Source organism: Neopsephotus bourkii, unplaced genomic scaffold, assembly GCF_033783945.1.
Source record: "Neopsephotus bourkii isolate Nb327-2 ecotype Australia unplaced genomic scaffold, CSIRO-AGI_Nbou_v1 NB_479, whole genome shotgun sequence".
Lineage (NCBI taxonomy): Eukaryota > Metazoa > Chordata > Aves > Psittaciformes > Psittacidae > Neopsephotus > Neopsephotus bourkii.
The window spans coordinates 1899369-2043547 of NW_026900980.1; the positions used below are offsets into that span (position 1 = coordinate 1899369).

The 144179-nt window shown below is 38.6% G+C and overlaps 2 protein-coding genes across 5 annotated transcripts; one reads left to right on the forward strand and one right to left on the reverse strand.

The window, feature by feature from the left end:
* Positions 1-1897: 1897 nt before the first annotated feature.
* On the reverse strand, positions 1898-87972 carry VPS50 (VPS50 subunit of EARP/GARPII complex). Of its 2 annotated transcripts, XM_061350085.1 has the most exons (29): positions 87785-87972; positions 84653-84721; positions 76858-76980; positions 76192-76263; positions 74653-74706; positions 72596-72666; positions 72054-72171; positions 71931-71966; positions 69614-69696; positions 65390-65432; positions 63176-63274; positions 62772-62912; positions 58083-58218; positions 51306-51403; positions 50361-50455; positions 49628-49726; positions 46025-46115; positions 44017-44193; positions 39239-39357; positions 37633-37739; positions 29404-29525; positions 28361-28417; positions 25436-25516; positions 10416-10564; positions 9232-9328; positions 8906-9064; positions 6358-6479; positions 3828-4017; positions 1898-2664 (listed from the first exon to the last, which is right to left on the reverse strand). In XM_061350085.1, exons 1-29 carry the CDS (start codon positions 87815-87817, stop codon positions 2545-2547), a joined length of 2961 nt encoding a protein of 986 aa, XP_061206069.1. In that variant the 5' UTR covers positions 87818-87972; the 3' UTR covers positions 1898-2544. The 2 variants fall into 2 exon arrangements, with proteins under 2 accessions (XP_061206069.1, XP_061206070.1); XM_061350086.1 differs by lacking the exon at positions 28361-28417 and having other exon boundaries at positions 87785-87970.
* Positions 87973-90355: 2383 nt separating this feature from the next.
* HEPACAM2 (HEPACAM family member 2) lies at positions 90356-112625 on the forward strand. Of its 3 annotated transcripts, none has more exons than XM_061350090.1 (10): positions 90356-90828; positions 93692-94042; positions 95018-95302; positions 101303-101599; positions 104004-104129; positions 104214-104238; positions 104361-104398; positions 105695-105768; positions 108870-108982; positions 112170-112625. In XM_061350090.1, exons 1-10 carry the CDS (start codon positions 90759-90761, stop codon positions 112177-112179), a joined length of 1389 nt encoding a protein of 462 aa, XP_061206074.1. In that variant the 5' UTR covers positions 90356-90758; the 3' UTR covers positions 112180-112625. The 3 variants fall into 3 exon arrangements, with proteins under 3 accessions (XP_061206074.1, XP_061206077.1, XP_061206076.1); XM_061350093.1 differs by having other exon boundaries at positions 104085-104129; XM_061350092.1 differs by lacking the exon at positions 112170-112625 and having other exon boundaries at positions 108870-108986.
* Positions 112626-144179: the final 31554 nt, after the last annotated feature.

The window sequence follows — 144179 nt, forward strand, 5'->3', positions numbered from 1 at the left end:
TCATCAGAGCACTCATAGGCTTTGCCTAACCACAGACTTGAAAATTGGTCATCTATGCTCCAGCTGAGTTTGGCTAATGTCAGAGTATTCATTGTCTGGGGAACAGGACTTAGATTCTTCATTAGGCTAAAAGACCAACAGATGCATTGCCCACCTCCACAACAGTGGTCATTCTCCTTGGAGACTGAAGGAAATAATCTTCTATTTATTAGAGTATTCCAAAACACTCCTCTAAAACATAAAGCATATTTAAACCATATTCTCCATTGCAGAAGAAGCAGTATAAGAGGCTTCTTATTCCCTAAGAGAATGAAGATGTAAACAAATAAATGGTTTGTAGAGACTTTGCACAGCAGAGGGTGGAAACTACCAAACAGACCTTTAGTAATACAGAAGAACATCCTAAGTTTGAAGGAACCCACAGGGATCATTGAGTCTGACTCCTGACTCCACACAGGGCAACCTGAAAGTTAAACCATATATCTAAGGGTGTATTTAGGCCATTGAGCTATGTAGCTTCTCCCTTAGCATCAATCCTGGGCAGCAAGGGAGGTTCCTCTGGAAAACAATCACTTTTTGAGACAAATGTGAATGAAGATCAGACACAGGCTTAACACTCCATCTTACACATTCTTTTATTTGGGGGCTTACTTAAAATAACAAGTCAAACTATAGATACACTACAAAAAAATTACTCCTGACTACGATTCATGCTCACCTCCTTCCTTAACTCTACGTTCCAATCAGTGTTTATATTCCTACCTTTTGGTAAGCAATTAAATTACAGTTATAGTTCAGGGGACATTAACCATGTATTCAGCTCACCAAAGCTCTAGTAAAGGTATTTAAAAGTCTTATTTCATCCGGGAGAAGAATACTGAAACTGATTTTACACTAATAATCTCCAATACCTTTTATTTAATCTGAGAACTCTTGTTCAGGATCTGACGTGGAAGTCCACACTTTCAAACTGAAGTACACTCATCTTTTTCTGAACCACCTTTTTAATGAGGCTAAAAGTGATTCAGCTTTAATACATACATTGACACGCCACTAAACAAGTTTTAAATAGACCTCAGCATGACAATATGGTCAAAGAATGGTGTGAAGTCTGGGTTTAAATCTTACTTCCTTTAAAATACAGATGAATAAGGGAGCTGAATACTACACAATCAATATTTAAAATGTAAATTCTATCATTCTTCTAGAACTGTACACAGGCTGTAACTGAACTCACACAATGATCCTCCGTTGACTTCTGAAGAGGAAATTAAGCTGCAGAAAAGAGTTAATTACAATGATCCCACAGGGCAATTTTCTGCCTTAACTGATGTCATTCAGTAAATCCTGATTCTCCCATGACTGAATTCAAAGTACAAGGCAAGTATGAACCTAAACTGAGAATTTACAACTTATATACATCAGTGGATTATAGCTTATGTAAACTATTTCACTTATTAGCTCGACGGTAGCATGTCTCTCTTTAACAGGCCTGAGAGTACTGCAAAAAGCTTATTATGCAATAATAAAAAAAAGTAAAAGTCTAAAACCTCATGTACTGAAAACCAAAGGCAAACCCAAAAACTTCAGTGGAGACTGTGATGCTCTGACAAACTGATTTCTAGGACAAAACTGTAGCCAAGCAATGTTGCTTTGCTTAGGATGAGCAGGAAATAGTAAAACTATTTTAGTATCAATTCAAACCTTCAGAAAAACAAAACAAAACAAAAAAAACAAAACAACCCTGATTATTCCTATTCCACGGCATTATTGCTTTGGAACAGGGAAGACTGGCAGAAAGGCGAAAGGGAAGCGCTATGAAAGGAAGGGTACCAACTTCTACTGCAAATGATGTTTTGCACTGTTGAAGTAGGAAAATAAAGTCTCACAAAGAAACCATATTAGTGTACAGTATTTATTACCTTCTATTAATCTGAAGTCAATCATTTTGATATGACTTAGTTAATTCTGAAATAAACAGATATTTTTAAATACCTATGAAGAAGAGCGGCTTTAACAGAAGAGTATTTAGTTGATCTGCACTCTTAATCCACATGCAAGATACACCGATCAAATACTGTACAGTTCCTTTCATTTTACACTGGTCCATTATAAAGCACAAATTCTTAGGGTGAAAGCAGGGAGAAAAGAAGTAAGTTTTTCAAGTAGCCCTTTTATTAAAAAAGAGCATCATCTATATATTAAGCCAATGTATTTCTCTCCGACTTTGATATTACTTACAGTATACAACTTTGCAAAATATACAGCTCACCAATGATACACAAACAAGTGGCCCTTTACTAAGGGCATGTAACAAAAGACAAAAAAAAAAAAAGGAAGAAATACAACAGAAAATAATTCTACAGATTAGAAAAGTCATATTTTAGAACATTATGCCACTTCAGTGTGCCTCCAGTGCTGGCAAGAAAGGTCATGCATAATGCTTTTTAAGAGAATGCTGTCATTAGTCCATGAGAGATTTGTCTGCATGCTTCACATGAACAGAAAAAGGTACAAGCCATAGGGAAAGGTAGCTTTCTCCAGTTATCTTTTAGGCCTGTCTATGTCATCAATAGTGGCTAGCAGCTTCTGTCTTGCCTTTTTGTTGATGTGGGAGCCCAGACAGACATTCACCAGATTGGTCAACTGCTTAGTGGAATATTCCTGTCAAACGAAAGCAAACCATGTTATGGCAGAATAAAACATGAGATGAACATTGAAAATTAACCTCAGGTATACACCTGTGGATTTTCAGCTGATAGAAGTAGTCAGTACGCAAGGGAGATTTAAAGTGGTATTTAAGTCAGGCTTGGATAGTTTACATAGTGGAGGCAGAGGACAAAACTGTATTCTGCTACATGCAGGATTATAACGGAAAATGCTTACAACTTTAATAGTGCTGGACTGAGTTCACAGAAAGTAATTCTGTGAATACATATGTATATAAATCAAGTTTTAATGTATTTTTGATTCTTTGGCCAGTATGGTGGGAAATATATCTGCAAATAGGATAAGCTTTTTTACTTTTATTACATTTTTCTAAACAAACTGTGATGAAAGTTGATCATCTTTTTTTGACTTTTCAGCTCCATCAAACTTCTAAATACTTCTGTCTACAGGTTTTCCAAACAATGTTAATTTCAGTACATGATAAAGGAAAAATGGCAAAAATGTCAAGACTAGAATTCTTAACGCCTGACAAAACACCACATTTGCCAGTACTACCTTTTTACGTAGCACCATCAAAAACATAGCTTCCACCAGTAGATTTAAACAAGAGTTTTTCCACATAGGTCACCAAACAACAGCTCACAAGCTCTCTTGTGGCTCCAGGTAAAACAAAGAAAACTATATTAAAGATGTATTTCTTTCATCTATCTCTAACATGATTTCAAGTAATTCCAAAATACAGATCTCAAGGTGGCCCATTTTAAAAGACTTTTCACTTCAACAATGGGCAGCTCCAACAGCATGTGACTATTACTGTTATAATTGTTAGATTATGCTATCATGAAAACATGCTAAATGCATTCAAAACACAAATGAAGTCTTATCTTGGACAGCAATGTTATGCAGTATTATTAAGTGAAGGAAGAATAAGCTCTTATCTAGAAAAAAGCTCTTATCCATTGTGCTTTACAATTTAATTTAAGCAATCTACTCCTAAAGGTGAAGTAAAACTTCCTCGCGTGATTTCAAACCATACTTTTTGATGATCAAGATGTGGACTTTGGCATGTTCCGAACAGCACACAGACAGTTTTAATTTAATTTTGCTCTACTTCTCTATATTTTTTGACAATAAAAGAATGTAAATTTAACGCTTACCCTATGTTCTTTTATCCAGCATTCCATGTCATTTTCTGTTAGGTAGTACGCTTTAATGTAGGTCTCCACAAATTCTTTATCTGGAATAGGTCTAATGTCTGTTAACTTCTCTAATTTCATTAAGAATTGTTGAAAGTCCAGTTGCATCAAGGCACGTCCTTCATTGCTGCACTTCTTTACATTGGCATAACTGAAAAGAGAAACACAGTGAAAAGTAAAACTTAGAAGGAATTCAAAATGAATGTTACTTACTTGTTTAACTTAGTATTTCAAGCATTGAGGAGGAACATAACTATGGTTTTAAGTTAAAAGCATGTAAGAACTTCTCTCAGAATGCCCAATGAAGGGTTTTATTTACATTAGTATAATGTTTTAGTCCCACTCATAGAATAGAGCCGCATTGTACCCACTGATACTTAAAAAAACCCCACCACCATCCCACACCAAAAGCCACTAAAAATCCTACATTAGAAAACTTACTAGAAGTGGGTTAAAGGAAATTAAATCAATGCTGATCAGCGCACTAGACAGTGGTGTCAAGTGATCAGTGACCACTGAAGTCTGAAACGTAACACACAGCTTTAAGAATGGTCCCCAGGAGCTTACTGAGCCAACAGTGAACAACACCAGAGAAAGGCACAAAGCTGTTTGTTCAAAAACACCCAGAACAACCAGAGGATAAAGGGTGGCAGCTCTGGCTAATCTCTGTGAAAGATTAGTGTTTTAATGAGAGTAGATTGACAGAAAACTGGTGACAGGTTTGAGCTCAAAGAAGAAGAAACCGTAGATGAGCTTAGGGCAGGGTAATACCAGGAAGGATTACAATGGGGTGTTAGGCCACAAATAAGGAAAATTATCTTTGCAGTTTTTCAAATGGATAAGAAATTGCATTTGTAAAGATCAAAGGAAATGACACTCCAATGACCTTAGCAGTGCCAATTTCAGCTGTGTACAGGAAATAAAAAAGCTTTGGTATGAGGCACAGATAGACTTAATCCAGCCCACCACTGGGCAATGATTCTCAACAGGACATACTGAAGTACTTCAAGAAGCCAGATGGGAAACAGGAAAGAACACAGAACTAGGAGATAGGGCAGGGCGAAATTTAAAGGCACAGGGCAAATCATATCAGAAAGGTATTCCCAGTCCACTCTGACCAGACAGTGAAATGTTTAGGTGAAAGAAAAGGTGAAAGTTTCATCCTTAGTCAGTCACAAGTGTGAACCAAAAATGCAGTGTGGAGCAAGATATATGAGTGATGATCTTCGGAGCTAAGAACTAAGTGAGTTGTAAACAATGTAGTCACAAAAGATGAGTAACATTGTCAAGAAAAAGAAACAAGTCCAAAACAGGCACAAGGGTTGGGGCATAGTAGGTTCATCATGACTAATGGTGTTACCCACTTGAAAGGAAAAGGGCCAGAGGGAGAAGAAAGATGCTGTTGCTCCACTTTGACTTAAGGCACAATAAGCAGAAAACAGATTTCAAAACGAGAAGACAGTTGTATAGGTCATGTCATACGAGGAACCCAGAAGCCAGAGAGAGTTTCATGGCTGGGTTTAGTCCCCCTGAAAATGAAACTGATCTCTTAAGAGACTGCAACAGAATGACGGCATAAAAAGAAATGGGCATGAGTATAAAAATGATCGTTTCATGAAGCAGTGGAAGCTGATGATCCTCAACAGACAGCTAACATTTGGAGAAACAGCATGTCGGTGAGGTCCTAAATTAGAGCAGACAGCAGGAGAGTGGGATGGAAAGAAGTAAAATAGGTAGCAAGGAGTGCATAGGGTAAAGATAACCAAGAAAGAAATATGGAAACATATGCAAGAGTGGAAGACAGCATGTATTCTATAATGCAGAAGTAGTTGTGATGAGAGCTCAGACATACGTAGCAAGGCGACAAGGACACAAAAATAAATACAGTGGATGAAAAGACTACAATACTCAGGCTCCAGTACTGACTCTGAAAAGACTGGGACACTGATTAAGGAGGGAGGGATGAGCAAGGTGTAGCAGTTCCTGACTAAGGTGCTTGAGCCTCTGTTGGTCAAGCCAACTAAGACACCTCTCTGTTCCCTATGAATTTGGAAAAATCCTGCTTTGTGGCTATTCTAAAATAACTGTTCAGGTTGACAACTCCATCCTTCTTCCTGGCAAAGACAAATGGCATCACCATAGAGATACTGACAATTACACTTCAACATTCTTCTTTGTTCTGTTGGGAAATTATAATTTTCATATAGAAGTTTCTTTGAAAGAAAAATACATTGTTTCAAATGCTTCAATAAAACACTCAGTCATTCTTCAGCAGTATGCAGGTCCAAGACCATTCCCTTTAAACTTAATGCTGTACCAGACTCCATGAAACAACTGCTTAAGGACTATGTTATGGCTTGGTATTTTTTAGGCCTCCAAAAGCACAAGAACTTACCAGTGCACTACAAAATTAGAACTTTCAATTGCATAAAATAGACATTATCATTATGGACATATTTACCCAAAAGCAAGAGTTTCATGAACTGCTTACCCTTCCACAAGGGTTCTATTGGCCAAGCGCATGCAGTGCTCCCAAAGGATGTTGGAGACTGGCAGAGGAATACGGACTCTCTTAGACACCTCATTCAACCTTCTGTTAAATTCTTCAAACTCCTGATGAAACATGAAAGATTTCTTTAGCTTAAAAGGGATCATACTCTATACATCCCTAGCAACCACAACAAAGAATTAGAAATGCACATGAAAGAGCATACTGAAAACTAAGAACAAAGCAGAGAAGCTTAATAGGCACAGACTGCAGAGACAAGCTTAACATACGAAGTAGAAAGCATACCACTTTCTAGTATATCATTCACATTACCTCAAGTAATACTGCTCTGTTCCCCAGAGGTGCAGTTTGCCCGGAAACTGACACCTCTGAAAATTAACCCAGTAGCTAATCCTTCAAATGCCATTTTCATTGCTTCACTCCCCAAATTCATCTTTAACTTTTTTAAAGTCAATATACAGCCACTAAAGAAAATCCTTCTTTATCCTTCTAAATACCCACCCCCGTCAGCTTTCAAACAGAAGCTCAGAAATATTGTAACCACTTTTCTTTCTTCAGCCTTTCACATTAGGTAAGTTCCCTGGTGCTTTAAAAGGAGCTGAGAGCACCCACTGAAGAGTCCAAATCTTAACTGTGCAGAAGCATACTTCAACACGTGATAACAATTCAGGTTGAGAGAAGGCACCTGTTTCCACCTGAAACATCAGCAGCCTGGATGGATTTGAGCTGTTACTATGAGTGACACACTAGTCACAACTGAACGTAATTACTGCTCCTGTAATTTTGTGACTTACATCAAGTGAAGTAAGTCTGCTGCAAGTGACTAATGCCTCTGTCGTTTTCAAAAACACCAAACAACTTAAATATAAAGCAGACTGATAGAGAGCTTCCCTGTGCAGCCAGCAAAAGCAGTTTTTGTACTGCAGCCTACTAGGCCCACACTTGTCCAACAAGGTGCTTTCATTTCAAGGCTGTTAATCTAGATAGTTCTTTCCCCCCCCCTTTTTTTTTTCTCACTCTCCCCCTGCCTCTCAAAAATCCAGTATGTGAAAGATATCAGGAAGGAATCCCAGCAATCAGTTTAACCTGGTATCTGACCACATAATTGGTGCTTAACACACATTTTCTGAAAGAGGAATTTGGCAAGAGAAAGCAGCGTACCACAATGTCATGCTTTAATTGGCATGCAACCCTTTTCTGAAGATGAAGGTGCCTAACACTCCATGATAATGAATTTCTTGAACAATTCTCTTTCTCCACTTCATTTGCTTCCATACATATTATGACTCTAAATATAGAATCTCACGTAACTGTAGACATGGCTAAAATAAGTTTGTTTTTAAATTAAGTATTGTGCTTACATCTGACACTCCTGGAGTTCCAGGCTACACAGCAAATGACTTACTGCTCTGCAGTAATCTCAAACCTTCTGTAGCAACCATTATTAGCCATATAACACAGAAGCCAGAAAATTAGCCCTGACTGTCCTGAAGCAAATTCTTCAGCAGTTCCGCATCCACAAAAGGAAAAAGTTCTACTGCAGAGACCAAATGTTTTAAGCACAAACTGATTTAAAAAAGCCATGGCAGCATTTAGAATGGTAATCACAAAGATTCAGTCAAATTCAGTGCAATAATATATCCTCTATCAGCTTCTTCCTTCTTTGCACTGATTTATTTTAAGCAGAGAACAGCTACAAAGTACCAAGGTGTAATCAAACCTGCTATTCAACATAGATTCACAACTTTTTCTCTGATATATACTTCACACAACCTTAAAATATTTTTTTCAGCTTCTGTGTAAGAATTAGTATAATTCTACCACTGCCAGAACTGCCTTTTAAAGACCTTTAGAAACATCATTTAGGCACATAGAAAAGGATGAGAGGGATTCTTCCAAGAACAGGTTCTGCACGTGTAAGACACAGCAACTGTATAGCCACTTCTACTGAATGCAATTAAGAAGCTGGGTGAACAACTCCCCTTCTACCTTCCTTTTCAAATGCTAACTTCTGAATATAGCAACTTCAGTTGGATAGTGCATAGTCATTCTCAGTTCCCCTCTGACCTATAGTCCCCATGATCTCAAAGATAACCACTAACATTATGCAGAAGAGCAAATAGCCTTTGTTAAAAAACAAACAAAACCCATCTTCCACCAGCCCCCCAAAAAAACCCAAAACAACCCTACCCAACACAAAAACCCAAACAAAAAACAATATCTCAGGCCACTGAACTTTCCCCATTGTTGCTCTGGTTATGACACATATATCTACCATTCAAGACTAAGACAGGAAACTCATTAAACTTTTATGGTCACTTTCACCCATCAGGTAGTCAAGAAATCATCACTGAAGCAATCTGCTAGCAACAGGAACAATAAAAATTCTGGACTGACCTACTTTTAACAAATTCCCATTTTCAGGACACTGTATTGCCTTAGCCATGCTACCTTCACAGTTTTAGTGAAGTATTACATCAATTTAATGTTTACGTGAACTCTTGCATGCTGTTTCCCAGAAAGTACTCACCTTTAACAGAGCATCTACATATATATTGTGTTGTGACATGATTTCCTTCACATCCCATTTCACATTAGCCATGAGAAGCAGCATTTGTTCATAATCGATTGCTTTAGCAGCAACAATCCAATAAACAGGTTTACGTAGTTCACTGGCAGTTGACACTGTCTGAAACAGAAGAGAAATAAAATTCAATTCAGTAAATTTCTGGCTAATAAAAGTAATATATAGCTCAAATGTTAAGTACTTGCACCATATTGTACAAGTTTCAAACTTCTTCTACAAAGTTTCAAACCTTTTGTTTAAAAATCAGCTGTGAATTACACAATTCTGACCTGAGAATAGAACTGTTGAAGAAAAGGCTTCTTGGCAGCTGGCATCACCGCATCAAGATGAGGCTGAAGACACTCAAACTGCTCAGCCAGAAATACCCTTTGAAAGCAAAGAAAATGCAATATTTGGCATGTCTCTGTACAACTTTTACTCTACGGTTGACATATTTGCCAATAATGATATGTAACCTTGGAACATTTAGCCCTAAGAACCGTAACAATATATCAGCAACTATCCTCAATTCTGTCAATTTTAAAATATGACTGCAAACAAGAAAATGCATGAATAAAGACACTAATGCTTGAATACCAACAATTCATATTTCTGTTTTACACAGGATACACTGTAAAGCTCTGATCCAAATAGTAATGTCAGTGGAAAAGTGTTCCATAATTGCCATACTGCAGGGCAGTCAGTATCAATATTAAGAAATCCATGTTCAGAATTCAAAAATAGCGTTCCTCATTACTTATGTATAAGGGAATCTTTAAAAGATTGAATACGAGATCACATTCTTTTTCAGGGGTAGCATTGGTTAATAACAACATAACAAAAAATAAATTTCTAACTAAACATAAATGAATGCAGAAATAAAACGCTCCTTTGAAAATACATTTTTAAAATTAACTTCTAATCTTTAAGTGTCATTTTGTGTGGGTCAAATAAATAATTCCATCTGACTCTTCCTATTATTTTGACCAAATAAAATCTATTTTGTGAGTTTTGTGTTACTTGCTCGTTATAATCTCCTCATCATAGGTACATTTCCACACATTGCAAAGAACATTGCAATCCAAGCCAAACCAATACGAACTAAGCAGTTTTGGGTCTCAGCCATCACCATTTGAGTACTTAATAAAAGGTTTACATGAACCATACACATTAAATACCCCCATCAGCCTCTTTAAAATTAAACTTTTCTCTTGTTAGATTTGGCCTTGTACTGTCACAAATTACTGGACCAGCTGCAGTAAAATTTCATTGCTCATGCTTGCAGGTGGTTAGACCAGATGGTTAGGCCCCACTACCTTTAATTAAGAAATTACCTCTATCACTCATATTTAAAATCACATTGAGACGCAGGAATTTTTGACCTGTCCAGAATGTTTTGGCTTGTAATCACAAACTCTTAAACAATCCATAGCTTCCAGTGACCACAAAATGCAATGTATAGTAAATAACCTACAAAGACTCCGTGGCCACCACTCTCTCTGCCAAACCATACAGCAAATTGCCAGATGTCAAAATTACAAGATGACTGAGATGTGGGCTTGGCACCTTCTCCTTTCTCTCTTCAGCAGCTGTGAGAGTTCCTGTGGGATCAGCAGAGACCTCCTAAAACAAAGAATTAAACAAATGAAAAACCACAAAGATGGCAAAAATGGCTCCAGCTGAGCAGTTTCAGATGACAGATAAGATGAAGGAATGTTTCTAAGTTGTAATTTTAATCAAGCCTGAATGAAAAGAATTTTCTATTTGAACAGTGTGGTGTTTAAACAGGTGGAAAAAAAATCATATCATGTAGATCAGTATTTAAGGGGAAAGAAAAAAAGGCATAGAACAAAATTCTTACTCCACCTTACTGCTCATACAGGCTTTAGCCCAACTGCCTACTGGGAGACTGACTTCTCACCCTCAGAGATCATATCTTCAATTTGACAGCAACCAAATAAGGCAACAAATCAAAGGAGTATTACTTATACATGACCTTTACTGTTTATGTGAGCTGCAGCTAACTTGAGTAAAATAAAAATGATGTTTCTAGACAAGTTCTAGTTCCATAAAAAACTTATATCCTGCAGACATCTCAAATGCAGAATGCAAGGAAATATTCACAGCAGAAGAAAATAATGTGTAATAAGAAACAGGTTACAGCTGTTGTAAAACTAAAAACCAAACAACAAAACACAAACCAAAAACCAGGGAAAAAAACTGGGGGGGGGGGGGGGGGAAGTGAAAAAAGCCTCACCTCTACATTTGAGGAATATTAAGTACATGTTACAGCTAGAAGGTGAATCACAGAAGAAATTCCCAGAGCTCTCATATTGGTCTAAGTAGATGTATAAAAAGACACCCCTCTGAAGCTTAGCTATTTACCAAAAACATATCAGTACATGAAAACATAAACATAGTTCTGGCTTTAGACTAATCACTTATATCATGCTTACTGTTTACACAGAGGCTATAAAAATATAAGAAATACTACAAAATGAAGGTGATATAGAACCCAGAACACATAAAAAAGGTAGGCATGACATGGCAGTGATTTCTTAAGTAAGAACCTTCCATGACCCTGGGGACAGAAACTCCTGTGGCCAGGCAGGTGCCACAACTATCACCCTGTCTGTGTGGAATGAAAACAAATTTGGGTAGTCACACAGGGACAAAGTAATGCTAAAAATAATTTCTTCAAAAGCAAGATCAGCTGCACAACATGTCTGCTATAAAATAAGATATGAACACAACCAATATGACAACAATAATGCTTAAATATGACATTTATGGTTCAACTCAAAAAACAAATTAGCATAATTCCCAGAATGCTGTAAAACTGGACAAAGATGAAGTAAAAAACATAATAATAAATATACTAGCTTTGCAGTTTGGGTTTTTATGGTGTTTTTTTTGGTGGGGGGGAAGGGTTTGGGTTTTTTAGGTGTTTTTTTGTGTTTGGCGAGGGGTAGGGGGTGGTGGTGGTTTTTTTCCAATTGGAGATAGAAATAAATTGCAGTGAAGTAATTAAAGAAGGAGGAGGAAAAATAGACTCAAGCTGACCACAACAATCACCAGCAATTTCTTCAGGTTTCACAGCAGAGAACAACTATGAGGAGTGACATGAAACAGAATATTTCTATTCATGTTTTTTAGCCTAAGAAGAAAAGGAGAGCAGTGAGCATTAGAAACAACAATGGAACTAAGTCATTGTCTAACTCGTTCTAAATATCAGGCTTGAGACAAGGAAAAATATGCATTGCAGATCTTGAAAAGCCAGGAGAAAAGGTGCTGCACAGCTGACCAGTTGAAAAGCGAAAAAAACAATAGGGAGGTTATTCTGGCAGATCTAACAGATCCATTGCGATTATGCTGTAGCAATTAAAGGCAGGGCAGGCAAAAATGGATTATGTCAAAACGTGTAATGACTTAGTGAGAATGTAACTGATACATAGTGAGCAGAAAGATCAACACTTTGCTGCTATAGACAAAGTGGCAACAGAATGTGTTTACTGCTTAGATGAAAGCCAAGCCAAAAGTGACATTAAGAATATAAGACAAGTGTGGAAGATAACAGTGTCCAAGCTGTTGAAAATGGTTTGAAGTGTGGGGGAACAAAAAAAAAATCACAAGTTCTACTTTAACTATCTTGAATTTTAGTTGCCAGTTACCTCCTATCATATAACAGCCCGAGGCAACAGAGGTGGATTTCCTAAATCAGAAAGGCTCTTTCAGTTCTGCGTCTGCCAAAGATGTCAAACACAAACGTAAAAATGGGTACAGCAGACGGAACAAAGCACAAACTAGGAAAGCAGAGTTCTCACTATCAAGGGTGAAGAAATTATCTTCAGACTTCTTAAAAAATCCCCATCCCTATAATAGGTTACAGAAGCAGAAAACAGATAAAAAAGGGAGCCTTGAAGGATCTCCACAGAAATTTTGACATTAAAACCAAAGACTGCTGACTGAGCAATACCATCAATACATCATTTGTAGCACTAAAAGATCTCACATAAAGAGATCAATGAGCAGAAGAAAAAAACTTCTAAAAGAAGCTTACAGTAAATACTATCAGTAAGTTGCACTGAGCACGGGAATGATTACAAAGACTAGCCACATCACTATGTTAGCTGAAAAATGAATTTTCTTTGTTCTGATCTGTGTTCATGTTCAGCCACATAAATCTGCAATTAAATTTGCCTGACATTTCACAATACCATGAATTTTGCATTCTCCTGAGTCTGTCAGAATGGTTTTGCAAGCCAAAAGGTCTGGTTATGTGCTAAAACTCATGTAACCTCTTCTAGTCAGCTCTGAAAATACCTACCTAGTACATTCACAAGTACACTGCAGACACGCAGTAACATCTACTCATCCAGGCACAACAGTCCCAGTATAGGCTGGGGAATGACCTGTTAGAGAGCAGTGTAGGGGAGAGGGACCTGGGGGTCCTGGTGGACGACAGGGTGACCATGAGCCGACACTGTGCCCTTGTGGCCAAGAAGGCCAATGGCATCCTGGGGTGTATTAGAAGGGGGGTGGTTAGTAGGTCGAGAGAGGTCCTCCTTCCCCTCTACTCTGCCCTGGTGAGACCTCATCTGGAATATTGTGTCCAGTTCTGGGCCCCTCAGTTTAAAAAGGACAGGGACCTGCTGGAGAGAGTCCAGCGCAGGGCAACTAAGATGATGAAGGGAGTGGAGCATCTCCCTTATGAGGAAAGACTGAGGGAGCTGGGTCTTTATAGTTTGGAGAAGAGGAGATTGAGGGGTGACCTTATTAGTGTATATAAATATCTAAAGGGGGAGTGTCACGAGGATGGAGCCAGGCTCTTCTCAGTGGCAAACAATGAAAGGACAAGGGGAAATGGGTACAAATTGGAGGACAAGAGGTTCCACTTAAACCTGAGAAGAAACTTCTTCTCAGTGAGGGTGACGGAACACTGGAACAGGCTGCCCAGGGAGGTTGTGGAATCTCCTTGTTTGGAGACATTCAAAACCCGCCTGGACACGTTCCTGTGTAACCTTATCTAGGTGTTCCTGCTCCGGCAGGGGGATTGGACTAGATGATCTTTTGAGGTCCCTTCCAATCTCTAACATACTGTGATACTGTGAACACTCAATTCCCTAAAAATATTGACTGAATCAAAGATACTGTTAACTATCAAAACCCACTCTTCACCTGCTTCCTCTTTTTCAAGTCATTCTCAAAAAATTAACAAACAAACAAAAAAGAGAAGATTTGAACTCTTTACACATTATTAAAAAAGCCAAACCTACAGCCCATCAACCAATTCTCTAGACTTAGGAAACTGTTCTAAGCTCTGTTCAGCCAGAGCTGGGGGAGCAGTATCAGTGGTAAAGGTTTAAGCATCTTTGTTTCTTTCATAGAATCATAGAATAGTTAGCGTCGGAAAGGACCTTAAGATCATCAAGTTCCAACACCCCTGACATGGGCAGGGACACCTTGCACTAAACCATACCACCCAAGACATTGTCCAACCTGGCCTTGAGCTCTCCCAGGGATGAAGCATTCACAACCTCACTGGGCAACCCATTCCAGTGCCTCACCATCCTCACAGTAAAGAATTTCCTCCTTACATCCAACCTAAACTTCCCCTGTTTAAGTTTTAACCTGTTACAACTTGTCCTGTCACTACAGTCCCTAATGAAGAGTCCCTCCCCACCATCCCTACAGGCCCCGTTCACATACTGGAAGGCTGCTATGAGGTCTCTATGCAGCCTTCTCTCCTCCACGCTGAACAGCCCCAACTTTCTCAGCCTGTCTTCACACAGGAGGTGCTCCAGTCCCCTGATCATTCTCGTGGCCCTCCTCTGGACTTGTTCCAACACTTCCATGTCCTTTTTATGTTGAGGACACCAGAACTGCACACAATACTCCAAGTGAGGTCTCACGAGAGCCGAGTAGAGGGGCAGGATCACCTCCTTCGACCTGCTGGTCACGCTCCTTTTGATGCAGCCCAGGATACGGTTGGCTTTCTGGGCTGCAAGCGCACACTGAAACTGGCTCGTGTTCATTTTCTCATCGACAGGGACCCCTAAATCCTTCTCCTCAGGGCTGCTCTGAATCTATTCTCTGCCCAACCTGTAGCTGTGCCTGGGATTGCTCCAACCCAGGTGTAGGACCTTGCACTTGGTATGGTTAAACTTCATGAGGTTGGCATCAGCCCACCTCACAAGCGTGTCAAGGTCCCTCTGGATGGCATTCCTTCCCTCCAGCGTATCAACCGAACCACACAGCTTGGTGTCATCGGCAAACTTGCTGAGGGCACACTCAACCCCACTGTCCATGTCAGCAACAAAGATGTTGAACAAGACCAGTCCCACACCAGTCCCTGAGGGACACCTCTCGTTATGGATCTCCAGCTGGACATTGCGCCATTGACCACAACTCTTTGTGTGTGGCCATCCAGCCAGTTCTTTATCCACCGAGTGGTCCATCCATCAAATTGATGTCTCTTCAATTTAGAGACAAGGATGTTGTGTGGGACAGTGTCTAATGCTTTACACAAATCCAGGTAGATGACATCAACTGCTCTACCGCTGTCCATCAGTTCTGCAGCCCCATCATAGAAGACTAATTACAAATTATGTAAAACCCAAATATTACAAAGACTTAATTTTGTATTTATGCAGTCCACAGTTGCCCGTCACTTCAGTATTCAGATGATACATTTTAAACTTTTTCTTTCCTACCTGCCTGCTTCCCATAAAGCTAAGTATCTTGTGAACCTTTCAAATGCTGATGTCATGTTGCACCTGAAGACACAAAACATGCATGAGACAACTGACTAAATCAAAGGGATACTAGGGTTCAACCAGGGAGTTAAACTCTACTGGCCAAACACAGTCCGAGCATTTAATTCTCATGGTTTGTTCCAATAAGCAGGTGGTGCAAAAGCGTGTTCATAGCAAAAAGGAAGCCCAAGGAAATAGCCAGTGTGCCAAAACCCAAGAAAAGCACAAGATCACTTTGACAGGGCTTCCATAATGCACGTGGTTTTTGTTTCCTCCAGCCTTCATTAACAGAAATTATTAAATGACCATGTGGTTTTTGTCACAAAGCAAGCACATCCAAAACCTCAGTTGGATCAGTCCCACTGACTTCAGGAACAGAATTCAGTAAAATTCGTGCAGAAACTTCTTGGATCTTTGCATTTCATGCATTTCTTAGCATCCAAAATTAAGTGGCAGACTTCTGCATAAGAAAATACCAAAGGTTAGCAAGTTTATTGCTATCTCATCTAGCCTAATGCAACAAGGCCTTTATCAGGAATCACTGTGTTGATAGACAACTGAGAAATAAGCCATTAACTATGCCTCAAAAAATAAGCATCAAAAGAGCCTCCGCACAAAAGCACACACACTCTCAGACCCATGGGAACCCAAACCACTACCTTACAAACTCACGTAAGCAAATCTGGTACATTTACACACATTTACACCGCAGCATTTTTCTTATCCAAAGAAAGATTTTCAGTAGGAGCTGATGATGATTCCCAGACGCTCAGCTGTAACTGTGGACATCTGCAGTTCTCTGGAACTAGGAATCAGCCCAAGCTTTGGGTGCCCAACAAGAAGAGCCTGAAGGGACTAAAATGAGATGCCTCAATGATTGCCCAAAGAGAGACAAAGCAATTGCCAAGCCCAGAAAACTTATTCAAGGAAATAAGTTGGAAAGCTTCACTAAATCATTCCAGTCTACTTGGGTAATACAGTCAAGCAAATAAATAAGAAGTTATATCAAGAGCTCTAAATTAATAATGTGAGGAAGTAAAACAACTGCAGAAGTCCTAGCATGTGTTCAAAGTGCTTTTCGTGACAGAACTATCTTTTGTATAGAGAGACTTCTCCCCCACTTGACAAGCAATTCACACAATATATTGTCATTATGTATGAATAGGAATGCCATCCAGAGGGACCGTGACATGCTTGTGAGGTGGGCTATTGCCAGCCTCATGAAGTTTAACCATGCCAAGTGCAAGGTCCTACACCTGGGTCAGAGCAATCCCAGGCACAGCTACAGGTTGGGCAGAGAAGAGATTCAGAGCAGCCCTGCAGAGAAGGACTTTGGGGTCCCTGTCGATGAGAAAATGAACATGAGCCAGCTTCAGTGTGCGCTCGCAGCCCAGAAAGCCAACCGTATCCTGGGCTGCATCAAAAGGAGCATGACCAGCAGGTAGAAGGAGGTGATACTGCCCCACTACTCTGCTCTCGTGAGACCTCACCTGGAGTACTGTTTGCAGTTCTGGTGTCCTCAACATAAAAAGGACATGGAACTGTAGGAACAAGTCCAGAGGAGGGCCACGAGGATGATCAGAGGACTGGAGCACCTCCCGTATGGAGACAGGCTGAGAAAGTTGGGGCTGTTCAGCCTGGAGAAGAGAAGGCTGCGTGGAGACCTCATAGCAGCCTTCCAGTATCTGAAGGGGGCCTAGAGGGACTCTTAATTAGGGACTGTAGTGACAGGACAAGTTGTAACAGGTTAAAACTTAAACAGGGGAAGCTTAGATTGGATATAAGGAGGAAATTCTTTACTGTGAGGGTGGTGAGGCACTGGAATGGGTTGTCCAGTGAGGCTGTGAATGCTCCATCCCTGGCAGAGCTCAAGGCCAGGTTGGACAATGTCTTGGGTGGTATGGTTTAGTGCAAGGTGTCCCTGCCCATGTCAGGGGTGTTGGAACTTGATGAACTTAAGGTCCTTTCCAACCCTAACTATTCTATGATTCTAGGATCTTATGTTGTTCACATCTTTCTAGGGGAAAATAAATAAATAAATAAATCACAAATTGTCCTTTTTTTCTTCAGGCTTTTTTCTTTGAAGGCGCAGGAGACCAAGCAAGGACTGTAGAAGTTGGAGAAATTATCTTTGATTAAACGAGACCTCACTAAGTATCACAGCTCACAGCTACCATTTTAGTGAGGAGCTTAGCTATGTATTTAGGAGCAGCGTCTTGCACTAGGCACTGCCATTTCGAGTAAAGAATTCCACAGCCAAGACTCTTCAGAGCTTGCCACTGGTATGCCAAACGAGGATATAAAAGGGTTTATGTCCACGCAGGACTGTGTGCTGACATTTTAAATAAAACCAAATTGCTTGTTTCCAGAACAGGGATTAGTGTAACTGAATCGTACCGTTCCACAGCATTAAAAGGTCAAAGCCAAAACCAGCCAGAAAGACAGGCACAAAGAAAAGAAGTTTTCCTCCCAATCCTTATCTTATTTGTACAGATGGAAAATCTACATTTTCCATGTCTGCACCTTTGATCTCTAAGCTACTGTCTGCCAAAAGGTACTTTATGGGGAAAGACCCCAAAAGCTAAATCAAAGGCAGAACCTAAAATACATTAACTGATACTTCTTCATACCAGTGATTCCTCTCCGCTACTCTTGTATACATTGCATTGCAATGCTTATATACTGTTTTACTGCAGTGATTTATTTTCTACTGCTGTAAGGCACAGTAACTCTGACAAACTTCATTCTAAATCCCAGTTTTACTTGATCAATCCAGTTTGCAATGAAATATTTATGAGTATTCCATGATTATCTGCCCAAAAATCTCACTTTTGGAAGCAGCAGTATCATTCAAGGCAGCTATTTGCATACACAGGACATTCACAAACATCTAGGTAACAGCAGTACCATGACTACGTTACATTTTGTGAAGATAAGGAAGCTGCTTAGAGACAGATACAGTAAGGAATCAGAAGTAGAAATTTCCCTTCCGAATCACCAGTCATCTTAGATCACATAAATTTGATTGATGCCTTGTACCTACTTTGGGGCTTACTGGTCTCAACAGGCTAATACAAACATTACTGCTGCAAAACCACGTTCCTGTTAGAAATTACGAAGACCAAATGTGTGTAGGCATCTCTACATACCCCAGTCTGCAGAACTGTCAGTGAGGAGATGTAGGCAGCTCAGAAAAAGGCACTTGTTTTGATGTATTTTGCCTAACCAAAACCCCACCTCAGCATTATAGTGAGGCTGAAAATATAGCACTTCCTCCCCTTTTCATTTTTCTCTTTGTGTTTTCCTTTTAATACATCCTACTGGTATGAATGAAACACAGCTTGCAGAATGCTATTTCTGGATCCAAATTATTAGCTCTGAAGCTGCTTCATAGGAGATATCTGTGCTGAAGCTATTTTGTACTAGCTGTGGAAAGGCCTGAATATGAAGTTCAGATACACAATATGAAATTCAGTACAACATAGCCAAACAAATCTTTAGAAGTCATATGGTTCTCTTACCTCTCAGAAATGAAACTGCACACTTTAATACAAATAGTCAAAGTGCTTGTATTTTTTATCCTTTTTTTCGAGTTAGCCTATAAGTATTTTGTTAAGGCAAAGGCAAGTAACTTAGACACAGAAAACTGGTTAATCATTGTAAGTTCCTAGCACACTTCCAGTGTAGGTAAGTATAAATTAACTATAAGAAAGCAAATAAGACAGTCTGGCTAATTGGTAGGCCCCTTAAATTAATTTTTAACTAAAACTATTTCATTTATACATAAAAAATGGTGCCACAGTCGGGGGTTTGGTGCCATAGTCAGGGGTTTGGGTATTTAGAACATGGGACTTGATTTGGGAGGCCAGGCCTACTGGAGGCTAATGGAGCTGGACTGACAACGAATGAAAAGAGTGGTTTTGGTAGGAGGCTTGCCAGACCGGTCAAGAAAACTTTAAACTAGATGTGTTGTGGGAGGGGCACATCGATTCATCCCAGCACTCCCAGTCAGTTGCCAGCACCTATAATAAATGCTTGGAACAATGTAAAGATATTCCAGCCACTCCAGCCAATGAGCCGGCTTCATTTGGAGCTCAGCTCAGATGCCTCTATACAAATACCCATAGTATAGGGAACAAACAGGAGGAAATAGAGATGTGTGCACGTCTACGACGGTATGATATAATAGGCATCACAGGAACACGGTGGGATGGCTCCTATGACTGGAGTGCTGGAATAGCAGGTTACAGGCTCTTTAGAAAAGAGAAGCCCTGGAGATGGGGCGGGGGAGTTGCCCTTTATGTTAGGGATAGGCTGGAGAGTATGGAACTCTGTCTGGAGACAGGTGAGCAGTCAACAGAGAGTTTGTGGGTCAGGGTTAAAGGGACAACAGCGATGGGGAACATTACTGTGGGGTTCTGCTACAGACATTCTCATCAGGAGGACTCTGTGCATGAAGCACTCTATAGACAGATAGGAACAGCTTCATGCTCACAGGCCCTTGTTCTCATGGGGGACTTCAATCACCCTGGTATCTGCTGGAGGGATGATACAGCCTGGCACAAGCAATCCAGGAGGTTCCTCGATTGTGTGGAAGACAATTTCCTTCTGGGAACGTAGGGACCAGGTTAGGAAAGCTAAGGCCCAGTTAGAATCAAACTTGGCTGGGGATGTGAAAGATAACAGGAAAGGATTCTATAGGTACATCACAAATAAAAGACAGACTAAGGACAATGTGGGCCCTCTCCAGAATCTATCAGGAGAACTGGCTACACTGGAAGGCTGACGTTCTTAATGAGTTCTTTGCCTCAGTCTTCCCCGGCAAGTGCTCTGACCACACCACCCAAATCTTGGAAGGCAGACGCAGGGACTGAGAAATGAAGACCTTAGGCCCACTGCAGGAGAAGATGTGGCTCGAGACCATCTTGAGGACCTGAATGTCCACAAGTCCATGCGACCTGATAAATCCATCCGCGGGTCCTGAAGGAGCTGGCGAATGAAGTTGCTGAGCCGCTGGCCATCATATTTGAAAAATCATGGCAGTCAGGTGAAGTTCCTGATGACTGGAAAAAGGGAAATATAAACCCCATTTTCAAGAAGGGGAAAATGGATGACCAAGGGAATTACAGACCAGTCAGTCTCACCTCTGTGCCTGGCTAAATCTTGGAGCAGATTCTCCTGGAAGGCATGCTAAGGCACATGAAAAACAACAGGGTGCTTGGTGACAGCCAGCATGGCTTCACTAAGGGGAAATCCTGCCTGACCAATTCGGTGGCCTTCTATGATGGGGCTACGGAACTGATGGACAGGGGTAGAGCAGTTGACATCATCTACCTGGACTTGTGCAAAGTGTTTGACACTGTCCCACACAGCATTCTTGTCTCTAAATTGGAGAGACATCAATTTGATGAATGGACCACTCGGTGGATAAAGAACTGGCTCTATGGCCGCACACAAGGAGTTGTGGTCAATGGCTCAATGTCCAGCTGGAGATCCGTAACGAATGGTGTCCCTCAGGGGTCGGTGTTGGGTCTGGTCTTGTTGAACATCTTTGTCACTGACATGGACAGTGGGATTGAGTGCGCCCTCAGCAAGTTTGCCGATTACACCAAGCTGTGTGGTTCGGTTGATACGCTGGAGGGAAGGAATGCCATCCAGAGGGACCGTGACACGCTTGTGAGGTGGGCTGATGCCAACCTCATGAAGTTTTAACCATGGCAAGTGCAAGGTCCTACACCTGGATCGGAGCAATCCCAGGCACAGCTGCAGGTTGGGCAGAAAATAGATTCAGAGCAGCCCTGAGGAGAAGGACTTTGGGGTCCCTGTCGATGAGAAAATGAACATGAGCCAGCTTCAGTGTGCGCTCGCAGCCCAGAAAGCCAACCGTATCCTGGGCTGCATCAAAAGGAGTGTGACCAGCAGGTAGAAGGAGGTGATCCTGCCCCTCTGTTCTGCTCTCGTGAGACCTCACCTGGAGTACTGTTTGCAGTTCTGGTGTCCTCAACATAAAAAGGACATGGAACTGTTGGAACAAGTCCAGAGGAGGGCCACGAGGATGATCAGAGGACTGGAGCACCTCCCGTATGGAGACAGGCTGAGAAAGTTGGGGCTGTTCAGCCTGGAGAAGAGAAGGCTGCATGGAGACCTCATAGCAGCCTTCCAGTATCTGAAGGGGGACTATAGGGATGCTGGGAATGGACTCTTCACTAGGGACTGTAGTGACAGGACAAGGGGTAATGGGTTAAAACTTAGAGAGGGGAAGTTTAGATTGGATATAAGGAGGAAATTCTTTACTGTGAGGGTGGTGAGGCACTGGAATGGGTTGCCCAGTGAGGTTGTGAATGCTCCATCCCTGGCAGAGCTCAAGGCCAGGTTGGACAATGGTGTGGGTGACATGGTTTAGTGTGAGGTGTCCCTGCCTATGGCAGGGATGTTGGAACTAGGTGATCTTATGGTCCTTTCCAGCGCTTACTATTCTATGATTCTAAAAAAAAATTTCAGACCATACTTAAACCAGTATCTATATTAGTGGTGCAGAGATTAACAAAAGCCATCACTGGACAAAACCTCGTTATTGGAATGTTTATAAAAGTTTGAAATAGGAAGCAAATTTAAGGCAGTAGTACCTAAAAAAAAAAGCTTGCTCAATCCTGTAAAGAATTAAGCCCTTTCATTATCTTCATCCTTTCATCATTGTCATTTTGATTACACTATACAAAACATCCAAGCTAAAAAAAAAAATAAATCCAAATTATAAACATGGTTTTGTACCAGAAATACAAGGAGCAGTGGCACATTTAGTTCCCACTGAAGTGGTGAGCTTTGGTGGTTGTTTATTGTTTTGGCTTTTTTGTTTACTATAACGTTTTCTATTATATCAGTGCAGGAGCAGCATACGGACATGAATAATATGTATCACATCTGAGGTGTCACATAACTGCCCTGTGGTGAAGTTAACACAACTGAACACATGTTCATATCTCAGCTATTTCCTGTCAGCCTAAAACATTAATCTAAACTGCAGGTGGACTTGCTGCAGTTTATGAAGTTGGCTTTGCTATGAAATAGTAGATTGTGAAAGAGCAGAGAAGTGATTCAGCTACAGCTGAGTACTACATAGAGGGGACAAGGACCCTCCAGCAGAAGCAGAGAGTATGTGAAGCATAAGGAGGGATGAAGGGAAGAGGACAGAAAGCATTTTAAATTGCTGCATCCTTTTTGCTCAGATGCTGTAAGAAACCTGACTCTACCGCTCAGCAGTCCAAATGAAAACCAGGACAGTACTTGTTTCTCAAGTATGGTTAGTATACTGTAAGTACAATGTATATTAAAGGACTGACACTTCTTACACTGTATTAATAGGGGAGTATAAACTTAAGACTAGAAAACTCCACGAGGAACTACATGGAATGCCTCCAACTGACCTCCATATTCTTCATACCGAAGATGCTATAAAAATGCAAGAAAGAATGTTAACTGCAGCTCAGCTTTACCTTGCCAGAACTGGAACACCCCTTCCATTTTGCTTTCTCCTTCACAAAGAAAGCTTACAATTCAGCTAAACAATAATAAAAGTAGTATCCTTAAAAGGTATCTGGTGTAAACTACCAGGCATTAATTCAATCCCAAACAGAACTACAGAAAGTCTACAAAAAGGAGACAGCCTCTAAATCCTTCAATTATTCGTCTACCTCCTGACAATAACATAGAGTAAAAGGCCTTCATCCACTTAGTATCTCAAAAAGGGAATAGACAAAGTCCAAAAGAAAAGCTAGGAGTCATCCAGTCTAAATTACCAAAGACTCTTGACATAGATGACAGAACTTAACCTCCACAGGCACTGACAGATTAGAGGAACTATTCTGATCTACATGCAATTCTGGCAAAGCCTTAGTTACAGATTCAGAACTATCAGATTCAGATTATCTTTATTACAATAAAATACTGAAAGATGCTGCCATTAGAAACTGAAATGCAGCAGAAATGATAGCCCTTAATAATGTTACCGTGAATAGAAGACTATGCAAAAAGCCCCAAATTCCCAACAAGCCATGAGGCTGAACCCCACAACAGACATGGATATTTTCAGATAGCAATTTACAACAATCTAAAGATAAGAGAGAAGAATTTTGAGAGCAGTCCAGAACAGTCCATGCAATCATGAGAAAAACCCATTTTATGACACAGTAAAGATTAATCTTGACTTTCACAAACTCTTAAAAATAAGCAAACAATAAAAATATCCAGAAGACTTTTTCTTCCTCATGAATCAAAACCTGGAAAATTTCCATTTATAGTATAAGACCAGCATAAGTTCATAGGATATTAATAAACCTCATGGAATGCATTTAAGTTAATGGCAGTTAGCTCAGATTTCTTCCTCCTTTCAAAGCATACCTGGAACATAGCTATTAATTTCAACTGACACTAATATTATCTTTAACAGCACTGTTAAATGACTAAGGAAGAGAAAGAAATGCAGTTATTTTTCCAATTCACTTCTAGTAAAGATTTGCTAAAAATTATTTTGACTGATGAAAAAAAAATAATCAAAGCTGCAAAGCACTGTCTAGAACTATGACTACTGAGTAAGTTAAAAAAATTAATTCCATAACTTGCTGTTTTTTCATAATCTTGAATGATTTGTTTGCAAGACCTTCCCAGAAGTAATTTTTCTTTCTCAATACATTGCCTTTGAGATAAGTATCAGTATGACTAGCCGCCTCCTGTTTCATAGAGGTCTGTGTTATTAGCTGTCGTATGCTCCCTCTACTGACTCTATAAGAAATGGCCTGAAAATCCTGTAAAATGATTCTCTGAAAGAATAATTTAGGACTTGATATAATACTGCAATGAATTAAAAAAATCGATAAGTACAATTCTGTGGAGTGCAAAATCCTTGTGAAAGTCAGAACGTGTGTCTTCTACTTTCCAAGAAAGAAGCCTTAGAAAATAAATTCTTCCTCCAGTATTTTTATTTACTTGTACACAAGCATCTATGATACTTTTAGAAAAAGTTCTTCATAATGTCTCAAGAAGTTTATATTTACATGGAAAAAAAGAACTTCAAATTTCCATGTTTTCCATAGCTCTTCACAATATTTCTTTATAAACTCTGCTGCTCAGTTGAAACCACAAAATCTACCCAAAGACTTCTGTCGTACTGTGACATGAACAGTAATCTACTACCAGTGTGACATGAGCACTGCATTTACTTTTCATAATTTGAAAATAACTCATGAAGTGACCAATAGGATACAGTCTAAAATAAATAAGGGGAAGTTCCCCACAGTTCAGAAATGATTTAACAAAGGACTCAGTATGCTCTTCTACTATCTTGTAAGGTGAATGATATTCAGGATGGTTTGTTGTTTTGCTGTTCTTTTACTGAAGAAAAATGAGTCATCTGTTGTGTTGGTTTGGGGTCTTTTTAATAAAACGTCTCCTTTAATAAGGATAATACTGGAATGTCTCTATTACATAAACTGTAATATATTATAAGCTTTTTTGTTGATAGAGTTAGCAAAAGCTATTAAACTGATTTTGTTGTATAATAGAAACAAGTGATTTCATACAATAATGATTTCTACATCATGATATACCATGAAACTAAGCCTTTTTCATTACAGACATTGAATGCGAAGAGAGTTAAAAATCAGAAAACCATGAAGAAATACAATTCCTAATTTCCTACACAGACTTCTATTCCACTGACCATTAGCAAAATCTAGGTACTTACCAGATCAATCAGACTCTCCTGGATCCTGTTCAGTGTGGTGCGTAATCTGCTACTACTGAGACCCAGTCCTGTCAATTCAAACTAGAAGAAATAAATACTATTTAAGTTGTGAAAACAACTTGGTTTAAACCATACAGTTTAAATTGCTGCATCCAGCAGTGATATAGCAGATCTTCGGTTTGTAAAAGACTGGCTACAATTTACTTACATTAAGGTTTTAGCACATAATCACAACCACACAAAATAAAATCAACAGAGGACAAGGCATTCAGTACTGCACTGGTGTGAAGAATGACCCGAGTATCCTTCATGAAGATGACAGCTTACCATTCATACCAATAAACAACCAGTACTCTTTATTGTTCTAATTCTGTATTTTGGTGTAGGACTCTAGATTTTCTCACTGGAGCTATGGACTATGAGTCCAGAATGGCACACCACAATGCCCCCAGACTTGCAGGCACACCACAACCAAGCCGAATGGTCTTAACCTTTCTCAAGCTATAACATTTCTTGTAATTCCTTATTAAATATCTAACTTGCATATGCCAACTTATATCAATTGTTAAAACATTATCATAAAATTGTATCAATTTATAAAACATTCATTATTACTTAATGCTTATAAAGATGTACCTGAGAAACGTGCCATCTTCATGTTCACTGCTCAGAAGTATTATGGAGCAGATGTTCAGCTGGGATAAATCAACAGAGCTACACCCATTTCCCAGTAAATGCAAAGAATTATACCAGCTGAGGGTCTGATTTGACATGCATAATTATTGTACCTACTTACCTTCTACTTTCAGTTAAAAACAAAAAACAAAAACCAAAACCAAAGAACAAACTAACACAATGAAGAAAGTGGAAATGGACAGCTCACAAACACACATTGTATCAACAATATGTAAGTATTTGAAGACGGCTCTGGTATGTGATTCAGACCAAAAGGCAATTTATTGAACAATATTTGGAGCACTGTTGTAGACTGTATTATTAGACTACCTTTCCTTTCAGTGCACTAAACAAGGGAAGGAAGTGCTTGAGTTCATGACATCTCCTCTATTCCTTCTAAACAGAAAATGATATAATCTAGGTCCCCATTTAGTGCACCTAACATTTCTGACTTAAGATGTCCATCTGCCCCAATCATCCTATATGTTCAGTGAAAATTTACATCTGGGCCAAATTTGAATTGGAGTACACTCTATGGAAATCTAGAACCTGATCATAAATCACTGTCCTAGTGTCTACATTTGATTAAAAGAAGTGTTCATGCCCTTGTTTTTGTGCAGGTGAAGTAAGCTTTTTTTACAAAATTAGTTTATATTTTTCTTCACATTTTACTATAGAAATACCACTTCTGAAATGCCTGCATTTTGCAGATATATGAGTGGAAAAGAAAATAACTTTTTTCCCCTTTAAAAAACACACCCTTAATTCTCCAAACAATCTTTTTTCCTCCTTAATGTCATAAAGCAATTTTTCAAGGCCACAAGGACTGCAAATTCAAGACTGGTTACTCTCCCTGTGAAGGTAAGAACAAACAGAAAAATGGAAAAATATATACATATTTAAAAAAAATGTATTTGCAAGTTTCAGCCTCTACATTTCATTTTAAGAAATTTGCACCTGTACTATCAAAACTACACATCAGAGAGTCCACCACTAATTCCTTCTCTTTCTGCCTTTCAATTACTAACTTTCAGTAGCTATCAGAAACTTTCACTTATTTATTCTATAATGACATCATTTTTTCTAAAAAATGGCAATTTCACGTTTGAAACATATCTGAAAATAGAAACAAACTTCAATTTCCATAAAACATTACATATGGGGAGCTCCAGACTTATCATGCAACCAGTTATAGCCTGAAGTCAGAACTGTGCATCCATATATATGAGAGAGGAAAAAAAAACAAGCAACCCCAAAAAAGATTGTTTCCACAAGGACAGAACCTCATGACTTCACACAGAACACGTCACTCATCAATATTACTGCTCTGCTTCACAGAAGTTTATGTTCTTTCTATATGCAAAATGGTATGTATTTAAATTTCATAAACTGATGGCCTAGTAAGGCTAGCAAGGAGAGCATTAGACAGTCATCACCAATTCTACATAGCCCTTTATAGTTAAATGGCCTTTGGTTTACAAATTACCATAATGTCTTGTCAAAAAAATTAAAAATCACTCCAAATTTATTCTGCTAAGGAAGATTATTCAGTGGCATGTTTATGAATGCCATACACTTTAGTAAGTAGACAGTAAATACAGGCAATTTCTTTTAATTTCATTTTAAGTTTCTTCAGAATTTGAGATAAGGAGGAAACGCAGCCTTAACTTGCATCCCACAAATTAAAGATTCTGAAACAGCAATCCTAGTTACAACGGTGTGTAACTTTTGGCCATGAAGAAAGCCAAATGGTGACTACAAAGAACAATGATTCTAAAGAGGTCTGGACAGAGCAATGACTTAGTATCATGAAGGGACACAGAGTGCAACGTGTATTTTTAATCCTTGGTTTTCACTGAAGTGCCAATGAACTCCATACAGTTAATCACTCTCCTTATGTGTGTATTAACTCTCACATAGGAGATAAGCAGAATTTTTACAATGAGTTTCAGCCATTTAAGGAAGCTATACTTTTAAGCATAGCTTTAAGAATCCCACCTGATGCTGTTTTGTAGATAAAAATAAAACAGAAACACTCTCAGCGATCTAAATCACATACCATCACCCATCTCTACTTTCTAAAGGTTTGTAAACCCTTTGGAGAGTGAGGACATTTAAGCAGCATTACAAGAGGGTTTGTTATATTCACAGACCCTTTGTAAGCATTGTATTTCCCAGGGAAAGTCATCTGTCAAAACAAAAAATAGGCACACTACAAAAACATCACCACTCATTTGCTATAATGTTTACCTGCCTAGCACTGTGCTGTTCTCTGTTAGAAGCAGGGAGTGAGGAACTTGGTATGGGCTTTAAGAACACAAAACAGGAGGCGCAAAAATATAAAAACAAATGCAAACCCATGTGAATAGCAGAGCAGCTGACTAAGCCAATGGAAATCAATTATGTTAACAAAAAACAAAGCAAAACAAAAAAACACTCTTCTTCTAAACACAAACAAATTGCAAATACATTTGTCCTGCCAAAGAGAACAGCTCAAAACCATTTAGAACCATATGTTGAGTCTGAAACTCCATTACAATTTGCCAACAGATGATGATGAATTTGGAACCCCATGATATTATTACTTGCGGAGTAATTTAGGGGCCAAGAGAGAAGATTGTTTTTATACACAGCTTTTCATAATGCTTTAAGACAATGCTGTTGTAATTTGATCTATGCTATGTACAGACACTCCAAACAAGCATATATTTAAACTACAAGATCACCCAAAACCCCTTGTTTTCATTAATGAAATTAGTTTGATGAAAGAAATACTAGATCTGAAAAAGTATATTTAGATCTGAAAAAATATATTTCAAACCTCCTAAATCTGAGTTACTACTTAACTTCCATGGCCCTCTTCTCCTCTTCCTTTTGCTATTCTTATCTAAGTTAGAGAAATACATGTGGGAAAATTAAAACACCTCATACTCTCTAGGCTCCAAATCATAACCCTCCTGCAGCATGCTCCTTTGCTCCCCACTTTCTGCCACTACTTTTAGGTTTTTAGCATTGTCTTCCCTCCCTTTCAAAATACTACTGGAAAAAGAGTACAGAATATATTAAAAACATAGTTAAGATTCATATCCCAGTGATAATGAGATTCCCAGTACTTACTCCCCTTATTGCTGATCTAATCAGCCTCTTCATAGTCCTGCTTTCAAATATATTCTGCTGCCACTAATTTTTTCTGCGGATTACATATTAGGTAGTACTTCAGGTAAAGACAACTCCTCTGTATTCTCATTCTGTGTGCACAATGATACTTGGAAATGAATAATGTTTCTACCTACCGTATCATTTCGGCCAAAAAACGTATAGACTGCATACAAATAGTAATCAAAGAGCTGGGACATGAAGTGGATCACATCAAATGCAATTGGTTTCAGAATATTCATCATCTGCATGTATTTTCCTTAAAATGAAATAGAGAACAGTTTCCTCAACATAAGTGATATAAAGACAATGTTAAGCTTGACAAACTCAAAACCAGCTTTACAAGGTTTATTATCTAGCCCTGAATATTTATTCATTAAGAACATTAATTAAGAACAACTTAGTAATATTTTAAAGATTGGGAGGTTTAAACACAAAGCCAAATATGATAACTGAGACACCACAAACAACTCAAGACTTCTCTAAATATGGCTGCTAATCCATATCAAAATGTCTTGAACCATGCTTGGCCTTCTGGTACTAAATTCAAAACGTACAACTTTCTGGATCCTCTACAAGTTCCAGCTTCATTTAGCCAAAAAAAATAAAATCCCATAAAGTAAGTCTCTAGCAAATTATATATACAGCCACTGAAGATATTATGCATTACTGTGCATTTATATATGCACATACGGCTATTTTTCAAGCAATATAGAAGCACAGTATAATAATAATATGGCCAAGATTGGATTTTGCCCAATTAGGAATAATATGTTCACACTCAAAATAACGTGTTTCACATCAGTGACATATCATTTCCTGCTCTCCTTCCTTTTTATCCTGGAGTAAGAAACCCAAACAGTTTCAGGATGTCTGTTTGAAATGTTTCTAGAAAGAGAGACTGACAGAAAACAAGGATGCTGGGACTGTGACACATCCAGGGAGAAGAATAATTCCTTCTCTTCCTTCTTATTCTCTGTTGTTTGACTTGGGAAAATAAAACTAAATAAAATACAAACAAAACGAAAAAAAAAAAAATCAACCCAAACCAAAATCAACCGAACCAAAAAAAAAGCCAACTCAGGACCTGCATCTATAGGTTAGCTGAATCAAAATGATCAGAGGATTTTGAACTCAGGGAGATGTTTTCCTTAGAGGTCTAGTTCACAGGGCCTACAGTTTTTATAGTTTTCCAGCACAGGGCATGGCTCTTTTCATAGGGCCATGCAAGATGTGTACTTAATGAAAACCCTCATATTGCAGAGACCCTTTTTCTGCTGGCTAGCTCAAAAATGACATACTGCTTGCACTATTAACATCTTGAAAACAAAGAACAGATAATAAGCTTTGGGTCATTACAGTACTAGGCAGCAATTTCTGAACCAAAATTAATGCAGTCCACCTGGCATATACGATATAGCAGACAATTTAAGAAACAGTCATATTCCAGACATGTTTTGATGTGACAGGTTGGAAAAAAAATGAGGGTGCTAAATTAACTTCTTTTTTCCTATAGTTAACAACACTGTTTTTCAAGTTAATGGTATGCCCAGCAAAGTCATTTACTAATCGATACAGAATATGTTTTAAGCAGGGGGATTGGAACTAGATGATCTTAAGGCCTTTTCCAACCCAAACCATTCTATGATTCTATGGTAAGTAGAGAAACTGAGTAACAAAGAAACCAAAATAGTTCTTAGTATTGGGGAAGTTATTTGAATTTGTTCAAGCAATCACTTGAGTAGTTCAGTAAAGATAAAATCAACTTGACAAATACATGACAGGGCTACATACCTGGTAAGATGATACAGCACTATGGTAAGACTCAAGCAATTACCTGATACTGCCAAGTTTCTATCTAGCTCAGACTCCCTGCTTGAATATTATGCATCTGTGCCCTAGTTTGCTAACACATGCAAGCATATTTTGGGTTTTTTTCGAGATTCAACACAGGTTGCAATAGTTAATATTTGGCAGTTTTGCCCAGTTGTTAACTCTATGCTGAATTATTAACGCTTTTACCCATATTATTATGTACAAACTGAAAAGTAGAATTAAATTCTATTTGTTTTCCAAAAGGGAAAACTAAATGCAGCCCAACATGGAAATTCTGTGAAAGGATGGGACCCTAATCAAAGCAGCTGTCACCGTCATGTGTGCTATCTGAATATTCTATATTGACACAGACTGATTTTTTTCTACTAATTCTGTGATAAACACATTTTTAAACTCTCCTGCAACCCATACATAATACACATATGATGTGTCACATTCTGGGCAGTTGGATTTCCAAGTATCTGTGCAGCTGGCATGAATATTCAAGGTAATCTCTCAGGCAGTATCTCATGCTTTTCCAAAGGGCTGTACACTGTACACGCTGCCCAAGTGTTGTCCCTATAAAACTCTCTACGCCAAGAACATTTCTCTATTACTACATCACTCAGCATCTCAACACAATACATGTTCCAAGAACATTTCCTCCTAGTTACTCTCTCTAACAGGCCAACTTTTAACTTCTATACGTTGCTACATATTTGCACTAAAGTTCCTATTTTAGGTGGAAAATGAATACTTGAGAACATTTCCAAACATCACTCAACAGTCCAAATCTACCCTGTCCTAGAAACTTCCAGAAATACTTGAAAACACCACTTAAGAGTTTCAGCAACTCAAAGTAGCTTGCCTTTCTAGAGGCTCTCTGTTAATAGCTAAAACTGCAGAACATTTGTCAGATTTCTTTTGAAGTATTATTTCCAGCATTTCTTTTGTCCTTAAAGACAGTTAAGTAGAGAGTACTGTCTATGAGACTTATCTATATAAAACTGAACACTAAAACCAAAAAAGTAAATAAACACAAAGCCTCCTGAATAATACCATTTGAGTTTTCACACATATGTGGTCATTAGCAAAATTATTTCCTACGGAGTCTCACAATTCCAAACATGCAGCTTCCCACGACATACATTAGGAGCTAACGCCACTTTGAAGGAAAAAGTGAAAAGCCCTTTTGTTCTGAAAGACTGTATAATTTAGTGGTTTTTAAGTCCCATGAGGTTCTATGCTACATGACCAATCACTTATATCAGCTACAAGACTTCTGCTGTGAGATCTGTCAACACCATTGTTACTTTCTTCAAGGTTAATAGGTTTTAAAGGAAGCAAAGTCTAAGTTTCTTCCCCAAAAACATTTGCAACAAAAGTAAAAATAAGGACCAGCATTAAAAAGCCCAATCTGACAAATACCCATTAAATTAGTTCTTAAGTCAGAAAGATAGTAATTAAAAGAAGATTCACACAATAAATACATCCAATGGCATAGTCATTAGCTATTCTTGTTGATGTAGAGGACCTAAGTCAAAATATTCCACATAAATTTAGCACAGATTTATACTTCTTTTACATTTTACTCACCATTCATCAGCTTGATAGGAAAAATGTAACCTTATAAATTAATCTAATGGTTACTTTGTACTAGAAACAGATAAATAATTAGCTGGTTTATTGACTTGAGGGAAAACAAGATAAACTGAACTGTTCACTTGAAATTTAAATCAAACAAAATTATAGCAGCTCCCACTTCAGTTACACACAGCAATTTATTTATGTCATTTATAAATATTAAGCTACACTTCACTTTATTTATCTAGCCTCCATAAACATACAGCACATTCAAATAATTCAAAATGGATTCCGAGCACTGTTATACTCATTCAGTGAGTACTGCTACTTGCATAACATTCCTAAAAAGTGAGGCAACAATTTCTGCTCTTTAATTCAGCAATTTAAATCCACAGCTAATTCCAGACTTCCCTTTTTAAATCTAATTTCCTTTATTAATTTTTTTTAATTAAGATCGGGGAGCTGATTTATTCCATACTGGCTGTCTCGATCCCCTATGCAGAGGGCAAGCAGAACAAGTACTAAGATATCTATGCAATGATACACAGGCAGACATCCAGGACAACCAATAAACTATCATCTTCTGGAGTTATCTACAGTTTTCCAGTGACAGCAAAGGGATCCTAGACAACCATCTCAGTTATACTCCATGAAATTACTGTTAAGTACCATGGCATTTTCCTAGCCAAATATCTGAGACAATGTGAGACAAACTGGAGCCTTTCAAGGCATTAGCAGAGTCTGCTGTCAAAAGATGGGCGCACTCCACAGCACTCCTGTCTGAAGGGGGAAAATCTAGGGGATTGGATTATGCCTAGATCTCCTACAACCTAGCATCACACCCAGCCAAATCTGTCAAGCAACCATATGCTTATCTTCACATTTCATAGGGACAATTTAAAGAGATAAGGGAGAAAAAAAAAAAATCAAAACCAGTCTGGCTAAATAAAGGTATCTTATTTGTTTCTTGTTTCCACAGTCACTAACCATTAAAGAGATGTATCTGATGCCCTTGGAGATGCTGCCTGGAAGAAGTGAATGGCATATTTTTATGCTAAGGGCAAAACTCGTGACAAGAGATGAAGGCATTTTCAGCTTCTGTGGTAGAGCTGCAACATGCAGTTTATGTCTAACAGAAACACAGTGCAAAACACCGTTTCATTTATGGTATCAAATGGCTGGTATTCTGCAAAAAGAGATACAAATTAAGGTGAAAGTAAGGTGAGGTCATTGTGTATTAGAAACATGAGAAACGGCAAACACATTAGAAGCAAAGAATTACTAAGACGAGGACAAAGGTGAAAACAGACCTATTTGCTCAGGAAGTTACATTAAGAGCTAGAAGTACCAAAAGTCTTGCCAAAACTAAATTTCCAAAGATAATAAAAATCAGTAATCCAGTTACAGAAGACCAGAGGGCAGATGTGACAGGTCAGAAACTGTAGACAAACGGATAACAAAAAAAGCAAGAATTAATGTTTTGCCTTAGTTTTCACTAGGGACAATGATACTGAAAGAGAGAAAAGTGCAGAAAAGGGAAACAGTGTGACTACTAGAACTGAAGTGGCCACTTTCAGCCACACCAGGAACGGGCTGAAAAGACCTTAAAACAGACAAGTTACAGGAGTGAAGGAATCAGGACATAACAAAATTGGCCATGAAACCACCAGTCTGGTAATCAGCGTAGTAATACATATGTGCAGTAAGTGGTCAAGGCATGGTTGTACTGCTATGACTCAAAAAACAGCAAATAAAAGCATATTGAAGATTAGGAAAAGTAGTCATTGAAGCAATTATTGGTCCGTTGTTTCAATTTTTAGAATACAAAACTTCGGATCAAGTTTGGAAGAAAATATGGAAATGACAGAAGCAGAAATACAGAAGCAAAATTATGATAAATCATGGATCTCCCAGAAGTGAAATGTAACCTCACTAACATACATATTCTTGCTAGGGAACCTGGATGATTTTCTGGATCTGGAGAAAAGACACAGTACATTTCACCTGTCTGCGATTTAGTGGAAGTATTAATTTAACACTACTGCACAGCAAACAAATGAAGCTAGACTTTTAAATGAATAAGGGTTTAACAAAAGAGAAGATAGAATGGAGCATGCTGAAAAGGAAGGTATCTGGAAAAGCTGCTAGTGGAGTTCCCAGCAATCAGCCTCTTTAGTATTTTCATGAATGACTCTGGCACAAAAATAAGAGTGTGATAATGGAAAAAGAAAAAGGAGGCACCATCAAAACAATATACAAAAGGAACTGGAGGTCCTTGATGACTTGCTATAATAAAAATCAGATGAAATTCAGTAGTATAAAATTTAAAGCCGTGCATTTACAGACCAATTAATTAAAACCATGAATCTTTCTACTATAAAGTAGCAGCTCATCCCCTGGAAAAACATAGAAAAGTGGGGGACCTGCTCGCTGTACAAGCTCATTACAGATGGACTGAACTGCCAGTACAAAAAAGCTGTGAAAAATCTAAAGAGGTGTAAAAGGGAGGCACTTGTCACCAGGATGCTGTGATATAACAGTGATACAATGCAGTGAGATCTCATCCAAAGTACTGCTCGTGATTTTGGTTAAGTCTATAAGAAGAGCAGAAAAAGAACTGGTAAGAAAGCAGAGAAATACAGAGGATACTAAAAAGCCTGGTACATTTTGTTTAGCAAATCAAAGACTGAGGAGAAACAAGACTGCTTTCTGTAAGAACAGCAGAGTAGTACGCAGCAAAGAACAAGACAGTCTGTTAAACCTAAAAGTTTATTTTAGTCTAAGATCAAGCAGAGAGAAAATAGGTGGATAATTTCTTCTTTTTTTTTTTTTTTAACCATTAAGTTGGTAAGGCTTCTGGAACAGAATTCCTATTAGAGTGGTGGGAACAAGTGCTATTATTGGTCATTATAGAAACAATATAAAACATCCCCAATAGCAGAGAAAATGAAAATTATATGTTATTCCAGGCAGGGCCAAAAAGAACATATATAAGCTTTGAAAATACTGTTTAATTTTGGGGTTATGGCAAGAATCCATAAATTTAAAGACTCCTTATGTAAAATTGGAGAACTAGAGTTACAGCTCCACCACTTGTACACTTTATTAAGGCACAGGGAGGCCAGAGGCAGAGGCTGGGGGAAGACTGAGAAGGTTGCATCTGTTGTGGTTCAGACCCAGCCAGTAACTCAGAACGACTCAGCTATTCACACACCTCTCCTCTTCCCACCTCTCCAGGTGGGATGGGAAGGAGAATCTAAAGAATGTAAACACCACCAGCTGAGATAAGAAAAGCCCAGTAACCACAATTATAAAATGTAAAATATATGATAATAGAAAGAATATCAATAAGAAAATGAAAGATCAGAAAACATAAGTGATGCACAACACAATTGCTTGCCACCTGTTGATTGATACCCAGCATGACCTGAGCAGCCATTAGTCCTTCTGGGTAACTTTCACCGGTTTATACACGGGTCATGACGTGCTGTGGTATGGAATACCCCTTTGGCTAGTTCAGGTCAGGTAGGTGTCTTCTATGTGTCTGCTCCCTCCCAGCTCCTTATGCCCCTCCTCACTGGCAGAGCACAACAGACTGAAAGTTTCTTGATCAGAGTAAGCATTACTTAACAACTGAAACATTGGTGCATTACCAGCATTGTCCTCAGGCTGAAGCTGAAATACGGCACTGTACCAGCTACTACAAAGAAAAATAACTATTACATTTGAAACCAGGACAGCATCAAAGTGCCATGTGTGATTTCTAGATTCAACCCTAGGTTTTCTTAGAGGAAAACCTTATACTAGAAAGTAGAAAACAAATCTTTCCAAACTACTTCACAGACCAACACCAGAAAAATTATGACAGAATAACCCCAATTCTTATTTCAGGTTTGTATTGTAGATGCTCCAAGAGTGAGAAAAAGATGCAATAAAGGTTTAGAAAATTAATTTCTGATTTATATGCTGCACTCTAAGACAGCAAAGTTACTAAGTGTCAGCGCAGCCTCTTTTAAAAACAGCTTACTCTGAAATGCCACAATCATTTCCAAGCGTATAAACATTGAAAACAAACTTCATTAATATATCACATACAGAATTCCTGTCTATTCTGCCTACTTTGATAAATGTAGGTAGTTACTTCCCATTCTATATAAATAAAATGAAAGTCAATAGCAGAAAAAATTGCTATTGCACCATTATCTAGATAATCAAATGGAAGTCACGATCACAAAACATCAGTCTTGTTAGACCTAGAATTGGAAGTGACTGTGGAAGTTTCCACAGAAAACTTTCAGCTAGAAAATGCCTCCAGAGGTTGTGTAGTGCAACCTGCTGCTCAGAGCATATCTCAGGGCACGAGGTTGCTCAGGGGCTTGTCCAGTCACATCCTTACCACCTCCAAGGATAGAGATTCCCTAAATTCTCTGAGAATTACTAGAATGTATTCCAATTACTGAAATTACCAGTATGGAAGGGCAGGGTTTTGGGATTTTTTTAGTTTTTTCCAAGTAGTAAAAGTAAGTTATTCTGGATGTGGGAATTTGAATAATGAAAGCGAAAAAAACCCCAAGGTTTAAGTTATTACTTTTGTAACAATATTACTTTAAAATGAAACATTTAATCCACCAAGAATGTAAGACACATGGGCAACATAAGCCATTAATCTATTTCCTTTCTATCTCTACTGGGTTTATGCATTCATTATTGGTTAAAAATCAAATACATGCAAATTCATTTTCAAAGTGAAAATAACTCATAAGATATAACCAATTTCTCTATTTAATTAAACAATACTTGGGTTTAGTGCTTCATTTCTATTTTATTAACATTTTCAGAGAATGGAAACAGGGCCCACTAGGTCTATTTTTAAAAGCCTTAAAATTCATTTAACAGATCTGCTATAATCCATACATTTGTATTAAAATAAAAGTCACACAAAAAACCCCTACAATTGTTCTACGTACCCACAAGCCTTATTACATTCAGTGTAGTGTTTGTCAGGATAGGTGCATTCACTTTATTGAGGTTATAATCTGACCTCTTTCTGCTCCTCAGAGTTTCTCGAGAAACACTTTAAAGAAAACAAAACAACATACATTAAATGTCACTCCCTATTATATCCAATGACATTCAAATTTAGTAGAAAAGATACCCTCCCTCCCCCCTTCTTTCTCATGACAGTATGTCTTCCAGTGCAGTTTGTTCTAACATTGAAAGAGAGAAGCCTGGCCTAACTTACGTAAAATTGTGCTAGAGAACTGTTTCTGAGTTGTAGTCCAAGGCCTAAGTTCCGCATCCCTGTCTGGCCTCAGTAACCGTCTTAACAGCTGTGACTGAAGTTGATAGTTTAGGAAGTAAAGCAAACGAAAACAACGCAAGTCATGATAAAACAGGGGCAGTCCAGTAAGCTACAGCTTAAAAAAAAGAGTATCTGGAAATTGAAACAATTTTGAGGAAGATGAAACTTAAAAAGCATTAAATTTTTCATAAACTTTAGTCTTGCAAGAAGCAGGGACTTGGAATCTATGATCATTATGGATCCTTCTAATTTGAGATATTCTATGATTCTCTATGAGAAACCTATGCCAGCTACCATACCTCAAAACTATATTCTTCTAAAAACTCAGAACGGTTCAGTTTCACAGCACAAAGCACAGTGACTGTGATGTGTTCTAGTAAGTTTTTTTATTGATATCACCATCACTTCTTTGAAATGAAGCAGTTTATGTGATTACCTTATGAAATCATGCTAACAACATTTTATCCAAAAGAGCTATTTTGTAAAAAAAACATTCCCCTGCTTTGACCGAAGTGATGGCTTTCTAATTCTCTTGTAATCCTCTAACTAGAAATAATGTCAGCCTGCTTTACAAAGTCTGAATGGATACCTAAGTACTACTGTGCCCTAGGTAGAAATTTGTCTATCTTGGCTAGATAGAAAATGCCACAGATAGATTCTTTTAAAGTCTACGTATTTGGCTTTTGTTTGTATGACTATATATAAATAAAATATGCATATATATATACAGACACATATTTATCAAAATAGAATATGTGTATTTATGCACATGTGTGTATGTGTGTGAATAATCTTAAAGAATTTAAAATTCCTAATGACTGCCATCAAGCTGTAGAATAATTTTTTTTTTAATTTGTAAAAGTTTACTGTTGCTCTGAAAAGCAGAAGCCCAGGCCTCAAACCTATTTGTTTGCAAACAACTGCTTTTGACACAACAAAATTACACGTATACACAACAGCAGCTGTAGAAGAACCTTCAGTTACCATCTAATTCTTGCTAATCAGTTTTGCACTACCTCCTTCACAGAGCCTTTTAGCCTCTTTCAAAATCCTGCTTTCCAAAGTTTCTTTCTGCAATAATGATGAGCAGTTTCATATTTCTCCCCATTCCGGAGATCTAAGTGCTAAGCCTTTCTAACTGTGCAGGTAGCATAAAGATCACTTGATTATTATTCCATTGTCACAGGTTATAGATTAAACAGAAATTGAACTAATTAGAGTACTGAGGTGAAAATCACGTAAATGAGGCCAAGAACTCACAGTCTACTTGCCTTTTCACAGGGGCATCTCCCGTCTGCTCATCCACATAATCTCTTTTCAACTCTTCAGGAACATCACTGTCACTATCATACTCTTGATACGCACTTTTTTCTTGTTCATCTGATTCATACTGTTAGGGGAAAAAAAAAACAACCAACAAACGTTTTCATTATTTTCCACGTGAGACACATTGGCAACATAAACCATTGATTTTTGGGTCTTGCTTGTAATTATTTCTGTGTGCTGGTTCTTGGCTTTGTTTTGAAATCTACACAATCCTTTATCTAACTAAAGGCACAAGATCCTGATATTTGAAATATTTATCTAATTATCAGTGAAACAATTCCTCTTTGATGGAAGAAACCCTCATGCACCATTTGCTTCATTTGTCACAACAGCCACAAATTATTCCAGAATAACCCTATGAAAAACATGAATGCGTAGATAAATTAACCATGTATACCTGCCTTAAGACAAGCTTTCTTATACTGAGGAATATCTAATGCTAATTCCATCGTTTGAAAATAAGAAGCTCACTCAAGTAGTAACAGACAACTACTGCCTGTAAACACTTAGCTGCATTTCTAATGTTTTTTAAACTGTTCAACTGTTGAATTACTTTTCAAAGATGGCAAGAGAATTATTTTCAGTTGAAGGATGGAAAGTTTAAGCCTAACGTGATGTCTAGAAAAAATAAGCAACACAGGCTACAGCATATATAACACAAGCTTTCCACAGTAGACATGCATTATTATTACTATGGTGTGAGTTATATGGAGAAATACTATTCACAAATATAGATACTAAATGCTTTTTATAATTATGAAACCACACATACATACTAAAAGTGTAAAATTAGGCTTATTTTTTAAATACCTGAAATTTGCAATCTTATTTCATTCCACTTAAAAGATTAAAGGAAAACAAATACTTGACACTTTGTAATAACAATTCTTCTTCCTGAACACCTACACAGCTAACACAACATTAAGCATATCCATCAGGCTCCAGAATACACTTACACTTCAAGGGAGATCACAGTCCCTTAATGTGTACACTGCTCTGGAAACGTTTTATCCACAGAATCATTAACGACACATATGACAAAGACAGTGTGGCTTCAGGATCCTTAAGAAATGGCAGGGTTTTAAAGGTTATGACTGCTCTCCCGAGAAGAAAACCCAGTCTCTCAATCGTCCAAAATACACTAAGAAGTATATTTTCTCAGTTGTGCATAGCAATTCCTGGCCCCGGCTCCAAATTACAGAGGCTTTTAAAGCCTAGCACTATGAAAGCAGTATATTAGAAAAGCAAGAAGCCCACAGTACAAATTCAAAGAAAAAACAGCTCAGATGGAAAGAAGAATGTAGTATGAAACACAGGATAAAAAGACATGTCCTGATCATTAATATTGAGAGGCAAAATTTCTGCCTCATGAGCATTTCAGAAAAAGGAAAGCTATAATGAAAGCAGCTCAGTTTATTTAAAAAATGAGCTGAGTTCCTGCTTCATTAAGAGCAAAGAGAGGTACAGTTTAACTAACTTGGCTGGAATAGTAGGATGGAGAACTACCACTAATTATTATGCATTAATATATAATAAATGACATGCCAATTCAATTAAAATCCAGTGATAGAAAAATGATGACTACAAATTTTTGATTACAATTCATATTGACATAAGAATATGATGGGTGACATTAGCTGTCTTAACATCATAGATAAAAAGCATTTTGAGAATTTTTTTTACATGGAAAAATACTTTATTAAGTTCCCTCAACTAAATGTTGAAAAAATATGAGACTGAAAAGTTATTTTGAAGTGCATTTTGAAGTATGCACTAAGTAATTTACAACTACTAAACCATGACCTCAACCTGAAGAGACCTTACAAATCCATTTAAATATGCACAGTCTGCAGTAAAATTTTACAGCGCTAAAAGGTATTCAGATACCTTGCAGCAATAATCAGTTCACAAGTGTTCAGGCTATCGGCCCAAACAAACCCAAGGGGCGTGGCAAGATTCATCAGAGTTGGAAGGTGTTACAAAACTAAGTTAACTGTATTGCAACAAAGATATTTCAGGAAGCTACAGAAAAGAGATACAAAGCATCTCACTGAAGCTCAAGATACAGAGCAGAGGTGACTGGATCCTGAGGCCTGTTTTCAGCTGTCCAGAACTGCAACAACTCAGCAGCTAAAAAGACTTCAAAATTCTCAAAAGAAATCCTTACAGTTCTCACCATCCTACAGACCATTTGACAGGAAAATCAACTGCTTACATCCTTGTGATGCTATTTCCTGTAATATCTGGAAACATGTCTGCATTCTCTGGAAACAAAATTTCGCAACATCCATCTGACATATTTTAAGTGCTAGAATGTGCCTCCACCTTAACTGGTCAGTCAAGAATGTGAAACATAAAACCTCTGTATAAATTTTATCCCAAATTACCTAAGCAAGTTATTTCTATGCAAAGGACAACCAAACATATGTAACTTTCTTTTTTTTAGTTTCTTTTTTAAAGTAAGAGTTCTTTCCAGGTGTGGACCAGCCAGTAATGGAGGGAGGAAATGAAAAATGTGAAAAGGGAAGGTAGGATGGTTACCTGGTGACTATACTCACTTGGGTAACAAGAAACCTTGGTTCTAATACCAGACAGGTTAGATGTCCTGTACAATACTGACAAGTCAATTAACCTACCCTGTGCCTCAATTCGAGGGTATTACTAATAGCAGCCTGCATGGCAGCAGTGAGATACTTCGGGCTGGCTAAAGGCATCTAAACAGCATCCCCAACATGCACAACAGCTACTTAATTTTTTCATCAAATGATTTCATAGATATAGAAGCAAAAGTTTAGCACAGAGCTTTGTGTCATTTAAATTTTACTTGAGAAACAGATTCTGAAGGGGAAAATGTTAGAACTGGAAAGAATGAAGCAGCTCTGTTTAACTTGTGTGTAAAGTTTTCATATATCATACGAGTGTGAAATTAAAAATTCCTCAACACATCTACAGTAAGAAATGGAAGACAACTCTAGCCTTCTGCAAGTGTGAGTATACTGCCTATATGTCACTGAACAAAAAGGTGCAGACAGGCCATGCACTCATTTGCAAGCAGTGACCTGCAAGGAATCAGTGGAAATTGAAATCATATTTCAACAATCGTTTTTTTTTGTTCTTGAAATATTATCCAGTCTCAGCAGCTCCAAATAATATAATCTTTGGAAAAATAATTTCACACCTTCCTAATTATTCTACATGCAAATGGTGGCAAGAAATATCCTGCAGTTTTTGAGATGAATTTCTGCATTCATAGAGCAGGTCATGAAGGCTCTACATATCTGTTATTTGCTTCAGACTCAAACCTTCGGAAGAAAAAAAAAAACAAAACAACCACCCCAAAATAAGTTAATTTTCTAGTCCTTTTTTCTTCACACAAAAATGTTTTTAAAAGCGAAGATACTCAGAAGCACACAAAAAAATTGGAAATTAACTCATTAAGTGGAGGGAGGTTTCACTTTGAAAACCTCAAAAGTACTATTGGTATTATCATTAATCCTTATTTCATTAAGGACCATTTAGCACATACCTACCAAACGGTTGCTCAGATTTCCAAAAAGCTTCATTTCTGAGTGTGTTTCTATAAAATACCATGTAATTTTGCAGTTTTCAGCATGCCCTGAAGTGTATTCATCTTTGCTAATACGCTCATTTGAAGTCTGTGTATCAGTCTAATAGCAATAATCATGCAACTTTTCTCAGTTTACTGATACAAAAAGGCAGGACATATATTCATGACAGGGGAAGAACTACCACCAGGAAATGAGCTCTCCAGCAGCTTCCTTTAAGCACAATGCAACAATATTTTATGCCAATCAATTGTATTTTCAAGTGACACAGTAGGAAGACTGCATATCACACTCAGGCGTGTGAGATACAGATCAATCAAGCTGCTTCCCAACTGAAGTTCCACAGAGAAAGCAAGAAAAACAAAGCTGAAAACCAGAAAGCCATTAGTGTGATGGCTGGATTAACTAACCTCAACAACCTTATCACAAAATGAAAGCCCACGAAAACATTATTCATCAAAAGGAATTACTCATCAAAAGCTTTACCAATAATATGCTACTGTAGCTTTTAAGACAATGGTCAATGTTTTACATTGAAACACATTTGACCACTGCTAGATTTGGACAGAATTCTGAATTAAAAGAAAAAAAAAATTACACAAAGTTATTGCTCAGTTTTATAGTAGATCACACCATAAGCAAGTCAGTAGATCCTACTGTAAAGCAAGGGTCCTGAGCATTTAAACTACAATTAAAAACTTCCTAACAAACATCAGATAGTCCCTGGCAAATCATGTAGGTATGAACAAATATAACAGAAGGAGCAACCCACAATGATTCTTTCCTAAGCCAGAAAAGCAGTCCTAAAATGACAAAATTACTTCCACAAACCCATGGAAAAATACTGATATAGGTGGAACTTGCTTAGTAGCCTTCAGCAACACTTGACTTCAATGCAAAAAGAATACTGATCCACTGCAAAACAAACTACACTTTGAACAGAAAACGTGGCTTTCTGGCATTATTAAAAGCAAAATAACCTACTTAATTACAAGAATAAAGTGGCTTGAGATTTTACACATTACTGCAGTTAACTGATCCTTGTCCTAAGGCATTTTGCCATCACTGCTACATAAAATAAATCATTTACTGAGCGCAAGATTTGCTTTTCTGGTTTTGTTTTGTTGCTGGTTTTTTTTTTTTGAAACACTTCATACCCCATTGGAAGCTAAGACATCTTCTGTCTCATCATCCTTGCTGTCAGCCTGAATTTCAAATGGGTTTCCTCCGTTACAGTACTGCTCAAATAACGTTACTGCTGTTGAAATTGCTGAAGCAGGCTGCTTGCTAGGTGACACAGATGGGGAACGTGACTGCTCCATGAACTTAAATTCCTATTAATAGAAAGAAAGTACAATTTTAATCACCAACAAGACAGTTGTAGTATTATTACTCCAGTTCCATAAAAACATAGCATAAAAACAAATTTGTGAGCAACTACTGTGACAGGAAAACTTTTATCCAAAGCTTGCTGTATATTTAAACATGCTTTTCACGCTGGCTCAAGTTAACCTTGAAACTGGCAACCTTACACTGCTTGCCTTTCTAATTTTAGCAGGTTTTGGCTATGACATGCAATACATCTCCTGCATCCAAAAGTATTCACTGTCTAAAACAAGATGAAACCCCCAATTAAGTGGGGGGTTATTTCACAAAAAATTAGGAGATAAAACAGACCTAAATTCCATTTATGTGTATTCTTTGCACAAGTTACCTTGTAATTTATGAAAGCTGAATTTGTTTTCTAAATATTTTAGTTTTTCAAAGTTTTTTTCAAAATGTATTATTTCTCAAACCCACTGCACAAGAAGTTAGTGATGACTGGGTAAGTGCAGAGACTTGAAAATATACGGACTGAACACATAAGGTATTACTTTAGATACCTTTTTTTCCAAAAACCTTGACTTTTCTCAGTTGATGTACCATTTTTATCTATTAAACTCTAGCTACTGATCTTCATAAATGGCAAAATGTACGCTACCATTTATCTAAAGGTTTAAAGATCAAAATGTATAGAGCTAAAAGGGCTGCAGTGTAGATTTCTGTTTGTTTAAATGAATATTACTTTCTGCCCATTTTCTGCTGCTCCTGTCCCTTGAATAGTATGTATAGAATCATAGAATCAACTAGGCTGGAAAAAAATGTTTAAGATTATCAAGTCCAACCATTACCTCAGCGCTGCCAAGACCACCACTAAACCATACCATTGAGGGCCTTTTCTACACAGATTTTGAACACCTCCAGGGATAGTGATTCCACCCACCACTTTCTTGGCCAGCCTGTTCTAACACCTGATCACCCCTTCAGTGAAGAAATTTTTCCTATTATGCATTCTAAGCCTTCCATGGCACAGCTTGAGACTGTTATCTCTTGTCCCATCACTGGTTACCTGGGAGAAGAGACCAGCCACCTGGATGGTTTTATAATCACATTTATCTATTAAAAATTTTATTTCTTTTGATTCTGGATGCTACTAAAGGTCCTCCTTCCTTTTCCCTCCATACCATTACTGCCCCGGTAGCCTCTTACTTTTGCAGTTAACTCTACAGAAGCTATAAATTATCTTTTGCTTGAGATTGCTCAGCTATATCCATCTTCGCACTTCAGTGATACATTTAATCATAGGCACCCACATGTCATTTGGCAAAACAAGTGGAAATCACCCACCATGTGCTAAACTTCACAAAAATCCGTTTACAACAGCAAGTGAACACACCAATTACTTGCTTTCAGTTGCACTTCACCACAGAAGAATTAACTTTTTTTTTCCCTTTCCAAATGAGCCAATGTGACCCATGTTTCCAGAAACAGATGCCAAAATTGGTACAAGCTAGTGAGCATTCGTGACTAGTCTTAGGCATTCATCTTTTTGCATCTTACTCTCTGATAAATAATTCAGAAATGGAAAACCGACATAATAACAGCACATTAAAACATGCAAAATATTACACTTACAACTCTAGCATCTTCTGTAAATTTCTACCTGCCTGAAACTATGCCATTTGAGTTTTAAGTTTCCAACATCATGAAGTGAAATACAGGGAGTTTTAGAAGCTGTTAAAAACATTTGCACAGTGGGTCATGGATCTTATTACTTCTCAGTACACCTGGACTCTTAGCTATTAAAGTATTAATACATTTTTATGTGTTATTCATAGAACGTACATGAAGTTGCAGAATACTAAAGCTTGATTTAACAGGACAAAGTTCCCAGGTCTCATTCTCCAAAAACATTCTTAATTCTTCAAGACGGGTTCTGAAATACAACAAATTAATACTCTTAATTGACAGCAAGAGTAATAAAGGAAGCAGACAATTATTTAACTTATTCAGTGAAAAACACCTTCAAAGAAGGTGTTCTGTATAAGAAGTCACACTTGAAAACAGGTATTTAACTCACTCTTTCAACTGACAGACCACCTAAAACCTGTGGCTTCTAATACAGGGTATATTTTATGACACTTCCAGAGAAATTCTCTAAGAATGCCGATATCCAAAATTTGGAAACAAACTTTTTTGTCAAACAATTTGAGAGTATAAAGGAACATCTATGATTTTATGCAGTAACACTGGACTTTTATTCTTCAGTGAATACTGTAGAAAACAATGAAATATATATAAACACTCTGGTAACAGTACAAAGCATCTGTGAGCCCACTCAAGATAGATACTTCTTTTCAAACACACTGAAGCCAATAGGTAGCAAAGGGAAGTAGAAAGAACTGATGTTCTACAGACAACTTTTCAGAGAAGAAGAAAGTTAAATGGCTATTCATCTCCTAAACTGTATTTTTCTTTATAGCTTAACTTTACCTTGGTGCTAATATAGAAAACATATTACAGAACCATAATCAAGCTATTATATCTCTGCATGGTTTCTGTTGTTTTTAATTAGAAAAGCCACCATTCAGACATAAGCAGAAATACCTTTAATAAAGAAAATTTTTTTGCATATAAGCAGGAACTCATAGGAAGAGACAGCAACGAGTGCTTATTGAGGTCACATTGCTGTATCTTTTCTTCTTACTATATGGTATATTTTATTGCTTAATAAGTAGCAGTCTGTAAATTATGCACTGGGTTTCTAATTAAGCAGCAAAATAGTCTAGAAATACCTCTATTTCAGAAACAAACTACAATCACCACTGCAACTAAAATTTTCTTGCCTCAAAGAGATGAGTAATGTGTTGAATTATGACCACAGTTTGCTGTGGCTATTAAAATTTACCAGTTAAATGCAAACATACTTCAAGTGCTATTTTTAAGGCACTGAATCCATGTAGTTGCAGATTTCACAGTAAAGCCAACAATAACAACAGACAGTAATGCTGTGAAAATCACTGATACAGATTAAAGAAAGATTAGAGAAAGACTGAAGAGAAAGAGTTTTAGAAAAAGAAGTATTTAAAAGCCAGACAGTGCCTTTTTCTTTTTTTATCATTTCAAAGCTGAATTCAAGGCTCTGACAAAGTACTTGAACAAGTGATCTTCATTTTCACGAGCATGCAAGTCTAGAAAGCAGCACAAATAGAAGGTCTGATGCATTCATTTGTTCTCTGAAAAGCTTTGGTGATCAGACACACCTTTTTACAAATGCACCAGCACAAAAAGTAAATGGCATTCCAAAAATTGCCTCCTGATGTTCTCCGCCAAAAGCCCATTCTAATTGTTCAAAGTAATCAATTTTTTTTACCCAAAAAAAAGGCTTCATATATGCTCTAGTATTGCACTCTCCTGTACGCTTTCTGAATGACATAACCAGTTCCTTTGAATGCTTTCTCTATGTTAGCAGTTCTCTAAAACACCATGCTGCCCAGGAAACCACACACTGAATCACAGAATCACAGAATTGTTTAGGCTGGAAAATACCTTTAAGATCATAGAGTCCAACCATTACCTTTTGCATTACCTTGACCATTGCCAATTCCACCACTAAACCATGTCCCTAAGTGCCATATCTACATGTCTTTTAAATATCTCCACAATGGCGGCTCATGTCAAATTACACAATCAAAGAACTGATTACTCCTGGGCTCTGAGCATTTCCACTCTAAATAGCTTTTATGTACTAATGAATCTTTAAAAGCGCTAGCTTTCCCCCTCCCCACCACCCCCAATTAAATACACAGGGGAAGTGAAAGCCCCATTAGCTTGATCTGAAAATGCAAGATGCTTAAAGCTTTTACGTAAATCAGCCTAAGGGATATAGCTGGGAGAAAGGGTTTTTTGTATTTTCCCTTCTGAGGATAAAAACATCAGCCAATTAATCTTTACAATAACCATAGAGCATAAAACATGTAAAAAGTATTAAAAGGTTCCCATAATCTGAATCAAATACATATTTCCTTTTCACAAGATTCCAAGAAACATTACTTTAATAAAACCACAAATTATTTTAAAAAATATTATTTATATATATATTCCATCAATGCTCCTTAACCTTTATTTTACTCAAAGATAATTCAGAAAATTAATCTATGATTAACTAAGCAAAACCATGATGGTCAAAACAATATTTACTTAACCAAATAAAGTGTTACGTAGTAAGTCAGTGTAGTAAAAAATGGTTAGGTAGACCAACACACCTCTTCTGAACCTACAGCTGCAAGCTCAGTTTTCAAATCAGGAATCAGAAAGGCTTTCAAGAGGCTTTCAAGAAATAAAGACAGGTGGGTGGCATCTTAACCAACATATCTCCTGACAAGACATAATGTGTATCTGATTAAGGCGCAACCTTTTCAGACAGCTGGAACTGATGTCTTCGTCAGATGTCCAAAAAGAAATCCCAGCTACCAACTACCAAAGCTGGAAGAAATTCCAAACCACATTCTCAGCTTCTGAATTCAGACGCTGTTCATGTTCTCCTGTCTTAATGTTTATACTTTATCAATACAACAAACAGTAACAGATCAAGACTGGGACAGTAAGAATTTCTTAAGGCAAGGAACACTGTATTTCTTCCCGTATCTCCCATCTTTTCACCCAGAAAAAAGATGAATGCTAGATAACTAGAATAAAAGAGTTGTCAGCCCTCTAAAACAAAACATTTGGAAAATCAAGACAACTAAAGTGACAGACAAGTCCTGAAGCTGTCATAGTCATATATAATACCTGAGGCCAGAGACCGTCTGCACACGACAGCATGTATGACTGGCCTCAGATATGATAGTAGACTGAAACATAATTGCCAGTGAAAAAAACCCATGAAAACATGACTCAAAAGGATGGACTCAGTTCTAAACACCTCATTATCTTGAAACAAGATAAAACTGTGTATTGAAAAAAAGTTTCATAGCCCCACAGGTCTCTGCCCATGGCAGGGGGGCTGGAACTTATGTGGTCTTAAGGTCCTTTCCAACCTTAACTATTCTACGATTAGCTCATTATATGTAATGGTATAGAAAAACTAGTAACAGTTTTGGTAGGAAGTATGGACTTCAGAGGCATTCATCCTCAGGATCCCAGGAGACACCTTAAGAAGCAGCCTGAAAAAATACTAAAATTTTGCATAAGAAGTTTTTCATTTTTATCTGGCTTACCTGCTGCAGAACTAGAGTTTTCCACAACCATAGTGGAAGCAAAGGCTTCTCCACCCTCTCCCCTTTTTCCAGATTCAGAGCCCTATTCTCATCAAGAAAAATTCTACAGTCTGCTAACCTCCATGCAGGAACATTATGCAGTGGAATTACTTTGGGAAGTACTGAAAATTAAAACCAACAACAAAAAAGATGCCATTAGATTCATTCAGTGCACACTTAGTAGTCTCACCTGTGATACGTTTTGAAATAGTTAACACTTTGCTTTCTGATAGATTCTTGCAAAACTTCAGACTTACTGCCACAAAATTCTTCTCCAACTTGCATCAGCCTATAACAATAAAACACGGTTTAGAAATGTTTATTTATTAATACTGCTGTTCCACTGTGAATTACAATTCTCAATCATTACCATGAGCATACATCTCTCTCCTTAGAAGCAGAGCACCAATGTTAAGTTGCAAACACTTCATTCATTCCACAAAAGTCCACGTCTCATTTGCCTCCAAATCCTACCATAATGTCCCATACACGTAAGAGCCACAAGCATAATAAACATCTTTTGAGATCCCATTATGCTGGGAAAGCTGTACAGCTCACAATCTGAATCCACCATTTTATTATCAAAACAGATGGTTATAATACTGTACAGGTTAGCAGTACTACTACAGTATTTTATTGCTCACGACAGAACCCCTTTAAAAGCTTTTAGCACCATCAAAATTATCAAACCTGCACAATACTGAAATCATACCACACTTAAGCACTACTTGAGCAGCAAAGCAATCTGTTACTCCTTCCAAAGACATCCTCATAAACTCCCATATAAAGAAGTGCTCTTAAAACTATCAGTAAATGTGAACAAAATTGGCATCTGAATTTAAATATCTGCCTTAATTAACTGACTTATCAGAGTTCAAGTTTGTGCACATGTATTAAGCGCTCTTATGACCACATTAGTATACCTGCTGATAACATCAAGTACAAATATGAAGTCGTCGTATTTGAAGTTAGACAGATCCGTTCCCAGAAGGTAAGTTTTCACTTTCAGTTGAACATCCTACAAAACACAAGCAAGTTTTTGCGTATTTAATACACTGAAGACAAAAGGTGAAGGCTCAGATGCCTGCTTTATCAGCACTTTTTTGTTTGTCTGCCCTTATAACTTCTTGACATTTAGAGTAAAATTGTATTTTTCTGTAACATGGAAGATTTCTCATTGACCTTCTAAAATATTATAAACAGTCTCTTTAACACTCTGAACATGAGGTCAATCCTAAAGGCTTTGTTTTCATTGCAAAAACAGAGCTCTAGATTACAATTCAGCCATGTTTACAGCTTTTTCATCATACATTTGGGGTCTCAACTGAACATCAAACTGAGCCAGCAGTCAGAGGAGAATTACTGTGAAAGCAGGCAGGTTCACAAGACTTCAGGTTCTCCATAGCTATGGTTATACCAGAAACATATAGCAGTATGACTGTGCTAGCAGGGAAAAGCCCATTAGAAGAAAACAGATCGTGAGGCAGCACGCAGGTTGGGAGAAGTGTACTCAGGCTGAAAATTCTGTTACTATGTTTTGGCATCCTGACTGAGTTTGTAAGCATAGAGACTAAGTAGTAACTGAGCTATGGAAATCATATTTCCATTGTTTTGATATATTTAGCTCAAATCAAATCACATAAAAATAAAAATCCCTGCAGAGGTTTCTTTAAGAAATCAGTACAAATATAACTGTATATTTATATAAACATATTTATTTATTTATATGTTACATATTTATATATATACATGTAATATATATATTTATATGTTATAAATACAACTGTATATGGGGGAGGCATAATATTATGGGGGGAAAAGGGAGACGGGGACAAAAAAAAAAACCAACCAAAACCCCCAAAACATACCTGCCATATTCGTGAAAGGCCATGTTCCAATTTCTTTTTTACATAGCTGCGGTCAAAACTGTTCTCTTCCGTTCCAACCACATTGCCACCATCTGAAACTGAAGGTAAAAGGTATCGTAGATATTTCCAAAAGCCTTGAAATGTATCCTACTTTTCTACCCCTAATGAAACTTCTGCCTTAACTATTCTCATCTCATCCATTATGTAAAAATCCAGGAGAGCTGCAATGCCTTACACTTTTAAAGGGAATAAATAAAGCCAATATAAATAGTACATGCAAATGCAGACCAGAAGAGCTTCTGACTGCTTTTATGTAAATGAGATACCCCATTTAATAAAAATAAAATAAAAAAAAGAGCAACAGATAATGGTATTTCAAACACAAAAGATGAAGTTGAATGCTGAAGTGAGCACTGCTCATCCTCTACAAGATTCTCTAAGATATTCTTCTACCTTTGTAGGCAAAAATCATGAACTTGAAAAGTTCAGAGGGAAGATTTTTAACTTTCTGCCCCAGTAAATTCTGTCAGCAACAGGAAGAATACTGAAGCCCTTCCCATGAGCTATGCAAACAACATAGTATGTGCTTTTCTTTTTTTCTCCTCTCATACTAATCTGTGCTTATGCACAAAATAATGTCAATCATATAATTAGGTGTTTTTCACTCCTCCCAATTATTTAAGTCCAAAACCTTCATTCCCACAGTGGTGAACCACTTTCCAAGAAAGCACTGTAATGCACAGTAAATTTCTGTATGCGGCCCTTTCCCTCCCCACGGAGGAAATATTTTTTTTATTTTCATTTTAAAAAAAGAGAAGGTAACATTTCTACATGCAGTCTGTGAGCATACAGTTGTGGTTATGCTTGCAGTCTGTCATGGCCCGTTGTCACACAATTTGCTTCACAGCCAATGACTGACCACAGGCGAGCTCTGTCTTACCGAGACTATACATACAAACTTAACCCCATGATAAGAAAACTCTGCTGCTTTTGTCAAGAAGAAAAACTATGCATGTCCTTTAAAGCCCAAACCATCGAGTGATTTCACATGGAAGATAAAGATTCACATCAAATATTACACCAGAATATTACAAATCATACAGTCCACCGTCCACCTTATCATTCAAGTGGTTGCTGAAGAATCAAGAATGCCTTTAGAATCCCAGCATTGCCATGCAGCTCAGACCTGTCTTTCCATCCCTTCTGAAACCTTCAGCTAGTTTTCAGTACTTCAGAGGACTACTCACTCCCTCGTTCCTAGCCCATCTGGTCTCATCTCACTACCACACATAGGCTCCCAAGTCAAACCCATCTCTTTCCCTTACTCCTGATGCCAAAATTTCCTTTCAAAACCTTCCCTGAGGCCCAGGCTATCATTTTGCACACATGTGAGGAAGTCTCCCCACAGCTGCCTGCAAGTCACAGGAACAGGCAGTACAAAGCCCAGATACTCCAAGAACACAGAGAGGGACTTAGAGGAAACTAAATAAACAAATAAATTAAAGCAGTTGCTAACAATATCATGAGAAAAAACAGTCCCTATCTATAATTTGGGCCTACCTGGAGAGAAAAAGGGCATGTCTAATATTCTTGGTTTAGGTTGTTGTTTAACCTGTTGGCTTCATGACCGGGTAGGTGCATCAGTGCTACAATGCACACAGGAAAGTAAAAGAAAGAGTAATCCCCAGTGACTAGCAGTAGCATCTTGGTCAGCCCTAACTTGTGGATCACATTATTGGGGCGGGGGGAAGGGGGTATCTTCCTAGCATTAACAAGGAACTCAGAAGCAACACAAGGCCATGGACCAAACTGCCTCAGAGGGATTACACGTAGCTTCTACCCGGGGAGACAGCACAAAGGCTATGAAACGCATTCTGCTGTGTTATTCTGTGTGATGCTGACAGATGGCTCAGGTGCATCTCCAGAAGCTTTTCATTCATGAGCCGATCTCATCAATGCAGGGACAGGATTTTACATGGTCACTCAAAACTAGCAAGGGCAAAATTGTCACCAGCAAACTGAATCCGTTACAGCAGTGCTCCTTAGATGGTAATGTGGTACGAGGAACACTGTGAGAGCTAACCCAGACTGACTCTACAGTTCTTAATGATTAAGCTTCGTATTTTTTTCCAGAAAGCCTCCTGGCTTTCCTCAGAGACAGCAGCAATTTTTCATGTTTAAATCCTAACCGGCAACTAAGTACCAGGCAGCCGCTCACTTATTCTTTCCCCCCTTTACCTCCAACCCCCATTCCCGGTAGAGAAATGCCAAAAGGTGTAATTATGAATAGTTCCCTCTAGATGGCTCCCGAAGTACAGAGGTCACGACAACGCTGAGCACACATATCAAACCAGTTTCGCGAACAGCGGGTTCTACCGTATCATAAACCAGTGCCATAAAGAACAACCAAATTATAACCTTGTGTCTCTCCTCACTGGCAGAGCACGAGAAACTGAAAAGTCCTTGATCAGGGTAAGCATTACTTAGCAACAACTAAACCATCGGTGTGTTATCAGCATTGTTCTCTGACTAAAGCTAATACAGCACTGCACCAGCTACTGGGAAGAAAACAACTTCTAATTTTGCTATCTACTAAGGAAAAGTCCAGAACCATAAAGAAGTCCATTTGACAGGGCCAAAAATTTTTTTGTTAACAACACAAGTGCATTGTCAAAAGTGATCTATCATGGAATATTAAACAAAATATAAACAGAAATAAGAATTCAACTAGGGAAACACTAAGCAGATTTGTATCCTCTCTCTGACTGTACAAGTAAACAAAACCAGCTATCTTAGCAATTGCACGCTCTTTAGCAGTTTCTCCCACCTCCTCTCTTCTGTACTTTTGCAGAGTGAAGCCAAGCCTAAACAAGTCTCTTAAGCCTTTGAACTATTCTCAAGATAAAGACCATAGCCCTTGTCTTCCTGAACTGCTATTTATGAAGGAATGGTTGGAGAGGGTCATATGGATGCTAGTGCTCAATAAAAATCCATGCAGTATTGTCTCTGGCAATCTCCTGGTGCTCCTTGTTTATGGCCAGTCACACTAAGAGGTCTTGTTTCCAGTGTTTGAATGAACTGCACTTACATCACACCAGTGCAAACGTAAGAATTTAGGATAATTTCCTTGAGAATCAGGCTGAAGAATTTGGATTAGGTAGCAAAGTAGATAAATACTCATAATTTCACATAAAAATAAGAAGTTATTCTTCTGGATGGCTGATTTAAATACAGTAATGTTTCAGGTTTCTTAGTATTCTTCCAAAAGTCATAAAGGCAGCCTTCAGCTACACAAAAGGTTTTTGTTTAATCCTTGCTAGGCAAAGATTAAAAAAAAAAAAAAAAAAGAAAAAAAAAAGAAAAAAGAAATCAGTGAAACCACTGTCCTCTACCTCTATCTTCTTCATTCTTTGAACATCAAGCAGGTCTTCAGGGAATTTATGCAGTATTATGACTGGAATGTTTTGAAACTTAAAAGTGTTGAAATGAAATCTACATCTTGCATCGTTTTCTTCTTGCTTTTTATTGAATCTGTTACAGCTATTGCAGTTGTTACAAACTTCTACCACTACATTTACACTTGTGAAATCAGAAACTTAAAAACTATAGTGATCATTTTACTGCTGAGTTTCAGCTCTTCTGTTAAGTTAGTGTCTGAGGAGTGCATGTGAATTACATTAACATCACAGTAAATTTTATGGTATGTGAAAATCCAGGTGAACCAGACAGGGCCTCACACAAACCAATGCAACTTTTAAGTTCACTTTGCTTTAAGCAGGGAAGACAAAATGACCTGCACAGGTCCTTGAAAACTCTTTTTTTAATGTGATTCTACACTACAAACAGAAACAATGAAACAGTGCTTTGACCATGACCGACAGAGATGGAAAATGTTACAGTAAACCATTTCTTTTCACAGATGAAAACGCATACCACAGTAATTTGCTGTTTTACATACGAACACCAAAATCACACTAAGTAGCAGCTCATTATATGTGACACAGAATTAATTCATGCTATGGAGTTGATACTTTTAGTTGACTAATTCTATCTTCAGTGTGACTAAATAAGTCCTACATATGAACACTTACTTATATCTTCCCAGTGATATATTACAGCAATTAGTTAAGTGTTATTATTGATGATTCATAAAATGATCAATTCATTTCACTGTGATTTACTGCTACACTGTTATAACATTTCAGCAAACTAATCTTATCAGTATTTCCTATTTCATGAAAGGTACTGAAATCTGTCTCATGCTTTAAAAATTGCTAGGATTACATTTATATCTAATTATCTGTCTCTATTTAGTTTATTCCAAATAAGGTTTTTTTTTTTATTTAACTTAAATGACAGCAATCCCCAAACACCAGTCCACACTATATCTGAAAAAACAACTGCAAATTCTGAACTCAATTCTAGGGGAAAAAAAAAACAACAAACCAGAACACAAATAAGCAGAATATTTAACAATATAAATCAGGCACACCCCTTTCCTCAGAAATGGAGAGGAACAATTATGTAAAGTACATTTTTACATCTGTAACAGGCATTAATAATCACAAATACACAACACACGATCTAGATGAAGTGCAACCTCCTTTTCTTAATCCACGCAGGACTTCTTTTGGATAAGCTTCACTACTAAAATAGAAAGAGCTATCTAACTCACATCTAAGCCCATCTTCTCACTTCTACAGCTGGGTTTGTGCCCTAAGGTCAAGAGTCCCTTGCCCCATTTAAGGTACTAAGGTGCTAACATTAACTGGCACAATGAGAGAAAAATACTGGGGTTTAATTGAGGGAACAATTTTAGCATAATCTTCTGAACTGCGCCCATGGCTCCTTCTGAGATACCTGCCTTTCTACAGGAATTTTGCTCTTTGGCTTTAAAAAGCTATTAAATTGATAAATATAAAATGAGACTTCCATGTATAGGTTTAATAATTATTACAGCATAAGCAATGACTTTTAGAAAAAACAGATATCTGGCAGATATTTATAGCCCCTCCGAAATTAAATTATACTTGTGAAATTCCCTTTTGTGTGCTTTATCATTGCTGAGGCATTTGAAAAACTGATTCAGTAGCTCAAATATATTCTAGGTGCGTATTACAGCTAAGCCAGATTTCCAGAAACTTAGAAAACGAGTGACAGAAGATTTTAGTCATAAACATACCAAAACACGGTGGCATGCATTTAAATATCAATGCATTTAAAACTACTCATGTGTCTGAACATACCACTTTATTAGGCTTAGTGGTTCCTTTAAATGACTTTGCAGTGCAAATAATTTTCTTTCTTCAGGATATCACAAGTAACCAGACCAAAGGGACCTATTTTTAAAATTACATCTGGAGCTGAGCAAGTAGTCTACTGTGATAATGCTTGCATGCAATAAACTCTTTATGATACCTGCTTTATTTTACACATACAAAGATCACAACATTATGAAGAGAACTAAATGCAATTATCTGAGATTATTTTAGATTTAAAAATAAATATTACTGTGAATGACCAATCCACTCAAAACCCCAGAATCTTCCTTCATATGGTGCATCTTAAAATCAAATATTTCCACTCTGAATTTTAATTCTGATATACTTATAAAAAGTTTCATCTCAAATAACAGTTTCAACAAATCCACTTTTTCTTTCCTTTTTTTAAGATTCCACACAATATGGGAAGGACACTGAAGAAAATACTTTCATTGATTTTTCAAATTTAAAGTAGGAAAACAATGTTAATGAGCATAAATTACATTCTTTTTAAGACTGAAGCTCTGTCATAAATCTGATTGTGAAAGAAATGTTGGATTTCAACATATTGTAGGAAGCACAGTGTTCCACTTTCTATTCTTTACTTCTATTTCCAATTGTTTTCCCTTTTTTCTTATCTTTTCCCCTTTCTTCTTATTATCTAACATAAAGGGTACAAGTTCTATGCAAATCAGGCAAGCATGAATAACTTCAGCAGCAATCCCATAGCCTTCATCCTTTGGCAAAAACCTCCTTTTCATTAAGAAAGCAGCAAACCTATCTGATTCCAATAAATGGGAGTTTTGCATAAATCTTAATACCATAAATTTCACACTCTGCTCTCTGCCAGCCACAAGCATCTTGGGTTAGTGGGGACAGCAGACAACAGGTGAAGGTTTTGTGCTCCTGTCCTACAAACATCAACTAGAAAAACAATAATAAACAAATCAAAATTATACTCCAAAATGAAATATTTGCCTTTTCCTGTAAGTGTATGAAGGAAATTGTGACAGCAACTTATAATGGATACACTAAAAATCCTGTGATTCCTAAAAGTCACAACAATGGATTTGTAACAGATTCATTTCCTGGTTTTTTTCAGTTACCTTTCCTAGTAGAAAATCCACTATCCTAATCTACCAGCTTAATATGCAGTGAAAATTTCAACATTGATCAAAAAATCTCAAATTTCACTTTGGTTCTATATTAAAGGGAAAAAAATCTCAGATTTTGTAGTCATCTACCACACCTGACTTCCACTCAACAATAAGCAGTGTTTAAAATAAAACTGTTTATATCCTCAATAATGCCACATACATGTGTTCATAAAAAAATTAACCTCACACTGAAGACTACAAAAATCCAGCAAGTATTTAAGTCCTTACTGCACATTATAGGCAATAATGTGGAAGGCACTGAGTCAAGACCACAAAGGTACTGACACACAAATTAACAACTCTAGACAAGAAAAGTTATTTCAATTATTGTAAGTTTCACCTCCAGAAGAGTTTCTTACCAGATGACACAGCTGCTACCTCATCTTGGTCATGACTCTCATGCCACTGCATCGTTCGGTAGTAACTGAGCATGACTTCCCAGAGGGCTTTACAGAGATCAGCAAGACATGGAATGTAGCTATCTGACGTAATATGCTACAGAAAAACAAAATAATGTTGTGAAACTTAACAACTGTATTCTTGTTTTGCAAAATAAGAAAAAAAAAAAAACAAAAAACATAACAAAAACTTCCATATTCATACAGCTGAGGTGCCTGACATACCCATTTCCTTTTCAACAGTATTTGAGAGCTGATGGATGCTTGATTTTAGTCAACTGATCAAATGCTGTCTAGAAGTGCAAAGTTTATTTGTTAGCAACTTTTTTTTCTCTCTTTTTTCTTTTTCAATAGGCCTACATGGTAACCACATCTTAAATTTATGGAACAGCAAGGCAGACACAGAAGTAACACCACACTGTCTAATGGTGAGCACCTCTTACTATCAAAGAGGAATGCAGCCACCCCTGTGACATTCAGACACTGCATCAGTTCCATGGTATATATACTTGTATTTCAGTAGTACATAGCAGCCATCCTGCCTGATGCCTTATTGGATTGAATGCTGTATAAATAACTCAGTTTTAAAATAAACAAACAAACTTAGATGGCAGGCTGTCCTACCTCCCCAATCCACCCTGCTCCAAAGAGCCAAATGTAATTTAAGATATTCATTAGATATCAGAGAGATAGATATGCAGTAGAAATATCTGTGATAAGCGTGTCAGGTAAAGGGATGAATTTGAGAAAGGGTTTTGCTGGATGAAGAAAAGACCCTAAAATACATTGCTTATCTGAATGGCAATGGTAAGTCACCCTCATCTCACCTGCTGTGAAGAATCACAGCCTCACAGTTCACAAACAAGGGCAAAGTCCAGCTGCGCAAATGTGATTTCAATTACATTATTATTTAAAGGTTCTTAGAGAAGTCTGGAACATCAAACTAAGACTAGCAGACAACAGTTCATAATTTCCCACTGCTGCTTCAGCACCCACATTTGACTCCTGCAAGGCTAGTTAGCTTCTACCATGTGATACTACTTGCTAATCCAAAAATGAATATCCAAAATGATACGAAAGCTTTGGCATTAAAGTTACAACAAAACCCTTTAAAAACAGTAACAGCTTCTGCAACAGTGATGTCCACATAGCCACCAAAATTATCAACCATAGATTCTCTGGAGAGCAAACCCTAATCAAAGCAATCAATTCTCTCTGAACTGCATCCTCATCCAATGATGTTACCTGTGGTGTTCTAAACACTGAATGTCCTTCCTGAGCAACAAACTGCAATAAAACTTTATAAGCTTAACTAGTACATTTGTTGGAGAATAACATTAGACTGGACAGATTTCTTTGCAAATGCACATGCATCACTTACATCCCTCCTATTTTTCAGCTTTCAGGTTAAAAAGAATTATAAACTGCATGCCTTTATTTTCTATTTATTCATGTTCTCTGGCTTCCTAAGCTTAAATAATGATCCTGTCACTAGCATATACCATCCAAGCCATATTCTCCTACACTTTGCTTATAATTAAGAACTCAAAAAGCCCATTCTTCAGCATTAATAGATGTCACTAGCAAAAGTATCTGGGGGCTGCATATTAATATGTCTTTTCAGTTTGCTTGCCCTTTTTTTTTTAATGAATCATTACTATGGTTCTGTTCCCTATCAAATCAGAACTGTCTTAGGAATATAAATCAGACACCCTGGACAAATTAACAAAACCAGAGAAAAGGTCAAGTTGTTGGTACAAAAAAGTAACAATTGAGAACACTACTTTTTCCTAACACACCCTCTAATTAGAGAGTTGATATACATTAGAGACTGCATTTTTGAGACATTTTAATCTCAGGTACAACAGATCTTTGCTGACAATGGAACAGAATAGGGTAATAAGTTTAGCATTTAAACAGTAAGTTGTCCTGCCATTTCAACTGCAGTTTCAACAATTTTCTCTGCCAACTCATCAGGCAATGTTACTCTAACTGTGTTTCAGGGGCTTAGCAGGTATAAAATCAAACTTTGGTTGTGCAGATCACTATACTTGAAGAGACATACTGGCTTCCAGGTAGCCAGGATGAAAGGATTGCTTGGTATTTACGAAGTTATTTCTATTTAGACTAAGGAAATAACTAAATTTCTCTGAACATATATTAGAAGAAAGAAAATCAAAACTTGAAGATGAAGCAGCTGAACTCTCCCCTGCTCTAGAGTATTCAAAAGGTGAAAGGATGCAAGAGTTACAGCATGGCATGTTGCTAGGAAAAGAAATCCTTAAGAAGGAAACAGTGACTTATAGAGTGCACAGGCACATAACCTACGTAAATACCTGAGAATTACTGAAAACATTATTCTTAAAAAAACACCAAAACACAGATACGCAAAAGAAACCCCACCACATTATTACAAAATGCAGTACCTAATTTCCAGAAAAGAAACAAAATAAACCAAAGAAAAACTCACTATATTCCCCCAGAAAAATAGAAAAGAGCTGAATGATTTCATTTAGAAAGACTTTTAAAAACACACAACAGGAGATCTGCCCCAAAAGGAACACTAATTTTATATTACTTCCATTGTTTAATTAGAGTGAGTACTCCATAACCACTTATACATTAAGAGCATCCTGTCTTAACAGTTTAGACAGATTGAAGAGGGTTCTCACTGGAACTAGACAGAAAGAAGGCTCGTATTTTAGTCTTAAACAAATTAATCCCTGACAACTGAATGCAGAAGCTTAAAATCTTTTGGTATTTTGTCTATGGAAAGTTAGAAATGGAATTGCTGTGATAGTCCTGCCTATTCAGCACTCTGATTCCACAAACATACTGCAACAGGTCACAACTAACACTGAACAGCATGGTCAGCAACAGAGACCAAAAACTCACATCTGCAGCCTGTCCCTAAACACCCAATTGTTACCATGAGAGTAGTGAAATATTAAAAAGAAAAAAATTGGTATATTTCAAGGAAGTTACAGCAGCATTCATAGTATGTGGTAGTCCCAAAGTCTGAGTGTTCATCTTTTTATACAGACTGCCAGACTCTAGCTATTGCAGGCTCACGTAACTACCGAATCATCTCACGAGGGTTCTGGCAAAGGAAAACCAAATGGAAATAATGAGGTAATTTGTAACCATGGAATTAAAGCCACTCTCCTTCTGTGTATTACAAAATGCTATTTCCGGTGACCTGATAGGTCCTTCTGCACTGTAAAGGGTAAGGCTCAACAGCAGCAAACAATCCATATTTTTGAAGATGTCAGGAGGAGCTCAATACTACTGTTTGTAAGTGTCAATAAATGGACTTAGTATCATAAATATTAGCAAAGAAGATAAATAAACTGGAAGGCATAGAGAAATATAAAGAAAAAAATCAGAAAAGTGCATTAGAAACTAAGAAATGAAAGCAAAACCATGCTCTGAAGACTTAATGCAGAAACATGAAAGGGCTGCGGTCAGAGAACAGAGATCAGGGTTTGCTGGCTTTCTTCAATGAGAATGCATTCCAGTGAAGTGCAAACACCACCTATCTGGAACCTTACTACTCATTCTGTTCATTATTACTTATGTCAATTACTCTCAATAAATTACTTTTCATAATCCACTTTTGCCCATCAAAAGAGCAACTCTTTAAAATGAAATGGTTTTCAATGCAGATGTGTTGTTTACTAGTTGAAGCTGCACAATCCCAGGAGACTTGAGAAGTGAACGAGCAGAAAAAGGAGCAAAATATAAACTTTAATCTCTTTGTGACTGTAATTTGATTTAATAAATTGCAAATGATGAGGTGGGTCCTTGAGTTGATGAAGTGTGGTGAGGGCTTAGCCTGTGACTTGAAAGAAACATTTTAAAGACCATTTAAGATAGAAATATAATTTTAAATTTTAAATCAATGTTAGAGCCACCTAAAATACCTTACACTCTCCCTGCCCACCACCAAAGTTTAAGAAAATTTCTCAGGTTGTAACAGTAAAATCACAAGTAAAAGAATTGAAGAGTGAACTGAATGCACTACTCAAAATAGAGTAACTCATTCTAACATCATCTTTAAAAAAAAACCCAACAAAACAGACATGCAAGAAATGGCATCTAAAATTTATACTAGAGGAAAACATATGGTTATTCTATGATCTGCCTATCACCAGGCTTTTGCATCTCAATATTACATCTGTCCCTTATCTTGACACCAAAAGTACAGTGAATCTGACACAAAATAAGGAGTAATTGGAAGACTTCAACTCAGCTGGTATCTTTACAAGAATCCTCACTGAAATGCAGTATTATAAAAATTGAGAATTCTGCCAAAACGCACTGGAATAAAGTTAAAAGCTAACAGTGATTCTGTTAAGTAGCATATTACAATAAAGACATGGTGGTTGTGAAATGTTATTCTCTTGTTTGGATCCAAAAATTTACTACCTTACACTTACTTAGATGGCATGTACACCAACTCCAAAGAGCTAAGATCTAATGCAGTTCAAAATCAGCAGTAAGTTGTGAATACCCAATCGCTCAATTAGCCTATGAGTTGTATTAAGAAACTATAGTAGCTGCAGAGTTACTTTAATAACTGAGTCCCTGCTTACATAAAGTACACTTACAACAGATTAAAAATTATAGATATATTCAAGAAATACATACTGTACAAAGGTCTTTATACTGTAATTTCTGGAACTTGGTGTCTGTGTTTCCTGCGCACAGCTCCACATATCCAAGAACTACTTGAAACACAGTGTTGTGAATGGCTTGCGTGAAGTGCATGTGTAACTGGTCCATTGCTGTCTGAAAAAAAACCCAAGGAATAACAAAATTAAATACTAAAATTCAATTTGTCATATGCCGTCATCTTTTAATGCAAGTCTTTTTCAGCACTGAACACAGGAGATTAGAAACATGACCTCCAATCCTTGTCTCAAAAATAACTAAGACTACATATTACAGTATGGTAACATAAAAGAGTTCAGATATTACCAGTAAAATTGTTTTCCCCTGTCATCCTCTCTCTGTAACTCACCATGTGTCTTACTCAGGCAGTAAGTACTAACCTGTGTTTTTCCAAGTAGCCTGTAAGCTTGCTGAACCTTTGTATAGTGACTGATATCAAAGTTCTTGCATATTTTGGAGAGTGCTACATCCAACTGTTCCTATATAAAATCAAGAGAAGAAAAAGATATCTATTAAACACTTAATAAAAACTGGCCAAGTAATACATTACTTAAACAACAGCAAGTGAGGAAAATATGTTTATTTACACAATCTGATAATTATGCTTGTAAAATACCCAAGACTGTACATTACTGGACTATTCTGAGGCGCTCAAATGTTACTTCTTGCAGCCTAAAGTACTTCTGTGAGCCAAACAGTTCTGCCATTTCCAAGAACAAGCACACTAAAAACTACACTACTTCTCTGAAGTGATGTTTATTTTGCAAAAGGCTAGCACCCCACTATGGGAGAGCTGGGATTTCTAACTTTGTCTATTCCACTCCTAAGAAAAACCCAGATCTGCAGAGAAAGAAGAAAATACTCCCCTGGTGTTTCAGCACAAGCGATTCAATTACAGACTTCTCAACCCTCTCACTGCCATCTGTTAAGTGGAATAAACACTACCTGACTTTAAAGTTCATTGTGAAATAAGTAATTTACGGAGTACTATACCAGCACAACGATCAGTACCAAAGGAGAAAAAAGAAAGTAAACGCACATACAGAATTACTAGTTCTGCCATCAGAGCTGTGTCTGAGCACACTGAACAGCTTTGCAATAAATGAAGTTCCTCTATTATGTGCGCTGAATGAAAAAACACTAAAATGGGATCATATACTTAATGAGTAATAAAGCTTCCAAGAATTTGACCATATAACTTAAGAGCACAATTATCACTTAGACACCATAATATATTCAGAGATACACAGCCTAATTCTAGTTATTTTTAATCAAAAATGCATGAAAAAGCAAACACAACAATATATGATAACATAGACAGCTAGCAGGTAGTTTTTTCTCCTTGCTAGTCACTAAAGCCATTTCAATTCTTACTGTTTAATGATCTTGCAGTGCAGCTTTGCTCACCAGAGGAAATGGTGGGTTTGCCTCTATGTACTTTTACTTACTCCACTGGAAAAATTTCACGAATTATTTCATAAGTCACAAAATATTTATGGATTTTAACTCTAGATATTGTGGGGACGAGCTGTTGCAGTTGGGTGAGGAGAGGGGAGTGCTACTGTGTTGTTTAAGTCGTTCAGTACTTTCTTTAAGCACAAAAAAGGACACGAGAATACAATCAAAACCTGTGGGGCTTTTTCCTAAGCAAAACAGTAAGAAGACAAGTAACCTAAAGCTAAAAAACTCCTTTAAAAGGTTACTCAGCAATCTGAATTTCAGTCACATTTTGATTTAAAAAAAAAAAATAATCCTTCTTTTGTTTAATGCAGAACAGCTGTACAAAGGGAGAAACAGGGCTATCAAAGTGCCCATGAGCAGAGCTCCTAAACTCAGAGCACATAAATCTTTTGAGCTATATTTTTTCAATGGCTCCTTCCACTATATCATTTTGCATTTTATTTGTAACAGAACATAAAAGCAAAGTCAAGTGTTAAAACCTAAATTACAAGGAAAGGGAAAGAAAAGAAAAAAAGGAATGGACTTAAGCTGAAGCCCCCAAATATTCAGAAGACTAATTATTAAAATATTAATTAGCAGAATATGAGTCTATATTTATTAGAGCATGTATTTAAAGAGAACACTCTATGAGCCCCAGGATGACTTACATTTCTCCCATATGCACAGATGTAAATTAGTCGAAAATAAGATATTTCTATAAATTAACAAGTAATAAAAATCTCGATTACGATCATTAAGGTAGCCGTGAATTGATTTTGCCAACCGACATGGAATATTTTACCCGATTTTAGTAGGAGCAGAATTTGCTCTAAAATTGTACATCTTCATAATCCAGCAAGCGTACCTTTGCTCCAGTACTTCAAATATTATGTGCCTATTTTATGTTACTGCTTTAACACTTACAGTGGGCACAATTACTGAGCTAGGCTCATAAGTTTGATAACACATTATACAGTATTTAGGTTGACTGAAGCACAAAAGTCTACATGAATAGCAATGACTATAGCATTCCAAAGACAGTATTTGAAAGAAATGTGCATGTTCTGTAGTTGCTAACAACATCATACTAGATGCCTCTAATACCTAGAGATTATATACTAACAGTTGCTGAACAACAATATATTTACTCTTACCTCTATTTGTTCCAAGGTGTCTTGCAGTTTTGAATTCAACTCACTAGTAATGAAAGAAAGAAAACGTTTAAAACTACTTATCTTACTAAAATTTCACACCAAGTTGTGTTTTTTTTTCAAAAAACACATCTGCCCACTACCAAGCCACAATACAGTAATTTATCATAAATCATTAACCTGTTGTTACTGTGTCAGGCTAGCATCACCCAGCTCTTGTTTTTACTGAAAGGCACTTGCTGCAGGCATTTGCAGTGCTCCTAAAACTTCATATTAAAATACCTTTTGCAGCAGCACACCATCCAAGGTTTATAATGCACCTGTGTTAAGAGGGCCCAGGCAAGACCCTATCCTGATAGGATTTACCCAAGCATTCGGTCAACAACATTCCCAAACTTCAAGAAACTCTTGCTGTAATGTTTTGATTTGGCACCGTGATCTAGAGCAGAACATATCCTGAAAGGTCAGGGCTGTCAAATCTTTGCAAACTATGGTACAGTAACTTTCATTTGATGCTCAGGAATCCTTTACAGATACACTCAGAAAGACTTTTTAAGACCATTATTTCACTTCACCGAGATTTATTTCATATAGAAAGATTAACAAAAACAGCTACCATAAGAGAAACTATTTAGGACAAAGAAAGGCACAACTGCTCCTTTCCAACAATCAGCTTTAAAAATTTAAGAACACCAGCCAGAAAAAGAAGACACAAAGTATGGCTACTATGTTTGTGTTTGGCAAGGTCAAAGCAACCAAAAAATAGGCAAGATATTCTCTTTCAGCATGGAAAGCACAGAGTTTTCATGGGATAATCACCATACCTGATTTTACACCACTTACTTCTATGCTCTAAATCTTTTCTTAAGGGGCCTACATTAACTATGAACTATCAAAAGCCAGATTCTAGCTTTCCTTGCTAGTTCTCTCCACTAAAATGATATGCCCATCATCTCCCCTTTTTCAGTTCTGTTAGATAACCTGAATACAACACCCCCCAAAGAAAGGTTTAAATACAAAAGAAAATAAAAATCATCAGAAAGAGCTGGCATTAGACACTGAATTGAGTAGCCAACATTTCTTTGTTGTTTCCACACAAGCGCCAAGCCTTCAAACAGAACCGCCTCCACAACAATTTAATGTTAGCAAATCTGCTGCTGCAGGTGATAAGCATTTCCTGTCACTCCAGTCTTTTTAGCTAGCAAGAAGACATTAGAGCAAGAGTAAGAACCTTGCGCTTTGCACAGAATCACTCCTTTTTTCAGGTTTCAGAACTATGTACAGCATAGACCATCCTGCCCTGCATATAAGCATGTAGTTCGTTTGCATGTTGAAATTAACTGGTCTAAAAACCAGAAGCTGCTGACGTAAAAAATGATACAACACACAGGTAGCCTCTGCACAGACGGAACTAATTAAGCAATTGTACCACTGCAGGTCCTATGATAATTCAAGAAGCCCTATGGCAGCAGATAGCACATAAACATAAGGCTATGAGTCCTTTCAAACAAATGTCATGAAATGCTGGTGCAATAGTTATGCCAAATTTTTTCACCTTTCCTAATTAAATCAGAAACACACGTGGATTTTTCACCTCAGCCAGGCAATGCACATGCTCACACGCATAAAGAACTTTCTCAACTATTTCCAATGTAGGGCTGAAAAATTTCCTGGGCTCCAGAAACCATTTTTTGATTACTGCAGGTGATGACATTTGACTAATTTCACCCGTATACCAGCAGAGATCCTCACAAAAACAAGCTCCTTGTTTTCACTATTTTGAATGCCAGTCAGGCCTCAGCTTGCAGTCAGCTGATGACAGGAGGCTTGGTTAGCCCAGGATTCTGAATCCTCATGAGACCATTCCCAGCAAATGCTTCAAGATCAGGGCCATTACCGAATGGGGTACATTTCTTTTCTTTTGGGAGACAAGCATGGGAAGGAATTCAGAAGATCTTGTTCCACATGAAACACAACTGAGGGAAAACTGCCAGGTGTTTCTTACTCCTACTATTTAATGCAACTCCTGTGACAGCACTGTCTTCCCATTCAAGTAAGGATTCAAGCACCAATTTCAAATACACACGCTCATTGCTTATTTATTCAACCAAGCTATGATACATGGAGGTCTTTGCTAGAACATAGCTTACATTTATGCTGACTAATTCAGGAGAAGAAAGTGCAATCACGAAATTTTCCAAGAAAAGTTACTTTGATCACGAAATGTAGTGTCCAGCTAAACCTGCATGTATTTTCTAAGTCAGAATTATAAAGGTAGTGCTTGGACATAATGGCTACACGATTATTATGAAAGCCCATTTACCATAATTGAGAATTTTATTCAAGGCATTAATATCATTCATAAAAAATGTATTAGAAGTCTCTTTTTTTTTTTTAATCCACATCCATACAAATCTAAATGAGCACATTTTTAGAACGCACATTACTGCAATTAACAGAAGTAACATCTTGACCCAAATGCAATAGACAGTCATCCTATTATCTGACAATGCATTTTCTACAGATTTCTCAAGGGAGTCCTCTCACATCAGAACTGATCAAAGGCAAAAGACTTTGATTTATATTTTCAAACAAGAATTAATCACATAATACAAGCATTCCCCAGGAAGAAAATAATGGAGAACAGAAACTATAGACATCCAGCCTATCATTTCAAAGGAGGATGAGCAGCAGCTCTGAAAAAACAAGTCTTTGCAGGCAGGCTTCATAGGAAGGTTTAAATCCCTGCTGTTTAAGAGCTACACCCAATTTCTATTCATCACCATCTCCAAGAAAAATGTGAAGAACTATTGTACAAAGGAAAGCACTGATTCTTGTCATGTGGACAGTGGGCAATACAAAAGGATACTGTGAAAACTTCATGGTAAGACACAGAGGCAATGCCTCATACAAGCACATGTTATAAAAGCTACTACACCTCTTTTCTTTTTTTTTTTTTTTTCAGCTACCTGGTTTTTACTACAATCCTAAACAGAAATCCAAAAGATTTATTTATTTTGCCAAATACCCTGCAGGACTGCAGGACCCATCTCTCTACAGAAGAGTTGAGCAGAGCAAAAGTTGTTCAGAAGTCATCTTGCTCCTAAAAAAATAAACTATCAAGGACTGAAGGACATCACAGCCATTTCTCCTCATTCAAATAAATAAAGAATAGTTTTCATTTACTACTATATAAGGAAGGGATTCAAAACTTTAATATATGTAGGCAAATGTTGTCCGTACAGTTATTTTATATCCATACACAAGTTTCATGAAACTAGAAAGAAAGCAAAAAGCAGCTTTCAAATCTGACTTCAGAATAGAGAGGGGCTTATTTACAGGTACAATTTGTAGCTTCACACACTTTTTTGGTGCATCTTTGTATCCTGCAACAGCTACAGATCAAAAGCAGATCCTAAACTAAAATCAAGGATTATGGGTAATTACTCTGAAGTTGCAACACAGCACACCTTTAGAGGACAGAGGGAGGCAAAGCATGCGCTTTCATAGATTTTGGCCCTAAATCAGAGAGCATTCTCACAGGAGATCAAACTATGTCAGAATTTTACGCACAAGTTTAAAATCCTAATTTAAAATAACACCAAAACAGATCTATTTAATTTAATTGCCTTAGTGCAGGAAACATGAAAATTTACTCGATTCCTTTATTGTCATATCTATTATGACTTTGAACTTTATGTTTACCCCTTTTTTTTCTTTCTGCAAAGCAATGGTAACATCAAGTCCTTCAATGCTAGGGACGACAGACACTCAATTTAGTTCAGTTCCAAAAGCAGTTTCTCCATGACAGGATGAAGCTTGGCACTTGCTAATTCCGCTGCCAACAATCTGCGTAAGTTATCCTCCAAAAGCCATCTTGCTGTAGGTGAATTAATTCCAGAATATAAACTTTCTCCCTAAAAAATAGCTCGGGTATCTCAAGGCTGCAGGTTGCAGCACAGCTATAATTCAGTCTTACTTGAAACTACACCTGCCAACATACTACAACAGTTACAAAACAATGACATAGTCCAAACATAGATTACACAGTGTTAGTACTGTGAAGGCCAGTTAGTAGTGGGTCAGAAAGGCAGGTGTCCCTGCCTATAGCAGGGAGGTTGGAACCAGATGATCTTTGAGGTTCCTTCCAACTCAAATCATCTGTGATTCTATGATTTTACAAATAAAAGCATACAAGAAGGTGAAAGCAGCACAATGTCACCTTACCTTATGCAGCTGTAGTGTTTGAAAGTGCTGGCAGCTTTCTGGCATTCCAAGCACAGCTGAATAGCTCCTGGATAGTCCTCTTCCTTAGGATAAAATACAACAGAAATCTAATTTGGATTTTGAAGCAAATGCTTCAACACCTACTTTTGCTTGCATGCTTATGTATAAACATTAAGAACAAAATATTTTGCCTCTCACATCTATACAGTAAAGTTAAATGAAATGAGTAAGGGTCTGTTGCAAAACTTAATGTGCAAGCAGTTTAGAATTAGAAACAGACAACATGTTAGCAACACCTGAAAACACAATGTATTACATTACCTTATGCAAATAACTTGCTGTTTTGTTTCCTAATGCATTCATACAAAACATATCAGAAAGTTTTTATTACAAAACAACTAACATCTTCCTAGTTAACCCTCAAACTTTTGTTAATACAATATGATCTATTGTATCAATCAGGATCAATCACAAAGTACATGAAGACGCCAGAAGAAAACAGAAACAAAAACATACAACGTGAAAGTCAAGGATCTTGCCAACAGAACACAGGCAGTGCCTTAAGCATAACTACTGATTTTGTATTCTATTAGATATGAGGCCAGAAATGGTCTTGGAGGATGGAAAACCCTCCTTAATAGCTAAGAGAATCCCTTTTTTGTCCTAACTACATTGGCTGTATTATGTACTTCAGAGGCTCAAATTCAAAGCTGCTACTGGAATTTTGAAGTCACTAATTGAAGAGTAAAAATGCAGGGGCAATTTATACTCAACTATTATCATAAAGGAGTTTCCGAGATTAAATTTATCAGCAGCATTCAAATGCAGATCAAGTTTAAATAAAACCATAAAAGAAGCCACATGCATTATCCATTAGATGAAAACAGACCAGTACATTGGTCTAAAATGATTGCTGCATTTACAGCTCTTGAATCTTTCTCCATTGGAAACCCGGTACTTGCTCCATTAAGTCTAACAGAGCTCATATCAAAAAGCCTGCTTACATAACATAATATTGCCAATATATTCCAGAAGTAGCTCACCCCTGCTTCTGGTGAAAAAGTTTAGTCTTCTTTTTAATTGGGAACCGTATCTAAATGTTCCTCTGTGAATGGCTACTAACAGTGTCCATGCTCATTCCAAACGGCTAACTTCTTCTTGGAGTAAAGACAATAAATTGGCCAATATCTGGAATACCTTATTGGGAGCAGACACTGAGAACAGAAACAGCGGTTCCAGCCCTTCATGTTTAAAAATAACTGGCAAATTATGATAATCAGACATTAGGGTCTGTGTGTGAATGTAACACACACTCCTCTGTCTCAAAACAACTTCTACCATTAGACAGTGAAGAGCACATTTGTTGTGCAACAAAATACAGCACAGAAATGAAAGGCTCATCATTGTACAGGGCTTACTGAGCAAAAGACAATGTTTATACAGCCTGTAGATTAATACATTCTTCCTTCACAAGAAAGTGTGCTGAGACAAGGTGTATTACCCAAGGTGGAATTAAAGAATCTTAAGGGTTACAATTATTAAGACTCAATTTCCAAATGTATTAAGAATGAATGATCATAATGATGGCCCATGCAGTATTAGCTGGAAACACCTGGCAAACTAGCAAGTCAAAATTGTTACACTACATGCTTAAAATATAGTTGCTTGTAAAACCCTGAATCTGTCTTTCATACGTTAATCACCTTAAGACAAGATCTTATTTTTACTCTCTGCAGTATCTACTGCATTTTTTGGTAGTTTGTATAAGTAGAATTTTCTGTGTCTGCATGCTGCCATGTTTTCTATATCTATTAAAAGGTAACCCACTGAATAAGGAGAGAAGCTACTATACTTGCCAATAAAATACCAAGTAGTGAGCCCATATATAAATTTGTACAGGAATATACCAGTAGAAGTACTTTATCCAAACAGAGCGTATCAACAATCAGCTAAATCTCACCTTCTTTTTTCTTCCAAATATCAAGTTAGGGCCAGAAAAGAAGTGTCAGTTGAGGGTAGGGAGGGGAGTGAAGACTTCACAGCGCTCTTCCTGAACTAATTCAAGTCTTTAGTGCCCAGATCTAAATGCAGGATTGAGTTTTTGACAGAAAACATTCCCCACTGGCACAGAGGCTATCTAGTTTGATATGAAATATTTCCCACAGCATTTAAAAAATGAATTAAAATATAATTTCAGCACATGCATAATTTCAGCATAGCCTGTTCGCAACAGGAAGGAAAGAAGGGACAAAATTTAGATGACTTACAAAGTAGACTTAGAATAGCTTCAAACTGTAATAGTCTGTCAGGGACTTACCTCCAACATCTCACTCAAGCGTACATCAGTTCTTTGCTAAAAATAAATAAAAAATAAAAAATTTGATAACTACACAGCAATGAAGAAAATATTTTGCCACTGAAGAAAAACAACTGTACATACCAGTGTTTTTATCGTTCTCAGAGACTTTAGCAGTCCAAACAGCAGCTGTCGCCTTCTTTGATTTGCAAGAAGCTCCAAACTAGTTTGTGTGAAGCCTTCCTTTGCAATGTTCAGGTGTCTGCACGAATTAAAAATGAACATAATCTTCAACTATACGTAAAATAAAACTGATTTCTAATGAATTCTAACATGTCCATCAGACTATATGCTAGAAAATAAGATTGTCAGCATTGTCAGGGAAATCCAGAAATTGAGACAATGCCAATAAACTACTAAGAAGCTACGTTTTCCTGTCTGCAAAACTTGTCTGAGGATCAATAGTGTATCTGTAAAGGTTCCTGTTTTAAAGAGAACTCCCAACAGAAAAAGTCAGAGCTCTTAGAGAGAAAGCTGATATTTGTTTCAGTATCTTTAACTGCTATTACTAATTCCATTCAGCACCTAAATAGGAAATAGCAGCAGCAAACAAACTTTCTGGGTTTACAGATTTACTAAATACTTTTTCCCCCCTTTCAATCTCTGCCATTATTTAAGCAAGATACCTTCTTCCATTTGTGCAAATAACAGCTGCTAATTGAAGGCCAGTCTGCAATGATGTGACACGTTCAAGTTCCTACAGAGAGACAACAGGTTAAATAAATATGTAAGTTAAAGTTTGCTACACACCAACACAGACTAGTAATTAGCACATTCCTCTTGAGATGTTATAATGACTTTGTAGAGTTATTTTAGATAATACTTGTTTCATCATTTTATATATGCTAACCACTAGAATGTAACATTAAACAATCTTTTAAAATACAATTCCCTTTCAAAGAAAGACATTGAAATCCATTTTTTCATTGCAGTAGGACCCTCTACATTTACATACAGCCCACGAATCTCTATATTATTAATGCACCACAGCAGAATGATCAAAGCTTCAGGTACAGAAGCACAGGGTTTAATCTACATTAGTATGCCAGACAGCAGCAAAACAGCGAAAAAGAAATGGCATAACAACAAAAAATCATGCTTCAGACAGCATTTTCTTCTTTAGAAACACTTGTGTTCTACCAATTTAACAGATGTCACTTCACAATGAACATTAATTGTATCCTGTTGAATTTTGACTGAAAAATCTTCAGCACAGGTGACCTGACTTTAGTTTGATTTTGACTTCATGAAGTGCCTAGCATAATCTAAACTCCTTTAAAAAAAAAAAGTAAAAATGTTAATATAACTCTTAAGGTTTCTTTTGTTAGGAACAGCAGTGCAGAAAAGAGAACACTCTCCCCACACTAAAACAAAATAAAAATAAAACAGGTTTTTTTTCCTATTCTGCTTATCATTTCAAAACATATAAAGTGTTCTCCCTGGGAAGAAGTGAGACTTTCACTTTGAAAACTAGTCTAATTCTAAAGACATAACAAGCAAAACCAAGTTTAAAGTTTGGTTCACTTTAAGATTAGCTCCTGGTCAGTCTTCAAAGATATGATTCCGACAAACCACTGAGCCACATCCTTCACCAAACCAATTCCTCCTTTATGATACCAATACTGGTTTTGAAAAAAATGACAGCTTAGTTACTGATAAGCATAATATCCTAAGAAACTCAATTCAAACATTACTTTCCGCAGGAACTACTTCTCACTAAAAACATATTTGGCAAATGTCAGAAGTATTTAAAAGGTCACTGTTCCCTTTTTTACAAGGAAACAAACACAAGAAGGAGCAACTCCATTCCAATGTTGTCTCTTGCAAAGGTTCTGTAAAATCTCTCCTTTGAACCTGACCGAATGGATAGGCACAGGAAGAGCATGCAACCAGTAGTCCCCAGACAGGAAGTCTTCTGTCCAGCATTTAGAGCTGAATACATTTTTTTAATCGTCTCAAAGACAATCTTCCACACATTAGTTGTTCCTAAAGCATGCCCTTCCTTCTAAGAAGAAGGGAAAATTAAAAAAACCTTGCCTTGTGTCTATGCCATCCCCCTCTCAGCCCACAGTACTGCCTGTTAGACTAGTCTTTCACACAAGGAATGGGGTGCAAACCATGACTTCCCCACACTTTTTTTTGCACAGTGGAAAGGTGTTCAGGAGACAAAGAGCCAGTTGCATTTTTGCTTCTCCTAATGACCTGTTACTGAAGTAGCTACCTCTCCAGCTTCTTGACAGAAATTAAAATTGTCATAATCACTGGTATGACACAAAAGTTTTCTTCTCACGACTGCTCAAGATTAGTGGCAGGTTTCTAGTTAAGTACTCTTAAGAAGGTCATTGCTGTTCTCTCCTACAGAAAAAGGTGTCAAACCATTCCTAAACACAGACACTGTTCAACTGTACTGCAGGTACTAGTCAAGCCTGTGAATCCATGTTTTCAGTAAGCCTTCTGAAAATAATCCTGTGCCAAAATCTGTATCATCCTAAGGGCCTCTAGCTCAATATGCCCTTGGTTTTTTTCAGTCCGCAGATACAGAATTAGCATATATAGACAGGTAGTTCCAACCAGGCACTAGCATCTCTACTAACAAATTACTAGATTTAATCCCTAACTGCAGCATTATAACAGCACAAAATGGAATGGTTTACCCTTAAACAGTGATTATTAGTTATCTTACCTGAACATATGCAGGCTGTTTTTCAAGAATCAAGTCTGCAACTTTCTTAGATACCTTTAAAAAAGAATATTATATGTAATACATAACAATCTCAATTAAATAGGCCATCCCTATACTGAAGTTCTACAAGTTTGTGATTCTGTATCATTTAGTTCCGTAGTTTTCAAATTTATTAAAAAATAAGCTACAGGCAGGTAAAAAAATCCTAAAAATGACAATCAGCTTTCCTTAGGAGTAAGATCTGAAAAAATGTTTACAGTTCCATCTAGGAACTAGTGGGCATTTTTTAATTAATCCCTTACCTCTCTGCTTGCTAAGAAACATGCTAGAATAAAAAACAGAAATAATATGGGACACTGCAAGTGCATCAGCTGCATGCACCTTCCAGCTCGCATGTTCCAGCAGCAGCCATGCACTGAAACTACCCTGGCTGTAGCTGGTTCCCACTGTGCAGGCAAAATGGCCAAGAGACTGGTAACAGGTACTAGAATTACCCAACACCTCTCAATGAAGTTGTCTCTCAGTCTTGAGTATTTCCTTGCAAAAGCTCAGTCACCACCAGATACCCACTTAAACTTCAAAAACAAAAACAAACATAAAATTGCCACAGGGAAAAAAGAGGGAAAATAAAACGTAAGACCAAAAAAAAACCAACCACCCACTTTCAACTTCTTTCCTTCTACAGGTGAGAAACACTGAATATTCATTTGCTCAACTGCTCACTAATACTTTACAAAATTTCATAGGTTTATTCTGGGAAAAGCAGCCTTAGGCAGAAGCAATCTGTTCTTTATGAATTGTTAACAATCCAATACTTTCCTCCTGTACATTTAATTAATTTAAAGACATAAATTAGGATTATTACTGTTATTTTACTTGCAGATACTTTCCAAATGCCACAATTAATGCATTCATCTCCTGTACCATATTATTCGTCTTTTAAAGAGCAATGAATCAATAATTTATGAACACACAAAAAAAAAGCCTGAAATTAAAGTACCTTTTTAGAAGCTGCAACCCGATTTTCCCCCATAAATTATAGTTATTACTCATAGTTACATTTCATTTGTTTTATTATATAATAACACTGTGCCAATATTCACTACAAACCCTTGTGGGCGATTAACAAATTGGCAAATGAAAAAGAAGAGAAAAAAGCAACTCCTTCCACATTGCCAGAAATCCCTCAAAAAAAAACAAATGCTACTACCACACTATTCCTCACTGTGTTGAGCATTCCTTTTCTTGTGATACACAAGAAAAGCTGAACATTCAACAAATCAAGTTTCTAAAGAAAGGGTGAGCACATTTGTTCTCCCTTAACAATAACTTATCACCAGTTTTACTTCCATAATTTCCTAGAATATTAGTTATTGATCAATTTCTACTATAAAAGCACACGACATAATATTATGAGAAGAAATGCTTAGCAGCTCATGTGTTTAAGAAATCAAAACTTTTTTCAATTACACCTCTGGCTAGACTTACAGACAATGCAACCAAATGTCTGAGAATATAGGATAAAACAACTTTACTCACAGCAGCTTGCTGTTGTTTCAGTTTGTCTCTGTACTCTTCCAATTCTTGAAGACTAAGTACTGGAGGAAGCCTCTGCATGTACAAAATAAATTATATCAATTGGGAAATTAAAGGATGTTAAACTGACACGTAGTATGAACTAACTAATCAATTCCATTAAAGAAACATTCTTATTGCTTCTGTAATCTAATTTGCAGAATTGATCCATTCTTTCAAATGATGGAAATAAAACAGTGCTAAGATAAACAATGTATTACAATAATTGCATCATATATCATAATTACCTCAACGTTACCTTATTTTAAGCCATATATATATATATACACACACAGAGCCCCCTTAATCACCCAAATCATTGTCTCAGTTTGCTAAAAAAATATCCAAAATATAGAATCTTTCTTTTTTTCCCCATTTTGGTTTTTCTGACTATGGTTTACATTGTGAAGTGCCTGTTAACACAACCAACAACATATTGATTCCACCACATTAAAAGAAGAGGCTCCATACCAATACTATATGCTAGAAGCTCCACTATGAGGCAGAAGGCTGCAGGTTTGTGTTAATACAAGCTACAAGAAACAAACCAAAGAATAGCTTATTGAAAAGCATACTTTTGACCCTCATTTTTGCTACATCACTGTCTTGTCTTTTAAGAAGACAGCTTACCTCTAACTCATACTTCACAATATCAAAGGAATCACTGGAAAAATAAACTTCTTCAATGCTGTTAATTATTTCTTGCTGAGCTTGAGGGTCAATTGGCTCTTCACGTAGTTCTCTGAGCTCCTCCTTCAAAAAACAAAAAAGGATTTCTATAATGTAGTATCACATCCCACCAGACAATGTTTTACCAGAACAAGTACTTTTCAAAAGCCATTTCCAACACTAGTGCAAGAAGCAATGGCAAAGGACAGAACAATCAGTACACTGGCTTGTTCTTTTCACTACAAACAGTGAGATATTTACAGATTTTCAAAGCACACAGTGAAGACTGGCGCTGCAGATCACTTAAGCACTTCTTCATCAACACATTCATGGCATGAATGCATTTTGAGTCCACAGGTATTTTCCTCCTGAGAAGAAATTCTCACAGTAAATTCAAAACAAATTGGCAGGCTATTTCTCCAGAAGAAAAAAAAAAAAAAGAACAAGCAAAAGTAAACATTAAAACCAGAAGAACCATCATTGTAACTGTAAGGTAGACAGTGTCACCTGAAACATGTAACTTGTCAGTTCAGCCCTCACAATTCACTGTAATAAAACTCACATCATCATGTCATTAAACACTTGAATTTTTTTATAGGCAAAACAGAGCAGATCTATCTTCTTTACCCAAAATTAACAAATTTCAGATTTTCTTGGACTAGCAGGGTGGTCTAAGCAGAAATGCGCTGCCAGCTTTCTGAAAGCTAGCATTCAAAAGCACCCCCTCCTTGCTGTCAAGATCCCCCTGGAAGGTCTTCTCAACAACCAGGCTGCTTCCACTGGTTGCAACAAGCCAAGGACGGAGTCTGAGCCTCCTCTTCCCCTTCTACACCAGAGATTTCAACTTATACTAGCCCTTTTCTGGAGGCTGTTCCCACCCAAGTCCTTTGCCAGGGACTCAAAGGGAGAAGCACCAAGATATTCTTTCACCAAAAATCAACATGGCATGGATCAAATTGCTCGATACTGGAATTTATTCCTGATGAAGCAACCCAGCAGACTGAATGTCCCCTAAAGACCCCCCAAGCCTCCCAACAATGACAAGTTCTTACAATAGGAGAAGGTGTTAGTATTTTCACCACCAGGAGCTCAAGGGCTTATTTCACGGGGTAAAGGCATCAGATTTTAGACTGAGAAAACAACAACTGAATTGCTTATTTTGTATGTGAATTGAAATAAGGTCAACGTGTACATGTCAGGAGGCAAAGCAACAGTTTAAATACAAAGCAAGTGCTGTTTCTCAATCAGAGGCAGCCGAGGGAATACAGCAGTTTGTAAGAGCACCAGAAAATGAAAAGGGAAAACAAGGGGGGGGGGGGGGAAGCAGTGGCTCCGATACAGAAAAAAAACAGATTTCCACCGGCTTTCTTGTCCCCTCGGTGAACGAGGGAGCAAGGCCATGGCAAAAGAGAGGGCTGCCAGGCCTCCCCCCGGCTGCTGCTGCCGGGCGGAGCTCGGGCGCCACCCGCTGGAGCACAGGCGCTTCGAGCCGACATGGAGCTCGGGTGGTAACCCGGAGAAAAGCCGTCGAAGAGCAACCTTCCCTCTCCGTGAGGCCCCGGGCGCCCCGCATCCCCAAAGAGGGTCCATCGAAAACGCCTCATTCAGCCACTGCCTCCAGTGCTGCCCGGCGGGGGCTGGCTGAGATGCAGCGAGACGGGCAAACCTGCAGGGCACCGCGGCGTGACCGCACCAACCCACCTCCCAACCGTGCACAGCCCTGGCAGGAAGCTGAGCAAGGGAGGGCAGCAGTGGGGCAGGACATCGAAAGGGGTGAGAGAAATAAGGAAATAACACAAATAAATAACACTATAGCAACAATAAATAACTGTAAGGCACGGGGGGCTGTGCTCCTTAGTGTTTTATTTTTAACAATTAAAGTATTTGGTACCTGGATGTTCTACTGAATACCTCTTGAGGTATGCACTCACATTAACCAGACAGGCAAAGGGGTCAGCTTAATTTGTCCACTGCACCACTGCAAAAGGAATCATCTAACTTATCATCTGAAACTTGGCTAGACGTTCCAGCACAGTTGTTTCTTAAAAGAAAAAAAAAAAGAAGAAAAACTAATTCCAGGAAGAAATCTTTAGTATCATTTGAATTTTTAGGTTACTGATACCTTGTTATTTTGGTGAAACAGGTCAGTGGTGACTGACATACCCTTAAGATGTGTTAAGAAAGCCACTGTGGACACATATTCTTGATTTAGGCCACCCGATTATAAATTGGGAGTGTTGGTTTTAGTATTATCATTTCAATGAAGCTGAATCAATGACGTTTCTGTCTTTGTAGGAGACCACGGTTTTTAGCACGAAAATAAAGCTGATGTTGATGTGGCTAGGAAAATTACTAAGAAACCATTTTATCCTAAGAAAAATCATTCATCTCAGTGTTTCTTGCCAGAAGACTACCTAGGAAAATATCTATTAAATGGACAGGTGTTTTCTTTATCTTGTTCATTCTTTCTAGAAAAACAAGTCTAGTGGGAACAACTCTCCACGATAAAATTGAGCTCCCATATAAATTACACTATCTGCTAAACTGGAGCTTCCAGTACATCATGCTCCACTAGTTTCAAATAATTAACATGCTCAAGGCCAGTATATGCACCCACCACTGAAGGAAGCACATATCCTTGGCACAAGTTTATTTGTTGATATTCAATTTTCCTCATCCCATCAACTAAAGATGCAAACAAAATTTTACTACATACATATGAAGCCCATAGTTTCAGGGGCCTCAGGGAAGCCAGATTTAGTACTGTAGAGCTAGTACTCACACTTTGCAGAGGTAGAGAGAAGCTCCTTTTAATCCCTCAAGGCACTTTTCCACTTCAAAAACTTCTCTCACTATTGCAACTTAAATATATCACTTGTGGTGCCAAACGTGCATTTTGGGGGTTTGGTTTTTTTTCAGTACTTTGGATCATATTTTCCTGGAAAGACAATTTATCCCATCAAACATACTTCCTTTCAGGTTACAATTACTGCAACCCTAAGCAGCAGATGCCTCTTTCATAATGCCACCTAAATAGATGAGTGAAAGACAGTTTCTGGGGAAGAAAACAAGCAAACAAACAAAACCCCACAACTATCTGTCAGACAGTCTGCATACTTGAAGAAGCCACTGCTAACTAAAAAGTATTTTTACACACAGACTTCATTTTGCCTTCCCATTCCATGGAAATAGAAGTTTACCTGCCTAGGATAGTGTGGCAATTCCTTGAAATGTCTTTCAGAAGACTCATGTCATTGCAGACTCATTTGAAATGCAGTTCAGCAAGTTTTAGATGACTTAACCCAGCTATTTCCCAGTGCGTCACACTCTCACTCTCCCTTATATTCTACACTGCCTGTAACAACAAAACCAGTATCGCTCTGTTGAATGAAGCATTACTGAGAGAGTTGAAGCAAACACCTTCTGCATTCCAGTCACTACCAACCAGAAGATTTGGGAAGCAAAGACATTGGAAAAAAAAAAAAAAAAAGCCAAAACCACAACAGCTAACTGATACTACTCAGAGAAAAATAAAATCTAAAAAGTTTCTAATCTAATTAGAAGCTGAAGATCAGCAATAGTTTATGCACCTCTATACAGAGGGTACCAGGGGCCAAGTCTTCTTGTACTTCTTTGAACACAGGCTCTCTTGTTCTGTTACGAGCTAGAAATACACCAATGAACACACACTGTCGATTTATATCACTCTATTCTGAATGTGGATAACACCTATGTTAAAAGCTAATCCTAAATACCAGGTTGAAGGCCCTGCTCCACAGATTCAATCAGTAGGTATGTTGCAACATGCTACCACCATCAAGTAAATAATGTATGAGCACTTTTATTTATATATATATATACACACATACACAATCTTTTATTTACATAGAAAGATGTATTTATATATGTCTTGTATGTGTAACTGTATCTATAAACTCACCTCAAAATATTTTTTTCCCTTTCCCTCTGCCAGTTAATCCACAGTTAGGGAAGGCAGTCCCACAGGGAAGTTTGTATTCCCTTATCTTCCACATGAAACGCCCACAACCTTCTTTTGATCTTTCCTTTTTTGGTATATACTTATTAAAAAGCCCTCACTCCACCAAAACAAACATTACATTGTGAAAACAATTCTCCTAGTGGAGAGAACAACAAAGCCTGATCCACAGAATAGATTATTAGGCATGCCACTGCTTAATGCACTCCTGAAAAGTACCCAGCTACTGCTGGGGAAACAGAAAGCCACACATTCTTAAGCAAGCCACACTTCTATATCTGTAGGAAAAGCATTATTAAAAAAAAACCCAACCTCCAGCATTGCTTGCCACCATAAGCAACAAAGTCAACTAGTGTCTGTATATTGTGTATGAGCTTGTTATCATCAAGATAAACATAACCTAATTCAAAGTCAACTCATTATTAACCCTACTCAATTGAATTCAAGGGAACAAAATACCTATGCCACCCTTATGTGATAGAATTGACTAACCAAAACGGTTATCAGCTTGGGAGACAACAAAGCCGACAATAACAGAATGGTTCAGAAAGAATACAGCTCCCCAGAGCGATCAGGGCATGCAGATGAAGTAAAAGAAGATATTAAATCCCTCTGCAGACAATTTTCTCTTCTAGAAATCTGGACTCGCAGTTCAGATTTGCCTGATCTCCAGACTATATCCTAAGCTTAAATTACTTTACACTTATTTCTCTGTGTGACCAAGCTGGCAGTACGAGTCGTATTATAACAGAAAGTAAAGCAAATTTGCTGGTGACTTGCCCTTATATGACAGAAGCAAAATGAAATTTTTCAAGACAGTTGCAGAACTTGTTGGGAGTACTGGTTAATGTGAGTGCATACACTCAGAGGTATTCAGTAAAATATTCAAGTACCAAATAATTTAATCATTAAAGTTAAAAAGTTGAGGAGAACAGTCATCAGTTTAACACACTTGACAGCAAGCCACCAGTCAGCAAATCAACAGCTTTCAGATATCAAGACTCAAAAGAATTCTGCTGGGTTTGCCCTCAGGGCACGCAGTGTCAACATATTCTTCCTGAACTCCGTATTTCCCATTTGACCTCCAAACTAGTGACAGTCCCCCATTTCAAAACCACAGTTTTGTCCCCAGAGTTTGCATTATCTACCAATGGCTTGTGCTCTTTCCAGTAATTCATGCTGGCTCTGGAACCTCTCTCTCATTCTGCTTACCTCTCTATTGCTTTAACTCAGCTTTTGAAACTTTCAGTAATGCTCACCCTAAATGAATCTGGAGATACTACTGTGAATGCAGAAGTGTGATGGTGAAAGTGAAGCACCCATAACCATTCTATGATTAAAACAGTATTTGGCTGGTGAGCTTGAAAATTGTGTTATTCAAGATGTAAACAAAAACAGTTATTAAAACATGGCAGCAGAGAACAATGTATGTGTTCAAATAGCAGCTTGCAACAGTTTATGCTTTTACTCATTGCCTTTAGAAATCTGCACCTTTTCTTCAGTCTTCACTTCTGCACTCAAAAGCAAATTCCCATTACCAAACTTGTCCATTAAAATACTTATTGAGGTACATTAGCTTATATCCAGCAAAGCTTCTTGATCGTGTAATTATAACACAATTCCAATTTGTGACATCAGTATGTCACCATGGCATTGAATACAGCGTCAGTTCAGAACAAATACCAATATTCAAAAGCTCAATGACTTTCAACTTCTGTGCAGTACTGAAATCTAATCTCCTCACCGGTTACTCATACCACAAACACAGACATCATCTCCCCCTCTCCACCTCCCAGAATTCTGGTTTTCAAGCAAGCGTATCTGAGTCTATGCTCAGAGTGACAGGAGACATATTACTGTGCCTCATCCAACATTTCATTTGAAAAGTGAAAACCTACAATCAAGGTTTTAGCAAAGCTAAGAAGGCATGAGAATATAAATCCTTCCTCTAAAAGAAAAGGGCTGGAAATAAAGTTACCGTGACAAATGCCTTGGGACTATAGCCAGGAGTTAAGCTGATCAAAACACAGTAATTTTATTCAACATCCTCTTAAAACCACATAAAATCTTACACTGGAAGGGACCCATAAGGATCACTGAGTCCAACTCTGCTCCTTGTAGGGATACCCAAAACTAAGTCATATTACTAAAAGCGTCATCCAGATAATCAGATAACCAGGCAAATTCATAAGAGTTTTACTCAATACAGCTTGTTGAGAAGGCAGAAGTTAATGGAAGTAACTCAGAATGTTCTTACTGTACAGAGTATATACTTAATGTAGTAGTTATTTTGAGATCTACTCTTCTAAAATATTTTGGAAGGGGAAAAAAATAATATTAACAGACTGAAAAACATCAGTTTTATGCTATGTCATAGGAGAGAATAACACTGATTTTATCAACTTTACAAAAAAACATCATCAGGTGAGAAGTTCTAATGTTGACACAATCCTGGCTTTTTGGGCACACAGTGCATAACTGCAATGAGATTCTGTCTGCAGAACAGTTGCAGACAAATGTTCTCACATTACAAATGTTGACATAAATGTATGAAAAAAAATACAAATTATTGAGAGGTGTTTGATTTGCCATTGTTACTGATACAAGATGTAGGTTTACCAGCGCACATAACATCAAGCTATTATAGAATGGAAATCCAGGCATGACACCCTACGTCTACTTTTACCTGGAGAGTCAACTTGGCAAGAAAGAAAGTTTGAAACTGTATGCTAAGTGGGTGGCAGGAATCTGCAATTTTGAAATCTAAGCTGTGGATATGAGACAGTTCTTTCACACTGCTGCAACTTTTGCTCTTTAAAAACAACATATTGGCCACTGTTTGAGAGTATTGCGTACCAATTCAGGGAATGTTACTCGATTTTTAAATACACAGTAACACTGATTTTCTGATCTGCCTCCGCACAAGCAGCGTATTAGACAGTACTTGTATAAAGACAAAGAATCCAAGGGTGGTTGTTTTGTTTTCTTAAAACTACTGTAAAGTAAGGCATCCAAATTTAAGTTACTAACTTAAATATCTCACTGGTTAAAGGAAAAATCCAAATTAGGGGAAAATAATAAACAATATCTACAGCAAGTTTTGTGAGTCATCCACTCAGATCAACAGGGTATAAGGAGCAGTCAAATACAGTGACAATTGTTCCCTTACACTAAGATGATTCAGCATGATCTTTGAGACAAGAATAAGCTGGCATTCATTTAACTAGTAAGACCCAAAAAAAGCCAGAAAACTATTGTTACTATAAATCTGTAGCACTGAAAGTAGAACATGCAGTTAATTCTATATGCTGAAGGTTAAAACCATGAAATTACAAAATATGCTTACAGTACCAAAACAATGAAGAGACTAAGTATCAAGGATAGAACTATACAGGCAACCATATAGCCTCTACTTTCCAAAGTAAAAGAAAAAAGATAAGAAAAAAGTTTTTCCTTCTTTTTTTTTTCCTTCATTCCAGTAGGAAATCTAGATAGTATTAAGATCAGCATCCAGTGACAACTTAAAAATTTCAAGAAACAAATTTCAACACAAGTTCATTCTGAGTCAGTGAACTGTTTTGCCTCACAGCTCTTAATTCTTTCATTATTTTAAAAGATTTTCAGCAAGAAATAAAAGTGTCAAAAACAACAACAGCAAACCTAGTGTTCAGAAAAGAAAAAAAGAAACAACTGTAATCTAATTGTAAAATGAAAAACTAAAAATGTAAGGAGTAGGAGTGGAGGGACAGTGCACCATACCTTACTAGGAATCCGAAAGCTTTCAATAGGACTGAGGTCATGAACACTCTCCTGAGGACTTCTTAGACCCTTTAAAAGAATTTCAGTACTGAGTTAAGATTGATTACTTTATGTATCTTGAGATCAGATTGCAAAGTCTTACCTGGTATTGAATATAGACCCACAAGAACATCAATAAATCACACTGGCATGAGGTTGGAAAGCTAAGACCTTATTCTATAAACACTTAAACAAGACCATTGGTGTATAAATTATGCTCCTCAAATTTCCAACTTAATGCTGCACTATGTACCTTTTCAGTACAGCTCACTAATATTCCCTTCAAAAGGTTCAGTTAGATCCTTACATACTTCATTCCACTACCTTCATGGTTTAATGGAATCAAATACATGAATTAAAGTTAAGCGCAAAGTTTGTTACTCTGTAACAAGCATTATTTTTGCTTGATTTGTCTTCTTTACCATATAACACTATTAGGACTGGTTTTCATTACTGGTATAACAAACTGAAAAAGATGCATAATCCATACTATATGTTTTATATAATAACAAAATGCAGCTTTAAATAGCATATAGGCACAGAAACAGAATATGTTCCATTAGACTGAAACTTTGTCCATGAAGCAGCAATTAACCAGCCCAGTATGTGTTTGCCAAATATCCAACATATTCACAATGTTATGAAGCAACACCACAGAACATGCTGCTTAGCATGTTTTCTGTCTGCCTCCTAGGCAGAGGTGAATCCAAACATTCAAGTTTCAGACGTGGTTCTGACTTGAGCTTCCCTTGAGATCTCAAGGTGTTCATGTGAGCCGCGCGTTCCAGGCAGACTTCCCTCCTACTCTTGCAGTTGACACTAACAGTACTGTTTATAAGCCCCTTTCAGGCCCTGGGCACCTACCCTTTCTTTGAAACAAAAGAACCCATGCAATTACTATGTGAGTTTATAATGGAAATGTTCATTTATCCTTTGATACAGTGTTTTATGATTTCAGCACTTTTGTGACAACTACTACATTTTACAATTGTTTCATCTTCCTAAGATGCAAAAGCTCTTCATTTGGGTTTTGATTCTGATTCCCCTGCACATCATCTCAAAACATCCTCCCTTCCCAGTTACCACCACCAAAGGTGACTCACCTCTATGCATTGGACATTCAAAGTAACAACCAACCAAAGCAACTGCTGCCATTCCTCATACATCACAGAAAACCTTCCACACATCCTCTCAAAACCCACAGTGCTAGCAGTTTGCCTTCAGAAGCAGTAAAATGTTGCACTTATCAAATGCTAAGTGGGACCTAATCCCTGTCAAAGGTTGAAAACTGCATAAATCACATCATTTTCAGACCACGATTTCCACACTGTGCAGGCTTGCCACGTCTCTTGGTAAGCCAAAAAACTGATCATTTACCCCTACACTGAAGGGGAGCAGAACATAATTTTGGAAATTCAACTTCCATGCTGGTGTCCTGTTTAAGCCCTGCCTCCCCCATAAGTATCACAACTCTGAGGACAGAGATTAGGGAAAATAACCAAACTTCAGTTTCTGACTTTCCCATCATTTTCTACAACTATCTAGAATCACAGAATCCCAAGGGTTGGAAGGGACCTCAAGAGATCATCAAGTCCCACCCCCCTGCAAGAGCAGGGTAACCTAGACTACATCACACAGGAACTTGTCCAGGCGGGCCTTGAATATCTCCAACATAGGAGACTCCACAACCCCCCTGGGCAACCTGTTCCAGTGCTCTGTCACTCTCACAGTAAAGAAGTTTTTCCTGATGTTCACATGGAACCTCCTATGCTCCAGTTTACACCCACTGCCCCTTGTCCTATCACTGGACATCACTGAAAAAAACCTAGCTCCATCATCCTGACACTCACCCTTTACATATTTGTAAACATTGATGAGGTCACCCCTCAGTCTCCTCCAAGCTAAAGAGACCCAGCTCCCTCAGCCTCTCCTCATAAGGGAGATGTTCCACTCCCTTAATCATCTTTGTGGCTCTGCGCTGGACTCTTTCAAGCAATTCCCTGTCCTTCTTGAACTGAGGGGCCCAGAACTGGACACAATATTCCAGATGCGGCCTCACCAAGGCAGAATAGAGGGGGAGGAGAACCTCTCTTGACCTACTAACCACACCCTTTCTAATACACCCTAGGATGCCATTGGCCTTCTTGGCCACAAAGGCACATTGCTGGCTCATGGTCATCCTCCTATCCACCAGGACCCCCAGGTCCCTTTCCCCTTCACTGCTTTCCAGGAGGTCAACCCCCCGTACCCTGTACTGGTACATGGGGTTGTTCTTCCCCAGATGCAAGACTCTACACTTGCCCTTGTTGAATTTCATCAGGTTTCTCCCCACCCAACTCTCCAGACTATCCAGGTCTCGCTGAATGGCAGCACAGCCTTCTGGTGTGTCAGCCACTCCTCCCAGTTTAGAATATATGATGCGGGGGGTGACTCCAGTGGGTTTTTTAAGTTCTCAAATTTAGACACACAGGCACACAGGCTTCATTTTAGAAGTACTTTGTATACACGAATGACTCAAATGCTCTTCTAATACACTCCTTTACAAAGGCTCACAACCTCAGAAACACTAGGGCAAACATAGACTAGACCTACATAACCCTTGAGACCACTGGTGCAAAGAAGTGGGCCAACAGGAACACATGAAGTGCTCCTGGACACATTCAGTATATGCCATCCAAGCACCTCCCCAGCCACTCCACAGCCTCACCTCCCTTTTGATCAAGAGCTTTGCCAGAGACAACGCTATGTCACAGTGCCTTGGCCCAGCGCCCCAAAATCATACGTGGAAAGGGAAATTTGCACAGACCATCGTGTCATCTTGCACACTGGTTTGTCTGTCACAATCCACCTGCTGACACCTATGCGTGCTTCCGTTTCTTCATTTAAAGAGGCGAAAAAAGCTGGATGCGCTCGCACCGACAGCTGATACACATCACGACGGCCCTCTGCCCACAGCGGGCTGCGGGCGCTGCCCGCGCCCCGGGGCACCGCTGCACACACCCGCCCCGGCCCCCTAGCCGTGGGCCAAGGGGCGGCGCCCCCGGGAAGAGCCCGGGACCCCCAATAACCCGGTGAACCCCCGGGGCCGCTCACCTGGCGGGTCATCAGCGACTTGATCTTCTGCATGATCGTGCTACCGTCGCCACCACCCCACAGCACTCAGCAGCCCCGCTCGGCGGCAGACTTCCTCCCCGGCAGGCTCAGGGAAGCCATGTTGGACGCCACCTGACAGCGCCCTCCCACTGCTCCCTGGGACCGGTAGTCCTCAAGCGGCGGCTCCCAACTACAGCTTCCATCAGCCCGGCCGGGAGGCAGCCGGTGGGACCGCCCCTTCCGCCGTAGCGCTCTGGCGGCAGCGCTCCGGAGGCGTGGGGGTGACCGGGTGCGCTGTGAGGGGAAGTATTCGGTCCGGTGCCGTGGTGGCTGCAGGAGGTGCGTCTGCCGGGGGAGGCAGGGCCCAAGTGCGGCCGTAGCACTCTCCGGAGCCGTGCAGGAGCTGGCTGTTTGGCAGCCCGCTGTCGGGAAGCGGTGCTGAACGCATGTCGGAACAGCCCGTGTTCGGCCTCGGCCTCTGCCTTACAGCTGTGTCCGCGAATGCCTCGAGTGTGGCCTGGGGAATGTTTTGAACATTGTGGTTTAGAGTTTGAAAGCAGTTATCTGAGAGGACAAAACGAGGCTTTGTCTCTTTAAAGAGACAGACTGGAAAATACACTTGGACCATGACCATTTTCTGTTAGCTTTGGGTTATTTCGGGTGTTGTGCACTAGTGCATCTGGCCTGTTCATGGATGTACAGTCTTGCATCCGCAAAACAGGCTTGTTTGTCTGTGTACTTTGGCCGTTAGATCTCAACTAAAAAAATAAAGCTGTTAGATTTTTCGATTTGTTTTATATCCATACAGGAAACGGAAGAATTTGTGCTATAATCTTTGCTTCACAGGAGACGACATTCAGTAATAAGGCTACCAACACTTCCAATGTGGCATAGCAGTACCTGGAGAAAATGTTACCCTTCCGTTCAGTGTTACCAGCATCTGCCCATAGTTCACCTCAGCCTGTTTTTCCTAACCTTGGCGTTATTTAGCCTCCTAGCTGGCTGGTACATTGTTGCAAGGTAGTCAGGTAAAAGCAGGCACACTGCTCTTCCTTTGAACTGACGCAGTGCAAAGGGAAGGTCAGGAGTCATGGTCCCTTCCCTGTGTACTTCAGCAGGAATTCATTACTTCTGGCTACCGTTGGGAAGATAATCTGTAATTATTTCTGTGGAAAACCTTTGTCAAATTTAACACATAACAAAGTTACTTTGCAATAACATTTTCAGAGATGCTTGAAAGTGCTCAGATTACTAATGCTGCAAATAAAGTTGCTTTTATTAAAGAGGAGTGAGGTTTGATTTGTATTGAGTCCAAATGCCATTTAACAACCAGCACAAGCTAGAATTCCGGGGGAAAAGGAATGCAAATTATTAGCATCCACTTCCTCTGTGTGAGGTAGGCAGTGTAAAGTTTCAGCAAATTAATGACATCAAGTTTATATGCAAATGCTGGAAATAAGAGGACACAGTTACTTAAACAATATAACTATGCTAATCTGATCTTTTTTATTACTCTCTTCACCCACGTACATTAAAAGTGCTCACATAGGCTTTATCCCAATGTGAAGGCTCCCATCATTCAGTTAGAAAATAATTGGAACCTATGAACAATATTTTATTACGTGTTGAAACCAAGCAGATAATAATTTCTAACTCAGATTTTACAAAAGGTTGCAATTTGATGCATCTGCCCTACACCTAAGTGGATTAAGAAGGTTATAAACAACAGCATTCAGGAGCGACAGGACAGTGGGTGCGAGAAGTCTTTGGAAATACGCAGAATACTCTCTTCATCTCCTGTCTTGTGTCAGGTGGTGACATTTCTGGTGGGATCACTGTACTTCTGTTAACCTGAAATAACCTTCATGCTTTTCACACTTGATCTTTATAGATCTAGGTATTTTCACCTCCCTTTAACTTAAGTGAAAATTGAGTGTTCAGCCCTTCTGGTGGGGGCTTAGAGCTTTGCAGGACCCCGGCTCCTACCACACAGTGAGGGAGGAAGGCAATTCCTTGCCACCAGTCCCACCTGCATGAGGCAGGATGCAGCCTGACATTTGTTAATCCATAATACTCTGCCTGAACGTTGCATAGCAAAAAATTAAACCCTCTCTGTCGCTGCAAATATTTGCTGTTGCAAACTGTTGCCGCACATGCGACTGGGAGGGTTGCTGAGTTTGCTGCTGATTTGTATAGTGGGTGATAACTTTGGACAACATCCAAATCATACATTAGTACTAATTTAAACCAATGTAAGTTAATGCAGAATAAACAGTAATCAGCAGCTAACTCAACAACTGTAGTAAGCTGTCCACTCCAGCCATAGGATTCTTTGTTCAAAGATGTCTGATAGACACTTCATGTTACATCTTATTTAAGATATAGGGAACAAAATCAGTGCCAAGTTATGCTTATGCTAAGGAAAAAAAAATACTGGAAAGTTACAGGCTTGAAAGTGCTGAAAAAATTTGTAAGCAAGGCTCTTTCTTTAGTAGCTGATTAATATTTTTTATAAGAGAAAAGGGGAGGCTGTCACTGGAAAATATGAAAATTCTGACTACTAATTCTAGCTTGAAATAAGCAGAACCTTCTACTAGTATGGTATTTTTTATGAAACTGTAACTAAAGGATGTTAATAAGGATGTTTATATAACCTGTACACTGGGTGCATTCACTTATTTTTGTTAATTCAGTGTACTTTGTATTCTGTGCACTATTTATTATATTCTGTGTTGTATTTGCTACGACTGCCAGGGGAGGGTTACGATAAAGTCAGAGGCAAAGAAGATGGGTGCTCATCTAACAGGTGCTCCACTCCCTTTGTTCTTTGTATACACATATTCAAATCACATAAGGCAGGGGACAGGATAGGGCCTGTTAACTCATTGCTGATTTCCCTAGCAAATAAACGAGCAGCTGCAGGTCCAGCCCCTGGCTTAGCACTGCTGAGAAGGTGGCATTTGTGTGGGACAGGATGCTTTCATGGAGCCCTTTAGCCAATTTCTTTTGGGACTTACAATGCAAAATATATTTTCTGCTTGTAGGTAAGAAATAGTATGAAATATATTTGATTGTTTTTGTGAAAATGCCATTTTTTTTATTTATCTTTATAAATTTAAAGGTATTTCTGTTGTATTGTCAGATGTTTCATATCAAGAAAGTAGCCTAAAATCTTTTAAGTAGATAGTGTCACCTTGGTTTATGTATGAAGCTATAAAGTTTTAGCAGCTGACAAGGATGAATGCTATACATAATCTGGTTATAAAACATGGGCATAGATTGCATACATATTGTCACATTTTACTGAGTAATATATACACTGTATGTTCTTATAAGGCTGGGCAGGTTCTGAACCTAAGTTTATATAGAAACAGTTACACAAAATGTATTATGTTGAGACAGTGCTGATAACATTATTTTCCACTTCATTATGATGCCTTATAGTTAATATAGAACATTTATAGTTAACATTTAAAGATACTTCATATGATACTAAATTAAGCTTTCAATTAACTGAAGAATGTCTTCCCATTAATAGCACATTTGTTTGGTATCTGGGTGCAGTTTTTTAAGTATGTATTTGTTATACCTAAAGTATAGGTTTTTGACAGGAATGTCCTGTGATCAAATGTTAGATAAACATATTTCTACAAACTATTGTAATTAACTTTTTCTATATATAATTGTTTCTGTAAAGTAGTGCATCCTCTATACATTCATGTATAAGGACAATTTTTCTTTTACCTTCTTTGTGAACTTCATATACAGTCACCTAGTTTCCTTGATTTTGAGCTAAATACTTCATCGCGAGTTTGGGTTTCATAATAATTGCAGGTTTATATGAAGATTACTGGATTTCTTTAAAAAAAAGAAAACCCTGGTTGGTAAAAAACACAGGGAATATACACTTTATCTACATTAACACTTTATTGGACATTTGTTATTAAAATCCTATGAGAAATAGTACTGTACGAGCAGAATGCTTTAGAGTACACGTTTGTTCACCAGGAAGTCTCATCGTATACCCTTATTCAGATGTGCACGTTTCCTAGTATGGGAAATGTGCAGCTTGTACTTTATATCATGACAACAGTCAATGCTTTGGAGGCATGACACAAGCTCACCAAAGACATTGACCTCAGAAACCAAAATTAGGTGCAATAACAAAGCTCAGTGGAACATTTTCTTGGAAAAAATCTCAAACTGGGTAAGAGCATGCCTCAGTCTTACCTGGTATAAATAGGGGTATTTAAAGTGCAGATTCCCTGGTCCATAATGTCTGGGTTTTTTTTTTTGCATAAATGAATATACTTGCAAAAATTGTAAAAAACTATTGTCACTGATCTGGCAACATTTTACACCAAGTTCAGGGTTTTGGAAGAGCTAAAGAGCTGAGTGAACACTGGCGACAAGCAGTTGAGAAGCCAAATTCACTTTGACAAGGAGATCTGCGTGTTAATTTAATGATAAAACCTTGCTATGCAGGTTTCAGTTTATGCCATAAACTCAAAAGTTATGTCATAGTTTCTTATTTAAACTAAAGCTGCAGCCATTGTTTTATGTCAACAACAACTGTTTTGCTTACCAGTACTGGTGATAGCAAAGTAAAATGGAAGCAAAGCACAGATCACTGAGCTCCAAATGGAGGTCATTTTGGTGCAGCCTTTAATGGTCATTATAGGAAAACTATTTTTCAGAATCCTGTTGTCTTGGAAAAATGTATATTATATTTGGAAAGCTATAGATGTAGGCTTAAATTATATTTAATTTGTGCCTGATGAGAATGATGTAAGAGTTTGGCATATTGGCTTGATTTCACCATTAGCATTCATTTAAGGATTAGTCACAACAGTCTTCAGTTTTAATTAAAAATCAAAATCAGGGAAGAAGAGAATCATAGAACCTATGTTTTAGGTTGGAAAAGACCCTTAAGATCATCAAGTCCATTCAGCACTGCCAAGTCCACCACTGTACCATGTCCCTAAGTGCCACGTCTACACATCTTTTAATACCTCCACGGGTGGTAACTCCACCACTTCCCTGGGTACCTTGTTCCAGGGCTGCAAAACACTTTTGTTGAAGAAGAGAACCCTTTCAGTAAAGAATAACCTTTCTGATGAAGAGCATTCCAGACTGCAAAAGATTTGATCTCTGTGAAAGTGAGAAATCTTCTGTAAAACCCTTGCCTTTGACAGAGCACCATTATCTAATAATTTCTTCAAGCCTCAGCCTGCTTTGCCCCTCACTCTGTACGTCATGGAGGATCTTCTGCATGCTGATGGCACCCTACGAAATCACCCCAGCAGACCCAGATAAAGCGATAAAAACTTCAGTTGCCCAAAGCCACTCCAGAACAGACTCCTAGAGGAAAGAATTAGTTCTGCCCTCACCAACTCTGGTCTTTCCTAAAAGCATTTCCTTAACTGCAGAACAAAGTCTCTTTCCAAGCTGTTATATGGAGCCACTTTTCCCCAAGAATCAAGTGGAACAAAGTTAATTACAGTTTTTAACTGACAAGAAATTAAGTTTACCAGCCACAGTTCTCTTTATACTTACTTTATGATGGTGGTACCTTCTATACTGGTAGTCCCAGTAATCCTAGTGCTTGCTATTCCTGCTTTGTTTTTGCTAATTTTCTGCAGAAACACATCTGTGAGAAAAATTTGTTATACATATTTTATGATTATACTGCAGCTGTTACTGGCTTCTTGTTCTACAGCACAATTGTTTACTGACAGTTAAATAAACCCAAAAATTGAGCAATGTCATGCAGAAAGAATAGGAATATGAACAGATCTTTTAACCAGTCATTTACAAATCTTTGTGACAGCTTCTTATTTGAGTTTTCCAGGGTTTCCATCTGTGGTTTGGGTTTGCTTATTTGTTTGTTCTTTCATTCTTATTCAGGTATTTGTTCTGCCTTAAAGTTGACAGTTCCATCTCATACCGTCCATGGTATTGAAGGGCAACCACTCCATCTTACTGTTGACTACAATTTCAATGCTACAGCTTCTGAAATACAGATAATTTGGCTTTTTGAGGGACCCCAAAGTAATCCAAAATACTTGCTTAGCTCTGTCAATCAAACAGTAGTTCCAGACTTGGAATTCCAGCACAAGTTTACTCTCATACCACCAAATGCATCCTTGCTGATCCATCCATTGCGTATCAGTGATGAGGGCAATTATATTGTAAAAGTCAATGTCCGTGGAAATGGGACAATAGCTGCCAGTCAAAAGATTCAAGTAGCTGTTGATGGTAAGTTAGCAAAATGTAGTATCTTCATTTTGAAAATAAAATTGCAATAGTTTTAAAGTTCTGTTTCTTAGTATCCAGTTACAATAGTGGATAATTTAATGCAACCATACATTAATAAATACTAACAATTATGTTGTCATCTACTGCTGCTGGAGGGAATGCTAAAATATGTCATCTTTAAACAAAATTAATGTATTGACTAATGTCTCTGGGTCATATGTAAAAAATTAAAGAGGTAGAGAAACCATCAATGTGAAATTAGAGAAACTTCTAAAAAATAAAGTTTCATAAGGCTCTTCTGTGCTCCCAATCATGAAGGATGGGGGGGGGGGGGAAAGCAGGGGGAGGAATAGAAAAGAATGATCTAAAAGAATGACAGGAGGCTACTGTAGTTTATGGATTATACAGAGGGAGCCCTGAAACTGTTGGGCTTGGAATAATGAAAAGAATTGCATGGTGTCATGCCAAAGTTGTAGCTGTCATTTAACTCCCACACCCATCCCAGTTTGCAGTCATCCTCACATCTGGACTGACAGTGTATTTCAGCAGTGCCCAGTGTCAGCAAAGCTGTGGGCAGCCACAGTGAGGTGTGGGCAATGTCATGCTTTGCACTCTTTTCATTTCTGTGGCCTCAGGGATTTGCTTATGAGGTAGGAGGTCATTATACACCTGACTTCAGCCCTTGTCCTCGTACCAGTATATACAGTCTAGCTTTATATTCATCTATAATATTATATAAAATTATAATATTTATAATATAATATTTATAATATTTATATTCCAGAACAACTCTTACAGTTACCAGCTGAGAATTCAGCCTGCTTTTTTCAACCTTTAGTCACATTTAATAAATAAAATTTGAAATGCAAGTACTTGCTGGGGAGGATGTTGACTACTATTTATATCATCTTGACAATGAGAACTGTGATATACTGGCTTGTCACTTTTACAACTCTGTATCACTTTATTTTACAGTTCCTGTCACAAAGCCAATTGTACATACTGAACCATCTTCAGGAGTAGTGGAGTATGTAGGGAATATTACCTTAAAATGTACCATGGGTGAAGGTACAAGGGTAGTTTACCAGTGGATGAAAAATGGGAAGCCTCTCCATGCCGGCCCTAATTACACCTTTTCATCGAACAATGCTACACTTCTAATTGTTCCTGTTGTAAAAGAAGACATTGGGAATTACAGCTGTCTGGTATCTAACCCTGTCAGTGCAATGGAAAGTGAGATAATTGCACCCACCATATATTGTGAGTATATGAAATATTCATAATTACCTTTGCATAAATGATCTTGCTGGAAAGAGGGCCTCTAACTATGGAAACAGGAAGAAAACAGTTGAGTCCACATTATATGTGAGCTTACATTCAAATTAAGCTTGTTTGTAACAGCTCTAATTGTTATATAGCTGTGAAGAAAGTCTTCAATTCAGAATTCAAATAGGAACTTCAAGAATTCCACAGTAGAGATATCTTCAGATTTGGAGGACATGTGACTCAAAGGAAAAAAAAATAATCATCAGATGGGTATACATGGAAATATTGTAAAAATGGAGACAGGAAACAATGTCAAAAAGCTAAGTACAGGAATTACCAGGCTGAAGGACTGGTATTAATGGTTTTCCTTAAGGTCATTTTGAGTCCAGCCTTTTTTAATACCTCAGTAATGACATCAGCATAAAGACTGGGAGTATCTCAGTGAAGGTCACCTGTGACATTAAACTAGGAGGACTGAATGACACTGTGTAATAGGACTGGTATGAAATTTATTAGTAAAAAATAAATGGGCATCCGCTTTTAGAGAATCAAAAACATGAACTGCTGGTAAGATGGAGATTGGTTAGGAAATAACTGAGGTAGTAAACCTGGGTGATTGAGCTGTCACAAGGTGTCTGTGAAGTGTTAGTATGATTAAGGTACGAGAAAGACATAGGTAACTTTGGGACGTGTTGGCAAGATATTTCCAACAAGGAAATAAGGAGAATACTAATGGCATGCAGAAGATGAGGCCACATGTAGAATACTGTGTGCAGTCCCTGCACATCCCAGAGCACTGATTTTGAACTGCAAAGAAACAGAACAGAAAGGAATGGAGAAGAGACACGTAAAACTCAGTCTGGTTTAGCAAAATCAGAGCCTAAAGGAGTATTTGCTCTCCACATCAAATGGGAAACATGAGGGAGCAAGAATAGTTTTATAAAGGCCAATGTTGGCAGAAGAGTAAGCCATAAGCTAGCCATACATTTTGACAGGAAATGAAAGCACCTGATAAACTGTGAATGTAGCTTGAGTTAATGAATTAAATGAGTTGGAGAAAATGGAAGATTGACTTAATCAGTATTCAACAATAATACTTTAATCTTAAAGAAGGCACCCTCATTTTCTTCCTTACCCCTCCTGTAATGTCAGCTCCCAGTGCCTCCAAGATTTGCAAGTAGCCATGCTATGTACATGACCTTACCGTGATCTAATCCTCGGAAGTCAAACTGGCCTTCTCAGAGGAGAGCTGGATTCAGACAGGTCAGGACCTACTTTGCCACCAGCCCTGTTCAGACATAACCAGTTTACCCAATGGCACAGTGTGGATGGAACAGTGCAAGGGCTGGAAAAGGATTCCTGTCCAGCCAAGGGCTGGGGCTCACTCCTGCTTTTGCCAGGTTCTGGCAGCTGGCGGCTCATAGACAGAACATGCCCTAGACTTGTGATTGCACCACTAGCATACTCAGAACCTACACCTCTTACTATGTCGTATTTTCCTCCTCCCCCTTTTATCTCTGATTATACGTTCTGCTACTTATTTTTAATTACAAATTGTAAGAATTGGGTAAGGCGGTGTCTTGCATTTGAAGTGTGTGTATGGGTCTCTACACCACAGCAGGAGAAGAGAAAAAAACTGCCTAAATTAGCAAAGACTAACAAGGATATTTATAGACGAGAGCTTATACCTTAGGTGCAGCTTATACAACTGACAGCAATGCAGACATGAAGGTGAATGAGCTGCTGCAGAGTCATGAACAGGGCAGATGTGAACTGAGCTTCCATCACATTAGACAGAAGAGTCATGAGAAAATGCTCTACAAGGAAATTACCAGCACTGGTGGAGTTTTAACTTTTCACTACTGCAACAATAAAAGAAAAGAAAAAAAAGCAAAACATTTTTTAATTTAGCAGGGTTTTAAATGCCTGCTTTTGTAGTCACAATCTCCACTCAGGTGCTGAAAGTGCTAAGAATGAAAGCTGCATGTCTATGAATACCCTGGCTCTACTGCTTTTCTCACTTTATTGAGCTATGACTGGGCCTTGTACACCTCTCTCTTCAAAGAATACCTACACAAAACTCGGGGACACTCTGTCCAGCACAACCTGGCAGCCTTCTCACAATGCCATTAAATCAGGTCAGGCTAGAAAAATACCTGCCGCTCTTGCTACCTTTCAGACTGCTCCTTTTGTTTGTGGCACAGCGCAGCCTGTTCAACACTCACATTTCAGTTCTGTTCCACACGGAACTGGCCCCACAGACGGGTTTCTGGGACACTTGCTCTGACAAAGTGCGTGCCCTTCAGCTGCAGTTTCTTTCTGTACTGCTTCTTCCCTTCTCCCTCACTCAAGTGTATGTATTTTCGAGAAAATTTGAAAAATCTGTCCAAGTTCTAAGCTCAAAACCTATTTTTGAGCCATTGTTTAGCAGAACTTTGAAATCTAAAAGTTACTTCAGTGTCCACATTTCTGGAACCTTTTGCTGTTTGAGTGATTGTGATATGCAGCTCAGAAAGTCTGTATATGTACCAAAATCTTTGAGGCTCAGATTTTCTCCACATGTGGAAATGCATTAAAAGTATTTGCATATTCAGAATATCCTTTTTATTTCACCAGAACTGAGGATTTGCTTTGTGCATAATTTAAAATTTGGAAAAAAAATATTTAGAGAAAACAATGCAATGCTGAAAGACTGCAACTCTTGCACTACTGTCCGTATCCAAGTTGGTGATGGGAGTCGGAGTCTTACTCCCTGAGCTATAGAAGGTCATGTAAGACAGTGCAACCTCTCCCTGAGGGGTAGGTTGTCTCCCAGCTCCCAGTTGTCAATAATGACCGAGAGCAGGCCCCGGGATCTCTATGTACCATATGTCATTGCTGCGGGGGAGTTACTGGAGGTGATAAAAAAAGTCACCCACAGTAAATACCTGCCATCTGCTTGGAAACAGTAACAGCCTCGTGGTAATAGAAACAATTGGAACTATTCCCACAGAGCAGTAAATTGTTACTCAGAACAGATGATTTATTATTTTACAAGTCATTTAGTTAACTGGCTTTACTGAGACAAGAGGCAGATTTCTGTTGAGAATGACACCGGAAAGGAGAAGTAGAACTAAGGGATCCATGAAGGCTGTCACTGTGTTTTGACTGAGAATCAAAAGTGTTTTGTTCTTCATTTCACATTAATATTATTCTGCTTCCCCTCTAGCTATGGTGATAATGCACCCTAGAACATGACTATTACATTAACGTGACCCAGAAACAAATTATTGTCATGGAGGCTGCATCAGAAACTGTTGCGCTGTGCTGATGGAGTTGAATTTAGCAGACTAAGTGGGATTTCCTTCCTTGGGACTTCTCAGAGATGGAATATATTCAGTCCTGGAGAGGAAATGGTTAATTACCTGCCTTTTAGAATTGTACTTGAAGCCATGTATGTCCCTCAGCTACCCAGCGTTCAGGGATCTCAATGTATGTGATGCCCAGGAGAGGCAAAAGATAGATCCAGGCGAAGCAGAAGGGTTACCCAATGCTTGTGTTGATTTCCTCAAGGAATGCCACTTTTCAGACTTTGCTAAGGTTTGACTATTTCTTAAAACTTTTCTTTGTTTTGTTTGTTTGTTTGTTTCAAATGTACTTTCCCAGCCAGTGTGCCTCAGTATTTTTATAATGATCCATTTCAATTTGGAGCCTTCACACAAAGTGTAGTTATGGTGTTGTCATCTGTGCTACACCGTTACAATACTGATAAAAAAGCAGAACTTAGTTCTGATTCTTTTGCAGGCTGGGGCAAATTTCCCACTATAGTGAGAGGGCACAGAGACCAGTCAGCTATTCTTACTATTAGTCTCTCTTTACTTATATCAAGGGTTGTATTATCAGTGGAAGTAAAAGCTAATTCTTCTAAGAAAGAAGATTTGGATAGGAGGAACCACTGAATTACTCTGAAAAGTAAAAAAAAACATGTCTCTGCCTATAAATAGTGCATGAGAGGTTTTACTTTCAGTTATGAAAAAGTCAAAGTTCCATACATCTCTCTCCTTTCCCATCTGAAAAAGGGGAATTAAATGCCTGTAACAGGCAAGCTCCTGAGAGAAGCTGGTGCTCTAGAGGGGCTCCCTGTCCCCTGAAACATGCAGCTGAGTGAGGTCTGCCAACCCAAAGTAGTGGTGACAAGTCTGCAGTTCCCAGAAATGCTCATTACAGGGTCAGCTGGCTCATGGATACAGTAAATCAAATAACTCAGGAACTGCAGAGCCTATGAAGTAGGAGCCCAGATGCCTCGATTCTTCAGAATGGTCCCCACGATGTAGGTGGGAGCAGCGTTAATTCATGCTGAAGTGACTCTGTACTGCATTTCCCAAGTAAATATTATGTATGATGTTAAACCTTCCTTAAAATGAGACTGCATAAAGCTTACAACTAAGAAGTAAGTAGAGAAAACAAAAAAGTTTTACAAGTTTAGGTTGTGAAATGTGGATATTTGGCTAAAAGTGGACTAAACTGAGATCATGGTGCGATAGTCTGCATTGTCTTGTCTAAGCCTTCACAAAAAAATCCCAGAGGCACACACAAAGTGCCTGTTTTGTGCTGCATGCTGTTTGCCTATGTGTTCCTGAAGAATAAATCAGTCTCATAAAAAAAAGACAGGCAATAAATAGAAGTGTGCGTGTTAAGAGGAAGGTCTAACATCAGCCTGAATTTCCTGATGAAAAACAGTCTGAAATGTTACAGTGCCACTTCATGTACAAGGAATTTCCCATTCCAACTCAGCTACATTATCTTAATGCTTCCAGACAACCACAGGAAGGTGGAAATATTACTTGATTGAACTGTTTACAATGGACATAATATTGACTTACCTTTTTGAAATGCCATCCTGTGTGAGATATTTGTCAGCCCCTTCACTGAACTTCAGGGATCTTACCAAAAGGATGTTCTGCATATTTTCTTCTTTTGGCTTCTGTCCTTATTAAATCTGTGCTTTTTTGATTATGCATGTAAGTCCTTAGGGAATAAGCAACATTGAAATTATTAGGTTTTTTGACTGGAAAAGGTAATTTAATAAGGCACATTATGATTATTATGTTTGCTACATTAATTTCTATAATTAAATTCTTGTAAAAATAGATTTTAACATGCAAAGATATAAAATCTCCATGATCTGAAATGACCTATTCAAAATAGCATGGGAAATATTCTTTTCATATTTAAATATATTGTTTCCTTTCCGATGTTCCTATGAAGATAACACTAAAAATACTTAGCTGGTCAATTTTCTGACTAATGAATACATGACTATTGAACATTATATGCCTCTTCTTAATGATATTCAGAAATACAAATTTCTTTCAGCACAAGGGCTTACTCTTGAAAGAAACATCAATGTTAAAATAGCACAATGCTACTAAAGTGGGGGGAAGTTTTAAGTTTGTTTTAGCAGGCATTCATGGAAAACTTTTTCTGAAGTTATCTAAGGCCCATCGCAATCTAGGATACCTGCAGGATAGTTCCCCAAATAGTTATTATACTGCAAAGTATTACAGTGAATATTTATGTATTTCAAGGCTAATTTGTTCACTTTTAAATGTGCGGAGAAATTACTTACACCAATAAGTTTGGCATTTAAATAGAAAGGGTCAAATATGCCCCTGAAGGATACCTGCACCTTTACTCCACAGCTTTTCAAACTGTTTTCAGGTTTTGTTCTTTTTATCATACTGAACAATGCATAGACCTGTGCTTTTTCCCTAAACAGTGATTAGATCAGTATTCAGTGGGTGTAGTCTGACATAAACCTAGTACAGATCAAGTTCTTGAACTGAAAGCCTTTTAATTGAAATGCTTGAATCCAATGCCAGCCATTCTAAAGGCTAGCCTAACTTAAAAAGTCTAAGTTTAGAGATATGCTTTTATTTAAAGTTAAATTATATGCTTTGATTTTATTTTTTTCGACTGTGTTTATTTATGGGTTTTTTTTCTTTTTCAATGCAGACGGACCTTATGGACTTAGGGTTAAATCAGATAAAGGTCTGAATATAGGGGCGGTGTTTACAGTGGACATGGGAGAAGTTATACTGTTCGACTGCTCAGCAGATTCAAACCCACCAAATACTTACTCATGGATTCAAAGGGCTGACAATACCACTCACGTAATCAAATACGGGCCCCACCTGGAAGTTGTATCTGATAAAGTGGCCCAGAAGACAATAGATTACATGTGCCGTGCTTTCAACAATGTGACTGGAAAACGAGATGAAACTCACTTCACAGTTGTTGTTACTTCTGTAGGTAAGAACATTAAATCATTGCTGTAACTATCAAGCCCAGAAAAAGAAAATAATTCTCAGAGAGAGAATATGTATCAGAAGTCAGGTCTTGCCAACAATGTAGCAAAGGGGATTTTGGCCTTTCAGTGGGATCTGGGTTTTCCTCACCGTGTGACATGGCTTGGGACAAGACCCACCAAGATGCTGAAGCTTTATGGGAGTTTGACACTAAAATATATTTGGGCATTTGGAACTTTATCCCTTGAGTAGAAAAACTTTCTCAGTAGGCAAACCTTATCTGATCAAGTAACATGGCAAAATGGTATGTCTCTTGCTCTCTTTCTTACTTTTTACCTTTTAAAATGACGAAGATTAATGGAGAGGATGGTGCAGAAATCTGCTGAATGCCGAGGTGAGCCTTCCCTCCCCAGGGCAGATTTAGTCCAAGGCTCGCAGTCCCACAGCTTTCAGGAGCTGTGAGCCCTGGGGCTCACCCGTACACAGGATAGTTTCAATCATAGATCACTGACTAAAATAACCAGGTGCAGACTCAGCAGTAATGAAGGTCTTTAATATTTTACCAGTATGATTCTGTATTAGAAAAACCTTAGTTTTAGTGTATGATAACAATGCAATGGTTTTATTACAATCTATTCCTAAAAATTATTTCACTGTCGTATTTATGAACCTATGAATTGACTCCTAGGTTCCACTGAACAAACACCTTTATTTCTCAAGAATTATAACATTAGTTCCTGTATTAGATTGTGTTAAACAGCAACAGAGCAGTTTTACAGGAAATCTCCAGAAGCATACATCAAAGAACAAGATATGGAGGAAGTCGGCTATCTCTTGCTAATACAGATCAATGCAAGTATTTTCAGATAAGGAATGTATGCTATTAATGTTCAACAAGATAGATAGAATATGTTGCCTTTTATAAAATTTAACAAAGCAATTTCAGTTCTGCAGAACAAAGAGTTCGGCCATTTGTTAGTCAAGTAAACAAGGAGAGCAGATGTCCATCGCTCAGGCTGACTTACGGATTCATTACAAATCCATGGCTTTCTCTGTGCTGGAAGGAAGATGGGTTCCAGTTTTACACTGAGAAAACTGCACTTTAAAACTAAACATTGTGGTTATTGGTGAAAGAAAATGCAAAGACTATGTGTATTATTCCAGAGCCCTTTTCCCTGTCCCCATAATCCTAGATATAGGGCCTGGACTGTTCCTTTCAAAATACTGGAAAACCCATTGTCAGCAGCAACAGGAACTCTGATATTTCAGAAGACCTTACACAGCTCCCCCACCTAAGGAACTGAAACTCACTTATATCATGCTATAAACAGCAGCCTAATTAATGCTAAAAATTATCAGGAAATCCCATACCTTTGGGATGTGTCTGGTTTAAAATCCACATATTTAATCTTTGGTACAACAGCTGCACATGCAGCCAGCAAACTGCTGGTGAATTACATGGAGGTGTAGGTAAATGTGAGCAATGCTAGCTCTCTGCACAGGAGTTCATCCAAGTACTGGAAACATATCCAGTTAAATAATGCATGTTTGAATTGATTAATAAAGCTGCTGCTGACAAATACACAACATTAATTTACCTGTATGGATTGTGACATGGCCTTTAATTACATGGATTCTGCATGATTCAGAGCTAAAGAAGGAAATTGAAGGCGCACAAGAAAATATGTCTGGCGTTTCCTAACTTTTACATTGCTGTCTTTGCAAATTCTATGCAAATGTTTTCCACGTGCTTTTGTATATGTAATTATATACATATGGTGTTTGTGTTGTCAGTAAATCCTGCTGGAGAACTGCTGCTAATGCATAACTCAGCAAAGTATCTGAGCAGAGGAAAAAAATACTTTGGATATATTTAGACATGAATACAAATAAGCATAATTTATTGACTTCTGACGGGATTTGATAAGTAACCAAACTGTCAGTGATGCGAAAATCTTTAGAAAAAACACAGTAGTTCAGTTACCCCCTGATACTCTACAGCTCCTACAGCTAGGAGGAGTTCTCTCCCATCTAGCACAAACTACTCACATAAATGTCACCTAACTTCTTGGTAGTTCAGTGTCTCTATGCCTAACATTAGAACACCCATCTCCTTTTTGCGATGCTGCAATTTATGGATTAGATTTACTGACCTTCATTCAGCTGTATGTGCCAACCAGTTCTGGACTCATTTGTGATACAGGTGTCATTGCTCTTCCAGTTCAGGAGATATGGTGGGAGGGAGAAAATATTACCAATTCACACAAACCCAAATTGTATATCTATTTTGTATCTCTGTGCAGGTTTACTAGGTTCAGATGAATTTCAAAAGGTGTGTTTTTCAGTGTCATTGTAGCACATTGTACAGAACAAGAAACTAAATACAGTACTCATCTGCTTTGTCACAGGATTGGAGAAGCTGGCCCAGAAGGGAAAATCTCTGTCATCTCTTGCAGTAATAACAGGAATTTCATTATTTTTGATCCTAGCTATGGCCTTTTTATTCATATGGAGAAGATATCAGCCACATAAAGGTACGTAAAAGTTAAGTACGCTCCAGCTCTTTTTTTGCACCATTAGGGCAAAAGGAATAACAGTTCTTTTTTTCTTCTCTTCAGTGATACAACAGAAGCTACAGAGAAGGTACAAAAATAAATAATTCTTATGCCAAGTCATTTCTATCAAGAGAATTGCAATTTTTTTTATATTAATTTTCTTTTCTTGGCTTATGACATCAAACTGAAAAACATATTTATGTTTTCTAGGCCAGAGGCTGATTACAGAAAGGCGCATACATTTTCAGGTAATGCTAATAAGAGAAGCGTGACTGTAATCCATTCCTGCAGAAAAATGGATTCTCCACATAAAAAAGGAAGAAGCAAAGAAAAGGAAAGGAAGTGTGTTTTTAACTTGGGTTGCATATTTCTGTGCTAGCTTACTTAAGATAAAACCAAAATGGCAACAGGTCATTGTGAGGTTAGCACATGCCTGGAGTTCACAGCAGCACATACTCTGGTTGTCTTGAAATCTAGCTGTTTATTCTGGGATTTGGATCACCTCTATTCCACTCTTCACACTAATATGAGGTAAATTAGTGTTACTATGGGATAGTGAGAGGTGATACGGCATGGGAGGATCACAATTCTAAATGTTCATGGAACCAACTGATACCAATATTGTAAGATAAAAATATAACCTTACAGTATATACATTTTAGCCTCTACCATATTCTGTACTACATTTCTCTGTGTTATCAGGACCCAGTGTGTTTTTTCACTGCCTCTTTTCCCTCCACAATCCTTCCCACATGATCCTGCGCAAGGAGGTTGGAGCCTGGCCATCCTTTGTAAGGGCAGCACTTTTACTCCCATTGCTTCCTACCAAAGCATCAGAGCAGGCCATAAGCTGCTGCATACAAGAGGGTAGGGAAATATACAAAGCTTAGGTAGGTAATAATTTCACTTGATCACAGAGGCTCCTTGACTCTAGCAAGTGGTATCGGAGGAGGAAATCTCAGCACCATCTTTAGTGTTGCAGCCTTTGTTGGGGAGTCATGCCCAAGAGACAGCTAAGAGTCTCAGATCTGGGCAGTTGGAGGGTAGAGAAAGAGGTTCCCACCCTCACTGCAAGTTGTATCTGAAGTCCCAGATACAGTTTGTCAACTGGTTTAATAATGTAGCACCTATTAGTATCACATTCCCCTCTTTTTAGTCTCAGCATTATGAAAGTTTTAGGTGGTACTGCCTCACTACAGTGCTGAGCTTATGGATTATGCCTATTTTCTATGGGAAATAAAAGAAAATCAGTCTGTTTAGCCTTCCAGCAAAGAGAGTTCCAATGGCTGTACCGAACTGTTACTGAGGTTACAGGAGGCTCCTCACTTGGCCCAAGGTGCCAAGCACTGTGCATGCTGCTGTGTGGCTGCCCTGAATCTATCCACACCAGCTTTGGAGCTTGGCAGGGAAGTGGTTTAAAGCAGATCAAACAATTAATATTTGGATGTTTCAAAAATTAGGCCAAGTTGCTTTGCCAGTCATGATTTTCCAGGTTCATATTACACCTCAATACCTTTTTTCATGTTTGTTTGTTCTAACTTTAGGGCATGAAAGTGCTTTGGATGATTTTGGAATATATGAATTTGTGGCTATTCCTGATCTTGCCAGTGGTCCTAGGGTAGGTGATTTTACATCATAAACTGATGGTTTCATTTCTCTTTCTTAAGGTGTACTAAACATCTGTACTAGAATTCTTCTGTCAGTTTGGTCTGTTGCTTTTTGCTGGTCTCTATTACACCGTATTCACAGCTGGTGTTTACCTAGTACTTACTCTTTCTTTACTGTGTTACTAGTTTAGTACTTGTATCAACATCAGAGAGTAAGGAACAAAAAAAAAAAAAAAAACAACTCTAAAGACAACAATCTCACTTCATCTACCCTATATTAAAAAAATGTTAGTAGTATTGGGTAGATGGGAAGCACTGAACCACTTGTGTCACACAAGCAAATAAACTATTCTGATGCCATTTTCTGCCTTGACCGTAATGTTGCTGCTCATGCAACATACAACTCTGGCAGTGCAGGAAAGTCTCAAGGGGGTACGTAAAATTTTCACTTTAAAAACATGTGAACTAAAGCTTAGCTATTTTTCAGAAGAATTATTTCATTACCATCATGTATTGTGGGGGAGGATTTAAGCACACGAATTTTGCTAGCGGAAGAATCCTGCCACATATGCTACTTCTCTGCATTGTGGCTTTACTGACATTACTGTATAGCAGTTGGAGATCATTCTGATGTGGTGTGTAAAAGGACAAAGAAAAAATGAGAAACAGGGCCATAAAATTTAGCACTTTCCCTTTGCTAGGAAAAATTTCTGGCAATACAATCTTGGACCTTTGGAGCGCATCCATATGGTCAGGTAAGGGAGAGGTCTTCAAATATGATCAAACAGGGTCACATTAGCAGTCTTACCTGTTTTGTTGTTATGATTAGCTAGCATAATACATGATGTATTTGTTACATGAGGATCAGCAAGGCCAAGTCAGGTATGGTGATGCACTCTCTGAGCCTTTCCCAATAACCAATGGTGTGAAACAAGGTTGCGTTCTCGCACCGACCTTATTCACAATCTTCTTCAGCATGATGCTCCAAAGGGCTACAGCAGACCTCGACGAACAAGACGGCATTTATATTCGATACCGTACTGATGGTAGCCTATTCAATCTAAGGCGACTGAAGGCCCACACTAAGACCCTAAACCATCTTGTCCGTGAACTGCTCTTTGCTGATGATGCCGCCCTTGTTGCCCACACAGAAGCAGCTCTGCAGCGTTTAACATCTTGCTTTGCGGAGGCGGCTGAGGTTTTTGGGCTGGAAGTCAGCTTGAAGAAGACAGTAGTCCTCTACCAACCTGCACCCCAAGAAGATTATCGCCATCCCCATATTACCATCGGCGAGTCAGAGCTTAAGACAGTTCAGCAGTTCAGCTATCTGGGAAGCATCATTTCCTCGGATGCCACGATCGACAAAGAGATAGACAACAGAATAGCAAAGGCATATAGAGCCTTTGGAAAACTCCATAAAAGAGTCTGGTGTAATAAACACCTGAAGAAAAGTACAAAGATCAGTGTCTACAGAGCCATTGTATTGTCTACTCTTTTATATGGGTCTGAATCATGGGTCATCTACCGTCATCACCTGCGACTCCTGGAACGCTTTCATCAGCGCTGCCTCCGTACAATTCTAAACATCCATTGGACTGACTATGTGTCTAATGTCACTGTCCTCGAACAGGCAGGGGTCACCAGCATCGAGGCCACATTGCTGAAACTGCAGCTGCGCTGGGCAGGGCACGTCTCTAGAATGAAGGATCACCGCCTCCCCAAGATCGTGTTTTACGGTGAACTTGCCACCGGTAGCCGCAAGAGAGGTGCCCCAAAGAAGAGATATAAGGACTCCCTGAAACAATACCTTAGCCTTGGCCATATTGACTACCATCAGTGGTCCACCTTGGCCTCCAATCGGGAGACTTGGAGGCACACCATACATAATGCCGCTGACTCCTTTGAGAGTTCACGAAGAACTAGTCTCGAGGAGAAAAGACAACACAGGAAGAATCGCGTCCCACCTGTTCCACCCAAGGAGACCTTCTGCTGTGCTTTTTGTAGCCGGATTTGCCTATCCCACATTGGCCTTCTTAGTCATCAGCACGCTTGTAGTAAGCGTGGGTAAATGCCCTTCCCAAATCTTCGTTCGAGAAGTCAAGCCATGACATGATGTATTAGCAAAGTTAGTCATAGATTAATAAACCCTTTTCTCTGCTGGGGTTAGATGATTGAAATAGAAACTTCTAGGGCTACAGTGCTATCGTAAAGGTTAATGGAGAGGACATACTTGTACAGCAGCAGAAATAAAAGGCTTCAAGAAAACAGAGGAGGTGGACTTTACCTGTAAAATCTGTAACCATAGAAGGCTTACTGAGTATGGAGATCAGGCCCTAAATCATCACAGCCTTAAACACATTGTGATACCCCTTAGGCTGGTCGTATCAAAAAGTCACATTATTACACAATCGGGCCATTAGTAGATCAAGAGGGAAGCAAAAGTAACAAGGACAACAGAATGGATGCAAAAGCAATGAAATCCAGTAAAATTGCAAGAAATGGGAGAAACTCCGCTGATTTATATTGTTACTCATATTTATGGCATTGCAGATAAAGTCAGCATTGATCCACTGGTTCATTTCAGTTAACAGAAAAAAGAAAAAAAAAGTAAGTCGAGATAATGAAGAACTGGAGGTTCATATTAACATAAGAGCAGATTTGTATACTTAACATATTGAACAATGAAATTTCCATATTACTTCATTTATGGAAATTCCTTTCAGTTCCCTCTCTTTGACATGCTGGTGGGAGTTTCATGCTGAAGCCCTTCCCTGAATATTTTCTCCTTTCTTATTGTTTTCTTGCTTCTCTCTGTTAAATGTTCCTTCCTTGACTTTTGGTACACTAATATGAAATACTCACTGTATTAAATGCAAGAGCTGCATCCTAAATCTAAGATCCTGATTGAATTTAAAACTATTGCTTGTGTTACTATAAATGTGATGACAACTTAATCAAAATGAAATGTAAACTAACAGATGAACTGTTAAACCCATATGCAAGGCATTCATAGGCAAAAGTTAGAAAAAAAGGCAGTTATATTATCAGTTTAAATTCTGTTGATTCTTTTCCCATTTGTACTTACAGTAGGAATACTCTTTGCTACTTCTAGGTTTCAAGTCAAACTGTTCATGGCTCTGACTTTGTTCCGGGCCAGGATATGCTTAGTACAGTTTATGAAGTTATTCAGCATATTCCCGACCAGCTGCAACAAGATCATCAACAGTAAGTTAGAGGCTCTGTGCATTTATGTGGTAGCTCAAAGACAAATACTTTTGCAACCAGAACAATTTACATTTTGGTAGCTGGTGTTTGATCCCAGTGAGAGGAGAGTGAAGAAGGAAAACAGGTATGAGCCGCACCAATTCCTCCACTGTTTCCTATTCAATCCCTACTTTTCCTCGATACTCCAGTCTGTTGTTTCATCATGTGTGAAAAAAAAAAAGCTGAGATCTTCAGACAATTTCAAATGAAAATTCCCAAATGTTTTAAGAGGGTGGCTACAATATCACAGCACTGAGCAGATTAATCATCAATCAAAGCAGCTTAACCAGCAGCACAGCTTCCAGGCCTGCCAGCCATGTGCCAAGTAGAGGAAAAGAGGATTTTTTGCAGTGCTGAAACTGGCCAGCTGATCAGTAACCACTGGTTGTTAAAGTGGTCATTGAGATACTAATGGAGTGAGAAATGTCTTCATTTGTATCTTAACTAATGGTTTAGAGCCAAAGGATTCTTGTTCTGCAGAACCCTGGCTGGGAACTCCACAGAAGCACTTTTGCTGAGTTAAATACCAGAAGACCACAGCATGTTGTGCTTATACATTTAGTGTCTGGTAGTCCTGGTTTTGTTCAAATCACCTATTTCATAGCACTTCTTGGCATAGGAAGAGTGAATACACTGTAAAGTTTCTGTAATTGCGGTACAGCTGCCATAAATCTGTTGTCAATATCGACAGTCTTTCTTACAAATCAAGAACAGCACAGAAGACTATTTGGTAACAAGCCTTTTATATTACATTTTCCATGTTTTTATGATGTGTTCTCATTCTTTTGTGGTTGAAAACACACACTCTTACCAACATATTAATCAGCTGGCTGAGTAATGATAATGTTTATGTGACTGCATTAGCATTCAGTACTTACACTATTAAAAACTGTTCAGGTTTCATCTTCAACTATGTGTCCAAATTATGTATACAAACATGCAGCTACAGTTGTAAAAGCAAACTGATCAGTGAGAAAGCAATAATGAATTAGTAATGATGTTTTTGCTCTGGAGTTCCTCACTTTGAAACTCAAGATGATTATTAAAACAGCATTCATAAAGTAAAACTTTTCTTATTCTTCCTCCTACATGTCTTCTTTCTCAACTTTCTCACTGATACATTACACCTTTAAAAAAGGAATAAATTCAAAGCAAAGGTAGCTTAACTTTGTGACAGCTCAGATTTTTACTTAAACTTTGCAAAACATATTCTGTACTTGGGAAGGAGTTGTTTGCATAAACCCACTTTGCTGCTTTTTTCATACATCAAGATGTTAAAAAAAAGAAATGTAGGAAAATTTTCACTAATAAAATCTCTTAGACATGATAACAGGTAAACTTCTCATATTAGAAAGACCACTTTCATGAATTTTCCAATTCCTGATGTGCTACAAAGGAGCATTCTAAGTGGTAAATAAATGACAACTAAGTCGATACTGGTACTTGCAGCAGGATGCTTCAGCATTCAGTATGAGGAAAATACAAAACACCACAGAATTGAGAATGGAGCTGGGAAAGTAATTCCAAACCCCTATAGTGCAAAGTAATTATTGCTTATGGATCCCACAGGCTTGGTATGCAGCCATCTGTACAGTAATCAGCAACATTCATGGGAAAAATTATAAAGAACTTGCCTGCACTCTGCTTATGGCAGGAATTTCTCTTTGTAAAAAAAAAAGGATATTATGGGCGCCAAACAGGTTTGTTGGTAAAGTGATCACTTTACTCTTCTTCCCAGTGGTTCTAACTGGAACTGCTCTAGCTTCATAAATTTATTATAATTAATGTGCAAAGAAAAGTAATAAAAACTGTTTCTTTCTCAGATTTAAGTCTGAGAATCTTCCAGATCCTCTCTTTGAATCTAATTTCTGCAATGTTACCTGATGTTCTCTCTCTTGCTGTTAGAAATCCCGGGGACCGTACCAGGAAATCCACAGACCAGAGAATGCCTGACACTGGGAATAGCTTTTCCTTTCAACTTTCTCTTATGTTTTTATCAGCCTTTTTATCTGTTCATCCACACATGCACATATGCCTCTGACACTCTGAATAATTACAACATTTTAGATGTGGCCCAGCTTCTATAAAGTAAAAATACTGCTGGAAGCTATTTCAAACTCTCTTTGGTTTTGACAGACTAATACCCTAATTGCAGTAAAAAAATGAGTTGAGATGATAGCTGGATTTGCACTTTTACATTTGCATGGTGATAGGAGTCCCTGTTCACAAAAGTCTCTTGCAGATGTGCCTCCCCTGCTCCTCCAAATAATCAAAGGGAAAACACAACATCAGCTTTTAAAGAAACTGTTCTGCTCCATCTTTGGGCTCAACAGTCACAGAGCGTTACATGACTGTCACATACTCAACCATTTAATTAAACACACTCTTCTAAGCTGTTTTTTTAATGCACATTTCTTAAGCTAAATATAAATCCTGTCAGCAACTGGGCAACAAGCTCTTTCACATATGAAAGAAATCTGAAAATGGCCACAAGAGTTAATGAGCAAGAAGTTTAGGCAGCTTTTATACGTAACCACTGACAGCTTACAACTCTTCTGTGAGCAGAAACTGCTTGCAACTTAGGTTTCATTTTCACATCATATGAAAATAAATTTACATCATCTCCCTCTCCTCACATACATGCTGTTTCTCTTAGACCATGCATTAACCATTTCAGAAATTTCTACTCTGCCAACTACTGAAGAGCAATGAGGATGCAAATCTTTGCCAGGCATTTCAGCGTGGGCTTTGTAGTGCAGATTACACTGACTCAGCCTATCGTTACCCTATAGAAGGTGCTCTGGTACATTACTGCTGATAACATATGAGGAACTTGACATATCTGTACTGAAAAAGCAGCAGTGTGGGGTGGGACATTAGCCATTATATTACTTATGGCTGAGACCCCTCCTATCTTTCCAAGATGCATAAGATCTCTAGTATGTGTAACAGCTCTATTCTTACACATACTAAAAATTCGGTCAAATGCCCTCAGAACTGTCATTCAGACTGAAGAACTACTTTTGTGTTTAGAACTGCTGGCTTGTTTCTATGTTTGCAGTAGTGTTTTTTAAAGAAAAGAAAGACAGCATTGTGGACAACTGATTTCTATATCTATATAAATACATATATATGTGTTCTTTCCTAGATGTGCATGAAGATACAGGAGCAGGAAATCAAAGCATCTGAAAATATGACTGTGACTTCTTTATTATATATTGAAATGAAATGCCAACAACTCCAAGAATAGCAAAGGCTTATGCCAGCTATTCTTGAAACAGCAATTTCTCTTCAGACTGATAATCCCTTTCCTTTGGGTGCTCCAAATTGCCCATTTTTAATTTTTTCTTTGCTTGTTTCCTGTTAATGAATGGTTTATTGAAAAATATGGTGTTTTTTATTCCTTACATGTGTTTCCTTTTTGTGAATACAAAAGATAAAGGGACAGCTTAAAAATTGCAGTATAAAACCTATTTGGTTCATTACAATAATGGGTGGGAGGCACAGTGAGGAATCAGGCCCAAGACACTTCCCATGCTTATTTTATTTAAAAAATGGCAAAATTTGTGTATGGGGTTGAGTTTTACAAGAGAAGGTCTCCATAGTTGGCGTGAAGGAATCATAATAAATGCAACATATCAGATTGCAAAATACATTTGGGATTTAAAATAGAGTAATTCTTTTAACTCATTTAATGTAACATTATCTTTCCATTTACAGACATAGAAACTGATCTGCCAGGCAGTTACAGTTTTAAAATGTACACATTTATATTATTCAAATATAATACATTCTCATTAAACTGTTTCCTTTGCATTTGAACTGGTTTTCTATTTGCCACCGAAGAGCCTGTTAACTATTGACTAGAAGAGCCAGTAATATTTGAGTAAATTCTGCAAGCTGCAGAATGTTCAGGTTATTTATGCTTAAAAATTATAACTCCCCGGTGCAAATAAAACCAGTCAGACTCTGCTGAAAGTGTGCTACAAGTCCCTTCGTAAACAGAGGAATGCTCTTTCAGAAGCTTCTGTGGGTAGGTGTCTGAATCCTGTAGGAAAATTCACTATTATTTCACCAGGGTCAGCTATTGGGCAGTGTCAGCTGCAGCTTGGGAAAAAGGAAATTAGGAATTCAATCAGAATGACCTACAAGGGAAAGAAAAAAAAGGCTACTTCTGTAACAGCTAGTTGCATAGAAAATCATTAGAGAAAGCATACAGTGTGTCTACCCTTTAAGAAAGGCTGTATGGGATTATTTAAAGCACTCTGTATTACGAAAAATAACTCGCACTCATTTAGAATACCTCCTTAATCCATGTTTTCTAAACATTCTTCCCTCCTCCTCCTTTTAACGACAAGAAGAAATACTAAAACAGGTTTCAATGAATATTCTGATCTCATGCAAAAAAGAAAACTGGGAAAAGTACAACTTTACTGTTGCACGTGAGGAACTGTGGACTTGGCACCTCACAGTGGCAGCTGGTGCTGCCCAGATTTGAGAGAATTACTGAGGTGATCTCAAAGGTAACGTAAGCACCTAGGAAATAGAAGACATCCTCTGACATGAAGGCATCAGGCAGAAGGTGTAAATAGAAACATTTGGGGCAGAACTCTGAAGTACTGAAGTTACCTGAAGGGACAAGAAGTTCAGGGGCCATCCCCACAAATTCTTCCATCATTCATCCAAAGCTGACTTCTTTTGTTTGTTTCAATCTGGGACAGCCCTTTGGCACGTGCAAAGTCTGATTTTTGTCCTCTTCTCACTCAAGTGGATCTTTTAATTGCACTGAAATAAGCCTACAGTTTTCTAAGGTGTTTAACACAATCCCATCTTAACACATTTGATGTCACTGCAGAGCTACATGGCAAAAAATGCAGATGGATTATACAGAAATAACTTTTTTCACCTCTGGAGCCTCTGTATTTAAAACTGCCAGTAGTTCATATTTTTGTGACAGAGGAAAATGAATCATTTCAATATCAGTTCTCTTCTTTGTTCTTTTAAACTCACTGTAGGCACATTTGGCCTGAGCCTAACTCCATTATAAGGCTCCCTTATTGATACGGGAGGCCCTCAGTGACATTGCTTAGTGGCTGACTTTGCAGTCCTGGTGTAAAGGTTGGACTTGATATTCTTAAAGATCTTTTCCAACCTAGTTGATTTTATGACTCCTGAAACATTTTGTTTCAGAATCTGTGCTCATGTCTTGATAACAAGACATTTCAAATAAGCCATTTGTCAATAATGTGAGATGACTTTAGCAATCTAAGACAAAAAGCCACCCTAATAGTCTTTTAAACTTCTGCAAAATACCAGTAAAATATTTTAATAAAATAATGGTGTTTATGCAGCACGTAATGTGGGATAGTTCTGTGGGTCCATGTGTGGCTATGCTTTTTCACTGGAAAGGACCTACACCATTAAGTGTATAAATAAGGAATAAAAATCTGCCTGTTGCTTCGGGGAAGGTCAAGTAAGATGTTCCCTGCAGGCCTTTTTCCTTCCCCTGCCACACAGTGGTGCAGCCAAAGCACACCCAGCCCCACTGTACCCTGAGGCCCTCACTGTCCTTGGCCTCTTCTCAGCATCTGCCTACAACCTCTCTATAGAAATGACTGTGTATGCAGGACATGGCAGCCATGTTCCTATTCCTCACATACAAACAAAATTTATGGACAAAAACTCAAATGGTAAGGAAACTGACTGTGCTATAGAAAGAAGAAAAGCTTATTGTCAGGCTTAAATAATCCTCCTAGCTATGGCAGCAGAACCAGCTCTGCAAATAGAAATATGTTATTCCAAGGGCCAGAGAGCAAACACAGGCAAGTTTCCTTCTGCTTATATTATACTGTTCTCATCTATTTTTGTTTCACTGTGTCTTGGGTATTACTAGCTGTTAAACAAAAACATTCTAGTGGTTTAAATTCCTGTTCAAACTGTACTCATTTAGTATTCTTCTAAAGTTTGCATGGCGCATTTAGCTAGTTTTGGTGGAGGTATAAAAACAATAAACAGCTCTGAAATGTCACAGAAATTTAATGGATGAGAAAGAAAACCTTTTCATATTGGATTCTTGCCCTTTTCTCACAGGTACTACTATATTCAAGAGATTTATAAGCTTTTATTTATTGATGTAAGTCCTACTCCAATCTTACCAAATCCAACAGAGAGTTTGTCCATTAAACTAGATGATGTGCACATCAGGCTGTTCAAATCTGAGATGGAGATAATGGGAATATAGTATGCTCAAACCTTGAAATGTGTGTGGGAGAAAATTAGAAAGAATCCTGTCACGTTCTCTTCTCATTCTCTTAGGTGGAGGCTTTTGTCATTTTATTTATCCCAAAGAAGGTAAAGAATGGCTTTCTTTGTTGAAGTGAGGCTATGGATATTGAGATCTAGGGTAGGGAATTTAAGCCATAACTGGAAGCAGAGTGTAGGGACAGCAAATGCAGTCAGAGCAACCCTAGGCACTTGTATCAAATAACAAGGTGGTGTGTAGTATTTGGTCTTTTCTTACTGTGTAGCTTAAAGGCAATCCGTAAGAACACTGAGGAATGTCACTAGGCATTCACTACTGCTCCTATGAGAACGCTTTATCTTAGGCTTCATTATGGCTTTGAAATGTTAACCCCTCCTTAAAGGGCAACAGATTACAATCCTATTCCACAATCCTACTAAGACTACAAGATCAAGAAGGGCAATGGTATCCTGAATAGCATTAGAAGTGTTCCAGCTGGTGACCCTTCCCCTCTACTCAGCATTACTGAGATACACCTGGAGTGCTGGGTCCTTTTCTGGGCTCCCCAGTACAAGACATAGACACACTGGGGCAAATCCAGCAAAGACCCACAACGATGATGAAGAATCATCTGACATACAATGGTGAGTTGAGAAAGCTGGGACTGTTCAGCTTGAAAAAGAGAAGATTCAGTTGGATTTTATCAATGTTTATAAACATCTGAGAGGGGGGTGCCAAGAAGTTGGACCCAGGTTCTTTTCAGTAGTGCCCAGTGACAGGACAAGAGGCAATGGGCACAAACTGAAATATAATACATTCTGTATGAATATAAGAAAAATCTTTTTACTTTCAAGGTGGTTATACACTGGAACTGGCTGCCCAGAGAGGCTGTGCAGTCTCTATCCTTGGAGATTTTATAACTGGACATAGTCATGGGCAACCTGCTATAGCTGATCCTTGTTAGGAAAATTCACAACTGATCTATACTGAGTAAGGATTGAGGCTAGGATGCAAAGCACAGAATTAAAGAGCAATTTTTTTATCCATGCGCCCAAGGTGTCCCATTCAAATTGGAGCAGCCTTAATGTAGTTCTGCAAGCATTTCAAGTGTTCAGGTGCAACATGATTAGATTAATTGTTACTTAACACACACTACAGTTTACTAATCATAGTAAAATTTTGCAAAGCAACTATATTTCTATGGTGTCATGAGTCACCTGCTTCTCTGTTGATCAGACAGTCCTGGAGTTGGTCTTGTTATAGTTACTTATCTATGATGACAGAGAATGTCAGGGTTCCAAAGACAGGTTAGAGAAGCTAGGATGCTAGTGTTATCTTGGTTGTCCAGGACCATATTTTATCCTTCACGGACAGCTTTTAAGATTCCAAGAAGTAAGGTCCTTATCTCAGGGGCTAGGCTGTCCTTGTCCTCCTTAGCTTGGTCCTTTAGTTTTCTTAAGCCTGGCTATTCAGTATACAATGTAAACTACATGTATTTCCAAAAGCAAATTGATACCATTTTATACTATAAAGATTAATTGTTATAATAGTTAGGGAATAAGATTTTCCTAACACCCCGCTTTGAGCAGGAGTTGGACTAGATGATGTCCAGAGGTGCTTTCCAGCTGCAGTCATGCTGTGATTCTGTGAGCACAGGGAGGAAGATATTTAGTAGGCAGTCTCAGCAAGAACAACACTAGCAGTTATAGCACAATGAGTTCATGTTAATGTAAAAAGAATGAATGTATGCTTCCATTACACCTTGAAACATGAATAGCCAGATAAGCTAGATATGAAGGCAAAATACAAGCACAGCACTGCACATGTACCTCCATGCTTTATCTGTAGAAAGATGAACCTTGAAAAAGAAAGAGCTCACTATTTTATAATCATAGGTTAAAAAGCTTTCTTGTTTGTTGAAGTAGCTTAATTATTTTTTTAATTTCTTTTTGTCTTAGATAAATACAATCACATATTCTGTATGGACTTTATTCAGTGTTAGCACAATTCCTTTGGAAATCTGTCACCACACTGCTATCAATGCATCTGTATCATACATCTTTCTGGGAGCTAGAGGGCAACAGCTTCTCACAGGAGATGGCAGGAGGTTCTGAGTAACTATGCTTGGAACAAGGAGAAGAAGGGAAAGGAGCTTATAGCAGCAAACACCAACTTTTTCTGACAGACATGCAAACTGAACATGTCCCAGCTGACTTGTACATTTGAAGGGGGACTGATTCCTCTATCGTTTTTGCTATAAGAGGCTTCCTGATTTACAACAGTTACTTTCTAGGTAACTAAATGGTTGTATTAGGAATATTTTTGCAGCCAAGCAAAGACTTTTTTTTCAATGCCGTTGTATTAGAATGTCCTTGAAGACTCATTCATGCTGTATTTTTTAGTATATTCTCTACTCACATGAAAAATTGCAGATATTCTTCATAAGCACCCCTTAAAAACATCAAAGTGTAGGATCCAATTTAACAATCCATGACAATTTAACAGTCCATGTCAGCCTATACAGAAGTTTAGCTCAACAGGTAGTTCTTCATAAAGACTTCTGAGTGTATAAAAATAAACCCAGCTTCTACAGAAGAAAAGCCCTGCTCCCTCATTGCCTTGCTGTGGAGGCTGTAAGGCTTTTCCAGAGAGTAAGAGAGCTGCAGCAAAAGTTTCCAAACACTTCACAGGCTCACAATGGGCTCACATTGTAAGCAATGAAACTGATGTAGCCTTGGGATGGAAAATTGCAGTTGTGATGTGTTGTTAAAATAATGAGGAAAAAATTCCAAAGGAACATTTCTTGATTAGAATCTGTGGTAAATAAGCAATGAACAAGGAGCATAGAAGACAAATAAAAGATCTGACATCTAAAAAATCCATTCAAGTATAAATTTGCATCGCAGTTCAGTTAAACATGCAATGCAAATACCAGTGTGTTGGAAATCCTGCTCCACCTAAAAAGATAATATGTATGTATCTCTTCAGGCTATGTGCTGCGTTCCAGGGCAAAGTACAAAGCTGCTGGTCACAGTGGATCTCATAATTCAGATAAAATTTAATTTAGAAATATTAGGGCAGGTCTTCTGAACTAGAGCATTTCTATAACATAGCATACCCCAACGAAAAATGAACATGCGTTCTCATTTAGAAATGTACTGTTTAATGTCAACACTGAGATTTTCATCAAGGTACATCTTTTATATTTCATGTAGTTCTAAAAAGTAACCTCTATATAACTTTTTTCCATCTTAATAGTAAACAGAAAAAGTTGTTTTGCTAATTCAAAGCGAAAGGTTACCTGGGAGAAAACCAGAATTGTGTTGGATGTCATTCATGTGTTTTCCTTACAGCTACACTTTCCTCTTTAACTTCACCTTGCTTATTTTACATATTTATCAAATCATATTCAATTCAAAACCTGGCTTTCAAGCACTTCCCATGCCCTTTAAGCCTGTCATGTTTAGTCCCATCCATAAGTTGTATCTAAAGTAAAAAACATTCCAATTATTCCAGATCACTATTCTAAATAGCAGGCTAGGACAGTTAAGAAGACTGCATTCCATTTGATGCCTCTTAACCTGACATTTCCTGGCAGCTTGTGATGTCATTGGGGTTTGAAGCAGTATCATCCTTCCCCCATTTCTGGCCTTTTCTCTTGAACTCTATGATTGTGTGGTGAGCTGGTCCAAGGAACTGAAGCACTCTGAAGCACAATGTCAGCTTACTCTACAGAGAGATCAGATCTGCTCAGCTTTCTGTGAGGTTGCTTTGAGATCCTTTCTAGCGCAGGACAGACCATACGAGTGGAAAGAGTGGGAAGTGCTGTAAAACCACATATTTGTATGAACACATGCATTAGCAGGTTACCAAAATCTATGCAAACAATAGCTGAAATTGTATGCATATTCTTTTGTGCTCTGAAATGTCAGTCGAAGCATGCAAATGCTCTAACAGGTAATAATGAAATGGCTCTCACTGCTCCTAACTTGCCTTGTTCTTTGCTGTTATCTTTCATAAGGTAACTGACTGCTTAAAAGGCTTGATCATTGTGATTTGAATTACCAAGATTCAATGCAATTAACTGCCTGAAAGAGGTCTGCAGAACAGCTTTCTCATCACCTTACAAGTCCTCTTTGCTCTTTGTGTTGGGCAAGGAGGCAAAAATAAGTGACATCTCAACAGATTAGTAAAAACTAACCAACAAAAACAAAAAGAGGAAAGCAGCGGACCATTCTGCTCTTCTTTTAGTTGTAAAGATGGATAAGGATCTTTATTATATAATCCAGACTGTTTTTTAACTCTAGCCCCTTGGTGAGAATGTATACTGCATGTTCATGTGTATCTGCTTCGTTTCTAGAGGTATATTTTTATTTCAGGTAGGGTGCTCTAGGGTCAATTTTCATGACAATTCATTATTTGTTCTGGTTAGTCCTCATGATATTACCATATAATTTACTGATTACTAAAGTATTTACCCTTCCAAATAAATATTTACAGCAAATAATTTGCTGTGTCTTCATGGCAGTTGAAGACTTCAGGTTTTGTCTAAGTCAATCACATCTCCTAAGATCTGCAAGTATTTTTACGTGCTCGGACTCAGCTGAGCTGTATAAAGTGGCACTTTGGGCATGCCTGGCAAGGTGTGGTGGCGGGTTGCTCTGGGGTGCCCTGTGGCAGGAGGCTATGAACCACCCTGGTCCAGTCACAGCCAGTTCTGGCCAGCTCCAGCACCAGTGCGAGCATCCTATTGCCCACCAAACCTTCACTGGAGGTTTGCAGTGCATGGGTGATCCATGCCAGGGCAGGGACACCCCTGAGGGACTGCAGTCATTGTGGCCCACGCTGGGCCAGAGGAAACAGTAAGGATGGAACAACAGAGAAGAAGAATCAGAAGCAAGGAGCAGCTGAGGTAAACCACTACACACTGAGACCAACCTTCTCCACTGCAGGCCTATCACCTTGGCAGGGGGATTGGAAAGGACTGAGCAGAGGTGAAAACAAGGGCAGTTGAGGCTATGAAGCAGGAAGGAAAGGTGTTGGAGTGAAGCTGGAAGGGGAAGAAGGCATTTTCTAAAGTGTTTTACTTAATTGTTTCTCTCCTTGGTTTCTCAATACCCCAGTCAGTAGTTAAATGCTAATGTTAACTGGCAGTAAATTAAGTGAAACTCCCCAGGTTGAGACTGTTTTGTCTGCAACACATGTACCTTTAGTAACAGCCACTGGGATCTGGCACAGTGTACTGTTATATGCTTGACACTGCATTGTATGCCTGTGTGAGTTTACAGAAATACAGATTTTGTATGTATCAAGCTGTTTGTTATAAAACTGTATTTTTATCAGCAGTATCCCATTAACAAATACAGATATTTGACAACACCCTTAACTGCAGAGTGGAACTGCATTTGATGATACATATCACACACAAAGGCTGGCAGAATTACTTTTTACAAGTGTTTCCTATTTTCTGTTACTTTTTATTTATGTTTATGCCTTATATTTTGAAAACTAAGTTCTCCAATGCCAAATATCTGCCTCAGACATATTTTCTGATGATCAAAGCCAAAGTGCTCAGTAGCTTCCAAGTGTGAGGTCAAGAAAAAAGTACGTGTTGCCCTTGTTAAACAACTCTACCAGGAATTCTTTGGAGTGGTATTTAAAAAGGATTTACTTTGTTTGAAGAAAAAAGGTAGATGTGAGGGTAAAAACATACCATAGGGAAGATTCAAACTATACTAGGGAGAGGGAGGAGGAGGGAAGGTGGTATCAATAAAAGTAATGTACTGAGACCAGAAAAGCATCCACAGAGGACATCTCCTAGATGCTCAACATCAAAGGAGATTCCAACCACCCCTTAGAGGCAAAGCTGAAAACTATTTTGGTGGTTCTCTTCTCTGCAGTTCTGCCAAGTCCTGCTGATGCCATAGTCCCATCCCTAGATATCCAAAGACAAAGATTAGGGAGCTTTATTGGCACACTCCCCTCCTTTGCCTATGCGAAGAATGTGTCTATCAAAATGATTTCCTCTTCTCACCCTACACAATCTAATTCAGTGTCAAAGTATATAGCACAAGCATGTCTTTCCTCCTTAAAGGCCATTGTGATGGTCTTGTCAGCAGCTCTCTCACTTCAGCTATCCACTTTGAGATCGGTGCATATCTCTGAAAGATATGAGTAAAAAATATTGTTTTAATTGATATTTCTCTATAACGAACATATATTCAATAGGAAACCCTCTTTTTTCATAAATTTGAGGTGGGCAGCCACACGTACCACACGTGTTATCTGGCAATGCCTGAACTGAAACCTCAGGTATATCATTCAGTCTCCATGTGACATCAGGTAAGTAAGTTTATATCAGTATTTCCATCTGTAAAATGGAACACACTCACATGCACTCAGAGTTAACATGTAAGAATAACTTAACCTTTGTACATTAAAATTTCACACTTCTGTTGCGTGATCCTCCTCCCGCCCCTGTCTGGTGGAAGGAGCAGTATCTCTATTACTCACGCTTCACAATTTAATTTGAAATCAAAACAGCACAGCCCGAGGCTTTCCACAGAACAAATACACTTCCATTTATTTCTGGGTTCTTGGGTTGTTTTTTTCCTCACACAATTGTGTGTAAGACCTAAAACACTCAGGGCTGAAACAAACTAAAATATCTGTGGAATGGGGAAATAAGGCAGAAGGATTTTTTTTCACAAAAGAGAGGTGGGTTTATCTATGTGAGGGACCACAAGGCAGGTGACGATGCAGTTGTCCCTGTGTGGCAGGATCAGCTGAGAGGATTCACATAGAAATGCAGACACATGGAAAGCCCGAAAAGAGCCCAGTGTTGGCCAGACCTAACGCAGCCCCCGGCCCAGGGAAGGCTGCGAGAGGAAAGCCCTGAGGAGGAGGGTGATCCCCTTCAGCAGCCGCCACACACTTCACCTGTATGAATGCTGGATGAGGTGAAACCCGGGGCTTTTGGTACATGCCACAATCCATGAATCAATAAATAAATAACTAAAAGGACAACCGATGTTTAATTCTTAGCCAAGTAAGAGAACAAGTGGAAAGAAACCAACACTCCCCTCTCCGCCCCGCGCCAGCTCCGCACACAAAATGGCAGGAGGGCGGGAGCGGCGGGGGAGCTGCGGCCGCCCGCTCCTCAGGCTTCCCGCGGCGGCCAGCAGGGGGGGCTGTTGCTCCGCGTCCTTGGCCCTGCGCCCTCGCTCGGCGCCCGGCGGCGCTGTGCGTGGGCCGCGTGTGGAACCGCCAGAGTCCGGCGCCCTGCGCCGCTCCCCTGCTGTCGGCAGCGCTTCGGCCGCCTTAGCAAGAAGCGACCCGTCCTGCGTGAGAAGGAAAAGGACGTCCAGGCGTGGCGAGGAGGTCCCACAGCTCCGGGGAAGTTGCCTCAAAAAGCTGCACAAGAATAATCATGAGCAAAATCCACCTCGAGTGGGACAGGGTCTTCCCCACACCATCTTGAACCCACACGAGGGTAACCACCGGCAGTGTCATCTTGAGGGCACTGAGAGTGGGCCTGCCTGAGGGTGTCACCTGTGTCAGCGGAGTAGCAGTTCCTCTCCATTGTTGCCATACATTATGGCGGATGCTGAGCAGAAGGACCACAGACTGATGGAGTTGCAATGGGTGACCTGGACTTTGTTGAACCAATCAACACTCAAGCTGGGATGCTTCACACAGGGCCTGATCCAGGCAGCAGGAGTTCACAGAATCACAGAATAGTTGAGGTTGGAGATCACCTAGTCCAACCCCCCTCCCAATGCAGGGCTCTGTAGAGCAGTTTACACAGGGACATATCCAGGTGGGCTTTGGGTATCTCCATAGAGGCTATTGACTCCATGACCTCCCTGGGCAGCCTGTTTCAGTGCTCTACCACCCTCAATGAAAAGAAGTTCTTCCTCATGTAGAGGTGACACTTCTTGTGTTTTACTTAATGTTAAGGCAACTTGAGAGAAAAAGGAGGACAGTGACTGGCTGGGCTCGGCTGGAGGGGCTTAACCCTTGACCAAATTGACCAAGGAAAGCCAATACCACAGGGAGTTTCTCACTTTGAGTTGATCCCAGCTAGAAGCACAACCCACCCTCCGGTAAGGGGGGGTGTTGGCTGTGACACATCTGCATTGCTTTAATTTGAGGACGCTTTGCTGCAGAGAGCTTTTTCTGGTTTCCCTCTGCCTATTGGAATCACAAAACTTCAGTTTATGTAGCTTGTCACGAGACAACTTTTGACTTCCTCTTCGTAGGCACTTGCTTGTTCCTGGATGTTCCTTAAAAGTTCAGAATGAAAAACATGTACTTTCCTACTCAGCAGCTGTGTTCCCTGAGGGGAGCTCAGGGCTCCACCATTTCTTGCTGAGCCAAACCATGGCACCAGCTTCAGTGCAACTATGCGCTGGGAGAGGTCTGGCTTCAGATCAGGTGGGAGACTGGAGGAGAAAGTTGCAATACCAATGAATACAGTTATGTATTAATGAGAGTATTGAGAAAAAGTGAGAAAGAAGGGAAGAAATGAGACCTGTCCTCATGCTAGCTTCCCAGCAATAATTCCTGTATTTAAATGTTGTAACTCAGCAATGAGAAAAGAGCACAGACTGTTTTATTTGAAGCAGTCAAGATGGATCCAGTTTATGCGTATGATGGGATGCATATGCTCCAATGAAATAGAACGTAGGGTTAGAAAATAGACCTCAGACATGCTCAATACTATGATGCAATCTTGCATGAGTTACCACCTCACGATATACCTATCAGTGGACTGTACAAAAGAGGAACATGTGAAACAACAGCTGAGATCTTTGGTAAAATTCCTATTGGCATCAGTGAATAGGAGATTTCAAGATAATGGATGATCAGCATGGCCACAGGGATCATTTAGGAGTTATGTATTGGTATATGGACTTGCTCTCCCAAAAAAGCCAAGCAAAAAGCAGAGAGAGAGCGCAGGAATTAAAGTCTTGTTAAAAGGAGAAACAAAATGGCCTCATTAAACTGTTTGTAAGAAGTCTTGCAAGTATGGTTTCTACAGAACAGGAAAATAAAAGTAACTTTATGGTTATATTTCTTCAGCCTGCAATTGTCATGAATAGGCAAGTACCGAAAGAAACAAAATGAGCATAAATGCAAAAAGAAATAATCTTTCTTGAGAATGAGCTGAAATGTCAAGGACTTTAGGGTCTACAGTGTGCTGGTAAGACACACCAATGTGTGAACTTTCCCTCCCAGAGCCATCTATTATCACTGACTGGAGATGGTTCTGTGTCAACTTTGCATCTGCATCAGTAACTCATTCTGTTCAGCCATCTGTTCCACAGACATCAAACTGTTAAGAAGCCCCAGTACGGCACAATCTAGTCCAGTAACACAGAAACAGAAAAGAAAAGATCTCATTACCATTTGAATTCACAGGCTTTCCTGTGATACACATACAATATTTTTTATATTGACATGAACATGGTAATTTGGTGAGTAAATTCTCAGTTATAATAAAGGGATTAAAATCAAGCACTTAATATGCAGAAGCTATGTTCAGAGGCAAAATAATTATTGAGTTAAACTAAGATTTAAGGTACTTGTTTCTCACTTTGTAGTCTTTAACTGGGTTAAGAAAACATTCCTGTTAACTAGGATGACTATTGCATCTTGCCATTTTAACTGCTGAAGGGTTCACCACTAATTTATAGTCTGAATAAGATAGGCATTTAAAAGCCAAGATCTCAGATGAAAATTGTTAGAGTAGATTGTTGACAGGTTTCTGGTGCAATTTGAGGTTTCTTCTTTTGTTTTTATTTATTCAAGTCCATATATGATAGAAACTTAGGATTTTTTATTTCAATTTGCCATGTTGTCTTTCTCAATTAATATGTCCCAAGAGCTTGTAAAGTTATATCTTCCTAATTCAGTGCCTTTTGATATTTTTTTCTAGGTTTTTTAGCACTATAGAGCTAGGATAATTAAAGGCCAGAGAGCTGGATTCCATTCTGGCCTGTAAATCTTCAACAGCACTGGTGCTGAAGTTTCAATAACAAAATCATTATTGTGAATGATTACTGAGCCAGAGAAAACCATTGATTGACATTCAGATTCTTAACTGAATTTGCAGATGCTGCGAAGTGAGAAGATTTGGTGGGAGGTCTGTGAGAGGCATTGAGATGGGATCTTACCCTCACATTTTTAGAGAGCTCTCCTTTGGAGAAGCACTGCAGCCCAGCATTACTTTCAGGCTTGGGGAGACTGGGGCTGCAAAATCATGCAGGAGCAATGTGCTCATGCCTCATTCAAAGGAAAATGGACGCTGTGTTTAAAACAATAATCCCTTTGGCTAATTAACATGGGATGTGATTGTTAAATGAGCCTGTATGAAGTTTTTGCTGCCACAGCTCAAGTATTTTGAGTACCTAAGGGCTTTTATTTTTTAAAGGTAACTCTCCCAGGAGGGAGGCAAGGATTCTGCTTATACATTGACGCCACTGTGTATCTTAACACATTATTAAATGCAATTATCCATTGTGACATAATCTCCAGCAAAAAGCACTGGATATACAGCCGGCTACAGTTTGCAGCTGGGTAAGATGCATCCTGTTAGATATACTATTCTCTAAGCCATGTGTTCAATTCTATTGTGTCCTAAAGGTTTAATGCAACCTTTCTGTTTTCGCATGATGCTCTGCTCATACATTAACAGTGCACAAAGCCTGTCTTTGGAGCTGAAACTGGCTCAGCCTTGTTGTGTATCTTTCATTTCACCTCTGTCTTTGTTGTATATAGTTCTCCCCACACTGTCTCTTGAAAAGAAGTACACCAGACTTGTGTCCCCCAACAGAGCTGTGGTATCTAAGGAAACTCATGCATTAATTAAGGAATAGTATAATGGGTATGGTTTTGTTTTGTTAACCAGTGCCCCAAGGAGCATCTTTTCACTTATTTAAGTATTTTAACCCCTCCCCCCACTAGCAAATATCAGCATATTTCTGTTAACTGTCATGTGGGTATGTTCAGAACAATGCTTATGAGATAAAATTTTGTCTTTTGAAATAGCAAGCAAATTGGCACACGAATGTAATTTCTGTAGTAACTTGGCTGTGTCTTCTCTGGTTACTGGTTGTTGGCCTCCTCCTCAAAATGTTCTAGTATTGAAGCCAACACCCATGGCCACACACTGGGTGTGCTTGGCAGCTGCAGGGCCCAGATGCCAACCACTGGAATGCATTTTATGTACCAGTGTCTCTGCCTGTGGCTTGGCTTCCTGGCCAGCCTTTAGCAAAGTCTCCTCTCTGGACTCATATGGCTCTAGTGCTTGCTGGTTTTGCAGCTGTGGAACTGAAGCAGAAACGCTTTACAGATGAGCTGTCTTACCATCCCAGAAACTGCTTGCCTGCATCAGCTCCCAGCATGATGCATACACATCTTTTTGACATACTTTTCATCCTTGTAGCATGTGAAAAAGAGATGTCCCACTTGCCTGTATTCATTGTGGAGGACCAAGTGCATGGATTGACAGGGGTCTGAAATGTCAGAGCACCCTAGTGAACCTGACAGACACAACTCAGAGGTACTTCTTGGTGTCAGACATGCAAACCACCATCTACTGAACTTCAGAGAGAGGCAAACCTGCAAGGGACTCCAATTTATTATCTATTTCAAGTTCCATTTAGCTAAGGCCTCTGAAAAGCCTTATAATATTGGCTCATTACCAAATATTACACTTATATGAGCTTGTGTCACTCTCTTCAGCAATTAGTGTGGTGATCTAGGCATGGATTTATCTCTACTATTCCACAAGATTAAAAAAAAAAAAAAAAAAAGGAAAAAAGAAAAGAAATTTCACCTGGCAAGCAAGCTGTCTCATTGTCTGGATATATTTAACAGGTTTGAGAGAAGACTAGTATTTCCACAGAAGATCAGTTAGTTTCATTGAAGTTTTATACTTTGCAGAGTTTCTGATTTTAACTCTTTCGTTGTAGCATTCCACTGCGATTTCTCTGCTACAGTATTCTCTGGACTTTCACATTTGTCTGTAAAGCTGGCAGCTTGTAAAAGGCATGCCAAGCAAAGCACTGGAGGTGTGTTTTGATACACGCCCATGATACAGTAATTGACAGCTGCAGTGACAGGCATCTAACTCCAGTAGATAAACATCCCCAGCTTCTGTCAAGAAGCAACAGTAGGAAAATGTCGATGTATCAGATACTCAAACACTCACCATGATGAGACTGAATTGCAGCCATTGACTGAAATACATTCAAATGTCTGCAACACTATGGGGGTTAATTTTACATGCCTTACTTGTACTTGCTTTGGTGTGCTCAAGGGTAAATTCATTGAAGGATAATCTTTCAACTTCCCAGGTTGTATTTAGGAATGGCTGTAACCTGAGAAAGAGCACAGTTAAGCATCTCATCTTCTGAGTTGTATTGAAGAACTATTATATTGACCGTAGAAGACAATAGATCCAGGAAATACATTTTTGGACAAAGTATACACACACAGGAATGAAAAAGTGTACAAGATATCACTACATGCTCATCTGGAAGGTGTCCTTTAGGAAAAAAAAATAAAAGAAAGAATTTATGTTTCACTCTTTAAATAATATTGTGCAAACATATAAACAAAGATTACGGGACTGATTATTTTCTGCCTTAGCACTGGTACAGCTGAGTCATGTAACTGTATTTACTTCAGTGCTGCCTTTCACAATGGCATTGGTGCCACTGGGAACACTATTATCTACTGGTGTTGTAAGTAATCTTTGTGCAGATTTCTTACTGCTGCTTTTTACAGTAAGACATTTTCTAAATAATAACATAATATAAATAAAATACAAAATTGTGTAGTGTGGTATTACTTGGTTAGGACTGTCTACGATCTTACTGTGAGAGTTCCTTTCCTGATGTTTAACTTGGAGAAGAAAAAATAGTCTTATGAATCTATACCAGTGTTGGTAGAACAGGGAAAAGTTGTGGTAAAACAGCAAGAAGCTAGTGAAGAATTTCAAGGGAACATAACAAAATGTAGAAACATGTTGACATATAGAATTCAGTGTAGGTAAGTCAAGGAAATCAAACTATGCATGGTGATGTGCTATAAATCAGATGGGAAAAACCTATGTATTATTTTAAAAAAAGAAAAATGTGCCCCATTTTAAACATTCAGTGAAAAGCAAGCAAGAAAATAAGTCACTCTGAGAAAAACATTGAGACTACTACTGTAGTAGTAGTAGTATTTTAATGCCACATAGTAGCATTTTAATGCCACATAGAAACAGTTTTACCTCTCTAACCTGAGTGTGACGTTCACACAAGCTCAAAAACAATATGGTAAATTTAACTTTATTTTTAGTCTCTCACTCATTCTTACTAGAGCAGAGACAGATTTGATCAAAAAGGCAGACTAAATTTTATTGAGGCAATTTGGTTTAGGGAGAAGAGATACTAGAAGAGAAGGTGAAGTGTAGAAAATGGTGGTGTAGAGAAAGCAATTTAGGCAGCTGTATTTTGCTTCTTACATCCAAGAAAGTATATCCAGTGAAATCAGTAACAAAGAATGAATATCAGTGAGTGATGTTTTCTACATAATGCCTAAAGCATGCTGTTGGAATACCCACTGAGACAGAAAGTTTTGTAGTACTTCTTTTAAAACTGTTCCAAAAATCGTTTGCATCAAATAGATGTTTTCTGTGAGGTTAAGAAAGATGAAATCTGTCACCCACCTTCAGTTTGTAAGAACCACATAAGCTAGCTATGGCATGCACTGATCTGAAAGGCCTGTTACAACACAGCTCTCAATGAGTGTTCCCCTTCTGTAGAATTTGATTTTCACTACCTCTAAGTATATGGCTATGAGTCTGAACCTATTTATCAAGGTTTACATTAAATGTTTTCTCTTCATTCATTTAAATCCCAGAAAGGGAAAAAAGTAGGTCTATGTGACTCTAAGCTTCTTTTTGCCAGGTAAAAGTGAACTCAATATAAAGATACTCATGGGGGCATTAAGTCTTCTTGTAGCTTCTAAGAATTAATTACCCAATCATTTCACTTTGACAGGAAAGATAAAACAAATAAAAAGACCAAAAAAACCACAAAACAAATACTGCACAATCTCAAGGAATTCTCTTGAATACCATGGCAGTAACAGGAGAGTTAAACTTTTCATTATTTAAGCTTGTTCTGGTTTGACAACCCCAGGTTCCTTTTTACTTAGGTATTTCAGCTATTCTTTGAGCCCAGTTGCATCTTGATGTGCATAGAGGGAATTGACACGTGGGTCCAGTACTTTAAACAGCAGGTGGGAGAAATAGAGAAATGGTAGGATTAAATAACAGGCATGTTTTCTTGCCTTCTGATATTAAGATACCTCATCTCATAAGGCCTGCTTAATATATTAAACATAATCTTCCAAGAACTGATATTCATGTTTCAGTGAGTGGTACCCTGACATCATGCATGTGTGAGTTGGAAAACAGTTTCTTTGCTGATGAGATCCACTGTAGTGTTCACTATGACATTTTCTCATTAGAATATAAAATGAAGGTCTAGGCTTCTACAATAATCTTAACAATACAGTTCTTCAACCAGTTTAAAAGGGCTGATCTCCAATTCCAGTGGTATCTTAACACCTCCTTGCTCACAATCTTGTTTCATTTAGTAATGTGAAGTGGTTCTTCCATTCACCCATTTAAAAGGATGAAAAAAAATCCCACCAATGTGGGTTCGTAGAATGGAGACTCCAGGGTCTCCCTGCACTAGTGTTACCTGTCTGTAGTTGCATCACTTCAGTTGAAGTATCCTGGGTTCATGCTAGTTATCCTAATTTGAACTAGTAAGGCTAGAAAAGACAGACAGCACACTTCAAAGATATACAGCTGCTTTTCAAGTATACTATAACAATAAACTTAGGTATATCTCTTTTTCATATCTGTTCTTCACACAAATTATGGAGACGTACACTACTGGTCAAATTTGAAGGTGAAATGTTCATCCTTGTTTGTTCTGAATGGACTTGAGGGATCCCAGGTCACCTTTTATTAAAGTAAAATTTGCTTGCAATCCCTGGCCAAATTCTTCTTTCCTAGTAAACAGAACAACTATCCACGAACAGTTGTATGTGCATGCAATGTAGATGTATATGTTCATAGATACTGTATATGTGATGTACCTACACACAGTTTTACACTCTGTGGAGCGATACTATGTATATGTATATGTACAGTATTATCATCATAGATGTGTGTACAATATCTTGGTGCTATTAGTGAGGACAAAACGTATTGTGTAAATTGTGAAGTGAAGGGATGGTATTACATGGCGAATAGGAAATCTGCTGAACTTACAGTTAAGTCAGTTGCAGCAGGATAGCTTGCATCCGTCTGCTGTTTCTCAGAGGCAGCAATAACAGTGAGAGTAGATCTAATAAGTCTCAATAGACAAAGATTTTGTCCCTGTTTTTCCTGCCTCATCCCCACTCACTTTTCTTCATGCAGCTTAGACAAATTATTACTTTTCATGTTGTCACTTCACCCAGTCCAGCCCTGAAATTTTACTATACATCTTGCATCTTCTCTAGCGCATTCTCACCCTGGAACTAGCTGCTGAGTGTGCATGCATCTGCATGTGTCTGCACATGTGCAGTTTTCAGAAATGGTCCTTTATATTTATTATGTTGTTGACCTTTGAAATAAAATGACTGTTAAAAAGAAGGGGCCTCATCTAAGTGCAGTCTTTTAGAGCCCAGCATGAGTTTTACAGCTCACACATGCAGTGTGCCCTTATTTTTCTTCTTTCATGGAGGAACATTGCATAGCAATTGCTGTTTGTGTTTACTGGTGTTCACATCTCAGGAAGCAGTTCAAAACAGAATGAAAAGGAAACTAATGTGTTGCTAGAGAGAAGAATATGGAGAAGTTAAGTAGTTAATTTTTAGTAGGCACAAATCACATTTCCATCAAGTGCAAGCAGTCAGCTGTTATTGTAGGTCACTAAGATACAATGAATTATTTTCTGCAGTTCGTGGAAAACATTAGGCAGCTGTAATAAAGTCAATGGTATTTCCTTCCTTACTGAAACATTACTTCAGCAAATCCCCCTGTTTTGTTAAAACACCATTTCATGCTTGATAAAATTTCATTGGTTTCTTCTTTTTATAAAAAAAATATCTTTTATTGATTGCTTTGATAGAGAAAGCACTGAGTAAAATGTATCAGAAGTGGCTCTTCATGTTCAGATGGATGGCAACTGATCTAAACTAAAAAAGGCTATAAACAGAAGGGGGAAGGGAGGACGTCAGTGGCCTTTATATAACATAGATACTCAGTCCAGGAAACATACCACAACATAAATGTCTTTTTAAGACATTAAAACTCAGCTTAAAAAAAGCTGCAGCATTTCATACCATGGTTCATAACTTTTATTTTTGCTTAAGTGTTTATCCATAGTTATTTGTTATAGCATATAAAGTTGCCCTTTTCAAAATTTATCTTGCTTCATCAACAGTTCTTTAAATCCTGCATAAAGTGTCTTTACTACCTTTTGGTCAGACAGCAATACATCTTTTACTCTTGTTTTCTTTTAAGATCTGATGAGCAAGAAGAATTTAAGGGTTCCTGGGAATTGTGAGTGAATCAATTAAGAGATGGTAAGTTTTCTTTTGGGACTCTAATCAGCAGTGAATCTTTCGGAACACTGCAAAATGAAGAACAATAGGCCTTGACTGTACATATGCAAAAACTGGTCAGCCAGCTGGTTGTGCATTATCAGGGAAATGCTTTTACTTTCTACAGGGAAACAGCAGCCTCAGTGTTTCAAAAATATGCAGAGTCCTATGGATTGGCTCACAAACAGTAGCAGCTGGACCTCAAGTTAGGTACCCACACTTTAGTAAGCAAACTAACATTACAGCAGAGGAATGAGAAAAATGTGGGAATTAGTAAGGGTTAGAGGGGCAAGTTTGGATGGGAGGTTACAGCCTTTTCATTAGCTGGGCAGGCATACAGCTTGGATAAGACCTGCAAACACTTCTGTAAATGTTGCATTAACAGTTGGCATGCTCACTTTTTTTTTTTAACAGTTAGCACTGTATCAATAACGTGAAGTTTCTTTCACCCCTTTCAAACTACTTTAGCTAGTTCAAATATATGCCCAACTGAATAGCAGTTTGGAAATGCCAGATCACACAACAATTTTTTCCTGAAAATTCTGGAGCAGTATCCTTGATCCTGGACAGCTCTTGATGGTTTGTGAAGTTTTTTAAAACTAACATTGCTGGGGTTGGGAGATGGCCCCATCAGAAAGGAGGTAGTGATAGCTCACTCTAGAGAAACAACTTGTATTTGTACCTAGGAAATAAACTATCTAGCCTGCAACCTGGCTCTTTGCCAACAATTTGCACCATCACAGCATGGTGGCTTTCAGGAGGTTTTCCCACAGGAAGGAGCTTATGTTTTAAGGACTTAATTCACTTGTCATTACACTTACCTCGGTTTATAATGTATGCCTGTTACTGCTGTGTCATACCCAAGCTAGTGAGACAAGGCAGATGTTAAAAATTGTAGAAACTGTGAGGAATCCACTGCTTTATTCTGCTACCTCAGACAGAAAACCTTAGATTGCTGCTAAACTAAAGCTGTGGATTTGCAATTGGCAGATAAGGAACGCAGCTTCAGTGCAATCAGCAAGATTTAAGTGCCTAGTCAGCTACATCATTGTTGAAACTCTTACTACCAATCTACTTGAAACCCTTATAGTTTTTTTTTAATATCAGCCCTCAGCTTCTTACCTCACCCTAGCAAGGTAACATGACACCTTATGTCCATCTCAGCTATATTGTCTATTGTCAGCTCTTTGAAGAAGAGCTTCTCTCTTAGTGTATCTACAGCGTACAACATCCACCCTGGCTATTAAGTTCTGTCATATCCATGACCAGGTCTCCATTTGATAAGTGCTTAGCATCAGGACTACTGGGTAGAGCCATGGCCCTTCACATGAAAGAATAATCCTACATGGCATAGCTTCAGAGATGGACTAGCATGGTCTGAAGGAGAACCAAATGAAGCAAAGGGGCTGGTTTCCTTAAGCTAGCAAAACAATGCTGGATACTTACTCCATTCAAGAAAATCAAGAGTAGAAGACTGAGGGCTGGGAAAAGAATCACAGAAGCTGAAGGACAATGTGACTTGCCTTTGGAGACTTTTCCTTTCTTACTAACTCCTTCATTAACATTCAACTGTATATTTTAGAGTGGTATTGGTTAATTTAGTAGAAGTAAAAAAAAAGGTTGTGATTTGTGCTGTGAATTCTGGACTAGACGTGCATGAGGAGCAGCAGTAAGTTAAGGGTAAATCAGTGTTTTCTTCTGGTCTTTGTACTGACTGATGAAGTGTTCGTTCCCTATTACCAGAGTTCTGTTCATTTATAGGAAGTGATAGTGGTCTAAGTGGCTCACTCTGTGCTGATGCTATATTCTGTATATATTTTCTAATCTGTGGCATTAACAGGGCCCTGCATTTATATGTGATGAAATTAACAAAGGCAAACATACTTCTGCAAATCTTGTCTGCTCTTTTTTTCTACCCACTATACCTTTTCTTACTACTTTAATGAGCACTGTGGTATGAATAGTACTAGCTGATTGTCTCATCAAGGTTAAGATCGCAAGATCAGCCAGACTAATTGACACATCACAGGCAATTGCTTTTCATTCATCACTGCTATTACACTTTATCTTGTCTTCAGCTAAGCCATGTATTCTAAGAAGATACCTGATTGGTCTTCAGACAGAAGATTTTTGCATTTCCCCTTAGTATTTTATTCCCCGTTTAGCTAACACCAATTTATACTTTCATTATTCTGTTTCTTCCTTACTTTAAGGAGTTTTTAGACTTCTTATAACAAAAACAGTTGTGGGGTCTTCTCGTACATGATTCTCAGGCAGCTTGGCATAATTTTGCATGCTCTCCCCGTTTCTCAGATATTTTTAAAGTATCTGGCACCTACTGTGTGCCATGTCCAAGCTATTTTACGTCTTTTGTAATGAAAAGAGCATCTCCTTAAGTAAACTCTTTTCCATTAACTATGAAAGCCATCTAGAGATTAACACATGCAGAAGTCTACTCAGTGAGTGTGTGTAATTAAGTGAGACATTGCAGGACTGTGTAGTATTGTAATGTTGGGCACACCATCACAATTCACAGAGGTGGCATGATCTTTCTTGTCCTGCTCAGTACTCCAGATAAATACAGCCAAGGATGTATATATCACACTAGGTGTTCATAAGAAATATCATCTGCAGCATGACCTGTAACTTCGAGTGTTTCAGTGTGAACAGGTGTTGTAGTTTTGCAGTCCTGATTTAGTTAAGGATATGAGGAAGATAAGGTACAGGGAAAAGTATTGTCTTTTTATTAGGACAACTAAAGTAACTTTTTCCACATACAATTTTCTGTTGCACAGTCAGAAGGAGTTGTCATCCTGTTTTTCTTTCATGTATGTCCTCTACTTAGCCATGTTAAAATGTGCCTTGCTGGAATGGAATCAGCTTATTACTTAATCTGTTTCTTCTTTGTTATTTCAGCAACCGTTTCTTTGCCTGATAGCTTTAGCACAAATAGTTTCATATTTACCCCCAGATCATTTGCAAAACTGCTGAATAGCATGAGGCTTGAAAGTGACAGAATGATTCTCTAGGGAAAAATTATCTGATTTGTCAATTACTTTTTAAAACTCCTGGTAAATGTATTCGTATTTTTTAATGTGTGAGCAGTGGCAATGCCCAGCAGAGTTCTAGATGGGACTTAAACGTCTTATGAATTATACTGTTTTACCTGTACAGTTACCTTCATCAAGCAAACTTGGAATTTTAGTTAAATATGACAACACTTTAGCTTAAAATCCTCAATTTAAAGACCATAGAACTTTACTGAAAAACATTAATTCCATTCCCATCCATTCAGTTTATTAACTGAATTGCATGCCCCATTTCCTATTATTCTGTCTGTGTCTGATCTCATAGCTCACTTCTACTCTTCTGGACTTTCCTAACTATTCCAGGCTTTACTAACAAACAGCATTGGCATACCAGACATTTCCTCAACCAGTTCTTTAAGAGACTTTTGGATGCTAATTATCTAGCTTGCTGATTTAAAAATCATAGAATCATAGAATAGTTAGGGTTGGAAAGGACCTTAAGATCAGCAAGTTTCAACCCCCCTGCCATGGGCAGGGACACCTCGCTCTAAACTGTACCACCCAAGGCCTCGTCCAACCTGGCCTTGAACACTGCCAGGGATGGAGCATTCACAACCTCCTTGGGCAACCTATTCCAGTGCCTCACCACCCTAACAGGAAAGAATTTCTTCCTTATATCCAATCTAAACTTCCCCTGTTTAAGTTTGAACCCATTACCCCTTGTCCTGTCACTACAGTCCCTAGCGAAGAGTCCATCTCCAGCATCCCTATAAGCCCCCTTCAGATACTGGAAGGCTGCTATGAGGTCTCCATGCAGCCTTCTCTTCTCCAGGCTGAACAGCCCCAACTTTCTCAGCTGATCTTCATATGGGAGGTGCTCCAGTCCCCTGATCATTCTCGTGGCCCTCCTCTGGACTTGTTCCAACAGATCCATGTCCTTTTTATGTTGAGGACACCAGAACCGCACACAATACACCAAGTGAGGTCTCACAAGAGCAGAGTAGAGGGGCAGGATCACCTCCTTCGACCTGCTGGTCACACTCCTTTTGATACAGCCCAGGATACGGTTGGCTTTCTGAGCTGCAAGCGCACACTGAAGCCGGCTCATGTTCATTTTCTCATCGACCAGCACCCCCAAGTCCTTCTTTGCAGGGCTGCTCTGAATCTCTTCTCTGCCCAACCTGTAGCTGTGTCTGGGATTGCTCCGACCCAGGTGTAGGACCTTGCACTTGGCATGGTTAAACTTCATGAGGTTGGCATCAGCCCACCTCACAAGCGTGTCAAGGTCCCTCTGGATGGCATTCCTTCCCTCCAGCATATCAACCGAACCACACAGCTTGATGTCACTGGCAAACTTGCTGAGGGCTCACTCAATCCCACTGTCCATGTCAGCGACAAAGGTGTTGAACAAGACCAGTCCCAACACCAATCCCTGAGGGACACCACTCGTTACTGGTCTCCACCTGGACATTGAGCCATTGACCACAACTCTTTGTGTGCGGCCATCCAGCCAGTTCTTTATCCACCGAGTGGTCTATCCATCAAATCGATGTCTCTCCAATTTAGAGACAAGGATGTCATGTGGGACAGTGTCGAACACTTTACACAAATCCAGGTAGATGACATCAACAGCTCTACCCCTGTCCATCAGTTCTGTAGCCCCATCATAGAAGGCCACCAAATGTGTCAGGCAAGATTTCCCCTTGGTGAAGCCATGCTGGCTGTCACCAAGCACCTCCTTGTTTTTCATGTGCCTTAGCATGCCTTCCAGGAGAATCTGCTCCAAGATTTTGCCAGGCACAGAGGTGAGACTGACTGGTCTGTAGTTCCCCGGGTCATCCATTTTCCCCTTTTTGAAAACGGGGGTTATATTTCCCTTTTTCCAGTCATCGGGGACTTCACCTGACTGCCATGATTTTTCAAATATGACGGCCAGTAGCTTAGCAGCTTCATTCTACAGCCCCTTAAGGATCCGCAGATGGATTTCATCAGGACCCATGGACTTGTGCACGTTCAGATATTTAAGATGGTCTCGAACCAGTTCCTCTCCTACAGTGAGCCCAAGGTCTTCATTCTCACAGTCCCTGCATCTGCCTTCCAAAACTTGGGTGGTGCAGTCAGAGCCTTTGCTAGAAAAGACCGAGGCAAAGAAGTCATTCAGAACCTCAGCCTTCTTCAAATCCTGTGTAGCTAGTTCACCTGAGAGCTTCCTGAAGGGGCCTACGTTCTCCCTAATCTGTTTCTTATTTGCTATGTACCTGTAGAATACCTTCCTGTTATCCTTAATATCCCTAGCCAAGTTTAATTCTAACTGGGCCTTAGCTTTCCTAACCTGGTCCCTAGCTTCCCTGACAACATCCTTGTACTCTTCCCAGGCTGCCTGTCCTTGCTTCCACTTTCTATAAAACTCTTTTTTCACTTGAATTTTCCTCAGGAGCTCCTTATCCATCCAAGGAGGTTTCCTGGCCCTCCTGCTGCACTTCCTTCTAGCTGGGATGCAACACTCCTGAGCTTGTAGCAGGTGATCCTTGAAGACCAAACAAGAGTCTTGAGCCCCCCTGCCCTCTAGGGCTATATCCCATGGAACCTTACTAAGCAGGTTTCTGAAGAGGCCAAAGTCTGATTTTTCGCAGTCCAGGGCAGTAAGCTTGCTGCACGCTCTTCTCACTGTCCTGAGGATCTCAAATTCAACCATCTCGTGGTCGCTGCATCCAAGGCTGCCCTGCAGTGCCACATTTCCAACGAGCCCTTCCCTGTTGGTGGGCACAAGGTCAAGCATGGCACCTCTCCTTGTTGGTTCCTCTATGTTTATTTCTAGTGTTGTTGAAAATCCTCCATAGTTACTAATCTCCATCATCATTACATGAGAAACGTGTGATCTAGCTTCTTTCCAGATATAGGACAGAAACATTTGTTGAGTATTTCTGCATTTTGTGCAACACATCAAAAATTTTACTTGCATTTTAGAACTCAATCTTTGTATTAAACTGCTCAAAGAGTTCTGGCTTTTCTAACTCCTTACTGCCACTTTTTATTTAATGTATAATTTCTTTCTGTATATTTATGTAGTCATATATGTACCTGATACATATATATATCTGCATATATATATATATGTAACTGAGCTTTCTAACTAAAAACTTTAGAGGGCATGCATTCTTTTAGTACCTATCTGTAGTGATTTCCACATCAAATATCTTTAGAAGCTATCTTTATGACTGATCTTGGTTTTAGGTGTAAGTAAATGGTGAAAGTTAATTTACACCATATTTTTAAAATAGCCTGTATCCTGTGCTTAGAATAATGAATATGAAACATGCCTTTGTATAGACATCTTTTTTATAGACATCTAATTTTATATATTCCTTTGGGGGGATGGGGAAAAAAAATCACACATACACACACACACACAAACTGCATTGTGCTCTCATTCAAAATGCTTCATCGCTGCTTAATCCTATCAGTCAGCCTGAAGTGGTTTCTTCTTCAGTCACTGTGCCTACAGAGAGGCCTACATTACTATAGTGCTATTTTAGTAACAGGTAGGCAGTGGTAGTTCTAACTGCACAAAACACCTTTAAAATGTGTTTTATAGAGAACTCAATTACACAGGATCACCATACACAGTGACAAATAATAGCAATTTTTCAGGAGTCCCCCACAAAAATCAGCTGGCAGGATGAAGGCCCCAGTACTTCACCTCGCTCATGATGGGGAGGTTGGATTTTAAATTCTCCAGTTCCAGTTCCTTGGGAACTTTGCTGGTCTCTCAGGGCTTCCTAGCAAGCAGTGAAGAGACCGAGTCTCCCTCAGAGGGGAAGTCAACACATATTTCAGTCAAGGTCCTGCTGTGATCAGCTTCTAAATCCTCTCCTCTCATCTAGTTCTTGCTTATGACAAGAAAAACACAAATCCTTGATAAGCAGATGTCTGAGCACTGGCTTTGGCAAGGTCGTTGGTAGCTTGTGGGAGAGTCGGTCACAGCTCCACGCAGTCACAACAGTGCAAAGCTGATACTCCTGTAGCCGGAAATAGTGTCCTCTGGAAAGCTCCACAGAGACTGACAAATAACAGGGTTTGTATTTCTGGTCAATACTCCTTCAGCCGGCTTGTTATCAGCAGTGTAAGGTCGTTTAGTCTAATGGCTCATTGTGGTGATTGTTTGAACAAAAGAAAGAAAATAGCGCATCGCTGGTTAGAGACAGACCATGTAAACAAGGTGTTGTGTTAGAATCAGTGTGCACTTTCATGCACACTGTTTCATGCACAGCATGCAGTCAACTCTATGGGAATCAGAGGGCCTGTCAGCCAAGATAAATGCATTCAGCAAATCCAAACAGAAGGTGAGCATTATCCAAAAGCAATAATAAGGACCTGAGAACCTCAGCAGAGACAGAATGCCCTTATTATTGCAGAATCACTTGTTCCTAGAACAGGATGTTGACTATTCTACAGAAAGATTAGATATGTGGTGGTTTGTTTTTTTTCACAAGCAAACAAGATTATAAGTACGCCTGGTTAAGAAGTGGAATTTTTGTAGTATTCCTAAAACTGAAAAGTATACTGTGGCAATCTCAGAAGTATGCAATAGCCTCTGTGCATAAATGTTAGTCAGGCTGCAGTAGAAGGACCTGTTTACACCTGAAAAGAAGCTGACTCAGGTTTGCATATTATTTGATAGTCCTTTCTTCTGTTCAAACATGCTATTCCCACCATTTTTCCGTTTTTTACAAAGATCCTTTCTGAACATGCCATATAGAGGAAAATAGTCTCAGATGCCTGCAGGTAGAACAAGTACTTCAAGTGTAACAAACCATGCTGATCTCATTAGCTCTGAGAGGGTTCAGGTTAAAAGGGGAAATGTTCACCAAGAACATAACAAAAAATGTATATCACATTAACATTTTTGTGTCCTAAAACTAGGAATCAATCATGCCTCTTGGCTTACAGGCTGAGTACTTAATCTTAAATATAGACCCCAGCAGATGGTTTAACTTTTGGATACTCTCCATTTGAGAGAAAGGCAGATACAGACTGTTGCTACATGAGATCCTCCACAAACACAGCAAGTCCTTTTCTTTTCAGCATTTGAACTGGAATCTTACAGGCTCACTTACACAGCTTGCACACAGTGTTCACATAATTTATGGCTGTAGGAAATACTGGATCATTCAATACAATTTCACAATTGATGTCTGTAGAAAGCAAGGCCATTCTTTACACATGAAGACATATTTAAATTAATTTTAAGGTGGTCTTGTAACTGATTTCTAATTGAGAGTCACCACCTTTGACATGTTTCACCAGTTAATGCACAAAGGGAGAAGATGAGCCCCTCTTTCAGAGGGTGCTTTTCAAAAGGAATTCTATATACAAAGTGATTATCAAGTCATGTTCACAAGATTTCTGCCTTTTAGTTTGTTTTTGTATTGAGAATAATAAATCCCAGACAGTGTTGATTACCTCAATGTCAACACCATGTTTTAAGTGGTTCCTTTTCTTTCTGTATCTGTGTGATTGCCCTGAAAACAGTATGCATTAAAAGAATGCGTGCTTCTGAACAACATGCAGAACAGTGTTGGGATAAATTGTGAAATAGCATAGAACTAAGGACTGGGATTTCTAAGTATCTGGTGAAGAATCACTTTTGAAATCCAGGTTCATACAATGAGACTGGCTTTTTCAGGGTGTCATTCTAGTGTGGGGATCCTGAACGACTGAAAGATTTGAAAACCTTACCACTGATGGTGCAGGTACATTGCAGACTCACTGTTTGCATGAAATCATTTGCAATTGTACCTAGTAAGTGATCAGTGCCAACTGTGCATCAGGAACTTTACACCCATTTTCAAAAAGATAGTAGGTGGTGTATAACATGCAGTCTCAAGGTTATGTTTTCTTTACAGATTTTTTGACTTTTCCTTAAGAAATTTTTAGTCAACTGGGAGTATGTATAAATTTATCACACAAGTGCAAGTGAAGGTTAGATACAGAAGAGACTTACTTGAGCTGATAATACCAAGACAAAACATTGATATTCAAAATATTTGAAACTCTCCGGTCATACTGGAGCTTTGATTTTAGTTTAATTGAATTTGTCTCTTTCCCAGTGTTAGTAACTTCTGGACTGTTTCCATCAAGTTTTCTGATTTTCCCAGTTGCAGATTTTAAAATCTGCAGTAAAAAACATCAAGAGAAAAGGAAATATGTCTTTTCTTACAAAGTACTGGGTACTTTCTAGACAACTGTAATCAGAGGGGAAAAAAATGCTTTTTGGAAAGCCTGTTACTTACCCTCTGTAGTGTTATCATCTTGTTTGCTCAAAAAAATCTACTTGAGGTTGCTCAGGATTTTTTTCAAATTGTTTTCAGAAAGACAAAATTTTCTCTGTTATATTTCTAGATCTGGCGAAGTTTTAAATAGATTTTGGATTTAAAGGCAAATTTAAATTACACAAATGCTATATTACTTTCAGTTCTGTTCTCTTCTTCTCTGTTCCCTTTCCTCAGTATTCTGCTCCTTATTTTCTGACTCAATTTTTCTGAAGTTATTTATCTTTCTCCTCTTATTGTTATATCTTCAATTCCTTTGATTCTTGCCTCAGTTGTTTTCTTTTATCCTTTTGTCACCTTTTCTTTCCCCTGCTCTGAATTTAGGTTGGTGGGGTTTTTGGTTGTTCGGGGTTTTTTGTTTCGTTTTGGTGGGGCTTTTTCAATCGGAGGATCCAAAACTTTTGCCAGAAAAAAACTTTTCCCAGGTTGGAGCAACAGCACTACCATAATGAGGTCTGATTTTCAGCTCAGTTACAGGTTGTTTAAAAACCTGGTCACTACCAAATTGCATTTACCCTGTACTTGTAGTACAATTTTCTTCCTTTTTCAGATATTGAGCGACAAAGTTACGATGATTTTCTCCACACATATATCTGAAAGGTCCAAAGCTTTGTAGCCAGGAGTGATAAGGAAACGGCATCTAGAAAGGTTGTTGTAAATGTAGCGTTAGGTACTGTGCTGTTTTACACTGATACACAGTGCTGCCAAAGTCCTTCCACTAGTGCATGCTAGAAGAACAGAAAAAGCAAGCTAGATCCTCTGTTAACAAGCTAAACTTGCTGCTTCTTCTGCCAACAGGTGCTTGGGTTCTTGGAATCCTTTCTCTGCAGCAGTCCTGAGTGAGGCTTGCTCAAAGTGAAGTGAAAACACTACAGCTATTTCAGCTTGCACGCTGCTGCAGCAACATACTTCCTTTTTTTGTTTCTGCCTCTGCCTTATGACTTCTACACAAACCTCATTATCACTATTATTGGGACTACTCATGAAGCTTATGTTGCATGGCATGTGCATAGGCTCATAACACAGATGCTATCTTACTTTCTTAGACTGCATGTGATGTCATGACTTTCATTCTATTCAGTTGTATACACTGTGACTTGCTGAAGTACTGTGCACTAATGAGAGCCTGAAACAGAGCCCTGAGTGAAATCACAAGGGGAAAAACATTATTTCATCAGCTGAGATTTCGAAGTCTGGGAGATGTTGTCTATATAGGCAGGAGAATGGAAAACTGTCTTTCTGGTCCACTGTGGCATGGGGACTTCACCTGTATTAATCATAGAATCATAGAATAGTTAGGGTTAGAAAGGACCTTAAGATCATCTAGTTCCAACCCCCCTCCTATCGGCAGGGACACCTCACACTAAACCATGTCATCCAGGCCTCTGTCCAGCTCAGCCTTTAACACTGCCAGGAATGGAGCATTCACAGCTTCCCTGGGCAACTCATTCCAGTGCCTCACCATCCTCACAGTAAAGAACTTCTTCCTTATATCCAATCTAAACTTCCCTTGTTTAAGTTTTAACCCATTACCCCTTGTCCTGTCACTACAGTCCCTAATGAAGAGTCCCACACAGGGACTCCACACAGCCCTCTCTTCTCCAGGCTGAACAACCCCAACTTTTTCAGCCAGTCTTCATATGGGAGGTGCTCTAGCCCATGATCATCTTCGTGGCCCTCCTCTGGACTTGTTCCAACAGTTCCATGCCCTTTTTAGGTTGAGGACACCAGAACTGCACACAATACTCCAAGTGAGGTCTCACGAGAGCAGAGTAGAGGGGCAGGATCACCTCCTTCGACCTGCTGGTCACGCTCCTTTTGATGCAGCCCAGGATACGGTTGGCTTTCTGGGCTGCGAGCGCACACTGAAGCCGGCTCATGTTCATTTTCTCATCGACCAGCACCCCCAAGTCCTTCTTCGCAGGGCTGCTCTGAATCTCTTCTCTGCCCAGCCTGTGGCTGTGCCTGGGATTGCTCTGACCCAGGTGTAGGACCTTGCACTTGTCACGGTTAAACTTCATGAGGTTGCCATCAGCCCACCTTAGAAGCATGTCAAATTCCCTATGGATGGCATTCCTTCCCTCCAGCGTATCAACCGAGTCACACAGCTTGGTGTCATCAGCAGACTTGCTGAGGGCACATTCAATCCCACTGTCCATGTCAGTGACAAAGATGTTGAACAAGACCAGTCCCAACACCAATCCCTGAGGGACACCATTCATTACTGGTCTCCAGCTGGATATTGAGCCATTGACCACAACTCTTTGTGTGCCAGCTCCTTCAGGACCTGCGGATAGATTTCATGAGGTCCCACGGACTTGCGTATGTTCAGGTTCTTAAGATGGTCTCAGACTAAATCCTCTCCTAGAGTGGGCCCACGGTCTTCATTCTCAAAGAACCTCAGCCTTCTCCAAAACTCGGGTAGCCAGTTCTCCTGATAGCCTCTGGAGAGGGCACACATTGTCCTCAGTCTGTCTTTTATTTGCAATGTACCTATACAATCCTTTCCTGTTATCTTTCACATCCCCAGCCAGATTAAATTCTAACTGGGCCTTAGCTTTCCTAACCTGGTCCCTAGCTTCCCGGACAACATCCCTATATTCTTCCCAGGCTGCCTTTCTTCGCTTCCACCTTTTATAAGCCTCTTTTATTCCTCTAAGTTTCCCCACCAGCTCCATATCCATCCAAGGAGGTCTCCTGGCCCTCCTGCTGCACTTCCTTCTGGTTGGGACACAACATTCCTGAGTTTGTAGCAGATGATCCCGGAAGACCAACCAAGAGTCCTGGGCCCCCCTGCCCTCTAGGGCTATATCCCATGGAACCTTACTAAGCAGGTTCCTGAAGAGGCCAAAGTCTGCTCTCTTGAAGTCTAGGGCAGTGAGCTTGCTGCACGC

What these genes read in the sequence shown, in the direction of transcription:
- VPS50 (XM_061350085.1), bottom strand. Translation starts at nt 87,817, where the DNA reads ATGCAGAAGATCAAGTCGCTGATGACCCGCCAG. An exon ending in TGAAACAACAGCAAGCTGCT is followed by an intron (nt 74,707 to 76,191) that starts GTGAGTAAAGTT and finishes TCTTTTTTAAAG; the next exon opens with GTATCTAAGAAAGTTGCAGA. An exon ending in AGTATAAAGACCTTTGTACA is followed by an intron (nt 58,219 to 62,771) that starts GTATGTATTTCT and finishes GTTTTTCTGTAG; the next exon opens with CATATTACGTCAGATAGCTA.
- HEPACAM2 (XM_061350090.1), top strand. Translation starts at nt 90,759, where the DNA reads ATGCTTTCATGGAGCCCTTTAGCCAATTTCTTTTGGGACTTACAATGC. An exon ending in GATTCAAGTAGCTGTTGATG is followed by an intron (nt 94,043 to 95,017) that starts GTAAGTTAGCAA and finishes TTTATTTTACAG; the next exon opens with TTCCTGTCACAAAGCCAATT. An exon ending in AAAGGCGCATACATTTTCAG is followed by an intron (nt 104,399 to 105,694) that starts GTAATGCTAATA and finishes TTCTAACTTTAG; the next exon opens with GGCATGAAAGTGCTTTGGAT.